Source organism: Paramisgurnus dabryanus, chromosome 5 (genome assembly GCF_030506205.2).
Source record: "Paramisgurnus dabryanus chromosome 5, PD_genome_1.1, whole genome shotgun sequence".
Classification (NCBI taxonomy): domain Eukaryota; kingdom Metazoa; phylum Chordata; class Actinopteri; order Cypriniformes; family Cobitidae; genus Paramisgurnus; species Paramisgurnus dabryanus.
In genome coordinates, this window is record NC_133341.1 from 17,690,447 (window position 1) to 17,822,364 (window position 131,918).

Here is a 131,918-nt window from a genome sequence, read left to right on the forward strand (position 1 = left end):
TTCTGTGTTTGCTTTAATGGATAGATCACCCCAAAATGAAAATTGTGTCATCATTTACATGAGTGTGTCCTCATGTTGTTCTAAACCTGCATGGATTTCTTTATTTTGTTGAAAAGAAGATCAAGGTAATCAACGGCCTCTTTGAATTCCATATTTTATTTATGGTCCTACTATGGAAGTTAATGGGTGTTGTCAACTTTGTGGTTATCATCGTTTATCATAATATATTATTTTGTATTCAACAGAATAAAGAAACTCATAAAGGTTAAGAACAACATGATGACAGAATTGATTTTTTGTGTGATCCCATATGAAATATTTCATTCTATATCATCATAAGATAGACTACATGGAGTTTACGTTTACTGTCTCTAATATGCTTTGACATTGTGTATGTTTAGAATTCTAAATCGACAATTACGTTTTGCTTTACAATGACCTGTAGGTGGTACTGTTTATCAATCTGGTCAGCTTTCGTGAGCTTGAATCCTCCTGGTAGCTTATTTGTAGAGATGACCAGGTTAAACAAACTCAGAAAATGTAATCTTGTTTAGTCAGCCTGTAGTAACATGCAATATGGGTCTTTCAGAGCTGGTGAATACTTTTACCTAATTTTAAAAATATATATTTAGCCCAATCCAAGGAAATATATTCATATCACATTAGAAGAAAAACTTTGTTACGAACCTGTAAACATAAAGGGTTGAAATTAAGTAATTTTTGCCATCTAGGATGTAAAATTAGAAATATATTTGTTTGCCCTTTAAATACATTTTGAAATATATATAGCTTAAAACTAAATATATTTCCAAATTCAAAATATAATTCACTTGAGCACAACATTCTACATTATGTATTTTGCATATATTTAAAATATATTTTTGGCCAGGGAAATGTATTTATTTATTGCCTTATGGGATTTTTTAACTGCACAGTTTACTCTTTTAATAAAGGTGGGTGGTTCAGAGCTTTATTTTGTCCTTATTTTCACCTTTGAGTTTATGATGAAGTTTTTTTTTTATATCTTTACATTCTTAGTGTGTTGACTTAACACACATTTACTCTTATCATAAGGGAAACTGACATGCAAGGACATGTTTCAGACGGGAATGTCAGTGATTTGTGCAAATACCCACACTTCCATTCAGTTTCTTATGAGATCATTTCTATACTGCCCTTTCACATATTTATCCTAAAAAATTGTCATTTAGTGGCAAAATGAACTCAAAAGCAAAACCAAATAACTAAAGTTTGTGGTATTTGTGAGTGTTGGAGGTCTGGTTTATATCAACTTTTGGTAACATTCCTCTCTCTTTCTTATACACACACTGTTATTTCACCTGTCTTTTATTCGTTCCTGCCATTCTCTCTCAATTTCCTTTTTGCACAGGGTAGTGACAGTAAATCTGTCATGTTATAATTGCCTATTCAGCAGCAACACACATCCATCCTAGTCACTTTTCTCTCCCTCTTTCTCTAACACATCTTTTTATTAGACCAGCACATAAACACATCTATATAGTTTAATATTCTTTTATTATAAAAAACATGTTTTTACAATCTCCTTAAAATCACTACACAAAAAATACAATACTATAAAAGAAAAATAAGTTATATCTTGCTAATAACATACAATTATAAAAATATAAAAATGTGTGAAAAATGCTTTGATCAAGCTAATAACTCAAATCAATATGTAGAAACACTTAGTCCACTAGTTCATGTCTGTTGCACAGGCTCAAAGTTCTGTTCTGTATGCACCACACTGCAAATTGGAGGCTGTGTTTGAAATGCCATAAACCCAGAGCCTGGCAGACAAAGAGGAAGAGCGCTGTCTATTCAGCAGCATTATTTTAACGCTACAATAACTTTGAAAAGCCTGGGCTTTGCCGATTCTCTCTCATCTATAGTGAAGTTCAAATTAGGTTTGTTACTGCTGCACACCCACAACACTCACTTGCATATACATGCTAGAAAGACTAGATATGCCACTGGCTCATGTGATACAAAAAAAAACTCTTTCCAAGTTTGCAAAGTCATTGTAAAACCATCATGTCGATTATGAGCTAATCTAAACAGTTATTGCTTGTGTAAACATGCAGCAGAAAACCGTACAGATGATCATTTGCTACTCGCTACTCTGTTGACTGTGGGTATGAATCTAGCACAGCATGTCCAAAAAAGGACAACTATGCCTGTTATATAAAAAATACACAGAGTACATGCAAACCTCATTGTTTAAACATAGTAAGATTACATTAAATAACCTTCATTTGGATGGCAACACTTGCCATTTAGAGAAGATGCTTGGAATGCTGTCCATTTCTAAACTGAACAATGAATTGAGTCATTAATTGTCATAAGTCACCTTAAAATAGATTGTAAGTTCATAAAACTGGATGAAATGAATCACCAAAGCAGCGTCCTGCATCACAGTTGTAAAGGATGAGAAGTCTTGACCAGTCACAGAACTTCATATTGGACAATGTTAGGCAAATGAGGCTACAGCCATAAGTATCTGTATCGCCATGGAAACACAAGGCACCTGAGCGATGACATAGGCGAGTGAACGTGTCGGGGCTTTCAGTGCCAACAGGTATGCCACACTGTGAACAACTCGACCCAGGAAGAAAATCAAAAAGTGAATTCGTGCCACTGTATATGAAGGGCCAGTCATGGAATAGACAGCCCCTAGAAACAAAAAGGGGAAAATGTTCTCCATGTCATTGCGATGTGCCCTGAAAACAAACAAACAAACACGCAAAGTTAAGAACTGGAAGAGACCTCATTGTACAAAAGCAGTCATTTTGTAAGTAGAGGACAGCAGATAAAAGCTATTTTTCTACAAAAGGAATTTATAAATAATGTTTACAGCATTTGTAATATGAAGACTTAAATGATGTAATAGAGCAAAGCATGACCATGCTTGTTTAATTATAGCTTGATAAACACGCTCTCTCTTAGTATTTTCCTTATGCAAGTTTTAACTACATCCCTCACACATTCACACCTTCTTTGAGTCTAAACTATTTCTACATGATCTTAATCTTCAAAAACTGCATTGTCTTGATTTTCAGGGATTATCAATGTTCCAGAATAGGAGAAATTCATACTGCATTGAAATCTACTTGTCAGATGACCCTAAGGAATGTACACACACAACATCTGGCTTTGATCAGGACTTCAGCTATAAACTGTCTGGCTCAGTATAATGGCAGCATGCCTGGACAGTGAACAGTGCCAACATCGCAAAATCTCTTGCGCATAGCTTTACTCTGACTCACAAAAATGCAAAGAACACACATGGTGTCAAAGTCCTTTAGTAGGCTACATTATACTTTAAAAGGGAACATATCATGAAAATCTGACTTTATACATGCTTAAGTTCTAAAAATTGGGTCCTCTGTGCTTCTATCAACCTAGAAAATGTGATAAAGAACAACCCAGTGGCTTAGTTTTGGTAAATTATTCTCTGCAAGCAAGTGAAAATAGGTCATTGAAATTTGGGTCCCCTTGTGATGTCAGCAGGGGATAATATTGCCCCTTAATCTGCACTATCCAACCACAGCACTGCCATTAAGTACAGAGATCAACTCATTTGCATTTAAAAGGACACACCCAAAACGGTACATCGGTACAGTTTTGTCAATTTTAACATGCTGTAATAAATTATCTATATGGTATTTTGAGCTAAATCTTCACATACGTACTTTGGATCTTCACATACGTACTTTGGGGACACCAAAGATTTATTTGACACCAAAGAATATACATCTTAAAAAAGTCTTGTGAAATGTCCCCTTTAATAAAATGAAGTAGCCTGCTGTTGTAAGAAGTACTTCCTAAAAAAAATATGCTGACATTCATATCACATTATTGATCATCTTCCTGTATTATATATTGCAGTTACGTATTAGCGCTCAGTCATTTTTGGGAAATCCTGAATTACACCACTTCTTTATCTCTTTGCCACATCAAGGATTTTTTTTAAAAAGACATTCCCTGTTGGAATTTACTTTCAATGGTTGGAACAACTTTCACCTTCTTACTTTTTTCCAGCCATTCAATTTTCCTTTGGCATTCTTTATAAAATCACAGCTACACATGTCTTTTTCCATCTACTTGTCTTAGCAAGTCTTTGAATTTTAAAAAAATCTTTATACATTGTAAAATGTTGGAACAACTTTAATTCAAATTACTTTAATTGATTAATTGATAATGTCTTTTAAAAAAATCTATTTTAAATTTTACTTTAGTTTCACCTAAGGTGAGAAATTTAAGTTATACCAATTGAAGTAATTTTTTAAGGTAGATCCAAATTCTTACAGTAACGGTCTACATTTTTTCTCAAAGAATCACAAGTTTTGTTTGTGCAGTGGCATATACTTTTACCAATCTACCAATTTACAAATTGGTTGTTGTTAGTAAAGGGATTGCGGAATTAAGCAACTTTATACATGCTTTGCGATGAGAGGCGAAAAAATTGTCTTCTCATAACAATATCCACTCAACGCTATCTCATGGCAATTCGTACATATTTTAATTCGTTTTAATTCATACACCACATTCATAGATTTTTGTACGATTTGCCTTGACCCCTGTGACGTTGGGGTTATGAGCGGGTTTAGGGATTAGTTTTTTTTTTATTGTTTTGTGATAATCGTACGTTTTTGCACAATTAACTTTGTATGAATTCATACGGATTAGCCAACTCGTAAAATATGTACAAATTCTCGTGAGATCAGGCTGCACCACCCCTAACAAGTCCTCAAGATGCACATCAGTAAAAATCTTGCATGCTCCACTTCCAAAAAATAAGGTTTTTGCCAAAAAGAATTCTTAAACGCCCAGCTAGCAGCTTTAAATGATTATTGTTTCCTACCAGGCAGCCAAATATAACAGGATTGTTTTAGTATATCTCATAATAATAAATTATACTCTCTTCCGTTCACACACACATATAAGACACTGAAAAGAGTCTATTGTGGAAACAGGTCAGTACAGGCATGGTGAAGCACAGGGTCAAATAGTTTAAACATAACCTCTGACTCTGGCAACGCAGAGAATAAAGCTGTTTGCCATCTTAACTACTTTTAAAAGAAATCGTTCATCATAGTTTAAACACAATGCTTCCTCTTCGACATGTGAATATTTGTACACTTTGACACAAAGATTTTAAAGAACAGTCTCAGTGTCTGTGACTAAAAGCTCCAATCTGCCAAACATCCTGCACAGTTTTTCCCATCAAAATGGGGCCAGGGAGATCCAAAATAAACACCCCAAACAGACACATAATGTTTCACAGACAAGAAAAACAATCTGAGTAATCTGAACAGAGTAAAACTAAAAAACTTTGTCATTTAAATACATGGAAAACATGTTAAGTTTAAGCTCATAAATACGCAATATTACTGATATAACTATAGAAATGAATTAATTTTATCATGATATAAATAACATGGACAATGCTGCTGTGATTTTATTACAAATGGAAAATGGTTTGTGTTTGTTATTCGTCGAGCAAATAAAGCACCCAAACCTGACCAAAAACTGGAATCAGTAGCATTAGCGTAAAAAATATATAAAAACGAATACAGGTCAAGACTACATAAAAGTTTGTGTGTTTACCTCAAACAACGATCCACGTATGAATCAGTGCGGCAATACTGCACACCTCCGTGTCTTACAGCGTCCTCAGCATTAGCGAATGCCTGTCAACATACATAACATGACTGCTTTACAGCTCTTATACATCTCGTCAGAAGACTATAAACTATTACATACATGTTGCATTACCACAGTGAAATGAAGATGACACTTTTTAACAGAAACATCACTTTAGATTTAGACTAAACTAAACAAGACCGGACTAGACTACCCGCTTACATTATAATCAGAGAGATTATCTTGAAGTAAAGTAATTTGAGCGTCTTATCGTTATGTGACTGTCCGCTTCGTGCAATAGTAAGAAACCCCGATAAAAACTGCCATTACTTACTTTTTTCCGAAGTCTAACTTGTCCAGTGATGATGGCAATAATGAACATTTTTAAGATTAAAAGCGTGCTGTAGAAGATAAAGCACATGGACACTTCGCTTTCGAGCATCTTGTCTCACTGTAACGGATTCCTTGAGTGTATTTTCGATATGATGGGTCTCCAACTGGAGGTTCAGTTTTATATGCAAACCCCCGCCTGTTTAGCCCAGCCTATTGCGAAGCATACCTGGCATAAAAACTTTCACCGACGTCGACTTCCGTTTTTCTTCCATGTGATGACTAGTGCTCCATCCGAGGATGCAGCATAAAATAAAAATAAAAAAACACCAAAACATACTCCAGGATTTTTAATGGAAACGGTTTAAATGCAAGTGAAACACTAAACTGTGTAAATAGTTTATAGTGGAAAGTTTGGGAAATTAAATAAAATATTATTTTTTGTCCAGTGTACATTTCTACAGAAAATTTACTCCATTTACATTACAATGCTGTCTATTTATATATGTTCTATGCAGTTGCCTGCAGGCATGAAATTTGAAGAATGCAAGGCGGGACAGATGACATTCTTTTAACAAAAATAAATATTTGATTATGTATAGGACATCATAATAAAAAAACAATAAACTTCAATTACTTTTCATACATTTGTGCAGAACAGTAATGAATCCACTTTATAGAGTTAAGAGGCCCAATAAGGTTTCTGTTGGCAAACTAGCTGTTGTACTCTAAACAACGTTGACTTCTGGCACTTATTTGTCTATGCACAAAACTCAACCAAACAGAGTTATTTACATTGTCACAAAGTTTCATTTATTTGCTTGGTTTATCTATCTGAATAACTTGGCTGTGAAACAGTGATCATTCAAATAAAGTAGTGCTTTTATGACAGAAATTCCTCGAAGGGAGCTCTTCACAAGTGCTCTGAACCTTCAGAGAGTTCCCCTTGAGGCCAAGGGTTGAGCCCCAACTAGTTCTACCCCCTGCAACAGAAACTGCACAGAGGAAGAAAGAGATCAGTAAAGGAGGAGATGTGGAGGAGTGATGCCGGAAATATTGCAGCTGGACCCGGAGGCCTGAAGGCTGCCTTATATACGCCTATAATGATGATTTTGTCAGGCCTGAATGTTTAGGCTCCTCCCGAACTTATGTTTAAAACTACATGTGTACTGTATCTGAAATGTATAAAACACAGCAGAACTCAATTCTCAGCAAAAACATTTATGTACTCCACCTGTAAATGACATTATTAATGCATAATTAACATAACCCATGGGATTTGACTCCATGACTTCAGTAACAACATTTCTTCAGCTCTTCAAAACATTGAATAGTTAATTTATTAGCAGAATGCTATCAGAGAACTTTGACACATCATTTTATCATTCATTATTTTTAGTTCATTATGAAAATTTGTATTCTTTCAGGAAACCTCTGTTACACTGATGTTTTAACGTAATGTAGTATGCAATGTAATAATATGCATTGTGTGTAAAATGTATATTTATAGTTTAACAAGATTTATATATTTATAGTGTATAATAATAGAAATTGTCAACCATCTTTTATAATTTTTATATAATAAAAGATGATTGACCATTTCTATTATTATTAAAGGAATAATGTTTGATATCAATGACATCTGTGTTAGAACAAAATTTATGTTACAGTATGGCCACACTGTAATGATAGCATATCCCACCCCTCAATCTGAAAAATACTCATTAGTTTAAAGGAAAACACCACCGTTTTTCAATATTTCACTATGTTCTTACCTTTACTTAGACGAAATAATACTGTCTTTTTACAATGCGTGCACTTCATTTTTGTACAGCGCGTCGGGAATGTGTTAGCATTTAGCCTAGCCCCATTCATTCCTCAGGATCCAAACAGGGATGAATTTAGAAGCCACCAAACACTTCCATGTTTTCCCTATTTAAAGACTTTTACATGAGTACTTACATGAGTAAGTATGATGGCACAAAATAAACCGTAGCATTTTTTTAAGCGGATAAAAAAATGATAAATATATTGTATGGCGGAGAAGCACTTCAACCTCTGGCGCAGTAACATCATCAAAATAGATGATAAAAAAATAAAATTAAATTGCCACGTTTTATTTTGTGCCACCATACTTACTTGTGTAACTACTCATGTAACAGTCTTTAAATAGAGAAAATATGAAAGTGTTTGTTGGCTTCTAAATTAATTCCTGTTTGGATCCTAAGGAATGAATGGGGCTAGGCTAAATGCTACACATTCACAACGAGCTGTACAAAATGAAGTGCACACATTGAAAAAAGACAGGGATGTATTATTTTGTCTAAGTTAAGGTAAGAACATATTGAAAAACATTGTAGTTTCCCTTTAAATTGGGCATACTGTGCAAATTGTTAGTGAGCAACTTTCATCCAGTTTGGACCAAATAATGGACATATTTGGCACAAAGGTGTCATTAACTTCCAAAATGCTCATGGCAATCGGTTATCAACAGTCCATTCCTAGATAGTCTGAAGAGGAAGAACTTGTGCTTGTGATGTCATCGCAGCAGTCTTCAGCATCAGAGAATGACGAAGTATAATGCAGGCCTGAAAGTCTATGGTAGTCCTGCTGACACCCCTCAGGCAAACTAGACATGTCCATTGATGTCTGGCCTCTGTTCGTCCCAGAAAAACTCCACATATCAATCAACTGTGTACAAATGGCGCAACCCATTTCTGTGTCGTATGCGTGATGTATAATATGGTCAGAATAATTTTTAGATATTCACACAGGCATGCTTTAAATGTCCAAAGACTTCACCAAAGAAATGACTAAACAAACATGACCTGCATGGTTTCATTCAGATCACACTTGATTCAAAGACAAACTAGACATTACTCATGCAAACGTAGACAAAAGATCACAAAAGGCATCCGTTAACTCATTCAAACAGGTTTTTCCATACTAAACATTCACCGATTAATTGCAAAAATTGGAGATTTTCCATTTACAGTCAAAAACAACATAAAGCCTAATGCAAAAGGATGTGCGTGTCTGTGAGCTATATGTAAAACACAGAGAAGTGAGCGTGAGAAAGCAACTGTCTCAAGTCTGTCTTTTCTTGGAATGTTTTGTTCAAACCCTCGCCTGGAGGTTAGTGACAATTACAAGGTGGAGCAGAGAGGAAAACTGAAAGAAAAGAAAGCTGCAGTAAGGAAGAGCGATGCATTGACACCAAAAGACGATAAGAAAAAGTCAAAGAGTTGTAGCGTGCATCGCACACCGCAAACAAATAAGCTTCAGATTAAGGGTAGCCACAGAAATACTGAAAGTTCAAAGGTTACGAGGTCACAATTCATAGTTGACTGGAGTGTAGCGTAAATATTTACTCTGTTTTGTGCTCTCGGAAGAAGAGGATAGAGTATCCTCTTGCAGATTGGTCTTGAAGATAAGTCCTTGAACATAGAGTCTTACAGAGTTAGGTAGAAACACAACACCATTCAAAAAAGTAACCAGAGAAGGACGTATATAAAAAAATCCTACCACACCCCCGTTTTTACTTTGTTTTTTGGCCACACATACTGAAACTAACAAAGCCCTCAGGTCCCTTCATACCACACACAAATATATCTGAAGTGATGTCCTCCTGGGCGTGGCTTTGATCAGTGTCACTAAAGGTGACAATGTCCATAAGCATCACTCGATGAAATAACTTGTCCTCACTGGGGAAAGAAACATAAAACACACTTTAAAAATTATGTTAAATCAACATATTTGTGTGTTACTTTAACTTAAAGGGCCAATCCACCTTTTTCGAAAATATGCTCATTTCCCAGCTCCCATTGATTCCAGCAATGATATTATGTTGTACCTGAAAATAGTCCCCTGCTACTGAAAGATACAAAGGGGACTATTTTCGGCTGCTGCGTAATATCATTGCGTCTCCTGCAACCATGTTATGGCAGCAAAGTCAATGATTATTACGCCAGAATGAGAGTATAGTTCCTGGCCATATCTGCCTAGAACAGGAGTGGGGAACCCTGGGTCCTGGAGGGCCACTGTCCTGCAGAGTTTAGTTCCAACCCTAATCAGAAACACCTGAATTTAATTTCCAAGTAATCCTGAAGACTTTCATTTGATGTTTCAGATGTTTAATTAGGGTTGGAACTAAACTCTGCAGGACAGGGGACCTCCAGGACCAGGGTTCCCCACCCCTGGCCTGAAAAATCGCAACTTTTTATTTTCCGTCGGTCTTAGAACATGCAGTAACTACAGAAGAGTCCAGTTTTAAATTGGAAAAATATCAAAACTCTTTGGTGTTTTTTTTAGGTGCAATGCTAATCAGATTCTATAGATTGTGCTAAGCTATGCTAAATGTGGTAGCGCAAAACCCCGGATATCAGCTGAATGGATTCCAAGACAGTAAGAATAAAATGTTTCACTATAGGGGAGCTTGAAAATATTTTCAAAAAGTGGAGTCTCCCTTTAACAAATTAGGATAACTAATTAACTCAAATTAAATTTCAAAAGTTTTTATAAGTTATGTCAACTAATCAAGTCAAAATTCAAACATTTTGCTGAATTGACCAAGTTGCAAAACCAAATTGTTTTAACTTAAAGCTGCATTTTTTTTTACTGTATTGATTCTTATAAACCTCAAATCCTTAAATATTATTTGCACCTCACTAATTTCAAAAGAACTGTACGTTGAAAGATTCATATTCAAAACACTCACCTTTGTGTCCTGTCAGAGTTGATCATCGATATTAAAGATCATCATGATAGAAATACTTGCAATGGTGGTTTAAGTTTGAAGTTCAAACGATTTCAACACTATTAATGCAGTGGTTCTCAAACTTTTTCAGCGTGCAGCCCCCCTTGTGTACAGTGCATTCCTTCGCGGCCCCCCAAAAGAAAACATTAAATTATACAAAGTAGTGCTGTTGGTTAGTAGCCTTATTTTTTAGGTTTAATTACACAGAATTCATGATAAATTAATGTATTTTATAAAATGTCATAATCTCGCGCCCCCCCTGGGGGCCACAGCCCCCAGTTTGAGAACCACTGCTGTAATGCATTGTTGGAATATTGACGCCATGGGTGTGAGACTGTGTTGACACTCTTAAAATTAAATGTGCTTCACAATGCCAAAGAAGAATTTTTGGCTAAATGCTTTTATAAAAACCTTTAACATCCAAAGAATCTTTTTGCTTAAAAAAGGTTCTTAATAATGAAAAAAAAAGGTTCTTCTATGACATTGTTGTGCAAGAACCTTTTAAGCACATTTATTTTTAGGACTGTTAAGCAAAAATTTAGGGGGCATCTTTTAGTGTTCCAAGATGAAAGCAAGAAGCCTTAAAGCTAATTCCTGTGGTGGCACAGATATAAAAGTTTTGGATTGTACAATCACAAAATTGTAATTTCAAGTTATACCGGTATAATGAGTTACCTTTACAACATATTCTGATACAACTAATAATATAACACTTCAAATTCCGTGTCAATTTTGTTGTGACATGTAGACAACATTTTTTTTATTTGGGTCTGTAATGCCTTAGAAGCTTCCTAAAAACCTCTCTCAGATAGCTCTATTAGGGTGGGGGATTTTAAACAAGTGGTTTTGCACCTATTTGGCTCCCCTACTGGCTTAACTTGCAATCTAATTACTGATTGGCTGACTTTGCTGCCACTCAAAAAATGTAGCCAATTATTTTAAAGTGGAGGGGCAGTGAGATGCCTGTGATGTCATAAGCATCAGTTTTTCAGATTGGGCCGTTTTCTGGCTGGAATTTCTATGAGACTGAGATGTTTAGCATGTCTAGAACTTTTTGTATGTTTGTGAATGCAGGTAGACTACCATTATTCAACAAAGACCTGGTAAAAATGGTTTTTCCCATTTTGCCCATGTTTGTCATACTTGAAAAATATGAAATACATGAATATTAAATCATATAAAAAAATTGTGGGGGGTGATAGTGTAAATTAAGTGTAAATAACTTTCTTACAGTAAAACATATCTCAAAGGGATGCATATCTGCAGAAAGTAGAGACTCTAAGCTTTCAAACAGTATCTCATATGTGGTACTGGGTCCATGATAGATCATTACAAATTACAGGAATATTTTATATCAAGTCAATATAAGATAATTCTGGACCCGGTACAGGGTCCCAGAGTTAAAGAAGTTAAAGCATCAAAATCTGATGGGTTGACTGTAATGAATAAGCTCTCTAAACGCACTGAGGTGTTAATAACAAGCCCTATTAAAAATTTATTTCATAGGCATGAGGTCATTACTTTCAGACATGATGTGACCCTGCTAAACAACAAATGTTTTATTAATATTACATCTGGCTAGCTGTCATTGTATCTAAAATTACTGACAGCAGTCATTCTTATGAAGCCACATAAGCAGGTTGATTGTGATATAGTGATGGCGATACTCAGAAGCATGTTTCTTCATGTTTAAAGGTTTTATTCTAACATCACTGTGAAAACGTCAAATTAGCAATTGATAACAATAGGACAGAGTCAATTGTGCATATTTCTATCAAATCTAAATAAAAAAGCTGCGCTTGCAAACACCAAATTAAACTTGCACTGTGAATGACTGTTTTGCTACCAATAGCAGCATATTTTATTTTTAGGTGGAATTGTGTACCTCTGAGACAATAAATAATTCGTAATCAAAATCTACAATATACACCGGAAAAAATGGTCCCTAGTTTGTCACTGGGGCGGTACCCTTTCATAAAGTACACTTTTGGACATAAAGAGTGCATATATTAGTACCTCAGAAGCACATGCTGGTACCAAAGAGTGCATATAAGTACCTCAAAGGTACCTATTGGTACCAAATGTATACATATCTGTAACTAAATTGTTTACATATAGGCTAGGACAATTTTAAAGGGTACGATTCTATTAACAGCAAGGGACATTTGTCTGAAAGGGTATGTCAACATGCAGTGAAACACTGTTTTTTCACAAAAGTGTTAAGTAAGTCCTCTTTTCTGCCATAAATATGGCATTTTATTTTATTACATTTAAAGTATGCATATATTTTAGAAACCAATAGGTTTATTTGCATGCCATCATTTTATTAAAATGTGCTTTAAACAGAACTTGCAACTTACAATTAACCCATCATTTAGGTGTTATGTAAAGTTAATCTATTCTATTTAACCCAACAGCTGACAGATGTTTCTGTTTTCTAGCTAGTACCACACATGCTCATGCTAATGTTTAGATACAGTGGACCAAGCCAAAAAGATGTTATTGTCTATGTGACAACAAGGTCTATCAGATAATGAAAACCAGATGCAGCAATTGCGAAAAACACATGAATGACGACTCACTTTGGAAGGGTGCTATGGAAAATTACAATCCTTTCTGCGCAGAAATACAAAACGAGACGCTCAGCTGGGCTCCCTGCAGTGCTGCTTTCTCTGCGTCCCCATGTCCTCCTCCTGCGCTCACTGTTCATCAGCCTGGAGTGAAGACTTAAAATGACATCACCTGCACTTTCAGATGATTTGCTTTATACTGCACAGTTGGTTAACGCAAAAGCCTAGGGGCTGCCTGAGGACAAAGAGAGGATGGAGAGGTGGGGGGCTGGGGTATGTGGGGAGTGGTGATTAAAATCAATGAGATAAAGGGGCGCTGGGAGCATGATGCTGAGGAACTGTTTCAGCAAAACCCAGGGTTTGAAGAACTATATGGATTTATGCAATTTTAAAGATAGAATTTGTTTCATCTGTTAATAATTGTATTATATATATATATATATATATATACTTATTTATGCATTTGGTATACGTTTTGTTAGTTGGTGCTTTCTGGGAATCAAATCCATAACCTTGGCATGCCCCAACAACTGAGCTATTGAAACAGTGATGTTTGTTATACAGTAAACACAAAGCTTGTTTATTGCTTTTTTTAAGAAGAGCTAATTAATTTTAGGTACTGGTGTGTTTAGAAAAATGTAAAATAGCCAACAATAAAAACATAAGTAAATTTTGAGTGGAAGATTTTCAGTTCTATAACTCTATAAAGTCTGAGTGATGGTCAAAAGTATTAAAATATTTCCAAAATGAATATCTTTCAGTGTTAAGCATGCAGGGACACCATGCAAAATAAATCTGAAGTTAATAACAGGATCAAGCTAATATGTAATTCCTCACAGTAATTGCTCAAGACATTACACGCATATTTCACAATTCTTAACTGTATTTTACATGCAAAGTTTTGTGAACTTCACAATTCTTAACCATGCATCTATAACTTATATACTATATGTCTGTTAATACAATTCTGCTTTGAACTTAATAATATATCACCATAACACAGGTGGTAAAATGAATGGCCACATGCTGAATCTCAGTTTATCACAAGTGTAATTTCCAATAGATTGTTGCTAATACATGTAGAGATGGTTGGTGAAAAGTGTCATTTACACAAACACAAAACACTATGATGGTAACACATGTGACATGAAAATAATGCTATATACAGTACATTAAATAAACAACACAAAATGTAACATAAAACCCTATATATAAGAGGAAACATTACTTTAAAGGGCCCATGGCATTAAAATCAGACTTTTTCCATGTTTAAGTGCTATAATTGGGTTCCCAGTGCTTCTATCAACCTAGAAAATGTGCAAAAGATCAAACCAGTAACTTAGTTTTGGTAAACCATTCTCTACAAGCATGTGAAAAAATAGGTAATTGAAATGGGGTTCTCCTTATGATGTCATAAGGAGCTCTTATTATAATAATACCACCCCTTAATCTGCATTATCCATCCACAGAACTGCCATTTAGTGCAGAGAGAAAGAGAAAAAATAATTGACAGCACAATTGAGTTTCAATTGCATCAAACCACCATCATTGTGATCAGTGTTTCCACTTCATCCGCTCATTGACACACCCAAAACACCACATTTTTGCACACACCTACAAAGTGGCAAATTTAACATGCTATAATAAATGATCTATATGGTATTTTGAGCTAAAACTTCACATATGTGCACTGGGGACACATAAGATTTATTTGACATCTTAAAAATTATTGTGACATGTCCCCTTTAATAAAATATCATCAATGTGAAGAGTTATGCGGGAATTGTGGGAACATCCATTCACAGTTTTTTTAACGTCAATTTAATGGCAGCTTGTATTTTTTACTTACAGAAACCATAATATTAGCAATATTTTACTTTTAAAGTATAAATATTGAATTGAATATTATAGAAATTTTTAACATAAAATATATGTTTTTTCATACCTTTCATATTCAAAAACTGTATTGTATGTTTATTTTACTGTAAAATTACATGTAATGTTTTGTTTAATCTATTAAATTTTTTAACCATATAAAGTTTTTTTTTTAGAGTTAGCCAATTAACAGTTTTTCCTGTAGCATTTTTACATTTTGTTTCTGTTAAAATGACAAACATTTTTTACAGTATAGGCTTACAGTTGTGTTCACAAATTTTATTAAATAAATAAAAGGAAGCTGACAGTGATAAAGAACAGACTTTATTTCTATTTGTCAAATCATACACATCTCATTGAAATCACTTAAGTTTAAAAGACATCACATCAGAAGTTACCTTGGAAAGTTCCTGCAACAAAATATGTAACATAAGTTTCTTCGTGTTCAAACGTAGCCATGTTATCATATACACAATTCAGCAGAATTAACTTTTACATTAAAGAAAAACATTCATAAATAAAAATTTACACAATATTATATACAAACATTGTTCAAAAACAGACATATTTTAACCCTACCCTATGAGCATTTCAGACACATCTGATCTACCTCATTGCACGTTCCCTTAGAAAACTAGTTTAGTACTATCGGTTGTGGAATTGTATAACTGTAAAAAAAGTTGGTTCAACTTGAAAAATTAAGTTACCTGGTTGCCTTTAAATTAATTAATTCAACTTAAAAATAATAGTTGACACAACATTTTACACCATTTTTGAGTTAAATTAACATAAACTTTTGAGGCAACCAGGTACCTTACTTTTTTAAGTTGAACCAACAAATCATTTTAACAGTGTATAATTATTAAATGCGACTTCATTTAAACACTGCAACATGATGCAGACTTTAGTTTAGAGTCACACCAAACATTTGAAGAAGCTGGTACATGTTTGTACCATTTTGAGGAAATGATTTAAAGACCTTTTAATACTGATGATCTCAAATAGCTTACACAACAAGCTGTTGCACCAAGCATGGGATATTCAGGGAAGATTCACTTCCTTTGGTTGTGAAATAGCCTGGAGTTATTCATTTTAAAACAGAGGATTTCATAATATCTTGAAACAGAACATAATCTTAATGACGACAAAACATTTCTTCAGCTTTAAACATCCAAATCTATAAATTGGTTCTAATAACATGGTTATGGTAAAAAAATAAGTTGAATGTCAGTTGAATTGGGTAAACAAAAAAAAAAAGGTAAAGTTTTTTTTTTTAACTAGCCGCATTGAAAGGCAAAGCCATCTATGACATCACATCCTGTCCTTTTACTTTTAAAGTGGACTCATTTTTATGCATGAATTTTAACTTACGCAATAACATGTAAAAGTCAGCATCTTTCTTGTTACACAACAATCTTGGTAAGCTTTTTTCCCTAGAAAGTGTTTCTATTGAAACATCAGCTAGTGTGAACAAGACCATTTGAGTGTTACAGGAAATCATTTTTGTATTTATATTTTTGGCAAGAAATAGTTGAAAGTATACGAATGGGACTTGCTTTGTAAATAGTTTACTGCAAAAGTTAATTTACTAAAAAAAATTTATTCTCTATTTTTATTTTGAATATTTGACCCTGTCATGTAGTTTAAATTATTGTGATTAAATCAAAGCTAAGTGCCAGGGAAAGCTGCTTTGGACATGCAGTACTAATTTCAATCCTAATTTGCTTACACAGAAGTCAGCAACAAGCTCTAACATACATTTTGAGTGACAGTAGATATCCAGCTTATAACATGTAAATTACCTCTGCATTATCGAAGAATTAACATACTGAGATACTAGCCTTACGTCATTGCCCTTAGTCCCATTGACGAAACAAGCGTATCACAGATGCGCATACATAAACCATGTTCATGAATGTATTGAATTAATAATGTGTCTGATAATTTTGTTACCTAACACGGCCAATTCCTACAGTATGGTAGCTCTGTCAATCACAGATAACAGATCCACAGAAATGTTCAAAAAGTGTTTGTGAGACACAAATGTAAGCATAGTGCGAAAAACCATCCATAAGGCATCATCACCTACAGCAGAACACAGAGAACAGACATAGAAACATATTAACAAGAACTAAATGTTTTAGGCTTTTTCAAATATAACATTTATATACTGTATATACCCCTGGTTTCACAGACAAGGCTTAAGGCTGAGACTAAAACACAAACAATGTGTGAGGTATCTGAACTTGCACACACAGATCTTACAATATGCCATTGATTCGTCTCAAGATAAATATCATTAATGTCTTTTTGTAAGGCATGTTTACAAAAGAAGCATAAATATCTTAATTTAACTGGCTTTAGCTTAGTCTTGTGTGTGTACACTATTTTAAAAATAATTTTTAATTTGATTACAATAAAAAAAAATTTAGGGAAAGCCATAACTGATAAGATTTTGATTAAATAAATGTAAGTAAATTAAATGAATAAATGATGTAAAAACTTTAATCTGATTAAAGTTTAAAAAGTACCCCTAAACAAGATAAAATGCTTCTCAGAATTAACATTGGGGGGGGGAGTTGCTGAAGATACACACATACATACAGTAAAGTGTATTGTGGTGCATGTGCTAACCCAGTGGTTTTCAAACTGGGGGCCGGGGCCCCCAAGGGGGCCGCAAGATGGTGCCAGGGGGGCCCCAGTTTTATGACATTTTATGAAATACATTAATTTATCATGAATTCTGTGTAATTAAACCTAAAAAAAATAAGGCTACTAACCAAAAGCACTACTTTTTTGTATAATTTAATGTTTTTTTTATTAAAATGTTGAGTTTTAGAACAGTTTTTTTGTCACAAATTTTCTTTGGGGGGCCGAGAAAGGAATGCACCGTACACATGGGGGCCGCACGCTGAAAAAGTTTGGGAACCACTGTGCTAACCAATTAATGTAATCGGTGTCTGCTTCGAACCAGTCTGTACCATACGATGACTAGAACGAGTGTTCTGCTGAAATATGTCTGGTATGTCTTTTCCTGTGTGCGCACGCACACTATACAAAATGTTTATGTTCAGCCTTTATTACGGTTTCATACATACACATTAAATATGAAAGGTGTGTTTGTGTATCTTACCACTTTAGAGCGCTCTGGTCTCTGCCTCTATCTTCCTCTCTCCATGTGTGTCAGTGTCTGGGGGGCTGATGGTTTGACGCACAGCAATCTCTGGCCCACCGCCATAAATACTTAACAAGTACTGCCACGTTTCTTCAGATATTTGTCCGTAGTCTGCTCCTAAAAACCAACATACACTAACAATGAACCATTTGGAAACTTAAGACTGTGCAATATATGTATTTTCAGAATGAACTAGTCAGAAGATTGCCTAAACTAGCGGACTAATCGGCTTAAAGCAAGACCTGTGTTATAAGGACGGTTTTGGGTTTACCTGACCCGATGGGGCATGTTTTCTTAGAGGGTGTTCACATATTGGGCATTTTTGTGTTACAAAATCTGGTACACTATTGAAATGGTAAGGTTATTATTAACCCATGCTGGGCAAATATCGGACAAAACACATTCTGGGTTAAAAATTACCCAATGCTTGGTTAAAATAAACTAGGGGTGTGATGAATCATAAAACACATGGTTTGGATAACAGTATGGTTTTTGAGTTGCACATTAAGTAAGGTCTCAAATTAGCATTAGGTACAGAAATCGAATAAAATGAATCATAACACTGTCTTTATTGTACAAATTAAATATAATTATTATTTTTTAGAGCTTCAGAAGTGATTTTTTTCTTTGTCTTGGGTTGTTTGATTAACATTTATGACACATACTTAAGTAGGTTAATTAAGGTTACTGTCTCTTTAAGACCAAATAAGCACAGATTGGTTTCTGACTGTAATCTTTACATACACTTAAGACGACTTAAACAAATGTTTTTATTAGAAAAACAATACTGTGGAGATAATTTTGTTTGTATGTGCCAAGAGTGTGTCAAGAACCTAAAGATTTTATATTTGCTTGCTTTATGAAACGCGTCTCTCCGTGAGTACACTACTCTTGAGTGCACTTAAACCCGCGCACACACACAGGCGCAGGGCGAACTCCAAACATCACAGCATAAACAGTCACCCCACATAAACGTTAAATTGTTTTTCATTGCTCTATTCACCGAATGTATCTTAATGGACTACAGTTTGAGACAAAGCAGCGCAACTCTCTCTAAAGTTTACACATCAAGAGTTCTGATCTTTGAAGGGCATAAAGATCATCACGCCTAGAGCTGGACCGTACACATTCGCACGTGCGTACAGAAAGCTGCTCACTTTAGCACCTTTTAGCGGTTAAATTGTTTAAAAATCACTTGAATATTAACATTTGCAAGCATTTGAAACATGTGCAAATGATAAACTTTCTCTATTTAAATTTGCGTATTAATCCGCAAATCGCATGCAAGATGAACCGTGCGTCGTGATCCAACTGCGATCAGTCACAGCACTAAATATAACCCAATGTTGGGTTGTTGTTGTTATGCAACCAGTTGGGTTAAAACAATCCAGCACTGTCTATCTTTCCAATATTTGCCCAGCATGGGTTAAAACAACCCGGCCATTTTAAGAGTGTACAGAACCAAATGTAACACAACCAAAGGGTCTTTAGAGATGTTTTCAAAAGATGGGATATTTGTAACACTAATGTAACACATTTGTAACACAACGCTGTGTCTGGCTGTAGCGTTGGTGCCTTAAAAAGAGCTGTAAATTAAAAAATATAATCCCTCAGAAAAGCTTTAACCATGCAACAGTATAAGAGCTGAAGCACCTGGACCAAAACCTTAACACTCAAAATAATCTTTAAATAATTTGAAATCTATATAAACTAGTCAACCTCACTAATTGACCTGCTGATTGTTGGGCACTTTGACACATCCTTAATAGAAACACGAAAATGAGTCAAATTTTTGACAAAGATGATAAGTCACATAAAAGCATAGAGTTTGAAGACAAGCATGAGCACACTACCCATACCCTGTTTGAGCTGGATATTTCCGCTTTTCATTACTGCAATCTTGCTGTTGTCAATAGGGCCTGGTGGCTCTACAAGAGCATAGAAAAAGAGAGAAAGAGAGGGAGAGAGAGAAAAAATAGAGAGAGGGGAGAAGAATAAATGATGGCCAATAAATGGTACACAAGCAAATGTTTCCTTCAGAATACACAGGTGGCCTCTGCTTTTATAAAGTTGCGCATTGGTGAAAAATGTTTCAGTATTTAAAGATAAAATACATTAAGTATATCTGAAGTAACAATTGTGTTTGTTTTACTCCATAGTCTGAGGACACTGCTGGAAATATCACAAGGGCAAAGCATTTAACCACTAAAGGTGAAATGTGTCATTTCGCGGCCACTAGTGGCACCAAGCGGAATTGCAAAAACAATTATTTTTTTTAAAAACTTTCTGTTTTCACTCTAATGTCACATCATTGAGCTAATGATGTTGCTATGTTGGAACACTTAAACAAACAGAACAATGTTTTGAAAGCATCTTAGTGAATTTTAGCAAACTTGCCAAATACACAAACAAGTTCACCTTAACTGAAGCAACCCGATAAACAACAGTCGTTTACAGCAAGGCTGTTAATGAAATATAAATAGACTATGTGTTTCTAACTGTTTCTAACTTATTATTTCAATTAAATCTTTTGCAAGGTTTACCTGGCAGAAAATATAAACACACATACTTAAAACTAATTATTTTATAAATGAATATTTCAAAAACAGAAAAAAAATCATAAGAAATAAACAATAAATTGTCTGAAAAATAACTCAAAATAAAAATGCAATAAAAAAACTGACTACACCAGAACAGGCCTTAAATAGTAGCCAATCCTACTAAGGTGATCCTTACAGATCCTTAAGAATAGCATGCTTAACTTCCCTAAAGTTTTGGAAATGTTTGTTTTCCCTGGCAGTTCATACTGCTTATCAAATTTTTGTAGCATTTCTTTAAATGCTGTTTTTCCACTGTATTGAATGGCTTTGCAATGTATCGCGTTACACTGTAAGTTAAGGAGCGTCATCTGATACTGTCATCTGATACTGTCCAATCATTGCGGTGATCTGAAATCATTGCAATGAGGTCAAACAATGGCAGTGAGATCATTATTTACTCTTTGTTTCAGCCCTAGTGGGGAACCAAACAGGTCCCCTTTGACCTATGAAAAGTATTTTTTCAAATCAAAGCATTTTCTTTATAGATGTTTCATTGGACACACATGCGCTGGTCTGGTCTGAACTTTACTTCCGGTCTCGGTTTGTTTAATGGTCTGACCAGTGGCTAAAATGAACTCATTGAAAATACCTCATCGAATATAACTAACGTTTAGGTTTCCTAAAAACAGGGGAGACAGCCGGTTTGTAGTTTACATTGTATACATTATAGTACACATTTTAAACAGCAACGTTAGCTCAGTGTACAGTAGTTTCGCTTAAGCTATGAAATATGAACTAAGGGAAAACTACTTGTTTTTTATTTAGCTTGTTATCAGAAATAAACTACTCTAAAAGAACTTTGTTGTTATTGATTCTTAGCGGAGTTTACAGGAAGTTACGTGTGTTTCACGAAAGCCTTTTGTTTATGTTGTTACTGCTGAAACCGTCTATGAAAGACAAGAGCTGGTCTTCAGAAAGCATTTTTCCAAAAGGTACACTTAGAATGGGGGGGGGGGGGGTCGTCTTATAATCAGTGTCATCTTATATTTGAGACAATACGCTACCGTTCAGCACAATAATGTTGTAAAATTCTGATATATATTGAATGAATCAGAATAATTATAGGACATTTTTTTTTTGCTCCACATCACTGCATATTCTTGAAAAATGCACAGATTCATGTAAATATGGACAAGTACTGTGAGGGATTACCGTTATCTTTGCCCTTGACAAAGTTCTCCCATTCTCTGAACCACTGCATGCTAATACACAGAATGACCGTAGGGGCTTCCTCGGCCTGAAACTCCTTATTCAACTAGAGAGAGAGAGAGAGCAAGATAGAGATGATAAATATTAACAAATATGACCCATAACAACAACAACCTCAAACTACGGTTATCTGATTGTTACAATACTACACCATATAGGGTGACCATATAAAAAAAAATGTGTGCAGTGAGGGTAGGAGCCAGATGGACACCTGCAATGGAAATATTTCTGTTTTACCTGGTCTCACAAAATAGTCAGTTAATTTGTTTCATGTCTTCATTATTAGGGATGTCTTTAATACACCCAATGAGGGTGTGATACAAAAAAAAGAAAATAGTTTAAATACTATGATCAGATTTTTTACCAGCCTTATTGCAGTGCTGTGGTGGTGGACCGCATCTGGGATAGTAACGTATGACTAAACATTTCAGCAAACCATCTAGCAGGCACAAGCTTGTCTTTCCTAAAGCATTCATCTTTTTGCACTGAATTCAATGTTACTGCGTGAGTCAGTATGTCGTGAGTCAAGTACAGACAACCAGAAGATATTTCATCTGTAATGTACAGCCAGAGTGTAGCCTGTCTGTGGCATACAATCTAACCATGGTAAAATTATTATTTCACCTTGATGAAAGTGTCGATCTCCATTTTCCGCCGTTTGGCTACTGTCTCTATCTCCACCTGGCAGATGGCGCACACATATAAGTGATTTACGGCCGGGCCTCCCCCAAACCTGTAAAAATATTTCCAGACATGAATAACTGCATAGCCATTGGAGAAGAGCAAATACATATCTTAACATTATTTATATTACACTAGTTGTGAATATCTTTAAACCTGACATCTGTTTTCTTGTAGTTCAACTGGTACGGCATAAGTTTGCAATGCATGGGTTTGATTACCAGCGAACGCTCAAACACTCATTAAATGCATTGTCTCAATGCAACTTCCAAATGCCTAAAAGGTTTTGTCAAAGCACCACTACTTATTTACTTATTCATTTCGCATAACTTAATTTTTTTATTCACGTGCCCTCATAAGTTTTAAACAAAATGCTAATCTCTTCCCCTCCTTGAAACGATTTCTCTTTATCTCCGGACACGAGGAATGGCAAAAAAACAAGGCCTGGGAAAAGATTGCAGAGATTAGCAATTAGCAACATGACCCAACTTCCAACAGTCTTATCAGTTTTAGATGGATGGATTCAAGTCCTAATTGTTTTTCTCTTTTCAGAAGCCTTTTAGTCGGATATACATGGCGGCAACACATATTTTGACATGACGAGCCAAACACATCATGGGTTAAATACATGTTTTGATGAGCTTAAAATCGTGCACCCTTGAAAAAGAAGTCACCGGCCGCCACTGACTTTATTATTAATAACTTTAATGTTAATTTATTATAATGTAACATATTTTACATACCTGTTATAAAGATATTCCCACACATTTTGAGGCAGGATCACTACCAGATCATCCACGTAATGGTGCTTAGTTGGAGGAATACCTGTATAATACAATCCAAAATTTAGTTTTCATAACTACAGTAATTGAAATGATTGTTAATCTACCAATGTGCAACCAGCACTGAAACCTTTCTTTTACATTGATACAGATAAAAACTTTAGTCATGTACTATGTGACACTCAATGAGGCTGTTTACACTTGGCATTAATATGCGTTTTCGTCAATCGGATCACAAGTGGACGACATTAATGCCAGGTGTTCAAAACGTTTTGAGCTCGTCCACTTTCGACCACTTTCAACTGCATTCAGAGGTAGTCGAAACCACTTTCGACAAGTTTTACATCTTTTTATGACTTCTGGCGTGAACATACGGTGAACAGCGCTATTTTTAGCCTTTCATAGATAAAACTAAAGCAGCTGATCTCCGTAGTTTCGTTTTGAAAGCGTGTGAAAGTTGCGCGATCCTATTTCATCAATTGCGCTGAAAATTCAGAGAAAGCTCCAACAAATAAACGTACAAAACTCTGTGAAGCATGTTTACTTGCTAAACAAGCAGTGGACATAATATTAGTTTGTGTCCATATAAACTCATAATTACTCCCACTCGGGTTTGAATGACAGCAGAGAGACTCGCCCACCGTCTCGACAGACCATCCCCTCACAGTATTCAGGACAGAAGCGGTCGAAAGTGGACAAAAGAGACGGATTTAAATACCAGGTGTAAACGTAATGTGTCTCTCTTGTCCACTTGTGATCCGATCGATGAAAACACATCTTAATACCAAGTGTAAACAGCCAAATGTGACCCTATCTTGGAGGACTTTAAATGTTTGTTTGTTTCTTTATGTTATTACCTCCATGTTGACAGAGAAAAGTTTGGTTGGTAATGGGTCCCGGCTCAGTGAACGTGTTGAACTTGTTAAGCCATTCTCTGGAGATGTAGAACTGCAGGAGACTTGGCTCCTTTAAATTAGCCAGAGCTACAACCTTCTGTCTCTCTCTTACCGATTCCTCACTGCTCTTCCTGAAAGACAAAATAGTATTTTGATGACATATTAAAACGTTGGAAAAATGTAGAAAAATTAAAAGGCTATATTGTTTATTAAAATAGGTTAAAACAGTCAGCCTACATATATGACTTGACACTTCTTACAAATACATCTTACGAATATACCATACCGGTCAAAGGTTTTGAAACACTTGATTGAAATGTTAACTAAGATCTTAGAAATATTTTAATCTGAATGTGAACGGTTAAATGCTCGAGATTACTGTCGTAGACAAAAATATACTGTAGCCGTGCCAAACAGATTATTTTCAGTTATTAGAAAACTAAAATTTATTTTAAAGGGGACATTTCACAAGACTTTTTTATGATGTCAAATAAATCTTTGGTGTCCCCAGAGTACATATGTGAAGTTTTAGCTCAAAATATTTAATAGATTATTTATTATAGCATGTTAAAATTGCCACTTTGTAGGTGTGAGCAAAAATGTGCCATTTTGGGTGTGTCCTTTAAAATGCAAATGAGCTGATCTCTGCACTAAATGACAGTGCTGTGGTTAGATAGTGCAGATTAAAGGGCAGTATTATCCCCTTCTGACATCACAGGGGAAGCCAAATTTCGGTGACTTATTTTTTCACATGCTTGCAGAGAATAGTTTACCAAAAGTAATGTTACCGGGTTGTACTTTTTCACATTTTCTAGGTTGATAGAAGCACTGGGGACCCAATTATAGCACTTAAACATGGAAAAAATTACATTTAATGATATTTCACCTTTAAAATATTATTTTTGAAATATATTACTTCAATATTAAAGGACAAGCAGCCAATAAGAGTCCAGATTAAATGTGACCTCCATCAATATTCTTTAAAAAAAGGCGAAACTTTTAAAACCTACTTGACAAAATGACACAAGTACAGTTTTGCAATTGCACTTCAGATGATAAAATACAACAGTTTTGATTTATTTTGGACTTTAAGTCACCAACATAATTCCCACAGTTATATTTGTGTTATGCCACAGTTTGGATAAGTTTATTATTATTTTGTAATGTGGAAAAACCTTTGACTGGTAGTGTATAAATAAGAAGGGTACCTGTAGAAGAGGACGTATGCTTCAGCGTTCTGCACTACGGTCTCGTGCACCTCCGTTACGTACTGATCGTCAAACTCATACCACTGTCCGTTAATCACATTCTGACAGTATGCTATATAATGACCACCTGTCCAATACAAACAAAATGTATTTTATTCAAAATAAACCACAGGTAAAATTGTGTCTGTTTTCTATTTGAAGATTTGGGGTTTACAATGCATAAGAGCCATGGATGAAAAAAAGGCAAGCCTGTATCTCAAATCACAAGATAATATCATTGTTACTCACTGCCAGCAGTGCCATGGTGACAGATGACAGACAGCAGGTCGTAGGTAGTAATCTGAGATGGGCTTTCCTTAGCCAGGAAGGGTTTAAGATCCAAACCCTCCAATGGAAATGATACATGGCTGTTTATCTTAAATGAGTACATGACCTCATGCCTAAAACGCTTCAGGTGAATGCACAATATCTAAAGAAGGAAACACACACAAACACAAATCCACTTTGAATACTAGTTGTACAGAAGTGTAAAAAGCTGTTAAAAATATGGGGAACTCACTTCAGGTAGACGGAGAACTCTACAATATTTCACACCATTTCTCAATCTGGGAAACAGGGAGATATATTTATTATATAAGCAAATCTCATACCATAATTCATATTTAAATTTTGACATACTGACATGTTCACTCTAAAAAAACAAACGGTGCTATATAGCACCAAAACAATTGCTTTGGATCGTAACGATAGAAGAACCATTTTAGTGCCATATAGCACCGGTGAAGCACCAGTGAAGCACCAGTGAAGCACCAGTGTAGAACCATATAGGGGCCATATAGCACCACATATGGTTCTACATAGCACTATATGGTTCTACACAGGTGCTTCACTGGTGCTTCACTGGTGCTTCACTGGTTCTTCACCGGTGCTATATGGCACTAAAAATGGTTCTTCTATCGTTACGATCCAAAGCAACTGTTTTGGTGCTATATAGCACCGTTTGTTTTTTAGAGTGTTGATTGTATTTTAATAGGCAAACATACTTTTTACATCGTTCACAGCTGTACATATTGTCTCCTGTTTGGGAAAAAAATTGTCAAGGATTATACACTATATAGCACTAAGTAACACTTCAATGAAAAGTAAATAACGTTTCCCACGTCACGATAACACAAACATTACATTCGCTGTTCTTGCCTTTCAGTTCATCAGCAGCGAAAAATGCTGCCAGGCAGTCCTCCAACGTCACCATGGGCCCCCAAAACCAGCTGGGAATACAGGACACCACAAACCTAAATACACCAAAGATATACATTTAAATATCAGTGACCAGCTAAATAAATTGGCTTACAAGTTGGGTCAGGTAATTATTTTCTTGAAGACTTGTCCTAACTTTACTTTTTAACAAATGTTTTCTATTGAACAGATAGACACAAAGGGAATATAATACAAAGTAAGATATTTTCTTATTCGGTAGATGCTGCAATAAAAATTTATCTGGAGTCAAACCATATCCCTACCCAATAATTAAGATATATGATGAGAAAGCCGTGACCAAAAGGGACTAGTGCACAGAATTCCAAGAAAAAAGGATGTGCATGCCAAAAGCTATTTGTGGGCGTAAAATTACTATCTAGGGAAGGTTACAAATGCATATAAATATTTTTTTTGGGGGGAGAGGGTAATGCAATAGTTTTCCAGATTTGTCCAGAGAAGAGATACCACTATTTTGCAACTATTGATGTCCTAAGACCTAATAGCTGCTAAATATAACTTTAAGTCAGTTTAAAAATATTGGTCTCATTTGAATCTGAAAAGTAAGACTGATTATCCCCAAGTAACTGCTAGCTGGTCAGACTAGTACTTAATACACAGTGTTAACTAAAGGCTATGATCAAATGCCTGTGTATTATTTTGGTGATGGATCTTGAAACTATCCTATTTTTATTGGCCTGAATGTTATTAATTGCCATTATTAGTTGGATAGTTGACATGAAATAGCACTGGGAAGGTATTTTACAAACTCTTATAAATTTCAACCTAAACTCCTAAACTTGATGGGGTTGTTTCCCGGACAGGGATGAGACTAGTCCTAGACTAAAATAAATGTAAGAGCTGTCCAAACTGAAAACAACTCGCACTGAAATATCATAAAATACATCAGTGCCCTTTGTTTTGCCTCAAAATGCATGCCAGTAATGTTTTTACTGAGGCGTGTTTGTTAAAACAAGTTATATTTCCTAATTAAAAGGCCTAGTCCTGGTTTAAGCTAATCCCTGTATGATAAACCACCCCAATAACAACCAAAGTAATATTCATTTTATTCCTCACTCAGTATACCGTCGAATAGAGTCCATGATGTAGGAGATCCAGCCCTGGGCAGCATAGCCATCCGTACAGACACCAGTTTTAACAGGAGCACTCTGATGGATGGAGGAATGGAGTTTGGCCAAATCCTCTTTACCTGGTATAGGCAAAGACAAGTCCTGAAAGGTCTCTACTGTCGTTGACACCTACAGAGGGACATATTATTATTAACACAACACCTTGGCCACTATAGTAAAAGTTTTCTTTCTGTGATACAAACATTGGTTTGCTCTGGTGTTTTACCTATACATTGTTATACAGTACTGTGCAAGTCTTAGGCCACCACTAGACAAGTTTTAATGCGCATCCATATTTATTTTTTTTATCTATTTTATTAAGATACAAACAGGAAATACAGGAAATATGTAAAAAAAAATCAGGACTAAATGTCTTCTTTAGGCATTGTTGGTGTGACCTCTCTTGGCACAAATTAGGATTTAATTTTATTAAGGTTTAAGAGATCCTGAAGTTTCCTGCTATTGCTCAAGTGAAAGGGGAGTTTACCCTAAAAACTTGACACTTGATCAGTTTACATTTTAATACAGTTTTTAATACCTCTGCATTACTGACTACCAGGCTACCCCTCCATTTCAACAAACTGTAGTGGTGCAATCTAAAGTGTGGATTTGAATGTGATATGATGCTTGGTGCCCTCTAGAGCCCGAAAAGCTCCATGCGTTTTTGCTCACCCGGTCACATGTCAAACACTGAACGAGGCTCAGAATAGACCCATCAAAAATATCTGAAATAACACTGCGGAAACGGGACTGCTTCTTCTTTCTGGTTCCCAGAAGCATCTGAGCTATAGGACATACAATAACCAATGTTTATACATTGTGTAAATCCAAAAAAAATATTAAAATAAGAATTAAGAAATACCGACCTTTCTTGAAAGTGTAAGTCGGGCCAGTTCTAAGAGGGCTGGACCTCGGTGGACTGCTAGAAAGTTTGGAGTGCAGCTCCTGAACACTGTGGACAGGGCTACAGGGACGAGAAGATTGACAGTTCATGGAAGCCTCATTATCAGGCTCTGCAAGAATAGGGAAATGAAGAGATTCAATATACATTACATTTCCACATCAGAAAAAAAAAACAAAAGACCAGATCAGGTAGCATCTTTAAATGTTAAATGAATATAACTGGACTAAACAGCAGGATTTGCTTGATACCAATGAAGCACAAGTTGAACAAACCATGCTGGAACAAAATTAGAAAAATGCCAAATTAAGCATCACTACTAGTTTTCGATTTGGAACAGGCTCTGTATGGACACATCATACCTGTATTTCCTGGTGCCTGCACAGCTGCGGTTACGACGGTTGAGTCTGTTTCTCTCTCTGCCTCTCCATCCTCTGCAGCCGTGTCTACATCTGCATCTTCATCCATTTCCCGTTTCCTCTCCTCTCCTTTTCTTTCCTTCAGCCTTTCTTTCTCCGAGATCCCTCCATTCTCTCTTACTCCAATACACTCATCCTGGATCAGCAGCTCCGCCTCTCCTCCTGACCTGTCTCCATCCCCCCTTTCACTCCCGGATCCAGAGTCACACGATAAAAATTCGTCCTCAGAGGGGCTTCGGTCTCCATCACCATGGTTACGGTTATCAAAGCTGCGGTCGGGGTCGATGTCTAAGATCGCACCACCGCATTCAGTTAGGGGCTCTTTTAGTTCCTCGTGAAGCTGGTCCATCAGGCAACGCAAAAACTCTTGAGTGTCCTAGAGAGGCAAAAAGATGTGTTTATCTTCTTTTGTGTGAGTATTTAGCTATTGTTTGTTTAACTGCATACATAAAACTAAATATTACAAATACAGGGACACTTGGTAACATGCTTGGAGGTTTATAACTCATTTTAAAAACTGTGAATGAGAAACAGCTGCAAAGCAATCTTCATATACCTGTTGAGCATAGCCCCGAAACATAGGGTTCACCAGTTTGATGCCATGAAAGAGACTAGTGGGAACAACATAACTCGGCCTGCACAAAGAGCCAAATTAAGTACAAAGGAAAATACGCAGAAACAAAAATGTTCAGATGAATAGGATTGTCTGTTCTTGTTACGCTTAGGTTAACCTTGTGTTTAGGTTTGGCAAGACAATATTAGTTACCGTTTCTTGTGCCAGAGCTCAGAGACAAGCTTCTGATAGCTTTTACACAATGCAGGCTTTTTATCTGTACGCACTAAGCCACTGCAATCCAGGAAAAACTGAGTCAAAGGAGGGCTAGAGAGAGAGAGAGATAGATAGATAAAAAACATAGAAGGTCAAATTTAAATGAAATCTCTCATTCTGTTTTTCTGATTGACACCCATTTGTGGTTCACATGATATGATCAAGAAACAATGAGCTCACCAGTTAGATAAAGCCTGCAGGGCAGCATTCATATAACAGGAGTTGCCAATGTTCTTCATCCCTGTGAGACCTACAAATGTTTAAGTAGCAAAGAGTTTAAGCTTAAGTTTACCGGTAATGCATCATCTACTGAAAACATTAGCCTAAAGCTTTACTAATGCGTTTGGTCATCATCACTTCAAGCCAACAGTATAATGTTTGCTTTTTGCTTTCCTTTCTTTGAGTTGTACTACTTCAATTGTTTTATGCAAACGTGTAGCACTGTCAGATCTATGTAGCATATTTTATCACTTTTGAATTCTTTCTGCAAAATTCCACTGACTGTCCTCAAAAGTCAACACAGAAGATACTGTATCTCCAAATGTCCACAGATAACATTTGAGCCTGGTAATAAGCAAGGACTGTATTAGTAAGCAAGTACTGGAGATTGCTATTGACCATTTGTAAATGCCATTGAAAATCCATATTGATCAAGCATATTTTAAACATTAAAAGTATATGTCCCTTTGTTTTGTAATGTAATTATAGCCATATTAATTAACAACTGTTTGAATGGAATGGTCGCTTTTAAAATTGTATAAAATATGTAATTACTTCCCATCTGTTAGATTATACCTCTAGGTTTAAGCTCATCCTCTTCAGATTCTGAGCCTTCCTCGTCTGCCACTGCGATAGGCACTGCCCTCAATGAGTGACATGTCATTTGGGGTAGAGAATCCTTGGGGGAGCAATTTAACAACATTATTTATTATTTATGATGATAGCAAGATTTGTAGTCTTATTAGTAATCCTGCTTTATGAAATTATAAACAAATCTGATTCACAGGCAATCTCAGAATCAGTTTAACACATTAAACACAAGCGCAAAGTAACTATTGGGAGATATCATTTAGACATTTTTACCTGTTCAAGCGGTTTGCAGCGGTGAGCTGATGATATAGGCGTAACAGGCTTTGGTTCCAGAAACACCTCTCTCTCACAGACATAACACCACACCCTGAATGTGGTCAGGTTTACGGTCAGATTGTGCTTTTTGGTCTGGAAGTATGAGAGGCCACATTGCCCACAGGCACAAAAGACAAGGGCATGCGGCATTGACAAAATAATTAGATATGGGTAGTATAAAAATAGATAATGAATAAGAAACATTATAAAACCGTCACCTGTGCATGGATAGTACTGTGATCTGAAAACGATTCACCACAGCCTACATAGGGACAGTCACACTGGGAAAACAAGAGAACAATGCAAACGAGAGTGAGATTAAAATGTAATTTTTTCAGGACTTCTAAATAAATGAGTAACTTTATAGATCTGGGCTGAATCTTTACATTTGGGCATCCTGAACCAAACCTTGGCGCTATAATGATATTATGCAGCAACCGAAAACAGTCCCCTTGGTTACTTTCAATAACTGGAGATTATTTTCGGGCACTGCGTAATATCACTACATCAGATGCTCCCATGGTACCGCAGCAAAGTCCTTGATTCCTTGATTCTCGCCAGAATGAGAGTATAGTTCCTAGCCATATCGGCCTAGAAAATCGCAACTTTTAATTTTCCGTCGGTCTTAGTAGACGATGTAACTACAGAAGAGTCGAGTTTTAAATAGGAAAAATATCAAAACTCTTTGGTCATTTTTGAGTGAATGCTAATGGTCTAATCAGATTTAATGAATTATGCAAAGCTATGCTAACCATGGTACTGCCAGACACAGAGATCGGCTGAATGGATTCAGAAACGGTAAAACTCCATTGTTTAACTCTAGGGGAACTGGAAAATTAGCCAATTTTCAAAAAGTGGAATGTCCCTTTAAAGGAGTAGTTCACCCCCAAAAAAGGAACATTTTAAACACTATTTTTTATATTATGTATGTAGGTTTTTGCATGTCTTGTGACAAAAGATTATAACATTTTACAAAACATGTGAAATCCTATGAGGCTTGAAATTGTTGACATGTCACCATATTTAAATATAGTACTTGGATATGCTTGATGTTTTGATTTCAATTTAGCAAAAAATAAACTCATATCATTCTCGGTTTTCTTACAGACACATATAATTTTACTTCAAAAAATATTTATTAATATATTGGAGTCATTTAAATTATTTTAATGATGCCGTTTATGATGGACGTGTGCGTGTTTTGGAGCTTCTACATTATGGAACTTATAAAAGGAACTTAAAGGTGCCAAAGAATGCATTGAAATAATATGTTTAATTTTTCTTTGATATTTACATAGAAGGTATGCAACCTTATTTAGTGCAAAAATTATCCCGATACGTTTTTACATGTCCATTTACAACCCTAGGATTTTCAGTTTAAATTAAATGGTCTATTTTTGTCTTATTTGGAAAGGTCATGAATAATAATGTTGAGCTCTACTATAATTGGCTCTGCTCTGAGGCTCATACCAGTAGCTCACATTAGTAAACATGTTGGGCCGTACATCTCGACTGTTACATCACAGTCGGTGTTATGTTGAGATTGGCCTGTTTTCCAGCAATCTTTTGCATGCATGAGGATAACATAAGAATGAGGAAACAAACACGTTTGAGGGGTCAATACCAGGTACAGAACTCTTATTATTCATCTATGCCTAGGTAGATACAGTTTTTTATTCTATGGCACTTTTAATTTGTGTTCAGCTAACCATATACATCAGGAGTGCATAATGGTGAGTAAATTATAAAATAATTTTCCTTTTGGGGTGAAATATTCTTAAAAAGGCTTGTCTGCCATTAGGCTCCTCACCTGTAAACATGCCCAGAGGTTAGGGCCACCCACCCCACATGACTGACACGTGCCCTAAATAAACAGAAACATTATCAAATTTAACAAACAGAACATATAATACATTAAACACCTAAAATAAGTAACACTAAATTTCAAACCTTTGATTTCTGAATGAGTTCCTCCTTTGTAATTTCACCAGTAGAGTCCAGGTGAGGACAAAGATCCCCGCTGTCAGTCATTTTGATATTCACCTTGCTCTATACAAACGAAATACATGACAGCAGAACTGGATTGAAATGAGAAAACTAAGGCAAGAAAACATCTGGTAGCCTACAGCATGAAACATGCAAAACAGATTTAAGCATAACCCTCTGATTAAATTAAAGTTTAAATATCAGTCTGAATTACAGACCTTCAATTGTTTTCATATCTTGCACATCTGATCGATATAATACACTGAGAAAACTGCTGTTTCATCCGGCTTGCACGACTGCAGCGCACTAATAGAAGCAGTCGTTACACTTAGAATTAGCACATTATTATAGCAATGAAATGTATAGCAAAATACTATTATTTACCTACTGAAAATGTAGTTTCAAATCGGACCCTAAAAACATGTTTAGGATATCTGAAATATAAATAACAGTAATAAACAACTAGCTTATCCATCTATAGTGGTCATCCGGTTCTTAAACACTCCACAGTTTCTCTAAATATCAGCATCAGTGACGATAAACATCACGATCCTGGAGCATAAACAGGCCGTTTACACTTCGACTGCAAAACAATATTCATACCCTCGCTGTCGACATGATGTTATCAAAACAAATAAACAGTGACATTTCGATTCGGCCGAACGATAGATAAGAACAGATATTTACCTGTCAGACAGAAACAAAATCAACGATGATAGGTGATTATTTTAGTGCAAACGTGCCATTTATAACGGTGGCAAGCAGCAACGGCTGACAGCGGACTAAACAGCATCCATACTGAAAACAGCACGATGACGTCCCAGTTATGACCCCTGCCAATGAACGCTTTCATCTCATGCCGCGCTCCGCAGACCGATGAGTGTATGACATAAAAGAATCGCGAGAGCGATTTAAAAGCACAACTTTCGAATTGCTCTCGCGGGACTTGATGTCATTCGCTGATGAGTCTGAGTAGCGCCACAAGAAGCAAAACATAACGTTACCCATTCAGTAATAATATTTAAATATTTTTTGTTTGGTGTCTTAATGTTTTTCATTTTTCTGTTGCAGGCGTCATAACAGTTTCTGCCTGCGTCTTGTAGTAGTTTTTTAAGGGTAAAATTGAAGTGCCTGGTGATCTCTGATCAGAGTTTAACACTTTAATGCTGACGTCAGCGGAAGTTTCGAGAAAGCGGTCCGTCGCTAAACAAGGACCGCCAACCGAGTTTAGAAAACAGACGCGCTTGCTTCTGGAAAATAAATATTTATATTTGCTTTAAAACTATGCCACCGGGTAAGAATTTGAGGAGGAGGAAAGAGGATTCATCTGATGAGGAAGACGATGAGACAAAAGCTGTGGTCAGGTGTGGTCTTTTGATAATTACCGGAGCTAGTATGATAAATACAGTTCCACTCGTCTTTTTCAGTATTTTAATTCCATTGCTTATTTTAATAGTTATGTATTGTTTCAATTAAGAATAACATGTTATGTGAAATACGTGAGTATAAACAGTGGTTTATTTTTTGTCAAGTGATACTGTATGTCGCGTGCAAAATTAACAAGGCCAGAATATGTTACTGATGGCAGAATGTATCTGAGATACGTATCTATGTGTGAATATATCAGAATGTAACTGTTACTTGTGAAATTAACCATTAGTCCCGTTACTAACGTCAAGTTAATCCCCTAAATTTTATTTTTATAGAAATGTGTCTAAATAGTACAACAGCAAAATACTGAGTCCCATTTATTTAAGCAAAATGTAAACAATGTGTTCATAGGTCCAAACTGGATGAAGCCAAGGAGCTTCAAAGTCTAAGGAAGAGACAGCATGGAGTGAGGTTGGTCACATTAAATATGCCATGCATATTTATAAAATATTTAACTTGAATATGAATAAAAAAATCAAATTGAACATGTGTTCTGCAGCATTACAGCGTTACTCGTTGGAGAGAAGCTTCCTTTAGAAGCCGAGCTTGAGGTATCTTTTTGAATTTACTACTCTTTACAGTCGTTTTTCTATCTTGCATTGTTTAGTAATTGTGTCCAAAAAGAAATAAAAAATGGTTAAATAGTGTCATTTTCTCTCTCATGCAATAGGATGACCCATTTAAGCTAAAAACAGGAGGTGTTGTTGACATGAAGAAAGTGAAGGACAGAAATCGAGACATGTAAGTGGTCTTTTGTTATAGATGCATTCATAATAAAAAAAAATGTATTATGAAAATTTAGTTGTTGTTTAGAATGATATATACATTAAGGTACAATTATTTTTAGTGAAATCAATGGCTCAACTCTTTTCCCTACAGGACAGCAGATGAAAACGACCTGAATCTTGGTACATCTTTCTCTGCTGAAACTAACAGACGAGACGAAGATGCAGACATGTAGGTACCATGTGTGCACTCCCAGATTTGTGTGCCTGTTTAATCATTTGGTAATGTTTTAGTTTAACTCTACATGTGCTTTATCACCTTTCTCACTGCACATGATCGTATTCAGGATGAAGTACATTGAAACAGAGTTAAAGAAAAAGAAAGGCATGGTGGAGGCGGAAGAACAGAGTAAAGTAAAAGTGAAGAATCCGGAGGACCTTCTGTATGAGCTTCCTGAGAACATCCGTGTCAATTCTGCTAAAAAGACAGAAGAGATGTTGTCCAATCAGATGTTGAGCGGAATTCCAGAGGTGGATTTGGGGATTGAGTAAGTAAAGGGCCAAAGCTTATGTGCTGAAAGATTATTTTTACCATTGACCACCAGCTAATTTTTTCTACTTCATTAACAACCTATTCTCCCTTTTACTTGTTAGTGCAAAGATAAAGAATATCATCAGTACGGAGGAAGCAAAAGCAAAGCTGCTTGCTGAGCAGAGGAATAAGAAAAAAGACAATGGGACCTCATTTGTTCCCACTAACATCGCTGTCAATTACGTCCAGCACAATCGCTGTAAGTGCTGCTCATGTACATCAGAAAACTTTGTATTTAGGAGCTCAAGGCCACTTGTTACTGGCACTTAGTAGGCTTGTGTTGTGCCCTTTACACATTCTGTAGATAAAAACTGCTTATCTATAACTTAAGTTTATTATTTATGTGCTAGTATTATTAATCACACATATTTTTTTAATAATGGTGGTTAGTATGATGGATCACACCTAAATGTAGTTCTTTAAGTTACAGCCCCAACTGCCTACCCTGAGTTTGTAGATTACTAAATTACAGATAAGAATAAAAGTCAGAATTTGGTGATATACACAATCTAAATTCTACTTCCTAACCTTTCAATGGATTAAGGTAGCACAAACACTTACTTTTTAAAGTTGAAACAACAAATCTTTTTTTACAGTGTAGGGCGTTAAAGAGATTGGTTAGGGCCATTATGAGCAAAATTTGACAACTCTACCTAATCCTTACAGTTAAAGAAATAGTTTAAAATGTAAGTTCTTCTGCTCTTTATTTCAGTCTATCACGAAGATGTAAACGCACCCCAGAGACGAAACAAAGTAGAAGAGCCCAAAGCCAGGCCAATGCGAGTAGGAGACACTGAGAAACCAGCACCTGAGGGTAAGACCAGAATGAATTTTTACGTTTAATGACTAATTCAGTTTTCAACATTTATTTGATACCAAACTTTACTAAATGTTTTAAACAAAATGCATGTCTCTTTTTGTTTCTCAGCAACACCACCCAATTATCGTAAGAGACCAAATAATGAAAAGGCAACAGATGACTACCACTATGAGAAATTCAAAAAGATGAACAGACGATACTAAGATTCTACCTTTATGTGAAAACTGGCTGACCCTTTTTTTTTTCATTTAACAGAAAGAAAATGTAGATATTTTTACTCTATTTAAAATTGTCCTTCTCTTAAATGCTTTTTTTTTACAATAAAACATACCCCCAATATTGCTAGTCTTTAGAAATTAATATCATGCACTGTACAACATTTCAGTGTGTTGTGAAATGTTTTTATATAATTGTGTTTTTATTACCACTTCATATTAATGAAACTTTTTTCTTAGTAAAGTTCATTTTTATTGGACAGAAAACTTGTCAATGAAATAACAAAAGCAATATTACTGACTGAAAACACGTGACCATGTCTAAGGTTTTGGCTCTGAGGTCTTTGTAACAAACTAAACTTGTAAGGTAGTCTAAAGGTTGCACAGCATTTAAAATATATAAACTAATAAAAAATTAGATGTGTTGAGAACACTTTCCTGGCAAACATGTTTAGAGGCAATGCAAAACATTACAGCGTACAAAAAAAGACATTTAACAGTGTATTTTTTTGTGTGTATTCTAAAAAGTAAACATCATGTTTATATGCAAAAACACTTAACTTACAGCATGTAAGTGTATGCTAAATTAACTTACTGCAGTTCAATGCTGAAATGAAGAGCTGGCTCAGTATAGTATATTTTAAACATCACATAAACCAGTGGCATTCATTGTAATAAACTGATCAATTATGCAAAAAAACAAAAAAAGACACCCACTTCATAATACCTTGTACTTCGGGATAAAGTGTCCTAGCTGCAATATTGAAATATTTGTAGAAATGTCCTTTTTATTTATGCAGTGATGCTACTGCAGTCCTATGATTTCCTAAATTTAAAATTCCCTACATTTCCTTAGAAGCTTAAACTGGTTCTTATTAGTTGCTACGCTGTGTAATCGAATTGGTCCACTAAGGAAACTCTTGGTCACTTATGATTGCTCACTAGCGCTGCTGCCATGGCCGTTGAGGTGACGATGGATAGACTCCTGGGTACCCAAGTGCTCTGAATCCTCTGTGTTGGCATGTGAGGGGTCAGATGTTGTTTCGGGGGACCCCCAACTGTCCTGCTGATGAAAGGCCTCACAAAGTGGCAACTCAACACCATCCCACTGTCCACAACTAGAAACGTTATACACACACATGCACACAAATATGGATATTGTTGAACGGACCAAAGTGTCAATCAGTAAGAGAGACACACACAAACAAACAAGCTTGTAAAATATAAGAAGGTACTGGAAAAGTAAGCAGAAGCAGGGAGAGTGATTGCTAGGTAATGATTGGTAGATGCAGTCACATGATCTTGGGTTACACAAGCCTGTCAGATTGCATTTCTCTTTTGTTTGCCGTCCGTTTGTGTGTATTGAAAAGTGTGTAGAGTCTAATAGAAGGCTTAATAGATAAAGGTGAAAATCTGCAAGCAGCAGAGAATTTAAATGATTCACTTAGCATGCAGAGGCAGAAAATATTTTCTATTTCTGAGGCGAGCAAATAAAAATGGACACTAAAAGTGCTCTCTTTATACTCAGGTTTATTTAAGAAATTTGAAAGTAGTCGCAAAAACTGACAAATACTCTGATACATTTTAGCAGACACTAATGTGACCAAAATAGTTTGAGATGGTTTAATAAGTCACCACAAAGAAACAGTGTAGTGTAATTTTTAACCACTGAGAGAATAACTTTGTATAAAAGTGTAATATTACATTTTGAACTTGACACATGAAAGCTAAAAGATTTTGCCAGTTTACAAACAATTAGTTTAACAGAAATAAAACAATCACGGCATATATATGAAGTATATAGTCAAATTTAAAACAGTTTGATTCTGTTCTTGATTTTAATAAACAATAGGCTCGCAGTAGCATAATTTGAAGTTGGTTTTCTTACACTTATACGGAGTACAATAATTTTAGCACACCATAATCTTTTTTTGTTCCTCTACAAATCCTAAAGTGCTTTAAATATTGCAAAATAGATCCAACATTAATGTGTACATTCCAATTTAAAATTACATTACAAGTAATTTTTGTAAATATTGATTTGCATACGATGTTTATCAGTTACATTGATGCTCTTTAAAGACACGATGTAATCATCAGAAATCTCTGGTCTAGAATTTTATTTAAAACTAATCTCTAAACCAGACATAAATTTAGTGTGACCCAGCCACAACACTACCACTGAGAGTGATGCAGGTCCTGATTGCAAGATCAACGTGAACTTTTTAAGGCACTTTGGGGAAATAGTTACATTTTCTTGTGCAAAACCAGTTGCACTGAAAATGTTGGATAATATTCTTTTCTTTGGTGCTAGATGGATCGCAAATTTTTGCTATAAAGGCATAACCACATAATAAAATGCTAACTTGCTTGTTGTCATAAACGTGACAAGTTAAATAAAATCTTACAAGAATTGTATGTCTTAGTGCATCACATTACTGTGTGAGATAAAAAATACACTCTTTTATTACATTTTATGTAGCTATAGGCTAATGTGCATGAACAAACAATCATTAAGGCACAATGGTATGGTCATGTATATTATGTGCTTGGAGAGTTTAATAAATTGTTAGAAAATGATCTTTTAGTTAAATGACCAATGACTGAATTATAAAAAACTTTGGTTAGGTTAAAATACACTTGCACATTACTGGCTTCATGATTTACTGTGTGTTTTGTCTTTAGATGTACATAATATTCATCACTGTGCATGTTCATGGCATTGTGCAAACAAGGGTAGGCAGGGGTGACTACAAACGCTTGTGGGATCACTGGTCTATTTGTACCTGGAGGAGTAATATTCTTCCTCGAGCTCATACAGGTCAATGGCGATCTCATCACGCAGGGAGATAAGCTTCTTGTCGCACTCTTCCTGCAGCGTGCGCAGCTGCTGGTTGCGGTTACTTATGGCTTCGTTTACAGAGGGGAAGTCATTCAGGATGAGAAACTGCTTTAGGTCTGAAACAAGCTTCATAAGAGACTCTCCAGCACGTACCTAATGAAAAAACACATTAAAATAACTTGAATTGTCAGTCAAAATTTGAATACTAAAATAAGAACTGCTTTTTCTGTACCCCTTAAACCTTTTTAAAGATATTAAACCTTAGACAAAACAAACCCAGAGACAAAAACAGACTTAAATATACATACTGTCCTCTTGCATCATTCACTCCTACAGTATGTATATTCTTGTCAAAATGTTTTTGCCTGTATTACATAGTATTTAGGTTTAAATGCTAGTTCACGTGCGTGTGGTTATTAAAGGGATAGTTTACCCCAAAATGACAATTTTCATTATAAATCACTTACCCCGGTGTCAAACCACAAAGTCCTCCGATTGTCCTCAGAACACACTGACTAAGGTGTCTGTCCCATTGACTTTAGTTTGTTTCACAATCCCTTTCCCCAGAAATGAATGAAAGACATCGCCAAAAAAGGTCCATGCTCCATCAGTTCAATAATAATATTATAAAGGGACAAGAACACTTTCGGGCACAAAGACAGCAAAACAGGATTTTATTCAATAATTTGTTTGCTGTTGACGTTACCTGCTGATGTAGTTGCCAAAATGTTTTCCTTTTATTATTTAAGCCATTATGCAAACATTATAAACGATACTTAAACAGTCCGTATAAATGCACAAATTACTTGCCAGCGTATTCTGTGTACGCTGGCAACTACATCAACAGCATGCACTGTAATCTGCTTATGAACGCACACTGAACAACAAGCAGGAAGACAAGTTTGTATTATTAATGAACTACTGATGAAACATGGGCCTTTTTGCTGATGTATTTCATTTTTTTTCTGTGGAAAAGTATTGTAAAACGAAGCCTCATGGTTTTCATTAAAAAATATGTAGAAATGTGTTCTGAAGACAATCGGAGGACATTGTGGTTTAGGACAACACGGAGGTAAGCGATTTATGATAAAATTGTCAGTTTGGGATGAACTATTCCTTTAATACACTCAAAATATGAGGATTTCCTAAAGCTTTGTGAATGTATATGTTATGTGCTGTGCAATTTATTGGATTAAAAATATAGCGTATATTTGAGTCTCCTTTATATAGAAAAAATGTCTCAATTTGGTATTTTTAGAGAATACACAAAAATCATGTCTGAAGAGGTTTAAATACAATTGTGTTTCTCAAACGTGCCCTCTCAAATCGTGCTGCACATTTTAAGTTTCCTACACACAATTCAGATCATAGAGCACCCAAATGAAGCTGATGTGTTGAATGATAAGGAGCACACCTAAAATAAATGACGCAAAATGTTATCCTTACAATGTTGGCAGCTCGCACATGCATTTCATAGTGGTCCTGCTCAGCTTGTGTTGCCCTGGAGACCTGGGTCTCATCTTCCACCTGAACAGAAAAGAAGACAGGATTACAGATCAACATCTGCAGGATCTTATTGCGATCATTACAAATGTAAAACGCATCCTAACATACCTTTGCAGTTTTGATTATTTCGGTAAAGTTGTCAAGAATTGATCTGATGTCATCTTTCAATCTCTTGTTGTAGTTCTGCAGAAGAGATTCTTTGCTTTGGGGCAGGACTCTTTGTGTGGCCATCTCGATCAGTACTAAATCACGCTTGACTTCGTGCTAAAAGATAAGCAACAAGAAATTATTACTATAATAGCATTATACAAATACTATAATTACTCGTAACGTTATGTGTGCATAATAAACAATCATCCTTGCATTCTAATGTCTTCGCCATTAATCGCTAATTACATTAAAACGTGCTTGCTTATCTGTTTATGTTAGCTGAAAGGCTAACTACTTACCACATTCAAATTAAAAGTAGATAAATGTTAATACAAGTGTAAAAAGCATTTTTTTAGACTTCAAAGAAACGCGATCATCCCGCTTTCTTTCTGTCGCGTACAGATGACGTCACCAACAGGCGTCGCCGTAGTTAAATTACCCACAATCCTTTCCTTCTTCCTTTCCGTCTGATCCAACATGGTGAGTGTTCGATGTTTTTGAGTGGGTAACCTACACTCTTTAAAAATCCTTAGGCATCCTTTTTGTTATGTTGTCTAGGCTTCAGAAATCATCGGTTATGCAAAATAAAGTATCAACGCCTGCCATCTGAACGAAAATTAAGGTCATTTAAAAACATTTAGGTACAAATTTTGAGAACTTCTATCACCCATCTAGTGTCAGTATAGCGGCATGAATACAGCCGCGACACGGAGCGTATTAAGACCTCGAGACGCCTTCGGTTGTTCTTAATAGTACGTATAAGCTGATACTATTTAAGATTTACAAGTGTTTATCATTACAATTTTATGTATCGTGGCTACTAAATGTGAATGCTAACTTGTTAGTGGTCTGACTCTGCTTAGGCCATCCACGAATTACACCGGCCTCTTGGCATTCGTGTAACACAAAAGCGCTGGTATATTTTACACACGTGCAACTGTTCGTTAATGCTGTTATCTTGTTTATTGTAGATACGATGACGTTCGCGTAATATGTGAGATGCTAAATTGTAGCTACGAAGCATGTTGAACTTATTCTACCTTGACCATTTGGGTATTTTGGCTTTTGCAGTGATGTTTTGAATTTCTTCACCTGAAACTTTTGTGTAGAACAAATCTTTCATATCCTGAGCAAGAGCTGATGTTTTGAGGTCTTACTGTGGATAATAAACTTGTACTAAGTAATCCTAAGCCCTCTTCTATGTCTTTTCACAGCCTAAGGGAAAAAAGGCTAAGGGGAAGAAGGTGGCACCTGCCCCTTCAGTGGCCAAGAAACATGAGGCCAAGAAAGTCGTGAACCCCCTGTTTGAGAAAAGGCCCAAGAACTTTGGCATTGGTAAGTAACAACGGGACAACTTAAGTGGTTATAAAACATGTGACCTTTCAAACAAGTGCAGATGATGTTATTAATATTTGCTATCTTAACAACAATGCAGACAATCTTCCACCAAGATCGCTGATGCGCTTATTTTTTTTAAAGAGTTAGCATATTGTTTACAGCAATGTGGGTACTAATAAGAGTCATGTGCTGTATTTGCCTCATAGGTCAGGACATCCAACCGAAGAGGGATCTGACCCGATTCGTGAAATGGCCACGTTATGTTCGTCTGCAGCGCCAGCGGGCCATCCTGTACAAGCGTCTAAAGGTTCCCCCTGCAATCAACCAGTTCACACAGGCTCTGGACCGCCAGACTGGTAAGATATTGGCTTAAATGGGGTGTTTTATTACTTTTTCTGGAGAAACATGGGCAACATTGAAGACATTTGATCGAGTGCAGATGATGTAAAGAATATTTGCTATCTGAGTAGTCGTGCTGACACTTTCCACCAAGATCACTGATGCACTAGCTGCTTTTTTTTACGTGTTTATTGTATTATTGTACTACAGACATTTTTCTGCCTTAACAATATGGTTGGCATCATTTCCAGTTTACATTTTTTTTTCTGCAGCTACTCAGCTCTTCAAGCTGGCTCACAAGTACAGGCCCGAGACCAAGCAAGAGAAGAAACAGAGACTGCTGGCTCGTGCTGAACAGAAGGCTGCTGGAAAGGGAGACGTTCCCACCAAGAGGCCACCAGTCCTCCGTGCAGGTGAGTCGGTTCTGGGATAGTTTTTACCCTAATGAGATTTGTCTTACAAAAAACTTATGATGCTTAAGTGTCTGCTTTTTCATTTTTGACAGTGGTATGTTTTGATATTCACACAACAATACTTCTCTCTGTCAGGTGTCAACACCGTGACTACACTAGTGGAGAGCAAGAAAGCACAGCTAGTGATTATTGCCCATGATGTAGATCCCATTGAGGTGAGACTCTACCCAATCATTTGACACTCCGCAAAGATATTGGCTTATTGCCGGTCTTGCTGTTAATTCATGTGGTTGTCTGCAATGATGCTTTGAATTTCTTCACCTGAAATCATGCTGATGATCAAAAATACGAGCTTTTTAACACTGAGCAACAACCATTCAAAATGCATGGATACTTTTTTTAAAGGAGCATCTTCAGAACTGTTTTTATTGACTGCTAATGTATGTCGTCTTTGTTTGTGTAGCTGGTGGTGTTCTTGCCTGCTCTGTGCCGCAAGATGGGTGTCCCATACTGCATTGTAAAGGGAAAGGCCCGACTAGGCAGACTGGTCCACAGGAAGACCTGCACTTCTGTTGCCATCACACAGACCAACCCGTGAGTGACGCTTTGTACCAGATTTATCGAATGCTTTTCTCTGCTGCACATCTTATAGCAATGATGTCAGAATTTCTTCAACTGAATAACCGTGTGGTTTTATGAGCTTTTTAACCCTGAGCAAACAGATTTGCAGTTACATTTTAAGTCGTTAGTGGTGCCTATGAAGGCTGTGTGGATTACATTGTGTTTCTTTCATCTTCAGAGAAGACAAAGCAGCTCTCTCCAAACTGGTGGAGGCCATCAAGACCAACTACAATGACAGATATGAGGAGGTCAGTTTATCAGCCACAGATACATTGTTCTTATTAGTAATGTTTACTGAATATGAGTCCAAGACTGTAATTCATATCAGTTTACCTGTTTTTTATTTTTTTTTAGTTTTTTTGGTAAAGGTAATCTTATTTTTCTCTTATTTTCTTAGATCCGTCGTCACTGGGGAGGTAACATCCTGGGTCCCAAGTCTACTGCTCGCATTGCTAAACTCGAGAAAGCAAAAGCCAAGGAGTTGGCAACTAAATTGGGTTGAGTTCTTACAATCTTGTTTAAATAAAAAAACCCACACAAAATTTCCTGGAGTTTTGACTTTTCTATTCTTGGCTTCATTATGACATACTTGAATTAACATTATCAGACTGAAGAGGAGGGTATTACCAGCTGTCTAAGAATTTGAATTAAAGCAGATGTGTTTACCATTACTCAGACACCCTACTAGTACTTTCATTATATTCAGTCGGAGGCCAACATAAGATTTTTCATAAATAGCTTGACTTAAATTGTCTCTACTGTGTAAATGTACCTCAAATTTAAAAGTTAATTCAAGGTTTGTGTAGGAGTTGTAGGTGGTTTGTGAGTTGGAAAAACGATAATAAATTAAAATTTAAAAACTTTCAGGAAAGGATATAAGGATATTAGTTAAATCGGCATGTCATGTGATCTTTACAATATCAGAAACTGAGAAATCATGCAAAATGAAGATGAAAGCCTAGTAACTGGTAATACCAATGTAAAATACTACTGAAAAGCTTTTAAGTGGATGAAAAATGTTTTGAATGTGCTATTTTAGTTTTTGAAATGTTAACCTAAAATTTCAGGAGGTACTTCAAGTAAATCATTTAGGTTAAGGTGGTTCGGCTGACAAGTTTAAAAATCCCTGCTAGTTCAATCACAAATGACAACAAAGTGATGAGTTGAGTAATTTATTTTAAACTGTATAAATAAAGGCACAGTACTATAATGGTTACAATGATATACGCTTGATGAACTTTGCGTACCACATGTAGGAAGTAGCAGCACACAGACCATACCTAGGAAGAAAAGCATAAACAAAATATAAAAATTGTTTCTTAAAGGCATGAAACATATTTTAAATGAGTTTAATTTAACGTACCATGTGATGACATACTGCATGTGTTCATTTCTCAAGGTCACTCTTGTCTGCCCTCCTATAGGTCCACCAGGTATTGTGCTATCTAAAAAAAAAGGTAAAGCAACTAGTAAAGTAGTAGTAATCCCATGATTGCTTTGTAAAACTGAGTAGCTCTTACCAAATACAGCATCAATGAAGATCTCCTCAGCACCGGTGGCCTGTGCCATGGCCTCAAGATCACGATAATGCCACTTATTTCCTGCCATGTTGTTTTGGGGGACAAATGGTTTCCTCTGCTCAGTTAAACGCACAATGCCAACAAGGTCCACCTCCTCATTAACCTTTTAAAAGAAGATTGTAAGGGTAACAAAAAATCAAGTTTGAATTGCATAAACAATGCTTTGTGTTTATGCGTAGTACAAGTGATCCTCAAAAATTTTAGTATGATCCAACCTCTTTGTAGCCCACCCCAAAGACAATTAATGGAATAAATCAATCTTAAACATATATTAATTGAACAAAAATATTACATTTTATTGTGTATGTTTTTTTCTGCTGCCCCCCCAGTTTGAGAACCACTTGGGTAAGGTGTCTATTGTAGAAGGAGTGTAATAAGAGATTGTAATACCTGGCCCTTCATCCTGGTTTCTGGCCTGATCTTATTTTTGGGGACATAACCTCTATTCACTAAGATGGTGATCCTAAGGAATGAAATGCATACAAAAAAGCAGAATGTTAGTAGACCAAGCCATGTTAGAAAACAGCAAGTATAAGAGATTAAGGGGCGGTTTTCCAGACAGGGATTAGACTAGTCCTAGACTAAAATAAATGTAAGAGCTGTCCAAACTGAAAAAAACTTGCACTGACATATCTTAAAATACATCAGTGCCCTTTGTATTGCCTCAAAATTCACACAAGTAATGTTTTTAGTAAGGCATGTTTGTTAAAACTATTTATATTTCCTAATTAAACTAAGGCCTAGTCCTGTTTAAAGCTAAACCCTGTCCGGGAAACCACCCCTAAAACTAAGCTGTGTGTTTTTTGTTTATACCCCAGATCAGTACAATATAATGGTGTGATAACATTCGCTCCACTCTCCCCGCTGGAGGAAATCCTGCCTGCCTCTCGGGCCTCTCTCTCAGGATCCACAGGTGAGCGGGGCAAAATGTACAGCTCTTTGGAGTGATCAAAGCGTCCACGCACCTTCACTCGCCTGTACTCTAGCTGCTTAATTTCCATGGGACTGTCTCACAAGTAGATTACATCACCATATTATTGTTAATAATATAACACTTCACAATATTGCATCATTACATTATAAAGTGTGGCACACAAACATGGAAGCTTACTCTGCAGGGAGTGGAATGGGCTCTGAAGTTGTCAGGCTCTGAAGTTCACGGATCAGCTCCAACTTCCACTTTCTGCGTTTCAGCTATAAAATAAAACGAAAGGCTTTTCACAAATATAGTTATTGTTGTTTTAGGAATGACCAGTCAAATAAACACCATGCCTGTACCTGCCATGTTCCAAGGCAAAATGTAGTGCCAGGTATCAACAAGAGAAACCACTTCAAAAAGGAGTTGTCATTCCCTGTGCCAGCAACAGTAGAACTTGACTGTCTACTAAAACCAGCTAGTTGACCTGCAAACCAACATGCAAAATTAGAAAAGTATATTTTGTTCTGTATTTTTCTAATCAAGAATATAAGAAATGCGGTGCTTATAACCATTCTTACCATTCTCACGTTTAATTAAACCTGGTCGTGTCACGAACAGAGACCTTTTGGGTGATATGAGAGTCTGTAAGAAAACAAATGTTTACAATTATCTGTCAAAAATAAGTAACACACGTTTTTATAATACATTTTTATTTCCTATAATAAATATTTATTGTATATGTATATTGTAGAGCAGCAAAACAACTTTATGAAAGCTTTCTTGCACATAAGCATTTAACTCCGTTTAATTAATTCAATATTTAAATGAACTTACGCTTCCTCGAATGACCCTAAGTGAGTTATTGGAGTACATCAACAATAATCTTAAACTGTTCATGGTTGTTAAATTTTCAGCCACAAAAATTGCTGTCAGGTCAACTACATAACATGCCGTGTGCTTTCAGGGGAATGTTTTCACTGTAACTATTTCCGGGTATAATGAACGGTCCTGCGCATGCGCGATTTTACACACACACGTGCAATGTGTTTCTGAATGTGGAGCACATCTGACAATATAATTTGCTGTTGTTATTCAGTGTACATTTAAAATCGTTAGATCGGTTCTTTATTTATGTGTGGTGAAATTATGTTGTATAGACTTTTATAGTACTAAAACTTCAACTGATGAAATACATATAACTTACCAGATCGCTGGAGTAGTACTGACGCTGAGGTAACGTTACGTGTTAAATTAATTTCATATTTTTTATTGAATGTATTTGTTACAGACTTATTTGTTTTTGTGATTACCAAATAAATATACTTAATAAGTACTTTGTTCAAAGGTTTATATACTAATATGCTGTTCTTTGCATCTTACATGTCACAAATCTATGTCTTCTTCCGTGTGTATTTATTTATTTTTAATAGGAAATATGGCCAGCCTTGCTGCAAAGTATGACTACCTGGAGAAGTTGACACGTAAAGTGTGTGTATCCCATAAACCGGAGTTAAAGAATACACCTTATGGTAAAGTTCTGTTTTGTCATTGATTAGATACAGAATAGACACTTATTTGGAAATAAAGTTGCTTTTAACATTCAGGCAACTTTTTGTATGTCAGTGGTTCTCAAACTGGGGGCCGCGAGATGGTGCCAGGGGGGCCCCAGTTTTATCACATTTTATAAAATACATTAATTTATCATGAATTCTGTGTAATTAAACCTAAAAAATAAGGATACTAACCAAAATCACTACTTTGTATAATTAAATGTTTTTTTTTAAATGTTGAATTTTTTTCAAGTTTTTTTGTCATAAATTTTCATTGGGGGGCCGCGAAAGAGTGTGCCGTACACAAGGGGGGCCGCACACTAAAAAGTTTGAGAACCACTGTTGTATGTCATTCAGTTAGTATTTTTTAAATCCAATAAATTAACAAACAGGGGAACATTAAAGCTATGCTAATCTCTTTTTAGTTCCCTTCCGAAGCAATAAGGGAAATGATGGTGCTCCTCCTAAGAAAAAGAGCAAGCAAAAGCCAACAAAAGGAGATAAACACGCAAACAAACAGAAACCAGTCCAAAAAACTACTCCTGCAGCTCTTCCAACTCCAATAAAAACCGATCTGAAAGGAACTTCTGTGACACAAAAGAAGCCTGCAGGTAAAGAGCAGTTTGGGAATAGAGCATATACGTTCATCCAGAATGCCTCATTTCTGCTGAATGTTAACACATTTTAACTGAACCATCCATTTTTAGGTGGAAAGTCACAGGAATTCAATGCTGTAGATATTCTTCGTCTCAGGCTTCACCAGAAGATTAAGGAGTCTCGTGGGCAGGTACATAGTTACAGTTTATTACAAGACCAAAAATGTTACAATTCCACACGGACAAAAGTCAGCAACTTTAATTCAAAAGTTTCTTAAGCAAAGCATTGGATTGGAAAAGACTTAAAGGAGCTGTTTCCCGGACTTGTCCTAGACTAAAATAAATGTAAGAGACATCCAAACTGAAATCAACTTGCACTGTTTTGCCCATTGTTTTGCCTCAAAATGCAGTAATGTTTTTTTAGTAAGGCATGTTTGTTAAAACTAGTTATTTTCCAGGCCTAGTCCTGGTTTAAGATAATCCCTGTCCGGAAACCACCCCAAAAAGTTGACTGACATTAGGGGAAATTAAATATGTTTAATATGAATTTTACGTCTGATGTTTATTAGGGCCCCGCTAAGGATCCATCCTCAGAAGAGGTAAGGAAGAAACGGGAAAGACGAAAGCAAGAAAGGGAGCGTCGGAAGAGAAAAAGGAAAGAGTTTAGGATGAAAAAGTTAGCAGAGAGTGCAGCTTCACAGACAGAACAGGAGGACATAAAAACCGAAATGCCAGAACCCAAGCCTGACTCTACATTAAGCAAACCTTGTAAAAAAGAAACAAGTTCCCTAGTTTTCAACAAGGTGGAGGTTGGGGAAGCATATGTGGACAAAGGAACAAAGCTCATGCAGAAGAAACAGAAAAAAAGGGTTAAAGGAACTCTTACTCCACTGACCGGGAAAAACTTCAAGCAACTTTTAACACGTGTTGAAGCGAGGAAGGCTCACCTGGAGCAACTTAGAGAAAAAGATGAAGGCAAAGCAAAAAAAGAGGAAGAGAAGATGAGGTGGACCAATGTTCTCTACAAAGCTGAGGGTATGAAGATCAAAGACAATGAGGACCTCTTGCGCGCATCGCTGAAGAGGAAGGAGAAGATGAAAGCTCAGAGGAAAAAGAAATGGGCAGAGAGGAGCCAGCAAGTGGTGGAGAAGATGCAAAAGAGACAAGACAAGAGGCAAAAGAATATTCAGAAACGCAAACATGCCAAGATTGATAAACGCAAACAGAAGGCAAAGAAGAAAGGCCGCGTGCTGCCCGATGATCTAAAGATGAGTAGACAGAAAACATAAAGCAGCTAAAAATTAGGAAAACATGTTAATGGCCATGGCAACCTCAGCTCATGAAAATGTAAAGACTTTGCTTGTGGAATACCTTCGTGTGATATTTAGGCCTGAAAGAGACTCCTACAAAACAATATCTTGCACCTACTTCACCTGCATAAAATTTCTTTGTGAATAAATGTTGTCTTCTTTTTTAAGATGTCAGCTTTATAAAGAGCTTTTTGTGTCCACATTTTGTGTTTTTTTTTTCTTACTACTTATGCATTTAAACGTGTTTTTCTTATCTTTTGATCTAAAAGTTGTGCAAACTACTACTATGTATATTGTTTATGTAACTGTTTGCGTTAGCATGCAAGCACTATCCGCTGAGTCCTCCCACACCGGAAGTAGTCTTACAAAATAAAAGACATGTTTGAGTTGTGCTTCATGTGTCGTCAAAGTACCGCGAGACAAATTCGAGAGCACTGCTTTCGAATCCCTCTCGTGGTATTTCGATGTCATAGGTTGATCATGAAGTCGAAAACAATTTCATGTAGTCAGGGGGAGGAATCCAGGGCACAGGTTCCTCCTCACACACGGGAAGACGTCTTTTGAATTTAAAAGGTTTGACTGAAAAGCGGAGTTTTGGTGCATTTATGTTTTGCGTAAATCGTTAGGGGATAACATGACATTTAACAGTATTTGCTTGTATATCCAATCCATCGCAACTGTCATGTCACCGAATTATTGACAGGAGGGCATTCAAATGCAAGAAGTGTGTTGTCAACTAATACGTTGCTGATTTACGGCTTTGGCTGAGTCGTTGGTGTAAAGGTTAAGGTGTTTTCGGGTAACTGGAATGTGGAAGGGACCGGTGGTAAATAGATCTTCAGTTTTGTTTAGATTTTTAATCCCACGTTTTTACGACAAGGTAAATGTGTGTATTTCACATTCAATTTATAATACAGATCCTACACAGATTTCTGCTTGACCATATTGCAGTTGCGATGTTTAATTTATGTTGTCTTTATGCAGGCTATTATGTCTCGCAAGCTGCACGCACGGAGGATTGAAGGCATTGACAAAAATATATGGTAATTGGGTTTTATAGCAAAATGTTAAGTGAACATGTTGAAAGAAAATGGTTAGATCACGGTGGCAATGTTTGAATAAAAATTCCTTTAATGTACATTGTGTACTGTCAATTGTTTACCATTTGTAAGTCGCTGCTAAATGTAAAAAGTCAAATTGCTTTATTTTGTGGTAATGAGATAATTGTACCAGAAATATTAACCAATAGCATTGTGATAAATGTACTTAATATTTATTTCAGTAGATATTCTAGTAAATGTTTGCGTGAATTCTATTCTTCATTTCACAATCTAAGGGTCAAAGTGTCAAGCAAAAGAACTCAATGATTTGACGCTTAACGCTAAACTTTTGAGTTATTTTTTAATTTTTGGTAGGGTGGAATTTAGTCAGATGGCTGCTGAATATAAGGTAGTGAACCTGGGACAGGGATTTCCAGATTTCTCCCCACCTGGTTTTATTCAAGAGGCCTTCTCCAAAGCTGTGAATGGAGGAGTCCCCATGCACCAGTACACACGTGGTTTTGTAAGAGAGTTAAACTACAAGTTTGTCCTTTGCTTAAGCTTTGATTGGGAAATGCATTGTGTTTTCAAATGCATGATATAATAGCAAACTAAAGCTTTGATTCATGATCTTACGTGGCTGACATACAGGGCCATCCACCTCTTGTGAAGATCCTGGCCAAGTTCTTCAGTAGGATTATTGGCCGAGAAATTGACCCAATGGAGGATGTCCTAGTAACAGTAGGGGCATATCAGGCTCTTTTTTGCACATTCCAGGCTCTTATTGATGAGGGTGATGAGGTAAAGTTATATCAAGGCACTTTTAATGTCCGAAAAGTGAAATTGTTTTTTAGAGAATAACAATATAAGACTGTCCGTCTTATATCTGCTTATGATGCTATTTATGTGTTTGTTATGTGTTGGCCTTATCTCATTTTCTAAACAGGTGATTATAGTGGAGCCTTTCTTTGACTGTTATCAACCAATGGTAAAGATGGCAGGAGGAACACCTGTCTATGTGCCTCTCAAACCCGTATGTATCATTTGATTAGATCAGTTTGAGCTGATGTTACAATGTTTATTTTGAATAATGATTGCTGTGTATTCACAGAGAGAAGGCTGTGGTCCAACTATGTCTAGTGCACAATGGGTATTGTCTCCTGAAGAGTTGGCTAGTAAATGTACTCCTCGTACCAAGGCCATTGTCATAAACACTCCTAATAACCCAATTGGCAAGGTGAGATGACCACCAACAAATGAAGAACAGCTTTATATATAAACTTGAACATAATATTCATATTCAAGTGAATCTCACCAAAACATTGTCATATTTTACTTAAATAAGACAATAAAAAATAATAAAATAAGCAAAAGACACTAAACACCACCTCTGTCTAAAAATGCATCTGGCACTTTTATTTAAAGCGACTTGCAGTGCATCAAGGTATACATTTATATAAATATATTTGTTCTCTGGAAATCGGACCCATTACCTTTGCGGTGCTAATGCAACACTACCAATTAAGTTACAGGAGTTTTAGTTTAATTTCTTTTAGATTTTGGAGTGAAATATGATAATTTCTTTGTGAGATTCACTTAATGATATAGGTCAATAATCTATAATATCTTTTAAGGTCAGTGGGTAACATTTGATAACTACTGTATATGTTTAGCCAACTACTGCTCAGCTGTGTTTTTTTGCAGGTGTATCTGCGGGAGGAACTTCAGATGATTGCTGACCTATGCATTAAGCATGATATAATTTGTATCAGTGATGAGGTGTACGAGTGGCTCACATATGATGGAACTAAACATGTGAAGATCGGTAAGAGCCAAACGAGTACATACCAATGAATTCAAGTTTTTGAAGGGGAGTTTTTGAAACTAATAGAAGTTTTTTGGTAGCAAGTCTGCCAGGTATGTGGGAACGTACTGTCACCATTGGAAGTGCTGGCAAAACCTTCAGTGCCACAGGGTGGAAGGTGAGTTGGTCAGATTCTTAAGGTTTTGAATGAAAAAAAATTAAAACAGGCAAAGCTCTGGTAACAAGTAGGCCCACACTACGTTTATGCCTGCAAAACTTGGTAAAAAAAAATAAACATTGCTGAAACTTTATTAAGAGTGCGGTATTTGCATTTTCACTTATACATCTTACCACATTTTATCTATAACTCTTAATTTAGCAAATTTCCCTCCTAAATCGGCAAAGAAATGCTATTAAATGAGCAGTTATCATCTAGGCTGAGTGTCAGCTCTGTATTAATGTGTTCTTTCATGATTTCCATTAAGGCTGTGCGATATTGAAGTAAATATATGCATGCTAAATAATGAGATATTTTATATGCAATATGAAATGTATTTGTATAAAATAAATTTAAATTGAATACAAATATATTTTATAAAAAATTGATATAACCAACATACATTTCATATTTTAGGGAAAAGAAAGGATTAAAATAACTTTTGAAAGTGATACAGTAAAAGTAATGTTTGTATTTTTACATTGTAAACTATCAAAAATAGCTTAAATATTAAAAAAACACTTTAGTTGCACATGCAAGATACTATAATATCCGCATTTGATCTAAAACTTAGACAAAATGTTACTTTTTTAAGTATTCAAATTAAATGTATTACATTTATTGCAAACCATTGGAATGTGCATACCCCGTAATTATTTATTTTAATTTTTTCAATATATTGCACAGCCTTAATTGCTGTTTTAGTTTTTAGAAATAAAGTAGTTTCAATAGTTTATTTTAGATGGGTTGTTGCAGTGAATGACAAAAACACTCTTTTACATTTGGGGAATGCAATTAAACTCATTTAATTCATACAATTACAATGAAAATATCAACTAAATATAAACTCTTCTAATTGAGAACTTTTTTCTTTTTGTATTTCTTCATGGTTTTTTAGCATATTTCTATTAAAAGATATTTTGGTGGGTCCTGAGATTATCCCTGTCATGGAATGAAAAGTTTGGGAACTCCTGATTTAGATGCTTTTTAATTAAGGCATTTATTTACCTTATTGTTTTAATTTAGGTTGGTTGGGCAATAGGATCAGGCCGTGTCCTGAAGCACCTGAAAACCGTCCATCAGAACTCAGTATATCATTGTGCTACGGCTGCTCAGGTAAAACATTAGACTTTTATTTTGGGGGTCAAGTGTGTGTCAATCTCAATGGTCTTACATTGTTTGCTGTTGTTCTGAAGGAGGCTGTAGCAGTAGGTTTTCTCAAGGAATTTGATGTGTTTGGAACAGAGGACAGTTACTTCCACCAGCTACCCGCTGGTCTTCATGAAAAGCGTCTCAGGTTGGCAAACTGTCTGAAGAGTGTTGGCTTGAAACCCATCATGCCCCAGGGAGGATACTTCATGATTGCAGATATCTCAGATATTAGTAAGTTACACACAAAAGCAGTAAGACAAAATATAACTTGTATAAAAGAGACAAAATGGGAAATAAATGAGAAAAAACTGAAAACATTGATTTGCCCCAAAAATATAAATGTGTGTATGTCAAGGATTATCTGATACAACATGATTTTAATAACATAAAAAGATTTGCATTATGTAAGACAGCACCTTACAAAACGATAAAGTATTCTTATATTTGCTTTTTTTAGAGGTTAACCTTACTGATCCTGATACTAAAGATGAACCATATGACTACAGATTTGTTAAATGGCTCATAAAAGAAAAGGTAAGTAAAGGTATGGGTTTTTAAGAATGGATCCTATGAATGGATGCATCTATGAATTAAACACTTTTAATTTAAACATTGAGTAAAAAAATATTCTTAATTTCTGCAATAGGGACTGGCTACTATTCCGGTGTCTGCATTCTTTAGCCCAGAACACAGAGAAAATTTCCAGAAATACATCAGATTTTGCTTTGTAAAGGTATTTTGCAAACACTACACAATATAGGACACAAATATTCTTGCACTAATACATGATTTAATGTGATTCAACTCACTTAACACATATAGGGGTGGTTTTTCTGACATGTAATTTTTATTCCTAGACTAAAATGCATGTTTAAGCTGGCCCAATTAAAAAATATCTTAACGTACATCAGTGCCATTGTTATTTTTCAAAATGCACATCAGTAAAGATTTTGTAAGGTATGTTTGTAAAAACTGCTTAAATGTCCTAATAGAACTAAGGGGTAGTCCTAGCTTAATCTAAACCTTGTTCAGTAAACTGCCCCCTTATTGCATAGTTATTAGGGTTAGTGGATTAAAATGATTAATTTCAATAACTAGATGCATAACATTACAATAGTGAAGTCGTTGTAATCTCTTGTTTAAATCAAACTGTTTCAAGCCAACTGTTTTATTAATGTTCATCTGTTGACATTACAGGAGGACTCAACACTAAAAGCAGCAGAGGATATCCTAAGACAGTGGAGTGACAGCAAATAAATACACTCAAAGTCCTGACAGTAAATTTCTTGCACAGACAATCTGAGCCACATCAGAATGTAATACGTTTACATATCCCTATTTTTGAACAATGTGCAATGTTAACTGGATGATGTTTTGTTGAGAGTTGTTCATGAGAGCCATGTTTGTGCTAAGACATTAAACTGTCAACTGTTCTTCTCCAGGTCCTGCACAGATCTTTTCAGTGCCACTGTGACTGTGAAGCTTGAGGATGTATTATAAAATAAGAGTTGTGGGATATTGGTGGGTAATTTTTAAATGCTAAAAGGTTTAACCTCCTAAGACCCAAGCTTTGGTTTGTCTAGCTATTTTGGGGTTCGGAAGAACCAAAAAATATATTAAACAAAAAATATATATTTTTTACATGAAGCAGTGTAATTGTCCATGTTTGTATGTTCCAGTTACACAGAATTATGGTGCAAACCACAAAAAAAAGTGATGTGCACGTATGTGGACTTCCAGATTTTAGGAGGTTAAATATTATTTCTTTTTTAATTCCACCATTTCAAAAATTCTTACCAGTTTGAATTCACTCCTCGGACTCAGTAACCCAGCCTAAAAGAGTGTGTTGTGCAAAGAAATGCATAATACAGCACTGACGCTTAATTGACATATAAACAATTGTTGAAACAGCATTGGATGTATTTATCTTTCTTTATAAAGGCCTGATGACCCAGTTTGATCTGCTTTCTTGTAAATGGAATCTGCAGGTTCCCAGCAGTGAAGGTGCCAAACTCACCGCAACCTTAAAAAAACATCAAAGGATGGGGTGAAGGGTTTCTCTAATGCCTTTTAATATAGAACATAACCAAAAACTATATAGACATATATAAATACAATAGTGGTGACGTTAATATAAAAATTAAGTGTACTTTGCCAACATTGCTGCTTTTGAGTCAAAAGCTTTTTTGCAATTTCCCATGTCATACTGTCCAAGACCATGTTGATTTAAAATAATGAAAAAGAAAATCTCTGCATTGTTTGCAGGTTACATGCTACATCTCTGGAATAAAAATGTATACTAAATATATAGTTAAATAGACACTTTGCCTACATAATTAAAATGTATCCTCCCCCAAAAAATAAACATATTATTTATATACAAACAATAAAATATGTGTGCTCATGTGCAAACTGCAGACAAAGGATATAGTTGTAAATAGACAGTGTCTTCAGTATCTGCTGCTTTAAGTGAATAGCTGAAACAGAAGAGCCTGTCAGTGTTAAATATCCTGAAGGAACATCTTCACACTTTTAGTGAAAATACACTCGGTACCATAACCTTAAACCTTACTTTTTTGAGCATGATGGGGTTCAACTGGTAAATAAAAAACTTTCCAAGTAAGTAGAATGATGTGGTAAACCACTAAAAACACGACCTACTTTCTGGAGATTTAAGGGTGCGGGTACACTTTTACCTGCACCCATTTCAACCTTTTCTGTTGAAGTCCACGCACTAGAGAGCTGAAGATTGACAGACCTCATAGTGAGACCGTTAGCAGGTGAACATGGCGATGCAGAACTCTGTTAGGATTCCAATAACTGAGCAAAATTTCAACGATGACATCATTTTTTCTACATTCAATCTTAAATTCTGCAACCCATGCTTTCTTGGGCTTTGTGCCTTTTCCAACTCGGTGAAGGTGAGCAAAATATGACATAAAACGTGGCATCATTAATATTTTTTTAAATAATTGTTCTCAAGTTATTATCAATAATAATCATATACACATATATTATTGTTTGTCAGTCTAGGGACAGCAGATTACGTGGAGACTTTGCTTCTGCTAAGTCGTACGGAGACCAAGCTCGTCGCCTGAACATCGCCGGCGTTCTTATTGGATTCATCCTTTTTGTTGTCTTTATAGTCTATTTCATCAAAGCAATGAATGAAATGGAGTATGCACAGGATCAGCAAAATAAGCACTTATCATAGAATGTTTACTTTACTATACTCTGTTAACCTTTCGATAATCTTCAGATCTTCAAGACTAAAAAATGAAGAGATTTGCATCTTCTGAAACATGACATTGTTCATATTTCGTCATTGGCACAGCTGTTTTGGTCTTTAAAGCACAATAAAAGGTTAATTAAGCTGCTCGGGTGTGTAATGGTTTGTAACGTTTATAACATTCATAACATATCCAAGTCAACTTCTACAATAAAAGAAAAAAAATTAATTAAGAGGACATTTTGGAAGTGCTAAAATATTTTTAATGTTTGAAGAATAATCAAAATGTACTGGTTCTTAGCTTTTTTTAAAAAAACATCACTGGCTGGGACTTAAAGTTATAACTATTTTATTTGAATATTTTATTTAGGATTTTCTGCAAGTCAATGTAATAAGGCCTGTAAATATGCAACTCAGCCTAAACAATTATCGGTAACACTTTACAATAAGGATGTATTTGTTTACAATTAGTTAATGCATTACATAATTTATCAATGACAATTACATTTTTTAAATAAAATGTTGTATTAAAATTAGTTAATGCACAATGATCTAACATAAATAACTAACATTAACAAGAATTAATAAATGCTGAAAACTATACAGTTCATTGTTTGCTCATGTTAGTTAATGCATTTACTAATGTTTACTAATATAACCTTATTTTAAATGTCACTCAATTACCTTCATCAAAAGTTTATTTAGTTAATTTTTGCCCACAATATGTGTAACTTTGTTTGTCTGGGACTAGAATTAATTTCTTACAGGCACCTTGGTCTCTGCCATTTAGCTGACAAAACAATAAAAGTGTGACTCAAAAGATTTGCTGTTTAAAAGAAAAAGGGAAGATAAAAGACAACATGGGTAATAAAAATGGGTTATGAAACCCACTGTCTAATCTTCAAATAGGTTTCTCTACTATTAGATTGGTTATTCTGTTACGATCATAATATACACGGGAGACCAGGAAACGAATAACTTCTTTAATAAGTAAACATGTAACTAATCACAGGAATCTGAACAATAACAGCAACACATAAACATGCAGACAATGACCAACAATGACAGGGGAGTGCAAAGAGTATTTATCATTTGCACATTATGCTCAGGGTGGAAATTAAAACCTATTAACTAAATAATGCCTTATATTTGAAGAGTTTGGTTGCAAAACGCAATAAATCCATTTTGACTAATTTCGGTAAAAACTTGTTTTCTATACCAAGAAAGTGACAAGATGATAATCAATATTTTCTGTTACAAACTTTCACATAGCATCTTTAGGTTATAAAAACATAAAAAAATATAATCCATAATTTGATTTTCAAAGATTTATTAGGCTATAAAAACTATTATTTTTTCCACAAAATGCAATAAATCCATGACAAGCTTTTTTTGCAAAATGCTATAAATCTATTGAATCAGTATATAAATGTACATTCATCTTTGCCATGTTATATTCATTTTGTTGACTAGTGTTATACACTGATTTGAAAAATAAACATTATTGGCATTAATCGAGTAAAATAATGAAAAGTTTTTTATAAGATCCACTGGGTTCAACGTGTTAGCATGACAAAAGCTTGATGCTGTTGTGTGAGAACAACAGCCAACATTTTTCCGTCTCCGGAGTGCCTCTCGCGTTAATTATTAGATTTTGATGGCTAACGCTTTCCCATCACAGAAAACCACCATAGGTTTAGCAATGCCATTATTTTGTTTTTGTCTGTTTGTTGATCACGAAATACAAAGTAGATCAGGAAAACTAGCATTCCGTGTGTATTCAACGCACCGCCATTGTTGTTTACAATGCGCAGAATGGTGCAATCTGATTTGTTGCAGAAAAGAAGGACTGGCGTTTATTGCGTTTTGGGAAAAAATTTTGGGGAATAACACAGCGGATATTGGATTTTGCGTACAATTTAACATTTTCTTTTTAATACTGACCTGATACAATACTGATTTTGGCGGTTTATCATGTTTTGGAACCAAACTCTTCATTTGTATTTGTTTGTCAGAGAAAGCTATAGCACACAAGCAGTATAGACCATTGTGATGGTCTTTGGGCAATACGCCCAAAACCAACAATAATACGTTATGCATATGTTATTGAGAAATACATTTTGAGTATGCAAAATCACACAGACATTTATGCTGTTACCTTTAATTCTTCTTATGTGTATATTGTCCTGAACATACTATATGGAGCAAACCGAAAAGATAAAACTCTTTGATATGGACTATGTATTATGATGCATGTGCTGCAAGACTTCATGTGTCATGTAGAGTTCAGGAAAATTCGGATTTATTCTGTGAAAAAGCAACCACACTCCTCTCACACTGAGTTCCATACAGCAGGTAGGACAGGAGATGAATCAGAACTAGACTTACACTGCCCACAAAAACCTCTGTATGTTTCCACAGAATTTACCTTTAAGTATTTAAAAAAAACTCTGTTCATAACTGCTGGTTAATTTGGTTGTACATGTTTCCTGGATTTTATTGTTCTTATATAAAACTTACAAATCCAACTTAATTTATAATTCTCTCACACATAAATGTTTCTATATTTCACATTACAAATTATACAGTTCCTTAGAAAAATATAAATTTGCATTAATGCAAATCTCTGATATATTGTTTAAAAACTTAAATCGGAGCTGATCAGAATTTTTTGGTTATTGTTTTTCATTGTTGGTCTTTTTTTCATTAAAGTCCTTATTGCACTTAATTATTTAAGTTTAAACAACTTAAATTTTCAATTTATTTGAACTTTCTTGACTATTGAGGAGTTGCTATACATACAGTGGGGCTCGAAAGTTTGGGCACCCCTGGTAAATAGTTGCAAAGAATACTATAATAAATAATCTATAAGGTTTCTTCTTTTAAGCTTTAATCAAAAAATTAAGAAAAATATGTTTTATTGAAGTAAAACAATTGAAAGTGAAGGGGAAATTACATTACGAAATAAATTATTTTCTCTAATGCTCACTGGGCATAAATATGGGTACCCCTTTATTTAATCCTCTTTGCTACCTCCATTTGCAAGGATACCAGCTCAGAGTCTTCTCTTATAATGTCTGATGAGGTTGGAGAATTCATGGCAGGTGTTCTTAGATTATTCCTCCTTATTACACGGCTCTCTGGAATGCTTGATTCTGATTGGTCAGTTGAGACATTTGCAGGTTCGTTCTTTTAAAATAATAACCGCTCCAAAATAATAACGCATAGCCGGTACTACTTGCACGAGTAAAATCGCTCCGCGCCAATAAAGATCAATAAAGATTACTGTCTGTTTGGCGCCATCTTGTGACAAACACTCGACAACCACGACAAGACACAGAGAGCTTACTGAGACTGAACTTGACAAAATAGAGCATGACAGCTACGAAGCCAACACACAAAAAAATACAGAATGGGCATTAAAACTTCTCAAAAACTGGCTAAAAGAGGAAAAAATGGAGACAGACAAGTATGAAGCAGAGGATCTTAATAAGGTATTACGATCATTTTATGCATCTGTGCAAAGTTTCGCGGAAGGATAAAAATGTTAATTTAAAACAAATATGCCAATAAAATGTTTCAAATTCATATTCATGTCCAGTTTTTTTTTCTTATGTGGCAAGTAGCCGTGTAATAAGCGGGATAATGTAGAGGCAGCCGGTAGTTATTGGGAAATAAGCCCCTTCAGTGTGATACAAGACCCTCCGCTTCGCGTCGGGTCCTGATCACACTGTCGGGGCTTATTTCCCAATTACTACCGGCTGCCTCTACATTATCCCTTACATAAAGAATTTCTCCAGACCCTTCATATGTTTCTGCTCTTTACTCTTCACTCATTTGGTTCAGGTCAGGGAACTGGGATGGCAAGGCAGGACTTTGGTTTTGTGTCAGGGACCCATTTTTTATTTACTTTGCTGTTTGTTTTGAACCAATGTCTTGATGAAAGATTTTACCATGACCCATTATAAGATTTCTAGCAGAGCAAGTCAGGTTTTGACTTTTTTTATCTGTTGGTATTTGATATAATCCATAAAGCCATGTGTCTGAATAAGATGTGCAGGACCTCTGGTATATGAGTAGGTTCAAAACCATGAAGATCCAGCAGTATATTTAACTGTAGACATGGAGCACTTTTTAATCCATGTGTGCACCAAAACCATCTTGTGTCCCTGCGGCCAAAAATACTCTTCTTTGTTTTATATGGCTGCAAAACCAAGTCCTATTTGCCATACTGGAACTTTAAATAATTATCATCTCCACTCGTCTTTAGGAAATCAAAATAATATCTATTTTCGGCAAGGTATTTGTTGCAGAGTTCAGTTTATCCACTAGCCAGACCATTAAACCTACAGACACCGGAAGTTAAGTTCCCTCCAGATGCCCGGCTTCGGATGAAACCCTCTATACAATCACTTTGACCTTTTTGGTTTTTGACATCCTGTGGAACATTGAAGGGGTTTGTATTTACAGTATGAGTAGAAGAGGTAATTTCGTAAATAAATCCTTGACATTTGAATGATGACTGTGTGCTTTCATTAAATCTGCATTAATTTTATTTTTCAGATATGATCAATTTCCTAAAAACTAATCTTCACGTTTTTTTATGTTCCCTTAGTATTGCTCTTATGACCCTGCTTTGCATTTTCAAGTATGGTAAAAACCTCTTAAATAGTACTTTAATTGCCTTTCAACTGGCATACATTATACAAATTACCTTAAATGCTTTATTCTGACTTCACTAAACCAAAACTTTATTATCTTCACATTTAAATTAATCCTAACATTCTTTATTTTTGCTTGAACTTGCACATGAATCAGCTTGACATTTAAATGTCTTATTAAAGGGATACTTCACCGATTTAGCATTCAGCTTTGTATCTGTAGAAACCCGGCAGTATTACTGAATGACCATGTTTCCCTCCCTCATTTCCCCCTGAGAGGAGAGATATCTGCATTTTGGTTCTGCAAAAAAGTCCTCCGATGATGTAATATGACGATTTTTGCATCATCGGAGGACTTTTTTGCAGAACCAAAATGCAGATATCTCTCCTCTCAGGGGGAAACGATGGAGGGAAACATGGTCATTCAGTAATACTGCCGGGTTTCTACAGATACAAAGCTGAATGCTAAATCGGTGAAGTATCCCTTTAAATTTGTGCAATACTAGGCCATAACCACATTCTAAACTATGCTGCAACATAGGTTTTTATATAAAAAAAATGGATGAGACTCATAAAAGTTGCTTTCACAAAAAATTTATCATTTTGTTTATTTTAATAGTAGAGGTGACACAAGTTTGTTGTGGATTTGTGTTTAATTCTAAATCTTCCATCCACGTATGGTGACATTCCTTTCTTCAGTTGAACACAAACTAATTTTATAAACAAATGTAAACTTTATATGAAATCTTTTTCTCTTACCAATGTATAGTTTCTCTTCAGAAGCATTTATTAACCCACTTAAGTCATTTGGATAAATGCGATTGGATGTGCTTTTTGGAGCATGTCAAGTCCCTTTTAAGAAGAAATCATGACGGCATTTTAAGTTTGTGCTCAGCTAAAGAAATGAGACATACATCTGGGATGACATGAGGAAGAGTGAATTGTCATAAAATCTTTATATTTGGGTGAACTATTACAGTAAATCACTTTAAAATACAACACACTGAGGACATCTAGCGGTAAAGACCTGTAAATGCAACGACTAAACATTGCTATTTAAGTATTTAGACTTTTAGCAGTTTGATTCCTGCTGGGTTTTATCTAAGAGGTCAAGGTTTTGATAAATAACATTGTCACATGCTGTTAAATGCTAAAAATGCATTTTGTATTATCTAGATTGACACTTTTTAGATTGTTGTATTTTGGCGTCGGTACCGGTAGTCGTCAGTAGAGACGCCACTCTGCTTTCATTGCCTCTGCTGCCTCGCGCAGGTAGCGCCTCAGAGCGAAGATGGCGACGGACAAACAGAAACATGAAGGCAGGGTGAAAATCGGACATTACATTCTCGGAGATACACTGGGAGTGGGAACGTTTGGAAAAGTCAAAGGTAAAACCGTTTAAGGCGTTCTGTGTTTTGCACGATCGTTGTGTGGAAAACGGTAAATAAAGCGGAGCATGATCCAGCCTGTAAATGCGGCTAAAGCAGCGGCACTTGTTGGCTAATGTTTGCTCTGTGTAGGCATGAAACAACATTAAAGAACAACGCCTCCTTTCATCACGGATCAATAATGTCATATGATCCTCGGTTACCTGCCTGTTTAAATGCTCGCGTCAAATGTTGTGTTTCTGTGTGGTTTATAGAGGAGATGTTCATAGCTAACCCGGTTAGCTTGTGGTTTACGAAGTGATTAGTATTCTAAAGTTGCAGTTTGGTAGATGTGCTCGTCCACAGGCCAGCTGACTGTTGCCAGAATTTGTCAACCATTAATCATGCAGTTAACAAGTCTTAAGATGCCTACAAATATCTGAGGATTAATGAAAAAATAAAAGTTAGTTTTTACGCACGCACTTTCTGTGAATATACATATCCAACTGTATATTGATGATGACTAATAACAAACGTCTTATATTACACATTGCTAAAGACAGGAAGTCTTGTGTTGTGTAAATATTTCGGAAGCAGATTTGGTTGAGACACCTTGGTACTAACTGAATAAAGAAATAACCAGTTTCACAAGAAATCTGTCCTTTTTGTATAATCTTCTTACAATCTGTGATTGTATGAATGGATGCGTAAGGTCTCAGTATGCATAGAAGAGTCAGTCAATAGTGAAAACATTTCCACACGTACACACACACAAACTTTGGTCTGCATGACTGACTTTGTTAATACATAACTAAAGCAGTCTAGTTCACACAGGCAAGATGCTTTTAAATAGTAATGCACCTTGAAAGAGATCACACACAGACTCTTAGACCTATTCAAAGTATTGTTAATGACAAAGCAATATCCAGTAAAAGGAAGCTTGTGGCCAAGGTCTTTGGATATTGTAGTTATTAAGCTGAGATTTCTCTGAATTGTTTATGACAAAATAATTTGCATGACATGTGTGGTAAACCTCACATTTGTGTAGTAGTCACAAGCTTTTTCCCTAAAACATGGTGTTGTTATTTTAAACTGGTCTTACACAAAATATCTCAAGTAAGAATAAATCAAGTATAAGCCTTGCAGGTTTAATATGTCTCTCTCCCATGTTTTATATGCCTTATGTGAATTATGTGCATACTTAATTCTCCTTTTGTTGGTATCGCTTTAGGCAAAGTTACCTTATCAGTGAGGAATTTTTATTATAGTTGTGAGAACCACCAGTCTTTCAAATAAAACATTAACTGGGAATTTAAAACCTTACATTATCTCTACTCTTAGAATCTACCTTTCAATTTACATTCTTCAGAGACTTTGAGGAGTTAAACCTAAACAAACATTTCCTCTCCCTCTCTATGCAGTTGGTCAGCATGAGTTAACCAAGCACCAGGTGGCGGTAAAGATACTGAACCGGCAGAAGATTCGCAGTCTGGATGTGGTGGGAAAGATTCGGCGTGAAATCCAGAACCTCAAACTCTTCCGTCACCCACATATAATCAAACTGTAAGTAAATAAGAGTTTACAATGTAGAGACGTAATCTCGCCTTCATTCATTCTGACATGCTTCCCAAGCGGTCACATTCAGATTCACCAATGCCATGCATCGATAATGAATTACAATATTTTTCACTTAAAGGGGACATTTCCTCAAGACTTCTTTAAGATGTCAAATAAATATTTGGTGTCCCCAGAGTACATATGTAAAGTTGTAACTCAAAATATAGATCATTTTTTATAGCATGTTAAAATTGCCACTTTGTATGTGTAAGCAAAAATTTGCCATTTTGGATGTGTCCTTTAACATGCAAATGAGCTGATTTCTGCACTAAATGGCAGTGGCATGGTTGGATAGTGCAGATTAAAGGGCAGTTTTATCCCCTTGACATCACAAGGGGAGCCAATTGTCAATTACATATTTTTTAACATGCTTGTGGAGAATGGCTTACCAAAACTAAGTTACTCGGTTGAACTTTTTCACATTTTCTAGGTTGATAAGAGCCCTGGGGGCCCAATTATAGCACTTAAACATGGAAAAAGTCAGATTTTCATGATGTGTCTCCTTTAATATCATTAGCAAGACTATGACATGTGCTTTTAGTTTGAAACATTATTGTGAAAATTGTATTTATAATGTATGTGTTTTTATAGCACAAGTAGTTGTATTATATGAGAATGACCCTCTGTTTTTGTTTTGGGGTGACTTCCCTGGAGGCCATGCGTGCATTTTTGTTTTCATTCCTTTGTGGTTTATTGGTGGCTTGGAAAGAGAGAACGCATGCATGGAAGAGGATGGAAAAGAGGGAGGGGGTTTCCATTTTTTCCCATTATAGGAAGCAGTTAATGCTTTGCCTTTACTATAAACTGTTTATAAGTTTGTTTTTTCCGTTCACATTCATTTTTGTACGTGTGTTTATCTGTGGTATAGATTTCCATTATCATTAATATAGTTTTCCATTAACAAAACCACATGAATTTACTGCGGATAGAAAAGACATTGCTACGCTGGAGAGAGTTTTCTGGTCTTGCTTTAAAACCTCGTAAAATCTATCCCTAAATAGCTGGAGGATTTAATGAACCTAGATTTTTTGCATTTGAAATGCTTGTATGGTTTAGACATTGTTTGCTGCTATCAGTGGTGGCTGCCGGTGACTTCTTTTTTCGAGGGCACACGATGCGAAGTTTGTCACAACATGTATGTAGCCTGTCGTGTATGGTTCGTCTTTTCAAAATATGTGTTCGGCGCGTTGAGTGAACCTATGTGCATCACCTGTTTTGTCAAAATAAGTGCCTGCTGCAGACACGTCTAAAGGGTTTATGATAAAAGAGACGCTCACGTTTGCCAGATACTCGTATATTCTCATGCGTAATAAGAGTTTACTGTTATGGGATGTCTTGCATGTATTTTGTAAACGTGAGCGTCTCTTTTATCATAAATGGTTTTGACGCGTGTGCAGCAGGCACTTACTTTTGACAAAACACGTGATGCACATGGTTCACATGACGCAACAAACACATATTTTGAAAACACGACCAACACACGACACTCCGAACACTTATTTTGAATTGCGCCCCTCGGAAGAGCAGTGAACCAGCCGCCACTGACTGCTAAGTCTGCTTTGCTTAAACTGATTGTTGCCCATTGTGCAATGAATAAACTCTGGTTAGTTCTAGGGATGTAACGATTCAGTCGCGTGTCCCATTAAAAATGCCTGTCTGAAATCGATTCTAAATCGATTGCATGACGAAGCATGGCTGCAATTCTTTGTTTCATGCACAGCTTGTGCGTGTACTACGGCATTTGGTCAGTAGGAAGTCCTTATCAATCTAAAATCATTATGAGTCGGAGTCGTTTATAACGTGCATTTAAAAAACCAACACTCGTTTAATAAAAATCATTCAAAATATTCTTTATTAAATACCTGAAACAATTTGAAGAACAGCGTATAAATACTCCTGTGCACATTTCCTGGAATTGGGTTTGTAAGGCTGCTACTTCTGTGGCACAAAAGGAGTTTCTGCATAAGAGAGCCCCCTGGCGTTCGGATGTGCCGGATTTCACCGTAATTCATTCATTGAGAAAACGTGCATTTGCACGGTTAATCGTTACACCCCTAGTTAGTTCTCATTATGGCATCTGTATAGAAACTTAATTATTGCATTAATCTGTATGACTCTAGACTTTATGCACAACATAATGTGTTATGAATAATGATTACACATCACTTTTTTTGATTGGACAGTTATCAAGTGATCAGCACACCAACAGACATCTTCATGGTGATGGAGTATGTGTCTGGAGGAGAACTCTTTGACTACATCTGTAAAAATGGAAAGGTACAGCTTTTTTCTTTTGTGACACCACAATCATTACTTCATGGATCCTTGAATGTATTTGAGGTATTTCTAGTAATATTTTGGGTCAAGACTTAAGAATTAATCAACAAGAAGTTTTGAAGTCTAAGAAGTTTAGTTCATATGATAGATTTTTATGTGTCTTGTTTCTGTGCTCAGTTGGATGAGAAGGAGAGCAGGCGTCTCTTCCAGCAGATCATCTCTGGGGTGGATTACTGTCACAGACACATGGTTGTTCACAGAGACCTAAAGCCCGAAAACGTTCTGCTGGATGCGCACATGAATGCCAAGATCGCAGATTTTGGTACGTAAGCTTTGAATGCTATGAATTAAGAGAACATATAACCTTTATGCTTCTTTGGCTAGTTTGAGTTAAAATATATTTCCTTGCATAGGCTTATCAAACATGATGTCGGATGGAGAGTTTTTAAGGACGAGTTGTGGCTCTCCTAACTATGCTGCTCCTGAGGTCATTTCTGGAAGGTACTTTTTTCTTGTCTCTCTTGCATTTTCACTGTGTTTTAACCCCACAGCTGTTCTTTAATTCTGTTTTGGTCTTACATTTTTCTCCTCCTCTGTGCTGCTTTAAATAGATAGGAATTTGTCTTTGTGGCTGTTCATTCCGATTCCCTCTTAGCTAATCTTTAGCTCTTCTGAACCAGGTTGTACGCAGGGCCTGAGGTGGACATCTGGAGCAGCGGTGTGATTTTATATGCGCTGCTGTGTGGAACGCTGCCGTTTGACGATGACCACGTGCCAACACTGTTCAAGAAGATCTGCGATGGCATCTTCTTCACACCTCAATACCTGAACCCCTCTGTCATAAGCCTTTTGAAGCACATGCTTCAGGTGGACCCCATGAAGAGAGCGACTATTAAAGAGATTCGGTCAGAAAACGCACCTAGGCTTTTCATTACACTTACTCATGCCGAAAAGATTTAGAAAAATCCAAGGCCAATAGTTACTTTAGGCTTCATTTCTGTTTTTGATTATTTTTCTTTCTCTCTTTTTTTTAGGGAGGATGAGTGGTTTAAACAAGATCTCCCCAAGTATCTATTTCCAGAAGATGCTACATACAGCAGCAATATGATTGATGAGGAGGCACTGAAGGAGGTGTGCGAGAAGTTTGAGTGCACTGAAGAGGAGGTGCTCAATTGCCTGTACAGGTTTGCTTGTTGTTGTTGGATCACATTAGGGTTAAGGGCATGTCAAAGATGGAAGTAATCCATGCATTTAAATGGTATATTTTATGAAAGAGGATTAAAAAATGCAAGGTGCTAAAATGATGCTTTGTTGAAAAAACAATATCTTTTGCTGCAATCTACTTTCGTATAAATGTTAGTTCATTTGAGTAGGAATCTGCACTATGATATAATACTGCAGTTCTTAATCTTCAGTTTAATTCAAATTAAAAACTCTGTTTATCTAATAAGGAAATTACAGCATCAAAGTTTAATTTCAGTCACTGATTTCACTTTAATTTCCATCGTTGACATGGCCTTACTTAGTCATTATTAAATATATCTAGGTTATATTTTCACAGAATGTTCTTTACATTTTGAAAGATGATATAATGTGGTAAACAGCTAATCAAAAAAAAGAATTGATCCACCTTTCTCTCACCTGTCCTTTGCTTTTTCCTTTGCAGTCGGAATCATCAGGATCCTCTAGCTGTTGCTTATCACTTGATCATAGACAACCGCCGCATTATGAATGAGGCCAAAGACTTCTACTTGGCCTGCAGTCCACCAGACAGCTTTCTGGACGATCTGCCCGCGCACCACACTGCTAAGGTTCACCCTGAAAGAGTGCCCTTCCTGGTAACCGAGTCTCAGCCACGTCCCCGGCACACACTAGATGAGCTGAACCCACAAAAATCCAAGCACCTTGGGGTTCGGCGGGCCAAGTGGCACCTAGGGATCCGAAGCCAGAGCAGACCAAATGACATCATGAGCGAGGTCTGTCGTGCCATGAAGACGCTGGACTACGAGTGGAAGGTGAGCATGTGATTTTTTTGGAGAAGAAATGTGACCCTGTCTGTAAAATCCAGGCTAAAGTCTAATAATGAGAATGAAGTTTGATTTCAATCACTAATTTTACATTGAGTTTAATCTTTGACACATGGCCTTACTCAGTCAATATTAAAGATATCAAATTTATATTTCACATTTCTTACATTATGTAGAATAGAATAGCACTGTCCTCTTTTGTAGCCTCGTCTCTTATGCAGTTTTTGTTGTTTGGATTCTTGAGACTGAGTATGCATTTTAAGTATTATTAAAGGGGACATACCAGGAAAATTTGACTTTTTCCACGTTTAAGTGCTAAAACTGGGTCCCCAGTGTTTTATCAACCTGGAAAATGTGAATATGATCAACCCAGTAACTTAGTTTTGGTAAACCATTCTCCACAAGCATGTGAAAAATAGTCTAAATAATCTGCACTATCCAACCACGCCACTGCCATTTAGTGTAGAGATCAGCTCATTTGAATGTTAAAGGACACACCCAAAACAGCAAATTTTTGCACACACCTACAAAGTGACAATTTTAACTTGGTATAATAAATTATTCAAATCTGATATTTTAAGCTTAGACTTCACATATGTACTTTGGGGACACCAAATATTTATGTGACATCTAAAAAAAGTCTTGTGAAATGTCCCCTTTAAATTAAAACAAGCGTATGATGAAAATAAAATTCAATCACAGGGTTTTCCCCACGTTTAAAAATATACAGCCACAAAACATGCAAGCTTTCGTCTGATCTCAGTGTACATTTATGGCACAGCTTCAAAGAAGGGTCATATCAGACCATACCGATATAGACAGTATTGTCTCATCCCAAAAATATACAGATATATTACCAAAACCCGATACCGATCACCCAGCTCTATGTGACATCACAGCGATTTGAGAGTAAAGGACTAGCCCCGGCTGGGTCAGGTGACCTTTCTGTGTGGAGGTTGCATGTTCTCCCTGTGTCAGCATGGGTTTACTCCGGGTACTCCGGTTTCCTCCCACAGGCCAAAAAACATGCAAGTTAGGCAAATTGGAGATGCTAAATTGTCCCTCCCCCAACCTGTGTCTGGATTAACTTGTCTGAATCAACTTGTGTATGGATTAACCAGTTCTTGACATGATTATAGACATAGATGCTGAAATGCTGTAAAGAAAGAAAGAAAGAGTAGACGACTCTGTAAGCTTTCAAATCCCTCTTGCGGTACTACAATGTCACATCCTGATTGTTCTGTGCAGAGCAGCATAAAGTCTTGCAAGCCTTTTATGGGAAAGGGCCGAGTAGTTGAATTAGCCATTTTTATAAAAGTTCTGGGGGGAGGACTGGAGTCAAGAAACACTGCTCTATACTACAGTAATACATCATCATTTATTTAATTATAGCAGGCTGAGGTCTGTGTGAGTCATCAGTTTTAGGAAGAAAATAGTTTTTGATCTTATCTTTAAGCAGCTTTTGTTGAAACAATATTTCCTGCTGTTCAAGAGTGTGTTATTTAGACTCCCTCAAAACAATTGCTAAAGCTAGGGCTGGGTATTGCAACCAATGATTAGATTTTTTTGTATATAAATTCGATTTGGTTTCGATTCAGTCCAATATTGGCACGCAATTGATAGTTTATTAGAAATTTTAGTTTTGCAGACATGGAATTTTTTGGTGTGCTGCAACTTTAAGATCTACATGTTAATGCACAGATCCAATATTCTTTTACACTGAATTGTAACGTTCACATTTACACAATAGACCACGTTTTTTAGAATAATTATGAAATTTTAAAAAGAATTTGTGTAAATATGTCCATTCAAGTGTAAGGAAACATGAACCCAGTATTTGTGTGCTGATGCCTTGAGATGCGGCTTGCCGGGTGCATGCTTCAGACATTTCTCAAACACCGCGTGGGCAGCGCATTAAGATCTTTTTCCTAGTAACCCAGTTAGTTACAGTCCGTGTTGAAGTTAAACATTATTTACTAATGTGCGCCTTTACCAGTAAAGTCAACCTTGTTGACTGTGGTGTCTCTGCATTTTGGCAGGTTGTGAATCCTTATTACTTGCGGGTGCGGAGGAAGAACCCGGTTACTGGCATGAACACCAAGATGAGTCTCCAGCTTTACCAGGTGGACAGCAGGACCTATTTACTGGACTTCAGGAGCATAGATGGTAAAATCATCATGATAGAAGTTTTCTCCAATAATTATTTTGCATCTGAACTCATCAAATGCTTCTACTGTTATTTAAAGGAAAACACCAGCGTTTTTCAATATTTTACTATGTTCTTACCTCAACTTAGACAAATTAATACATACCTTTCTTTTTTAAATGCGTACACTTAATCTTTGTACAGTGCGTCATGAATGTGTTAGCATTTAGCCTAGCCCTTAGGATCCAAACAGGGATGAATTTAGAAGCCACCAAACACTTCCATGTTTTTCCTATTTACAGCTGTTACATGAGTAGTTACACAAGTAAGTATGGTACTGTATGGCGGAAAAGCATTTAGTTTGCAGCACTTTGACGTCAGGGGCAGTAATATTGATGGAAGTTTTAGCGAGAGGGGGAGTAGTCAGGACTGATGATATTACTCCGCGCTGAGGTCGAAGTGCTGCAAACTAACCGCCATACAATATTGTTCTCATTTTTATCAGCTTAAAAAAAATCAGCACGTTTTATTTTGTGCCACCATACTTACTCATGCAAGAGTCTTTAAATAGGGAAAACATGAAAGTGTTTGGTGGCTTCTAAATTCATCCCTGTTTGGATCCTAAGGAATGAATGGGACTAGGCTAAATGCTAACACATTCATGGCACGCTGTACAAAGATTAAGAGCACGCATTTTAAAAAGATATGTATGTATTAATTTGTCTAAGTTGAGGTAAGAACATAGTAAAATATTGAAAAACAGTGGTGTTGTCCTTTAAATGTATTGCCGCAAGTCTCTTTGTCTGATTTGTTTTTTTTTTACATTCTTTCTGCTTCTGCTCACTTATATTTGCTCTGCATCACTCAGACGACATGATGGAGGTAAAATCAGGGACCGCCACGCCTCACCGCTCCGGCTCAGTTGGGAACTACCGGACTTCCCTAAAGAATGAGAAGAACGAATGTGACGAGGTGGTAAAGGGGGACGGGTCCGCACCCTCCACGCCTCCGATAGGAGGAAAGCAGATGGAAGGCTCTCTGGCTTCTTCTCTTACCTCTTCAGTGGATTCCACCGGGGGAGAGATTTTTCCCCGTCCGGGAAGTCACACCATAGAGTTTTTTGAGATGTGCGCCAATCTCATCAAGCTGCTAGCACGATAACTTATGGTTCCTCTGATGCCTTCTTTCTCTCACTCTCTCTCTTTCTCTCTCTCTGTCTTCCTGGCTTTATTTCCTCTTTCTTCTAGAATACTGTCTACCTCTTTGTATTCTGGCATCCGTGTCTTCATCCACAACAGTACTACTCTCTCCTTTCGTCTCCCTTTTCTCTCAGTGTCTTTAGAGCAATAAGCATGCAGACAAGACTCCAGACTCTATGCATCCCATTTGCATGAGCAAGCTGAATAGTCAGTGGCACTAAAGTCAGCCAATATCAGCCTGTTTTAAGGGGTCTACAGTGGTAGAGGGATTTGAGATAAGGTGCGAGAGGGAAAGCATGGAGGTTATTAATTTTGTGCCACAGTCAGATGAGGGAATGATTGCTAAGCCACTTTATAGTATCAATACTCTTTTAGAGATGGTTTTACAATTCTTTTCTCTGGTTTTATAGCAAGGATTTCCTTGCAGAGAGTGAGGTGTGGAGGCGTCTGTGCATATAATTTTTTTGAGTTACTACACTGAGCTAGCTGTACTGTACACAATGATATTGCGATTCTTGGCAGACCAAGAGATGTAGAAATAATGGGCCCTTATGAGGCACGTGGGACAGCAAATGAGGCAGAAAGCGCTTTTGCACAGTTTTACGTTGTACGTGTCTGTGGGCCACTGTCGTGACTGGCAATCTTATTAAAGTGGCCAGCTAAGCAGGGCACTGGAATAGGAGGAGCCGACTTAAAAAGTGGGCCACTGATGGGAGGGGCCAGCTTGTTATGGTGGGCACTTTAACACAAAGGGACAACTTGATGAGTCAGCCTTATTCTTAAGGAAGAGGCCAATATAAGAACCAGTTTATACTGAAGAGGTGCAATGTCTTTGCCTCTTTCATTTCATAGATGAGAAAGTTTGTTTTGTCTTATGTTTTGCAACTATATCTGTCATGTCATAACGCACCATTTTTTCATTTACCTACATTTTTCATAAATATACGTATATACAGATTGAATTTAAAAAGCATTTGGATTTATATTTATCAGTGCTTTAATGGGGTTGTAGATTATAATGAAATTGTGATAATGGACTGGATTTTTTTTTTTTTTTTAAGAAATATTTGATTATATTGCTGTAAGATGTTTTAGTCCATACCCTGCTTTATCAAAGATTTTTCTTTTTTTGTACTATTTTAATTGTTTTACAAAACGATGGTGGCTTGAAAAATTCAACTGTATTTTCTCTTCTCTTTCCCAAAGTAAGTTTCTGTAGATGAAAATAACCAATATTAGAACCTCTGTATGGTTTTATTTTAGAGTTTCTTGCAAAGCTGCAAAGATACGTTTTTAAACGCATAAACTGCAGCTGATGGATTAAATATTCATAGTTTTCACCAGAATATAAATAAAATGAGATCGTAGTAGCCTACAAAATATACAAGTAGAAAACGAATGCTACAGACTGAAGGAAAGGTCCTTAAAAGTTCATTGTTAAGGATGAACCAAACGATGACGTGGATGTTGTCAAAAGATGAAATGTTCTGCAAAAATAGCACATTCCACATGCATGTGACTTCATGCGATCTTAAATGAGCCTGCACTGCGCTATGTACAATGCACAGTATACTTAAATCCAGGACTGCAACTAATTAAAAGAGAGTGAAAATATATTTTATGTGGAGGCTTACTGACCAAAACAAGCCTTTAAGTCTTAGCAGTTGACACAGAGTAACTAATTTGTCTGCATTTCTTTTCTGTAAAGTAAATTAATCTTTTCTATACAACCAATGAACACTTTGGAATTTGAAAGGGGTTTGAAATTGAAAACACAAACGGCAAAATTTTGTTTAAATAGAAAAGCAGACTTCTAATTTGATTTATTGATGTTTTGAATATTTGTGTTACACAGGTTTAGGTTCCTGAAAACAGGTTAGGTCCAGTGTCTTATTTGTTCTAAACTGCACTGTCCTTATAGATTCTTTATTAACAAAACTTTAAGCTAAAACTTGACAATCTATGCCTTGCAAGCCAGCTTTAAGACAAATCCTGAGGAAATACTACAAATTTTCTGTTGACGTAATTCAACTGCCTTACCATTTGGGGAAAAACAACATAAAAGTATATCCGAGATTTAGCAAAGGACCCTTACAAGTTAAAGTTTATCACGATCCCATTTTACTGATGTGTGTGAAAACAAATTGGGCCTCATTTCAGTATCTATGCTGGCTGTTTGTTCAGCCTTGGAAGACAAAAACAAAAAATCTGTCTTAACTGCTTTAAAAATAGGAGTTTTGTTATTGATCTGCTGAACGAGACCCTATCAAGGCTTGCCAATGTAAATGTACAGATAATTACTGATAATTTCCCATTTAAAGATGATTGTAAATACAACTACCTAATAAAATGCTACAATGAAGACTGATTGCTTTGCTTTCTTTTATGCATATCGTTTTTATGTTTTTGTGTGAAAATAGCACACAGACCTACACAGTTTCATGTACACGCATCTAATGATAAATCATCAACAAATTAATCTAAAATATAATAGCCCACTGTAAATAGCATAGTCTATATAAAATTGTATGAATGTTTAAGGTGTTCATGGTTGCATATTAACCTTGTCAAAAGCTTTGAAAGTAGCCCACACCTCAGTGTGTGTGGATGGAGTCATACATGTTTATTTAGTATTAACATTGTTACATAGATTTTGCTTTACATTAACTTTCCAGTCGACTACAACGATAATATAAAAGGAATAATAATAATTTAGGATTTTAAAGATTTTAAAGACAAATGTCTTAAGAACTACAGTGACATCTACTGGTTACATTCTGAAGTACATCTTTGTTTACAGAGCATGCAACCAAAGAGTAATAAATTAATACGTAAACACATTTAGGGGCGGTTTCCCTTACAGAGATTAGACTAGTCCTAGACTAAAATAAATGTAAGAGCTGTCCAAACTGAAAATCACTTGCACTGACATATCTCAAAATAAAACAGTGCCCTTTGTTTTGCCTCTAAATGCAAACAAGTAATGTTTTTAGTAAGGCATGTTTGTTAAAACCAGTTTTATTCTCTAATTAATCTAACACCTAGTCTTGGTTTAAGCTAATCCCTGTCCGGGAAACCTCCCTTTAATGTTTTAAACTTAATTGCCAACTGTAAGAAGTATGCACTAATCTACTGAATGTTTACCACTATAGTCTTTATGTTTCATAAACACAGTTAGAAATGCAGTTCGAGCTAAGGTAAATTGAACACTTTACACAACTCTCAGCACACTGTCCGCACACCTGCCATAGTGCGTTATGGCGTAGGCAGCGATTGCCCATATGCGGCGCTACCCATGCCCATATGACATCACAGTACCGCGATAACGATCATCCTTTAGAATCTCTCGCGAGACTTTAATGTCATACGCCAATTCTTCTGCGCATCGCCGCATGAAGTAAAACACGCCTATTGCGGTTTTAGCTGTTTACCATGGGAGTTTAGTAGGAGGACAGTTTAAAGTTAATCAAAAGTGTAGTGTTAAACCCAGTACAGATAGTGCTTTTCTTACAGCTGTCCCTTATATCTGGATTTACGACTGTACTTCACTTCGGTAGGTAAACACGCAGCACTCAAAACTTACCTGCACCTCATCTCTTTAACGTTACCGATATTTTCTACAAAATTGGGAACCGGTTTGTACTTTGCAACAAAAATAGACACGTCCAGTCGTTATAATTGTGAATAGCAAGTATTAAGCATTCTTCCAAAACTTACAGTATATTTTATTTTAAGAGACGGTGGATTAAGTATTTAGTAAATTATTAAATGATATGTATAGATATAATTCCAGGTTTGTTTACTTAATTAAACCTGAATTAAATAATGTATTTTGTGTTTGTTAAAGTTGTGAGAAAGCTAGTCTCCCCAGGCAAGTGTGTAATCTGTTAACTATACTGGCCTGTACCAGGAACAGAATAAATCCATAAAAGAATTATAGCCTATGCATATTTTCCCCTTAAAACGATGAATATCCTAAATATTCAGTATACAGATAACTTGGATTGTTTTGCCTTCTGTCAATCTCTTTAGGAATTTAACAAAACAGCCTTTGTTTCTATTTATGAAGAATTTGAAACATGTAAGTAATAAGGGCTTAGTGGACAGACAAAGTCAGCAGCTTGTTTAATTGTTGCTTCAATAATTTTCATAAACATTCAAGCACATGATAAAATATTTTGAAGCTATGTAGTACCACACTTACATTTTTCACTAAATAAGTCAGAAAGGTGGACGTCAAGGCAAAGATTTTGTCTCAAATTGCAGGAGTTTAAAGTGCAATAAGAATTACATTTAGGTATTTGTTTTTTTTTTTCAAAGAAATGTAGATTATACATATATTTTATCAGTACCTCTATCATCTGGAAATGAAACCCCATGACCTTGATGTTGTTAGTGTCATGCTCCACTATTGGCTATGGGAACATGCAATAATGATTAATTGATTGTACATTATCCATTTATCACATGGCTACTTGCCTTAATGTCCAACTCAAATGCGTATAAACATTCATGTATCAGAGTGTCCCTCCGTATGTGTTGTGTTTATGTATCAGTTTCCTCTCACTGCTAAGTAATTCAGCTGACACAATGTTTTACAGAAAGCAGGTTTTGTGTTTCTGTCTGCAGTGACAGTGCAGCGTTCATCTGGCTTGCATCTCTTCATCTTAATCATCAGATGTAAATAAATGCAAGTGGTGCTTACATATAGCTGCTATTGAGTCACATTTTTGAGAGGTGAGTGACCATAAATAAAATTTCCTTATTAACTGACTGTTATGTTATGTAGTTTCAAACCTGTATGACATCTTTTTTTCTTCAAACATCAAATCAGATATTAGGCAGAATGTTGGAGAGTTTTCCATTCACGTTCAATATATGGGCATTAAAAACAGCATTAATATCCTTTTGAATCTAACCTCATATGTTTCCTTGTATAAAGAATGTCATATGGGTTTGGAACAACATTTTTGTGAGTAAATGGGACAGAATTTATTTTCTTTAAATTTACAGCCAGTTTCTTTACACTCTAAAAAAGGATGTGGTAGTTTTTACACATTATGTGTCCTTTTGTGTTGATTTTGTGTTAAAATAAATAAAAGTGACAACAAAAGTTGTGTTAAAAGTAACACAAAATGCTATATATTTCAATGATAACACAGATGTGTCTAGTTGGGACAACGCATTTAGTGTGTTATCCCAAAAATAACACAGATTGTGTTGATTTTAAAGGTCCCCTTGCATGAAAATCTGACTTTTTTAATGTTTAAGTTCTGTAATCGGGTCCTCTGCGCTTCTATCAACATAGAAAACATGAAAAAAATCGCCCCATTAACTTAATTATGGTAAACCATTCTCTGCAAGCACAGAAAAATTAGGTCATTGAAATTTGGCTCCCCTTATAATGTCATAAGGGAATCTTATTTTAATAATAACAGCCCTTTAGCTGCACTATCCAACCACGACACTGCCATTTAGTGCAAAGAGAAAGAGAGAGAAAAATAATTGACAGCACAATTGAGTTTTTAATTTCAACAAACCACCATCATTGTGATCAGTGTTTGCATTTCATCAGCTCATTTGCATTTTAAAGGACACACCCAAAACGTCAAATTTTTGCTCGCACCTACAAAGTGGCAATTTTAACATGCTATAATAAATTATCTGTGGGGTATTTTGAGCTTAAACTTCGCATATGTGCTCTGGGGACACCAAATATTTATTTTACATCTTTAAAAAGTCTTGAGACATGGGACCTTTAACACATTCGTTTTTAAAGTGTAACTACCCATCTCTCAATTTTTTAAGGTTTTATTTTGTGGGATATAAATGTGGATGACAAATATGTATGTTGGTTCTGTCTACATTAAGCATTTGTAGCAGCAAATCTATAAAAAATATAAATCAGATGTAGCCTACTTGTACATAAGCCTGCTCACCTTCATGTCTCCAGAAGGGGGCGATGTATCTAAATTCATGTGTGATGCATTTCCATGATCCAAAAAAACCTCCACACCTTAAAAGTCTTTAAACAAACACAAAACACCTTAACACAACAAGTCTGTCCTAAACCTGATATGCCAGTCCTATTCTAGATATACAACCGTAGCTGTACATGAAATGGTTTACAGTTTATCAGTTGAAGAACGACAGCACCTCATGTTACAGAGACATTTTAATAATGATGTTTCATGTGTTCTGTTATTATTGTGTTGTCTGTTCTTGTTTTCCCAGTCATCCAGCTGAGAGAAAATTACGCTTACAACTGCCATGACTCAAGAAACACACTTCTGCTTTAATCAACAAGGTCAGAAGGAGCATTCAGCAGCTCTGCAGATCAAGTTTTGCTAAACTAAAAAATGCTTGTGACTTTGTTTTTTTAATTGTGCAAAGGAGCACATTTTGTTTATATTCAGCAATATTTAAAGTGTCAAACGACATGGCTGGTTTGAGTTGTTTCTCAAAGAAATTTTAAAATGCTGTGGTGGTTGAAAAAGGATGGCAGTAGAAACACGAGGGGTGGAGAGAAACTGAATATGTGTGTAAAGGCCTCCTGAAGGAGGAGAGCAGAGGGAGTTTGACTGGGATAAGGAGGAGAGCGTTTCTAAGCTTTGTAGGACGGAAAATAGTTTTTTTTTTGTGTGTGTGTGTATGAAAAGCTGCAGGTAAGAAAATGAACAAATATGTCCTCTGTAAACATTTCGTTTTGCTGAATGTTTTGCTACTGTGAATGCTTAGCAAGCTATAAATTATTTATAGTGAAATCAGATACATTTCAAAAGCTGGGTATGTTAATTTCATCATATTAAGTGCCATTATTTAGATTGTGAATATAAAGTATATGTAAGCTACTATTTTATAGACTATGTTATGGCTGTTTTATTTCCATTTATCTTTCTGTAAGGTTTTAGTACAAATTCTGGTTTTAGGGATGGTAGTTTTTGTCTAATGTCATCTTGGTTAGAAGTTTATTTTCATTTAATTATTGAAAATAGTAAATTTTTCATCTGATATAACCACATAAATATATATTTTTTCTTTATAATTATATATAATTAAAACAGAGTGGAGTGATATATCTTCTGGCATTGATACACCATATGGATACCAGCTTGACCTAGACTTTGTTAAATACGTGGACGATATTGAACGGAGTGACACCATTCGCCGACTGGATTTTAAAAAGCGGCCGAGGGAGGCAAGCCCTGCCTCTGAGCCGCAAAGCATCATAAGACCCACACACTCGACATCATCTGATTCTCTGTCCTCTGTAAGCAGTGATGAGGCCAAAAAGACCTCTCTCTCCTTATTGTCCTCTTCTGCTTCCGTCAACAGAAGAAGACCCCCACTTCCTCATCACCATTCCAAACCTAAATCCTCAAGTCAAGGTCCTGAGGTCTGTAAAGGTCTATCCGCCCATCACAGGGATTCGGATGGGACACCCTCAACCACTTCAAATCCTCAAGTGGAAAAGACTTTGGTAGAAACATGCAAGCGTTTGGAACATGAGAAAGGACCTCCAGAACCACACTCACGGCGAAGACTGGCCAGTTTTGGTGGTCTTGGCTCTAGTGGTACCCAGTCCCCGTACACTAGCTTGGGTGGCCTAAATCAGCACCGTACCCAAGGCGTTTATAAAGGTGCTAAAATGACGGTCCTAGACTCAACAAGCCAAGGAACTTTGTTAGTGGGGAGCTCCCATAAGATCAGCCCTTCAAGCTCTGGCCGTGCATCTCCAGTAGGCAGTGTCAGCCCGCTGCACCTGCAGATGGTCAGGGATCAGATGGCAGCTGCATTACAGAGACTAAAAGACCTGGAAGAGCAAGTAAAGGCCATACCTGTCCTGCAGGTGAAGATATTGGTTTTGCAGGAAGAAAAGAAACAACTGACCGCCTTGGTCAAGAGCCATCACGGTCAAAATTCTGACATCAACATGGCTGATGAAGTGAAAGAGAGCAATAAGGAATCGCCAGAAGATATGGAAGGATGGGAGCACTGTGCCAACTCTGGTTTGATGGAGTTCAAACAGCTCGGCGTTGAAATGCAACTGCTTGAAAAGAAGATCCAAGATGCACGTATTGAGACTCAGCAATCCTCAAGCTTCGGGATGAGGGAGTCAAAATCTGTCGCTATTGGGGATGACAATTTTCGTGAGGCCGTTAGTGCCAAACTTCAGACAAAATCGGTAGCTCTCAGCGTCACTGAGGCTATGCTCGGTGTGGCGTCTGACAAAGAGATGCAGCAACAAACCATTCAACTTTTGAGTGACAGGATACAAACACTGGAGGCTGAGCTTAAAGAAACAATGTTTAAGGCAGAAATGGGCAGGTTGAGGAGTGAATTACAAGAAGCAGAAGCAAGGAATCGTGCTGACAAGAGTTCCACCGCACAACCACAAGTGAATTGCACTGCTACCCAGACTGGGTTGCAAACTCGCACTATTGGAGTTGGAAACCACACCCACTTTGTACACTCTTGTGTTGGGGGTGGTCCAAAACAAATTTCCAATGATGTTGAGGTGTCCTGCACACCTAATATGAGGGCTGTGTCTTCTGGCCCAGACTCACCTATGGAAGAGTGGGAAGTTCACAAAAGAGTAGAAAGGAAAGATCAATGTGTAGGAAGCATGTGCATGCCAACTTGCAGCCAAGGCGTTGGAACTACAGTGCAAGTGTGCGATGCTGGCACGATTACTTTGGAGACATCAGAGAATAGGAGCGTCTCCTGTCAAACAGTGGGCTCCGGTAACTGCATGGTCGATGCAAATGTCAATGTGGTCAAATTGCTAGTTTCCCAAGGAACTGTCACCGACCCAGTGCGGAGCAGTGACCTTGCTATTATGGCGGTCCCACAGACCACCTCACAGCGAACCAGCACAGCTGGCTGTACGGTCTCCCGTACCACCAGCACTTCCCAAGCCTGCATATCTGAAGCCAGCACCAACACAAAACACACACTGACCAGAGAGAGACATACCAACACACCACACACAATCTTTCGATCTTTGGCGGTTGGGGATGGAAAGGTTTGTGATCAGGTGCGGTCTTTCAACAAGTCCATAGAAAGAAGCATGATTACTACTGGTCCACCTAAGGTAATGACACGTGACATTGGTATTGGATTTACAAATATTAATGAGAACACTCTGATTGGGCTTCGTACACGGAACATTGCATGCGGCCCTTCCCGGTTGCCAGATCCTTTCAAAACACGTACCATTGGTGTAGAGGTGGGGGACGGGAGGATACGTGATGCGGAAGGGTTGCAGATATATCCGCAACCTGAACCTGGACTTGATCATTACATAGATCGCATGCAACGATTACTTAAAGAACAGCAGGACCTGCTGACCGACAGCCAGCCTGGGTCAAAGAATGAGGTCACACTTCAGTCTCCTGGTCAGTTAGATACACAAGTTGAAGGTAATTTTGTGTATTTGTGTCCAATTGTAAATGGTTTGCTATATGTCAAATGTAGTAATGGCTACATTCGTAGAAACTTAATGTCTTTGCATTTTCCCAGTCGTTGGACAAGGCCAGACTCCAAAAGTGGATGATCGCTCAAAGATTAATCAGAAAAATCAGATGGAGCTACAGATGTCGGCTGCTCTTCATGGTATGAATTTTTATGTCAAAAGCAATTCAAATCAGTTTGCCAGGGAAATTATAGAAAAGCTGTATCCTCAGTCAATGCTCCACCCAAAAGAGATCTGCAAAAACCTCAGTTGATGTTTTTTCAAAGGAATCTATTCTAGCCTTTCTCTATTCACTGGAATGTGAACAGGAGGTTAAAATAGCTCTCTCTGGTCTGCCTTTTGGCTGATTGAGCTCTACACTTAAGACTTTTTGGGATTTTGGAATGCTCTCTTGTCCTGTGGCAAACATAGACATAAATACCATCCACATTGCAAGTCACATGGAATGCTCTTTTAAAAATCTTTATTACAGAATAAAAAGAGCCTTTAAACAGGTGTTTGTTTGTGCTGTCAAAAAGATATATGTGCCTGGAAAATGGTTTTGTTTAATTAATAGTTTTGTTTAGTCTGCTATGTCGAAATTTTATGAGATGAGCATAGGAGATTTTACTTTTATTACTTAGTGCTATTCATTTTCTTCAGGCCAACCTAGTGATGATCGTTGTCTCAGGTCCATCATGAAAAGAAAAAACTCACATCCAAAATCCACAGATGGTGTGAATGTCCCTGCGCCTGCACCCCGTGGGTAAATAAAGTTTCATTATTTATCAGAGCTTGTAAATTAAAATTCAAACCCACCATTTTTATCAAGCTCTTTTAACAGCATGTTTATAATGTATGTACATGTATGTTTGTATTTGAATAAATTGGAAACTATGCGTGATAAGCAACCTGTTAATCCACTGCAAGAGTTTGGAAATCTCTCTTTCAATAGAGATGTAGGGGTTTCTAGGGATGAAGAGAACAAAAATGGAGAAAAGAGGCATATGGAAGGCAGTGCCAAAGTGAAGATTTCAAAGAAAGAGAGGTCAATGCTTTTTCTCATATTAGTGCTAAACCACCCAGTAGACTTTTTTTTCTGGCCAGTTAGTTGGCAATGAGCACTCATTGTATGTTGTTTTATAGGTACAAATTTAGTGAGAAGATGCAATCTGCCTGCCAAACACTGGAGGTGAATCTTCGTGGCAGTAAAGTCATATCCAACAGAGAACTGGTGAGCTACAAAATAATAACAGATTTATCTTTGAACGTGGGTGCTTTCTGTATTTTTCCATTTACTGTATCTTAAAGGTGCAATGTGTAACTTTAAGAAGCACCTTTTAAAGGAGTCATATGACCCAATTTCGTGTTTTCTTTTGTTTTTAGAGTGTTAAAAGATGTCTGTGCATATAAAAGATCTGTAAAGTGGCAAAAATTACAGTTTCAAATCCAAAGAGATCTTCTTTTTAAAAGTGAAGCCTCATCCACGCCTACCTAAAACTGCTCGTTCAACATCGCCCATGCAGTTATACGTCATACTGAAAAGAACATTTGCATAACACCGCCCTAATGTATACACAAAGATAGAGGGTGTAACTTTAAATCGCGCTGTAGTATTGTGTACTTCTGCCATGTCGAGTAGCCGCTGAGTGTTTTGTTGCTAAAGGCAAACTACTTTGTTTGGTCTTCCAATAGAGTAAACATCAAGAAACCAGTGGTTAGGTTTTATTTACAACACTGTTTCAGAACAGTACAATACAATATTCGATTTTGTGTTGTACATTTTACGAAGGACTACTTTCTAAACACGAGGGAGTTACAAGGCTCGATGAACACAAAGGCTACGTCTAAAAGTGGAGCAATTCCAACTTTACAACTATACTCTTGTTCTGCTGACTGACATCCTGTAAGTTGCCGATGTTTTTAAATTTAATGAATTTACTACTGACGATTCAAACGCGGTTTTTAAGCAGTGTAGAGTAGCGCTTGTTGGTCATTTCTACGATCACAAATGCAGACATGGTTTTATATTTTAGTATCCTTTAGCCCGATTTATAGTCGTGCGTACTATCTACGCCATAGGTTATCTGTAGCCTGTGCGTAGCCTGACGTGCACCTCACAAAATTTTTAACAGCGCGTCAGTTTTACGCGGAACGCAAGCGCTGTGATTGGTCCACCAGAACCCCTCCAATCAGGTAAAAAACCTGCGTAATCGGTATTTCCGTTTGCGACGGTGAAAACAAAGATGAGCCAAGTTGAGGAGTGATTTAACTCAAACTGCAACATAAGTCACTGTTTATTTACTTCCATCATTGCTGGTCTTCTCAAATCAAACACAACAAGTTGCTGTGTCTTCTTCGTTTGTGGGTTAACTTGCCAAGCTTCTCCTTCTTTGACGGTCGCACTGCTACTGTGGTTACACGCGTGGATACTGCCTACCAGCGGTCTGTGCGTTTGTTTGCACGTCAACGCGTACGACGACGCACAACTATAAATGAAAACCGTTGCGGAACCTAAGCCATCGCCACGCCGTAGGACCTACGCACAACTATAACGAGCCCCTTACCTTACCAATCTGTTACGTTCTGCTTAGAGTTGATCAATCACCTTAGCCATCTGTGTTTTCTGGGTCAGATTCAGACTCGTATTGATAGGGTAGTAAAGACGATATTATCTCCTGGCTTTCACTATTGCTTTGGGTGCTCCATCTTTCAAACATGGTAAGGAGCGTCACATTAACGTTTACATAATTGAGTTAAAGAAATTGTAACTTTAATGCGGGGCGGGTTGGAGTGGCTCATTAAAAACAAAATAAAAAACATGTATGTTGCGTCTAATTCCCTGTAGCATATATATATTAAATATTTGGGAATATATATATATTTGTATATTTTATTACGTTCTTTGATAAGGTTAATTTACGTAGGGCTATGTGGCAACGTAACTTCCGCAATGTAACTTGTGCAACGTAACTTGCGCAACGTAACTTGATATCCCCAAACCTTTGGCCTCACATCACGGAAGTGCCAAGTAGCTCCCGCTGCCAGCCACAACAACAAAATAAACGAAGAAATAAAAGATGAAAGACGACCTGCAGGAGAAATTAAGGTAGGGTATTTGTGAATAGATAATTCAAATTCTGCTCAAAATATTCGGTTCAAATATTTCATAAAAGTGGGACCCGCAGGTTGGAAAAAACGCCAACCCGGGCATCACTAGTATTCGGCCAATCACAATGCACTGGATAGCTGGCCAATCGGTTCACACTGCGCTTTTTCGGCAAATCACAACGCACTGGATAGCTGGCCAATCGGTTCACACTGCGCTTTTTCATTACGATGAGCTTTGTACAAATCCACTCGTTACTGAAGGGTGGAACTTAGAGGGGCTAGAATAATGTACGGTATGTGAAAAATAATGCGTTTTAAACCACGCACTTACACCAAACAAACAAAGTAATGTGCTTTTTAGCTACAAAATATGAGCCCTTTAATGTTATATAATATACATACCTATATTATCAGTGTATAATGACCTTACAAGGTGAACTGTATTATTTTTATTATCTTAGAATGAGCCGTTTTTTATCTACATACACCACAGGTTTCTTAAATGGAAGTCACTGTGAATTTTCTACAATAGCCCTTAAAAGACAAACTCGAGTTTTGTACCTACGTTGTCTTAGATGATGGCATGTTTGTCCTGTGACAGCTACCATAGCTTCTCATTGCGTTTCACAATCTCACCACAAGCTGTTAAATGATTGACCTTAAGTCAGTACTTTTTGTTTAATTTCAATCTTTATAATCTTTGTATGTCCTATAATAAGGTGGATTTCAATACATAAAACTAATAATGGATTGGAATGACTGTGAAGTTCAATTAAGATTGTTATACAATTATAATCACAAAAAAAAAAACATTTGTGGAAATGGATTCTCAAGGTTCAGTTATAGGAACACAAAAATGGGGCAAACCACATGCATTTACACGCTGAATTGTGGAACTGCCTTTTGCAGTCTAAAGAGGCCGGTTGCTGATATTCTTTGTTTACTCGCGCCAAACCTCAACCCATAATTACCTACTGGCATAAATAGATCAGATTGTTCGGTACGCTTCAGATTTGTGGGAAGTTTAAAATTACAGAGTTGTATTTTGTGTCTGTGTTGAAAGTGTTCTGTGTTTGGCATAGTGTGGTGAAGTGATCGACTAAAATGTGTCTGTGGTTTTGATCTTTAGTGTCTTAATAGCTCTTGTAGAGATGGCATTTGTGAATACCTTTATCATGCATTATGTTAAAGGGATAGTTCACCCAATTATGAAAATGTTCATCATTTACATAACGACCCTAATGCCATTCCACATGTATATGACTTTCTGTCTTCAGTTGACCACAAACAAATAGTTTTTTGTTAAAGTGTTATCTTCTATATAATGGGCGGTGCTGTGTTCCTACCCAACCAAAAAATTACAGAGTGTGGTTGTAGATTGTGGTTAATTCGTTCAGTTAAGAGTGTTCGACCATTTGAAATAATTTTAGAGAGATTATTTTAAGGCCGAAAAACTGCATATTGTTGCTGAAGAAAAGAACTGTGATGGAATGAGGGTGAGTCAATTATGAAAGAATTTTTATGTTTGGGTGACCCGTTCCTTCTCCTTCCTGTTTGTCTTAAAAGCGCTTCAGTCTCAACACAGTTCAGCAGGAGTGGTTCTATGTGTCCAGTCAGAAGAGAGCTTGCCCACAGATCGTAGAGGACTTTCTCTTTGCCTGCCGTCTTGTCTCACCGGATGTGCTTTGCTATGTGGCCAATATGGCAGACCAAAATGGAAACACAGCCCTTCACTACAGCGTGTCTCACTCCAATTTCAGTGTAGTAAAGATTCTGCTTGCTGCAGGTACTTCCTGTTGATTACAGTATTTTTGTACGGTCATAGTTTAATCCCAGCTTTGTAAAACAGATCCTTCCAGTGTTTGATGCTGATTGGTCGATAACAGTGCTATTAAGACCTACACTCTTAAAAATAAATGTTCTAAATAGGGTTGACAATTAATTTGGCTTTATATTTCCATCCATGCAGGGGTGTGTAATGTAGACCATCAAAATAGGGCTGGATATACTCCTATAATGCTTGCTTCTCTGGCCGCTGTGGAAACGAAAGAAGAAATGATGGTAGTGCAAGATCTTTTTAGCAAAGGAGATGTTAATGCAAAGGCCAGCCAGGTATGTGTGTTTTTTTTTATGCAATCCACTATAGACGTTTCTATGTATTTTTTTGAGTGTATTCTGCTATTTTCTCATCAGGCTGGCCAGACGGCTCTTATGCTGGCAGTCAGTCATGGGCGTATAAATATGGTGAGGGCTCTGCTGGCTGCTGGAGCAGAGGTCAACATCCAGGACGATGAGGGTTCGACCGCACTTATGTGTGCCGGTGAACACGGTCATGCAGACATTGTCAAACTTCTACTGGCTCAGCCAGGTTGTGATGCCACGCTGACTGACAATGTAAGTATCCAATTGGCTATCACCACAATATGTTAACTGTATATGCTAAATTTGTGTTTTTTGTTGGTGTTCTTGATTACGTTTGTATTTATGGAATTGCATGTTTGTTTTATTTGATTTGTGTTTATTTGTGCTTATAGGATGATAGCACAGCTCTGTCTATTGCTCTGGAGGCTGGACACAAAGACATTGCTATGCTTCTTTATGCCCATGTCAACTACTCAAAGGGTAGTTCAAATGTCATGGTATGATTTTTTCTATGCCAAATAATCTTGTATTCTCTCATAGATTTCCATTTCCTTTTTTTTGGCCTAATAACATTTAAAATACATATCACATGCTCAGATTTCCAACACTACAGTTTATGTGTGTGTGTGTGTGTGCATGCGTGCGTGGTGCGTGTGTGTGTGTGTGTGTGTGTGTGTGTGTGTGTGTGTGTGTGCATCCACAGGGATCTCCTCGAAGCAAGACTCCACCTCGCATAAACTCTTCTGACTGATTTCACATTACCATTTTAGAATTACCCATTCAGTCAAATGAGATGAGTATGATAGATTATATTTGCAAATATTTGTTATTTTAGAGAGTGCACTCAGTATTTACTTCTGTATATCCAAATGTATTATTTTCTTGTTCTTTACTGACAGTTAAAAATATTTTTCCCGGGTATAAACATTCAGCTATGCAATTTAACAATAAAATTAAAGGCCTTTGTTTTAATTTTGGCTGTGAAGGTTACACTTTATTAGAAAACTGCATGTTTCACATATTCTATTTGGGAACAGGTAAAACTGTTTTATATATATATATATATATATATATATATATATATATATATATATATATATATATATATATATATATATATATATATATATATATATATATTATATATATATTTTATATATAATATATATATATATATTTTTTTATTATTATTATTATTATTATTATTATTATTATGAATATTATTATTGTTGTTGTTGTTTTAATTTTCTTGTATTATATATTGCGTGTAGAATTTTTTTATCTAAATATTTCCAAATCTTATCATTGTAATTGTAAATAAATTATTGAAATGCTCAAATCATGCACAAAATAAACGTGCTTATTGCCACCTAGTGTTTGCTTTGTGTTGCTTTACCTACTTTTCTGTAATTTTTTGTAGTTCTGCAGAACACATACAGCAATCCTGCCATCTATAGGCGAAGAGCTGAACTGCAGATTCCCTGTGAGAAGTCTTTGTTGGTTCACAAAGAAAGTAGGAGGGAGTGGGTAAGCTGTGCCATTGATACAGAGGTAAATCTTAATTATATTTCATGATGTCTTCTATTGGCATCTAATGCATCTAATACACAAGGTCATAGAAATATTAAAAAACATATATATTTTGCTGTACTGTACGTTATTCTTTTCAGAAAATGAATTTTGGATTATGTTTTTGGGCATTTATAGCACTAAAATATCTCCTGTTCATGTTTGTCTTTTAAGAGTATCAATATCACTATTGTAATGGGTCTTTTTTTAGTTTAGATTAAGGGAGAGGCACAGCTTACCCCACCGTTAGATGCTGCTTTTTAACTTTCATTGTGACACTTCATTGATTTTCAGGGTGTTTTGCGTGGGTTGGACTTGAGAAACAAACTCAAGTCCATCAAACTCATACTTTTACACGTACTTCAATTTAATTATAGAAAATCAATATTTGCTTATCCTATTAGCATAAATCCAATACTGTGACCTTAAAGGTGCCGTAGAATGAAAAACTATATTTACATAGGCATACATGTATATTAATAAGGATTTTGTAAATGGTAACGAGATATCGTGAGCCTCAAACACTATTGTTTCCTCCTTCTTATGTAAACCTTGTGCATGCAAAACAGCTGGAAAATAGGTCAATCTGAATATAATACTAACTGTGAAGTTATAGTCGTGATGTACGCCCCCAATATTAAATATCACATTAAATTAACTACAATATTGTTATATTGCTAAAAATAAATTAGTGACTGCTGATTTAGCACTATTTCCCAGTTAATGCTATATGCAGCGTTTAGGCTGAACTTCTACTATTCACGTTACCGTTAAGTTTTGCAGGTTTATACTGAAAAAACTTACCACACTCTTAGATTATTATTCACTATTGCACATTTTGGCACAAATATAACATTTTGCCATCATAAGCTTGATTTTATGTGACATTTTAACCCTCATTATTCATTTATCTTTATTTAAAAAGTGTATTTTAGTTAGTTTATTGTTGTAAATGTTCCAATTGGGACAGAGATTGACCCATTTTCTAAGAGGTTAAATAAACGTTCATGTTATTTTGATTGCATTTATAAGTAAAAATGTAACTGACTTAATATAACGCACATAATAGAAACATATCGATAGATTAATAGAATAGAATAGAATCGCAATCGCATTGAAGAAGTTTTTGAATTTATCAGCAAAAATCAATTGTTTTCATCGATCATTGCCGGTGGAGAAAATCGATTTTGCCCTAATCGGAATGAACTGTCCGATTTACACCCCTACTTAGAACGAATGTGTTAAAACAACACAAACAGTTTTAGTTTAGGGACAACACACTAACGGCCAGATTTACAAACAGCTTGTGCTAGCACAAACCATTATTTTGTCGTTAAATAAAGACTGTCAGGATTTACTAGAGATGCACAGTGGATAATAAGCGATGAAAAGGTGTGGTCTAGTTATTTTTGCGCCTGAACTTATTGCATATGCATTTCTAGGAGTTTCCTTTTCAGATGCAAAATTTATGGGAGGAGATTATTTAAATGATTCACACAACGCAATTTACTATTGATAGCGTATGTGATTATTTAAAGCCAAAAAAGCATGTCTTAAATCATTTTGCGCTTGAAGTGGCTGATATTGTAGCTGATAGTAGAGGCATCATGTTTTATTTGAACACAAAATCAGACTCAAACATAAGATCTGGTTACACACAGTCAGAGCTACTGAATGAACTGCTCTGAGAAACTGCCAATCAGAGCAGAGCTCAACATTATTATTCATGACTCTTTCAAATAAGGTAAAAATAAACCATTTCATTCTAAGGGCAAATCCTAAGGTTGTGGACATGTGAAAATGTTTTAATTTTTTCTCTAAATAAAGTCATATACCTTCTATTTAGATATTAGAATACAATTTACCATATTTAAATCTATTTTTAACTCATCATTTCATTGCATTCTTTAGCACCTTTAAATTAATTTATGCATTCTGCTGCCTAATAACAATCAGTTTGAACACAAAAATGTTGCGATTACTGTGCTTGTAAATGTTAATAAATAAACATTTATTTCACGATGAGAAACATGTCTGTATAGAGACATAAAGAGTATACAAAAAATTGTGAAAGGGCATCTGCCAGTCTCAGCCTAGATCAGTTGTATTAAAGGGGAAAATAACATAACTGTGGGAACCCATTTAAACACTTTAATCACATCAAGTAACATCTTAAGTGTGCATCCATTTAGATAAAATAATGTCTGTTTAGTTTATTTGTTGTCTCCTTATGATGCACACATGGTTGCTGGCATGAAACTATTATATTACATCTACAAACTTCTTTGCACATTTGAGTTGAGCATGTTTTTTTAGCCTTATGTAGTTCAATGTATCATTGTGTTTGAGAGCGTTTTGCTAAATGTGTCTAGACGACAAAGTGAGTGTCTGTGTTTTGTGATGGAATGCTATAGCATTACAGCTCTGTGCGGTCTGCAGCCAGTAAAACGTGGTGTTGCCATAGTAACCGCCTGAGATATTTTACCAAAATGCCCTTGTCGACCTGATAGCAAAACATGCATATAAAATGTAACATTATGACAGAGTGTAATCGTAACGAAAGTACAAACGCTAATAATCCACAACCAAACAATAATTGACGATTTGCAGAGCCTGGTCAGAAATTGAATGCAGAATGTTCGATCAATGAAAAATGTCTCGTCTTTTTTTAATGAAGCTGTTGCCATGGCAAATCTAAGTTCAAATGAAACTAGATCTTTTTTAAACACACTTAAGGCATGTTTTATTAATGAAAACATATTTTGTTGAACGTCGGAAGCATGAATATCACCCATCACAGGGTTTGATGACTTTTTAACTTTATAGGAAGCTGTGAACATCCATGAATGCAAAATAAAAGTACGGTTTACTTGCATACCTTTGCATATCTTTCAGTTTCTTTTATTTTTCCAAAATTATTTGAAAACGTATAGTGTACAGCTGTACATAGCCTACAGTTATAATCACCATATTAAATATGGTCTCCATGCAAACCTTTCATTCATCTGTGACGCTGCAACAATTTTATAATCTCAGAATTTGCTTGGTCTAACTTAATTATCGCCTGTCTATTACTTTTTACGTCCCTTAGTGGAAAACGCTCAAGCAAATTAAAATGCACTACTGATAAGGTGTAGTTTAAATAAATACCTCATTACGGCACACTTTCACAGCAGTAACCATTTAACCACCGCATTTTAAAGTAAATACGTGTCTCTGGTCTGCCATCAACTGCCAGTGTTTGACCAAGAAGAGTATTTACACTATTAGTGCACCTCTGAGCGCTTTCAAAGGATAATTAAGCATATGTCTGTAGTTACATTTGAATCCTGTGTGGAGCTACTTTAAAAGTTATTAATCTCATTCTCAATGGGAAGCAGAAAATGTCTGTTTTGTTGTGGCTCTTTGGTAATATTTATATCCCAAAATGATTTCCCTTGAATCTCCGAGCTCTTTCATGTTGTAAAAGCTCCCAGACGAAGATGCAAACATGCCATTACCCAATTTTTGTTTGTGTGTGGATGAATATGTGTGTGTGTGTGTGCAACACACTATTAACTACCCTGGAATCCTCTCAAGATCGCAAAAAACATCTGCATAGGCACAAAAATGAAGCCCAGTTCTTTAACAGAGGGGCGTTTAAAAAGACTGAATGAGCCCATGAAAAGAAAGAAAGAGAGAGAGGAGGAAAAAAGAAACCAGATTGCGACAGTCGATATTAAAACATGCAGTGAGTGAGAGAGAGAGGGAGAGAGAGAGAGGGAGAGGGAAAAGCGAGCTGCAGGCCTTTCCACGGGGACAAACTAGCAGAAAGGCATCTCACAGTTATTTCTTTCTCTTTACTCTCTCTCTCTCTCTTGCTCTCTCTCTTTCTCGCTCAACATCCTAACGCCAATTGATTTGTGTATGAAAAGCTGGGCGCTTTTCGCCCCCCTTTCGGGCTGTGCGTTTTGAGTGATCAGCTGATGAAGAGACTGGCTGCGCGCTGCAATGCTGGTTTGCTAATTCTCTTTCCTCCAGACTGGAGCCAGCCTAGAGACCACAGTCAGGTAAATCGCCCTCTTCCCACTCTCTCTCTCTCTCTCTCTCTCTCTCTCTCCTTCTCACTTGCTCTCTCTCCTGCGCATAGAGCACGCAATCACACCAGACTTCAGCACATGGTCACACAGACAGACAGGGAGAGAGAGCGAAAGAGAGAGAGAGAGAGAGGGAATGTTTGTGTGCATGTTCGTGTATGCGTGTGAACCATGTCTGGTTAGGGGAACATTGGCCAGACAAATGGGTTTTGTGGATTGTGAGGTTATAGGAGTAGTGCACTGAACGCAAGCTTTTTAGCGTTTTACGTGTGATGGTGAATTGCACCACGGATAGGTTTAATTGTTTTTTGCTTGTTGCTTAAAGAGGACATTCTGGATGTTTTTGTCTGCTTCTCCTCAGCTTAGCAAACCAATTGCTTCATCTGTGCATGAAACTGTGTGTGTTTGTACATTCCAGTATTATGCTGCTGATTATTAGGCCTCTTTCCTTCCACATGTTCCCCAGGGGTACGTGTGAATAAATGCTTTCCGTGTGTTCCTCTGTGCGCCTGCTTTTTCATATTTCTTTTATGCTTGTGTGTGTGAGAGAGTTTGGTGCATGAAATCCTGGCATTTGGGTGGGGAGTGGATATTCTGTGTCAATTCATTGTGCTTTATTGTGTGTTTGTGCTTATGAGTGTGTGAAAGCATTAAGTGTGTGTGTTTGTGTCTGCGTGTGTGTGTGTGTGTGTGTTTAATTTAGACATCAATGGCTGGCGCTGCCTGCATAGCGGCATACTCAGAATTCATATTTTCATCCGACTCATATGCTGTCTCTGCCAGCAGTGGCTGCGGCAAGCATATCTCTGCACTTTAAAGGGATAGTTCACCCAAAAAATGTAATTCTGCCGTTATGTACTCACTCTCATGTTGTTACAAACCTGTATATATTTCTTTGTTCTGATGAACATGAAGGAAGATATTTTGTGGGATGTTTGTAATCAAAACCTACTAAGTGAATGGGCTTCATGACTGGTTTGGTTACAAACATTTCTCAAAATATCTTCCTTTGTGTTCATCAGAATAAAGACATTTATACAGGTTTGTAAACAATGCTGACAAAATTTTCATTTTTGGGTGACTATCCCTTTAATTGGCTTTGTGTGAAACACAGACTTGAACAGACAGCAACACACACATACATACACACTCATATGCTTTTGCAATTTTGCATTTGCTTCTACATAGGAGGGAGACACTTGCATGCTGATAAGAGGCAGCGTCACGGCTCGTTGTTATTGGAACACGTTCAGTGACTTGTCTGGGGGCTGTGTATGCTTAACCATACGTCACAGTTTCGTTATGTCAGGCGGCATCGTTGTAAATGTCAGCATTTCATTCTCAATGCCGATTCAGTGTAGATTCAGTGTACTAACGTCTCCTGCTTGTCCAGCTGGCCCATGTGGGAACAGAGCTTGTGGCAAATCGTGAAGTGCTGCTTTTTAAATATTAAATTGAAGTGAAAGCAGCTGTCCATAATTGATGGGTTTGAAGGTTAACATGCAGGCAGCTCGCCTGGATGAGGCATGTGGCCAGGATAAGACTTTGATCCCTGATGATTAGCATTAATTTGGACCTGGAAACTTGTCAGAATGAAAGGCCAGAAAGTTCACTGAACTGCTTTGAGTTTTAGGGCAGACTGTCTTATTTTGATCTTTGTTAAAAATCATCAACAGACATTGCTGTCTTACACCCTAACCAGATGGTGATGTGAGCTTAACTTTTTCATGTAATGAGCTGCCCATACCAGTACAGTGACAAAGGGACCGGAAGTCATTGATTTTAATGTACAATAACAATGTGCCTGTTATATGTGATTTATCTTTTCACACAAATATGGATACAATAAAACATTATGGGCCCTATTTTAACGATCTGAAACGCAAGTGCGAAGCGCAATGCGCAAGTGACTTTGTGGGCGGATCTTGGGCGCTGTTGCTATTTTCCCGGCGGGAGAAATAACTCTTACGCCAGGCGCAAATCAATAAGGGGTTGGTCTGAAGTAGGTTCATTATTAGGTTTGGGCGTAACGTCAAATAAACCAATCAGAACGTCATCCAACTTTCCCTTTAAACGCAAGTGCGCAAGTTCCATGGCGGGTTGCTTTTTGTTATGACGGATTTACCAGGGCACGCCAGGAGCAGTTCACAGCCGAGGATACCGACGTTCTTGTAAGAGCAGTCAAAGACAGAGAAGTTGTTTTGTATGGGGATGGGAGAAACCCGCCCAAATCAGCGTAGGTTAAACAGGCGTGGGAGGAAATAGCCACAATTGTCTCATCAGCTCTCTACACAGGACCTGACGCCAGCAGAGGACATCGCTGCGTCCACCCTGAAAGCCAAGAAACGCAAGCAGTCCAACCCCAAAGTACTCTTACAAATCAAGTTCACATACATTAAGGTTTCTTATGAAAACATTTTAATTATTATTTACATAAAATAAACGTAATACAGCCACACAACAAACTTATGAAAATATTTTAATCGTTATTTGCATGATACTATTTTAACGCAGCCACACAAAATAAATAAAAACTATCATCACAATGCTCACCACAATGATTTCCCTTAACTCATGTGTTAATATTTTTTATTGTAACAATTTATGATTTGCATAAATAACTGTTGCATCTGTGTAGATTAGATAAGCAAAGTGTGTGCACGTTGTGCACGCTATACAAGCACGCGCCCTTAAAATAGCATAATGAACAACGCGCAACGCGCCACTGACTTAAGACTAGTTTTTTCTGGTCAGTGGCGCAATTGTTTTTTGAAACTGCAAAATAGCATCAGGGATGGTTTGCGCCGGAACACGCCTCCTTTTTTGCGCTCCAAGTTCATTCCCTAGTTTGCTGACTTGCGTCTGTGGAGGGAAAAACCCGCTGTGCGCCGGTGCAAAATACGAATGATACATGCGTCACTGACAAAGTCAATTGCGCTGGGTGCAAGATAGGGCCCTATGTGTGGAAAGCTGTCTGAAATTTGAGTTTGAGTCACGCGGTCATTTAGTTCATGTATATAAGGAGCTCAGATGCAAAAGCCGCTAAATGAGACCTCTGTCAAAAATGAGGTAATGTTCATCAAATACTTAAGCTTGAAATCTGCTTAATCCCAGCCTCAGGTCATTCAGAAATACCGGTGTGTTGGCAAAATCCAGTAGGAGTTTATAAATAAAGAAAAATTACAATAAACGTCAAACGCACTTAGAGGGTTTTGCATCTGAACTCTTCATATACTGATTCGTTTTTTTTTACTGATTCTTTCGGCTGCAGAATTTTTTTTAGCATTTAATTGTTTTCTTTACCTTATATACCAGCATTCCTACATTGTGCTATGGCCAGATATACTTTACCAATAACATGCAACCAGCAGTTGAAACGGAAGCAACCTGCGGACCTGGTAGATCTTTGTTTTTTTCAAACCACCCAAGCGATGGTCAGTAAGATTTTATGGAGGGTTTGGTATCCCCACCCACTGTGAAATCTCATTAGTTAATAATAAGTAGACCATAAAATAAAATAGGAAAAAATAGAAAAAAATTGCTAAAAAAGAGTTTTGATTATTTCACTTGATGATTTAATCTCTTAAAGGGGACATATGAAAATTTGACTTTTTCCATGTTTGAGTGCTATAATTGGGTCCGCAGTGCTTCTGTCAACCTAAAAAATGTGAAAAAGATCAACCCAGTAACTTATTTTTGGTAAACTATTCTCTGCATGTGAAAAAATAGGTCATTGAAATTTGGCTTCTCTTGTAATGTACCACCCCTTAATCTGCACTATTCAACCACTAAACTGCCAAATAGTACAGAGATCATTTCATTTGCATGTAAAAGGACACACCCAAAAACAGCACAGTTTTGCTCACACCTACAAGTGGCAATTTTATCGTGCTATAATAAATTATCTATATGGTATTTTGAGCTAAAACTTCACATACATACTCTGGGGACACCAAAGATTCTTGTAAAATGTCCCCTTTAAAAGGAACTGTGGATTTTGTGGAATGATTTAAAAATAGAGTAGGGAAGAATTGGGCACAAGCTAATGCTTTTTGGCTTTGGATCTATCATTCAAAAAATATTTAACCTCCTAAGACCCAAGCTTTGGTTTGTCTTTTTTTACAGATTTCTTTCAGCTATTTTGGGGTTCGGAAGAACCAATAAATATAATAACCAAATATTTTTCTTTGACCATGAAGCAATGTAATTGTCCATGTTTGTGTACAACAGGTTACAGTTATACAGAATTAAGTATTATGGTGGTGCAAACAACACAAATTTGATGATGTGAATCATTTTTTACCCAATCAATACACACATCTCTACTACAAATGAACACTTAAAGTTTGTTTGTGGGACCTACTGTTATCGTACAATTACGCCAAAAGTGACAGGAGTGCAAACATGACAACTTACCCCATAGGTGGGGTTCATTGTAACAAACAGAAGGTTTGTTGTAAAACCTGCTAGAATTTTTTTTTAAACACAAATTATTTAATTAAATTCTGTCCATATACTAAAGGTGGATATTTTTTATAATAATAATAATAATAGATAGATATCCACACATCAATCAATCCATGATCCTTTATCTATCTATTTTTTGTATTATGCAATGCATCGATGCATATAAATAGATTCTTTGAAGAATTAAAAAATACACAAAATAATAATTGTCAGTTATTTTCCCTGATATTGTATTAACAGTTATTATTTTAATTAATAGTATTTACATGGTTTTAATTTCATTATCCCTGTATACTCGAGGCTTAATTGTAACAGTGATTTACAACTACTGTAACCCCGCCGTGTAAAAATTTTATCAATCCCAGCTGTCAGTTATAAGGAGTTGCTGACATGTTTCAAAATGGTGTTATGTTTTAGGTTACAAGACAGTGATTAAATAAGATGATTTACACACCCAACTCAGAAATTGAAAAAATCGAAAGATGAAGAAATTTACTTCCATGCCTCCAAAACCGTTAACGTAATTTTACGAAAACACATCAAATCTTTTCGCAAATTCACAGGAGTTTATCTTCTAACAGTAAGAGAAAAAGACCAAAAGCACAGATTGCTCGGCCCTGTATAAATATGTAAAGTAGTTGTGTTACAATTAACCCTGCGTTAGTTTGTGCCCCGCTCACCCCTAGTGGCCAAAAGTGATATCCAAAAATTGACAATCGCTCTTTATTTTGATACTTTATTAAAGATACATTAAACATTTTGTATACATGTTTCACTGGTATGTTTGGAGTGTAAACTGAAGCTCAGCTTAAAAAATTGAAGGATGTTTTAACAAATATGATACCCTGGACCACAAAACCAGTCAAAAGGATCAATTTTCTAAAACCTAAAAGTTGAATAAATGCTTTTTATTAATGTATTGTTTGTTAGGATAGGGAAATGTTTGGCCAATATACAACTATACCTGGAATCTGCAAAAAAAAAAAAAATCGCCTTTTAAAGTTGTCCAGATGAAGTCCTTAGTAACTGCATCCACTCATAAAAATGTAGTTTTGATATATTTATGGTAGAAAATGTACAAAATGTCTTCAAGTAACATGATCTTTACTTAATATACCATTGATTTTTGACATAATAGGAAAATCAATAATTTTGACCAATGCAATTTATTGTTGAGTATTTCTGCAAATATACCTATGCAACTTAAGAAGGTTTTATGGTCCAGGGTCCCATATGTGCAAAGTTTGTAAAGACATAACCCATGACAATGACTACAAAATATTACTACTAAAGAGAATCAGCTGTAGGTCAACTGTATGGTCAACTGTAGTCTACTGCAGTTTTGTATCTTTGAATAACAAAGATTCAATTAAAACAGTTGTTTCCCTTTTCCAAATTTTCTTGTCCAATAAATAATTATATAAAAAATGTTATTAATTCTTAAAAAAGAATTTTTTTACCATGCGCCTCAGATTTTAAAGGCTTAATATAACCTGAAGGGGCTTTAAAAGCAAATATTGTACAAATCCCCTATAACCCCCTCCCACCTCACTTTTGGCCACTCCTTTATATCCTTATTATCTATAAATACAGATCTCTTCTTATGTAGTAATTGAGGAGTTCATCTAAAATACAGCATTTTCAAACTATTCAAGTTCCAATTCATTTTTCTAGTGCTTTATTCTGAAAACTACAAATCCTCTTTCCATCATCACATCCAGTACGACTCCTCACAATTCCCATGGACTTTATCTTCTCCTCAGTCTCAGGCTATCCAAAACAGACTGACTGAGGTTATGGAGGAGGAAAGCAACTTGAAGAAACGAAAAAGCGATAATCAAGGCAACCAAGTTTCTGAGACTGGTCCGGAGGTGGTGGAGAAAGTGAAAAAACGACGGGGTCGCCCTCCTGCTGAGAAGCTGCCCCCCAACCCTCCCAAACTCACGAAACAAATGAACACTATTGTGGATATGGTCATCAATTACAAGGACACGTCAGTACTCAAGCACGTTTTAGCACACACAATGCATGCACTTACAGTCACAGTGTACTGTAACTGTACTTACAGTACTGTACAAAAAATTATTGGTACCCACATGCATGGCCGTAAATACAGGGTGAGTTGTTTAGAGTTAACAAATGCTGTCCCAGGTGAAAAAAATGTCTTTAATTCTTCTTAAGATTAAATTCTACACCATTTAGTTCAGTACACTTTAAAATAGAATTTTAGATTATAAACAGATATAACTTTCATTCATTCTTAATGCTTATGTTCTGTTAAGATGAGCTTTACTGTTTTACGCTTGGGCATGGCATATTTCATTTAAACCAATTGTTCTACATCTTTGTTCCCAAGAAATCTTCTTGTGTTGCCAGATATTAGTACAAAAAACAAACAAAAATAATAGTCCATAAAGAACAAAGTAAGTTTAAACCTTGTCTTTCAGAAATATATCAGAGAAATTGCTAACACCTAATTATCACTTCATAAATATCCCAAAGTGTCTCATGTATTGCCAAAACACGTCTAAAGAGGATTTTTAATAATGGGATCTGGCAACACAGCAATGCCTACATGTATTTGATATGGGTTAGGGTTGGGTTAGGTTTATGGCTGGTACCCAGTAACAGTTACACAGTTATTACATAGTTATTACATGAAGAACTGTGTTATACATTTCATGAATATATCCCTGCTCTACAGGTTGGGCCGACAGATCAGTAAAGGTTTCGTCCAGCTGCCTTCAAGGAAAGAAGTGCCAGAGTATTATGAGCTCATCCGAAAGCCAGTGGACTTCAGGAGGATCAGGGTGAACCTACAGTACCTCCACCAAATTAACCACTTTTTCATTTTTGTCTACCAACCTGCTTTAATTTCTTTTCATTTATCTGTTCTTCACTTCATTCATATCTTGACACCAAAACCCCAGTCTTACAGATTCTTATAGTATGTTCTTACTGGTTGTGTTTGAGAGTGATGTGGCATTATTTGCTTAAAAAAATACTTGGTTTAAAAAATGAAAAGTTCCAAACTGCTTGCATGTGAAATTGTCATTTGTCTTTGTGTTTTGATTGTATTCTGCTCCCTTTTGACCGCAACCTGGATTGTATTCATGCAGGAGAGGGTTCGTAATCACAAATACAGGTGCATTGCAGACCTGGAAAAGGATTTTATGCTGATGTGCCACAATGCTCAGATGTTTAATCTGGAAGGATCTCAGGTGTGTCTTGCATACATATTCTTGGTTTGTTCGAGCTTTAAAAATACTTTCTGAAAACATTTCAGATTCTTTGTTGCAGTTACAATGCCTTGCAACAGTATTATACCATATGTTCTGCTTATTTTTTTTAACACTGAAATTTGGTTTCATTTGATATCCAAGAAGCACCCACGATAGTTTTATTGAATTATGTTTTTGAATAATAACCTGATGATTTTTCCTTCAGTTATACCATGGGCCTATTAAATGCTTTATTCTGGTTAAGAAATGTTCCACGGGTGTAGATTATTTTTCTGTAAAATGCACACTTATTCTGTCAAATGTCTTAAAATCACCACTAGAGCAAAGTAACAGTGTGCATTGTTTTTGAATAATTCAACAACCCATAGTCAATTATTCCTAAGGATGTACAGGCCAATGATAAAGCAGCAGTTATCTTCATCTGTGCGAACTTAAAGCCTGTACTATAAATGTTTTATGCAAATAGCTGAGCAATTTTATCAAATGTCTAACATAAAAACCCCATTATTTTAATGACACATTAACATAATTGTGAGTTTCAGTGCGTTCATCATACTGTACAAAGCTGTCATTTACTGACATGAAGAGACTAAAACTCTGAATATTATTGCAAGGCGAAAAGGTATTTGTAACAGAATGCAGCAGGCGAATAGTGTAGAGAATGTTAAGTGTTTCACCTGTGTCTTAGATCTTTGAGGACTCCGTTGTTTTGAAGTCTGTTTTTGAAAGTGCAAGACAGCGGATAGTTGAACTTACCGAGGAAGACAATGATGCTGTTGGAGGCAGTGAAGCAGATGGTGGCGATCACTTAAATGTAGAGGGTAAGCCAAATGCATACTATTAAACCACTTTTTGTATTTTAGTTTAGTTAGTATTAAATATTTATTAAAACCTGTATAATTTAAATACGTTTTTGGTGATGCAAACCAAGACAACCTCAGTATAGATCAACGGTTATAAGAGTCTAAGCATGGAAATGCTGAGGTCATGGGTTCAAAGCTTAGGTAAAGTCTGAATACACTGCAAGTCTTTCTTAAATTGATTTAAGTAGACCATCCATGTGTGAGCATTTCAATGTAAAGTATAGTGTTAAAACATGTTGTGTTTTTAAGCTCCTATTTCAGAGACAGCAAATCCTAAGATGGTGGAAAAACTGGAGAGAAATGCAACTGGTCCGAGTATCTCCAGTCCAAAGATGACAAACAGTAATGATAACAGTGGAAAGGAGTGTGAGATCAACACACGAGGACTATTGAATTAGACCTCCAAATGAAAGCCTTTACTTTGTATGCCATTTGTATAAGACTTTTGCGTACCCATTTACAGTAAGTTTTGCCCAAGGATTATAACAACCTTGGTATTCTCACAGCAACATTGTTACTGCAGTGATGCATCTGCGACTTGCATTGTTTTCATGTGTTTATAAAATGTAAATAAGCCTATACACATACATAAACCCAGAACGAACAAATATGGTTAAGATACAAAAGGCCTGTTAGACTGCCTACCAATGTTCTTTTTTAAAGTATTGAAAAATAGTGGTTCATCATACTGTATTACGGTATTGTAAAATATTATAAACATAATCGGTCTTTCAAGATGGGATAAGCTGTGCTAAATTTGCAATTACGTCTCTATTTCAGAGAGTTTTTAACAGTGATTTTTGTGACTATAAGCACTTTGTCACCCTCTTTTTGTACGTACTCATTTCTTTCATTGTTAATCTTTAAAAAAAACTAAAGATTTTTGGTTATTCTTTAGTCATCACAATGTTTTAGCTATAGATAGAGGAGCTTGAAGCATGATGGAGATGTGTTTTTGGTTACTGCCCTCAACGAGAGGCACCCACTGATGATGTTGTCAAGTTTGTATGTTTGTGATGGATGGGAGAGGTGGTGTGTTTGTTGAAAAAAATTTAAAGGATTTTGACTTTAAAGTTTGTATAATGTTAAAGGACAACACGGTCTGATTCGTCGTCTTGAAAATAAACATTTCTATGAAATCTCAAGACTTCATGTGAATGAAGTAGTTTTTGTCTTATGTACATTACTGCAAATGTGTGCAAATTTAAAAAAATTGTGTGCATCAAAATCTCTAAAATAAATTATTTTAAGGTTGCTTATTTTATGTTATCCTCTTAAAAATGCTTTTTACATCCGATGTTTTCAGCTATTTTTATTATTTCAGTTAGTCTTTATGAAGTTCATATATTTGTCATAATAAATAAAATGAATTGTAGATATAAAATATTAATGTTGCCATAAGAATGCATTCAAATTATAAATACACAGGTTTCAGTTCCATATAAAAGAAACAGAATTAACTGTAGAAAGCTAGATTATTTTTAGTTTGTTTTCATGCATTTATTTAAACAAAACTTGAAAACTTTGTTTATAAAACAATACAGCTGCAGAAAAATCAGAAAGAGACCACTTCAAGTTTATTTTCAGACTAAATTTACTATTCATAGGTATTGTATTGTGTATTATTTATTTCTGTCAACTACCGAAAACATTTCTGCCAAATTCCAAATAAAAATACGCCTAAAAAGTTATTAAATATTTTAGGTGTTACTAATTGAAGTAATTTAACAAAAACATATTTACCTTAAAATTGTCAAAGTGAGAAAAAAGTTAATAAAATTAAGGTTACAAATTGAGGTAGAGTATAGCTTTCACTTTTTACAGTGTAATGTTTTTTAGCAGAAAAAGTGAAACCAGACACATTTACAAAAAGATGCTTTGAGTACTGCTAAGAAAACAAGTATATTAATTTTAAACATCACAGTGCTAATATAACAAACAAACAAAAAAAACTCCAAGACACTCTTTTAAAAAAGTAAAAAAGCCTTTATTAATATGGCTTGGTCATAATAAACCTAATAAAAAACTATGGACATTTCGTTTCGGCAAACAAGCCTTTGTCAGGGAGTAAACATTTGAGATATCACAATGCTAATGTTTTAACATGTATTTTTTCATTTTATTTGGTCAATTCAACAGATACTGGACAGGAAAGGTCACAATACAGGCCAATTAAAGGCAAAACTGGAGTGGTCTGTTAAAGAGTAACTAAACCCTAAACCAACTTTTTTTAGTTAATGATCTGTAAGAATGGGGCTTTATTAGTGCTGTTCATTGATTTTAGTAAGTTTTTTGACATTTGGATGTAAAGTGTTTCAATACTACAATATATGGTGTAAAAACGTCTGAGTGCTGCCCTCTTCAGGTTAAACGGTGGCTACTGCAGTTGAATTTTCCTATTGGATGTTGGGTCCAAAAAATGACTCGTGAGGTAAGCAGGTTCAAGCTCACCACGCCCTTGTTACGATCTCACCACACACTTAGTTCGTCCCCTCTATCTCCTTGGGATCTGCCCACTTTTCTTGCATTTTTAAAATATTGCCAGTGTAGTATTCTTAGGCTTTGCTAAGAACCAATCATATGTTACTGTTTTGAGATACTGTGTTTCTATTGGCTACGGCATATGTCAATCACTTGACGTATGACGGTGTTTAGGAAGTCTAGTGTGTGCACTGATGCTGGAGAGTACCGGCAATATTGTATCCTGCAAGAAGCTAATAAAATCCTCATCTCGATAATATACTGTGTGTCGGATCATCAATACATAAAGAATAACACAACATGGTGTCAGAGTGAACGGATTGCACGAAAATGGATACGTCTGGAGTCCCGATGCCCACGATGAACTGGGAAGCAACGAACCTGCCAGAAGCATGGCGCAAGTTTCAGCAACATGCGGAGCTGATGTTCAGCGGACCGCTAAAAAAGAAGGGTGAGGATGAAAAATGTAGCTATCTTCTCCTATGGGTCGGAGAAAAAGGCCGTGATATTTTTAATACATGGTCTCTGTCTGCAGACGAAGCAAAGGTCTTAAAATCGTATTACGACCGCTTTACAGCATATGTAGAACCCAAGGCAAACGTCATATTTGCTCGTTATAAATTTCATGAGAAAATACAGGGAGATCGCGAGCCCTTCGAGCACTTTGTGACTGACCTGCGTCTGCTTGCTAAAGACTGTAATTATGCAAATAGCGACGAGATGATCCGCGATCGCATTGTTTTTGGGATACACTCACCGAAAGTGAGAGAGAAACTTTTGAATGCAGGCTCTGAATTAACACTTGAAAAAGCGATAGATATCGCTAGATCTCACGAGTTAGCTCAAGCACAGCTGAAAACCATCTCAAATAGTATGAGTACTTCACGTGAACATGCAGTGCACTCAGTTTTTCGTAACATGCCACAAGGGGCTGTTTCAAAGCAACACAAAGCTAAACACACAAGGAAATACAGTGAGAATCTGCAACACAGAAATGCAACTTCAGTACACCCAAAAGGATGCGGTTACTGTGGAAACAATTTTCATGCAAATCGATCTCAATGTCCTGCAAGAGGAAAAGTATGCAAAATATGTGGCAAACTAAATCATTTTGCAAAAGTATGTCGTTCTAACAGTGAGAAAACTGTGCATGCAATAAGCAAAGGAATCTCAGACCAGACTGAGGAGAGTGATGATGAGCTGTTTATTGACTCAGTCACACAGGGCGAACAAAGCTCAGAGACAGAACAGGCTTTTGTAAACATTAAAGTAGGCCCTAAACAACTCGAAATCAGGTTCAAACTGGACACTGGATCCGCTGCCAACGTCATTCCCATACATGAGTATGCCAAGTTGAGTACCCATTGCACTTTACAACAGACATCTCGCCTTCTGATTGGATACGGTGGAGAACGCTTGTTGGTAAAAGGCAAATGTGACCTGAAATGCAAACACAGAGACATTGAAATGATCATGACATTTTATGTGGTTGACACAGTTGCACCTCCTGTCATAGGTCTAAAAGGCTGCATAGACTTTGGCCTAATTAAGCTTGTACTATCCGTAACGCAAACACAGATGGAAACGCCGGTTTTGAAGGAATTCGCAGATGTTTTCAAAGGAATTGGACTGTTTCCCGGCGAGTGTACCATACACTTGGACCCGGATGCAACCCCAGTAGTCCACCCACCTAGACGCATTCCTCTCGCACTACGCAGCCGTCTTAAAGATGAGCTTGATAGCATGGAACAGCAGGATGTTATCATTAAAGTCACAGAGCCAACTGAATGGGTTAACTCAATGGTTGTAGCGGAAAAGACACGCACAGGACGATTACGCGTGTGCCTAGACCCGAGGGATCTCAACAAAGCTATTAAGCAACCTCATTACCCATTGCCCACGCTTGAAGACTTAACATGCAAGCTAGCTGGTGCTCAATTCTTTAGTGTTCTCGATGCCAGATCGGGGTACTGGGCTATTAAGCTCACTGAGGAGTCGTCAAAACTGACTACGTTTAACACAGTCTTTGGACGTTACCGTTTCCGACGCCTTCCCTTTGGATTAATTTCAGCCCAAGACGAGTTCCAGCGGAAAATTGATGAAACATATGAGGGTCTAAATGGGGTCATGGCCATTGTTGATGATGTTCTCATTTTCGGAAAGACCAAAGCAGAGCATGATGAGAACCTACTTGCAATGCTCCAGCGTTCTAGACAGAGAGGAGTCAAGCTCAACCCAGAAAAAAGCATCATCTGTGCGACAGAAGTGAGCTACTTCGGACATCTACTCACTGCTGATGGGATAAAGCCCGACCCTAAAAAAGTCGCTGCTGTAAGAGACATGGAGCCCCCAAAAGACAAAGGAGAACTCGAGACGGTGCTGGGTATGATCAATTATCTCTCTAAATTTGCACCTGGCCTTGCTGATGTCAACGCACCACTACGTCAGCTCCTGAAGGAGTCTAGTGAGTTTGTTTGGGATGCCCAACATGAAAAAGCCTTCAAGAAAATAAAAGATTTGCTCACAAGTGAACCAGGCCCAGTCTTAGCATATTTTGACCCTGTCAAAGAGCTCAGGTTACAGGTTGACGCCTCCAAGTATGGGCTCGGGGCAGTTTTGCTACAAAATGAAAGGCCGATTGCATATGCATCGAAGTCCCTCTCTGAGAGTGAAATCAATTATGCTCAAATTGAAAAGGAGCTTTTTGCAGTGCTATTTGGCTGTAAACGTTTCCATCAATACATCTATGGCCGCCACATCATTATCGAGAGTGACCACAAGCCCCTGGAATCAATCATGAGGAAACCCCTGGCATCAGTTCCTCCAAGGCTACAGAGAATGATCCTTCAGCTGCAGAAGTACAACTTCACCATCGTACATCGACCAGGCAAGGACATCCCTGTGGCCGACACGCTCTCAAGAAAGTCACTTTCTGACCAAGACATGAGCCTTACTGAAGGCATGGACATCCAAGTACACACTGTGTACAGCAGCCTTCCTGTCAGTGACTCAAAGCTGGAGGAAATAAGAGTTGAAACAGAAAAGGACCCTCAGTTTCAGAAACTACAGGAAGTCATACAAAATGGATGGCCTGAGGAAAAGAAAAAATGCCCCATGATTGTGTCAGAATTCTGGAATCACCGCGATGAGCTTTCATATCTGCATGGAATCATCTTCAAAGGTGAAAAGATTGTAATGCCCACAAGTCTTCGGTCAGACATGTTATCACGTATACATGCCAGTCACCTAGGCATTGAGAAATGTAAGCAGAGAGCCCGTGACATCATGTTTTGGCCTGGGATGGGAAAAGAAATAGAGAGCATCATTAGCAAATGTTCAGTCTGCCTCACATATCGCCCTTCCAACACCAAAGAGCCCATGATCAGCCACAAAATCCCAGATAGGCCATGGCAAGTAGTGGCTACCGATTTGTTTACCTGGAACAATGAGGACTATTTGGTGACAGTTGATTACTACAGCAGATATTTTGAGCTGGACAGACTCCACAGCACAACTTCTGCTGCTGTTATACACAAGCTAAAAGCTGCCTTCGCACGACATGGGATCCCAGAGACCGTCATCTCAGACAACGGTCCTCAGTATAGTTCGGGTGAGTTTGCATCTTTTGTTAAAGCATGGGAATTCACACATACCACCACAAGCCCATACTATCCGCAAAGTAACGGATTGGCAGAGAAATCTGTGCACACTGCAAAAATGTTGTTGGAAAAGGCAAAGGCTGATAGAGGTGACCCGTACCTCAGTCTCCTGGAATATCGAAACTGCCCAGTTGATGGTTTTAAGTCCCCGGCTCAGCTGTTAATGAGTCGCCGTCTCCGATCAACCCTTCCCAATACCAATCAGCAGCTCCTACCAAAGGTCATCAGCTGTAAAGATGTCAGAGCAAAAAGGCTGCACAAACAACAGCGCCAGAAGAGCTATTATGACAGATCAGCTAGACCCTTACCTCAACTCACAGAAGGACAGGCAGTCAGAGTACAGGAACGAGGATACTGGAAGCCAGCTACCATCATCAAACCAGCCAATACTGAGAGATCATATCATGTGTGTACGTCTGATGGACAGGAATACCGACGAAACAGACGTCATCTCATGAACGTACCAGAACCGCACAGTAATGACTCTTATCAGGTTTTAGGTGATACCAATAAGGAGCCTTGTACAACATCTGAAAATGACATTTCAGATACACCTGAGCACACCGATGTTTTTCCCAAACCCACTGTTTACAGAACCAGATACGGACGACAGATAAAACCCAGAGATATTCTGGATTTGTGAATGTACAAGGGTGTAGGCGGATCGCTGCCCTTTCAATTGAAGAATGTATACTGTTCATTATAGTTGTATAAATGCTTTCAATATGTTAGCGCTGAAAGTAAGTGTTCACACTGTTATTTTGAATACATAATAATTTAATTTTTCTTCCTGTAATGTAAACAATAATATTTTGTCTCATTTAGAAAAAGGGGGATGTAGTATTCTTAGGCTTTGCTAAGAACCAATCATATGTTACTGTTTTGAGATACTGTGTTTCTATTGGCTACGGCATATGTCAATCACTTGACGTATGACGGTGTTTAGGAAGTCTAGTGTGTGCACTGATGCTGGAGAGTACCGGCAATATTGTATCCTGCAAGAAGCTAATAAAATCCTCATCTCGATAATATACTGTGTGTCGGATCATCAATACATAAAGAATAACACAACAGCCAGTGGGTGGAGTCAGGCTCTGACCAGGGGTTTAGTTACGCTTTAAAGGTCACGTTCTTTCTGATTACATTTTTTAAACCCTAGTTAGTGTGTAATGATGCAATAATAGCATAAATAATACCTGTAAAATGATAAAAGCTCAAAGTTCACTGCCAGGCGATATATTTTCTTTAACAGAATTTACCTTTCAAAGCCTAAAGCGAACAGCCGGTTTGGACTACAGCCCTCTACTTCCTGCTTTAATGATGTCACTAGAACAGTGTTTTGACTAAACTCCGCCCACAGGAATATATCAGTCACCAGCTAAGCTAATGGCAAGCTAAGCTGCTATCCAATCAGAACACACTAAACAAATTGCACAATCAGAACTTGATACATATATCTGAAGGAGGGACTTAATAGAACAAGGAAGACATCAGCACGTTTATAGGACAGTGAAAACAGCGCTATGCAGATAAGTAAATTGTATACTGCATTTTTACACATAAAACATGAACACATGTTATATTGCGCACTGTAAACCCAATCAAAGCTTCAAAAACACAGAAAGAACGGGACCTTTAATAATTGTTTCATTTACGGCTGTATATATTATACGTTGATTGTGGTAAGAAAAAAGCATCTGCTACAGGGCAATTGCTGCATACATGTGTTGTATTGCATACAATGAAGGTATAGATGTAGGTTACTGATTATTCTTTCTCCTCAGGCAGCAGGGTGATCAGAGAGTTGGGTGGCCCAGTTCAGTCACTCCTTGAATAATAATGTCAGCATTAGATTCTTGTGGGAATCTTGTGTTCCTACCTTTCTGCTGTGTTCTCCTCCTCTGTAATGCATAAGTGGTTTCAATTGTGCTTGACCCTTGTGTTGATGTTTTTTTTTTGTGGAGGGGTTACAAGTACAGATATTGGTGGTTACCCACATAATTTTAAAGTGTGTTTGGTGAATAATAACAGTATATACACTAGTATGCAGTAATACAGACTATCTCTATACTGTATAGAGTTACACGGAGGCAACAAACATCATGTGTTTATTTTGGAGGTTTACAATATGCAGACTACTTGAATCAGCTGTAAAATAACATATTATATAACAACATTGTTATCTTAATGTTCGCTTAGTGTGTGTTTTATATTGTTTCTATCTTCTAGGTTAGCAGACAAATTCTTAAATCTTAATCTGTCATAATCCTAAACTTTCAATTACTTGACCGTAATAGTGCAATAATTGCTACTATGTAAAAAACACAATTATTTCAGTCAGGCTGTTAGTGGTATCATAATTACAATATGTTGGGCTGGTACTGTAGATTAATCAGATGGACTGCCAGAGGGTCAGCAAAGAAAACTGTCTAAGCAAAAATAATAAAGCCCTCAAGCCAAAATAAATTAATTAAAACCTAACCATATTATCTACTACTGTCTTTTGTGTGTATAAGGACAGAAAAGCAGTGTAGATAAAATTACATCAGGCCTGGTAGTTTGACCTTTCTGGGAGAAAGTGGGAAACATTAGCAGCCATTTGTACTCATTAAATTAGCCATCAGTGGATGTGCCCTATATGAAAAGTCCTCTTGAACATTGTTTTGAGCTTCAAATATTCTTGTAACTTGCAGTCACTGTTGCAGTCAAGTTGAATTAGTCTATTTTAAATTATTATGGTCATCACTGTGGCAAATGTCATGTTATACATCTTTCCCATGGAATACCTTGAGCAACAAGACTGTTTCTTTCTCTTGTTAACTTGTCATTTTAAAACCTATAACCTATTCCAATGCAAATATTTTACTATATTTTCTGCTCAAGTCATACTGAGGCTCTGGAAAGTTTATTGAGACCATTAGTTGAGAAACATTGGACTAAAGCTACATAATTTGTGAGAATGAGGTACATTTGTTATGTAGCTTATTTGTTATGAGATAATTTAATGCCATGGTTGTTTATATTAAGTTTATACAATTGTCAAAAATCCTCTTCAGAATTTTCCAGATTCTGCAAGGTGTATGTGAACTTTTGGTCGCAACTGTATATTCTACAGTTTTAGAACTGTTGATGTCACGATTTCACACTGGGATTGCGTTTATATGTTGTGACGTCATAAAACATAATATCATGCGTCATCGCTAGTCAGTAGGCTAAGAACCGCACAAATCAATTATTTGCGTTTATTTCGACTTAAATGTTAGTGTTTATTTCTGTAATTAAGGTTATTATGACAAATCAATTATAAACTCAAAATCATATCATCAAGTATTCTATGCTCAGCTTTATCTTGGGCAAAGAGAAGAAATATATTAGTGATTTGTTTTTCATCATAATGCCTTTTAATAGGCTAGTATCTTTGATAATCGGTGGTATTAAACAATATCTTTAATTTTTACTAGCCTTCTCAGACACATACAATGAAAATTACAGAGGTGGTTACGTGGCAACTTGAAGTTAATTTTAACAGACAGAGGGTTTGTTGTAACACATGTTAAAAAAAACTGCTTAAAGACAAATAATTCAATACTATTCTGTCTGTAAAAGTGTCAGGATTTTCAAAAACCGAAAACAGTTGCAAAACAGGTTTATATGTGTATCCTGCACTTTAAGATATAAACACATTATATTCAACAGTTTTTGTTACAATATGTAAAAATGTGCTTAGCAAGCACACTTTTGCATTGATAAGTGGTTTTGTTGTGTCGAAGCTGCCATCTAGTGACCTGCTTTAGAAGATGCAAGAATAATTATTATAATACAATTTTATTTGCATGGTTGGTACACTTACAAAAGAGATCTATAAAGAAAAGTACATTCTAAAAAAGCCTGGGTATTTTTGACCCATAATGGGTAAATATTGGACCGAACACATGCTAGTTAAAAATGACTCGAATGCTGGCTTTTAACCCAGCTGTTGTTCTCTTCAATATTTACCCATTATGGGTCAAAAATAACCCGGCCATTTTTAGAATGTACTTTTCTTTATACATCTCTTTTGTAAGTGTACCAACCATGCAAATAAAATTGTATTATAATAATTATTCTTGCATCTTCTAAAGCAGGTCACTAGATGGCAGCTTCGACACAACAAAACCACTTATCAATGCAAAAGTGTGCTTGCTAAGCACATTTTTACATATTGTAACAAAAACTGTTGAATATAATGTGTTTATATCTTAAAGTGCAGGATACACATATAAACCTGTTTTGCAACTGTTTTCGGTTTTTGAAAATCCTGACACTTTTACAGACAGAATAGTATTGAATTATTTGTCTTTAAGCAGTTTTTTTTAACATGTGTTACAACAAACCCTCTGTCTGTTAAAATTAACTTCAAGTTGCCACGTAACCACCTCTGTAATTTTCATTGTGTCTGAGAAGGCTAGTTTCAAGAAACACATTTAAGTGTAAAAATATGATTAACTCAGAATAATGATAACATCTGTTTAGAAAACTGTTACATTCTGTTACATACGCATTAAAGACATCAGAAAAGAGAAGACAATGATACTCACCATAAGCCCATTTAATGAAGGTTGAAAAAGCATTGAAATGAAAGTGTTTTTGATGATGCAATTGTGTTGATGATATCAGTAACAGGTAGGAGGAGAAACTGAAATGAAGAGGTATTAAACTTTCCCTGTGCTTAAGCTTTGTGCAAAAGAACAAAGACAAATCCTTTCATCTGCTTTTTAAGACAGGCTTCAGGCTTCACCAATATCAAAGAACAGTCTTTCACTCTCTTAAACTTCACACAATCATAATGCAATACATAACCTGCTGTTACTGAGGAACAGAGGATGATCAGAAAATCAAGGACAAAGGAAAGGCAGAAAAATGGTCCTTCAACTTAACAAAACATATTTCTATATGGATGACCATGTGATACATGTTAACATGTGGATGTTTATTTTTGTTTTCATTTATTAATGAGCTCATTTGACACATTTATCAGAGCTGTACCTTATGTACTCTTAGTATATACACATCCATCCCCACCTCTATTCCCATGTTCTAATGTTTCCTGTTCATATAACACAAGATAATTTACTGTCTGCTGGGTCTCATGGAAACATGGCACATGCACAGTTTCTGAAAGGTACACTCAGTGCTTTTTCACATTGAAAGCTGTTTTAATCATAAGGATACGAAGAAAGATAAAAGCCATACCAGTCATATAATCAGCCTAATAGTAGCCCAATTAAAGCTATACTGTCAGAATAGTCAAAAAATTGTCCCTAGATGTTGCTGGGGCAGTACCCTTAAAAAAGGTCCTAATATTACCATTTAGGTACAGACACATATACATTTGTTGCAAATACCTTTCAGGTACTAATATGGAATTGTTGCGATCAATACAGTATGTACCTTGAGGTACTAATACAAACTTTTTAGGTGCAAAGTTGTACTTTTGGAAGGGTACCGCCGCAGTGACAGCTACCATTTTTTTCTCATAGTGTTCTATTGATTAGATGAATATTGAAGAACTGAAATAATGTATGAAGAAAAGAGTTACATTAGGTAAAAAATCTTTTATAACATTGATGATTATGAAGTGCTGAAATACATAATGGGACAGCAATTTAAGATTTTTTCCTTCCATTTGTCATATTAAATTTTGAGAAAAAGTTACCTGTGGAAAATAATACCGGGTATCAAAGCAAATACTGTTCCCAGCGTTAGAAAGGAACACAAGTACACGTTATCAGCCGTTTAAAAAAGTAATATGTTCTGTTGATTGTCATGCAGTACCAATTAAACTACAGGATCAATTTTGCACCATTTATTTTGTCCCCTTCACTTCCTGTCAACCATGATCTAGTGTGAAAACCAAGCTAAAGATATTTTGTGATTTATTGTTTAGGGCTGTAAAGATGAATCATGCAAAGCACGTTTTCTCAATGAATGAATTTGAATGAATTACGGTGAAATCCCAGCACATCCAAAAGCCAGAGGGCGCTATCGTGCAGAAATTCCAATTGTGCCACAGAAGAAGTACCATTACAAATACTATTCCAGGAAATGTCTAGAATATTTATATAGCTGTTCTTCAAATGGTTTCAAGTATTGTCATGATAATAAAGAATATTTTTAATGATTTTGTTTAAAGAGTGTTTCTTTTTTAAATGCACGTTATAAACGACTCAGACTCATAATGATTTTACATTGACAAGGACTTCTTATTGGCCAAAACGCCACAGTAAACGCACAAGCTGCGCATGAAACACAGAATTGCAGCCCTGCGATTTAAAATCGATTTCAGACAGGTCTTTTTAATGGGACACACGATTTATCGTCACAGCACTTTATTGTTTTGTGCATAAACATCATCCTACATAAGTAGAAAATTCTGTTAAAATGTAAGATTGATATCTTAAATATTGACTTCAAAGACTGAAATCAATGGAAAATCAATGACTAAATATAAATCTTTGATGCTCCAACATCATAATTGTATTAGACTTTAGCCTGATTTTCACAAACAGGGTTCCTGGACCTGTTCTCCTCATTAAAGAAACATCAAAGGTGAGAAAATTACAGTAGAAGATTCACCATCATGACACGAGTATATCACAGTAAAAGCCTACATGAAATAAAAAAATAAATATCAATTAATCATATAGCCTTATAGCTGTATGTGCTTTATAGGCTGTTCATACCTGGTATTAAGATGTGTTTTGGTCAATTACGTTTACGTTACAGTTTACACCTGGTATTTTAATCTGTCTCTTTTTTGTACTTTTAACAGTCCTGATTATTATAAACATTTATGAAAGATTTTTGAATTCTTGATTAAACTGGCATTTCTAACAAAACAGATTAATATTGAATCTGGAAATTTGGACTGGATTGTTAATAAATTAACCATTATGGTTAATGCATGGTTAAAGAAACAGTATGTAGGATTGTGGCCAAAACTGGTATTGCAATAACAAAACTTGTGGCTAAAACTGGTACTGCAATCACACAACTAGTGGCCAATACGCAAAATGACAACATAAACATCAGTTGAGGGCTGCAACTCTTTTTAAATGACAATATCCTGGCCAGGCCACTGATGTCAGTGATATAAATATTTGAAATGAAAATTAATTCTTAATGTCTAGTGACATATCAGGGCCATTTTATGATTAATTGATATAAATTTCATACAAACTGTTCCTTTAACCATGCAATGGATTTATTGGAAAAACTACAGTCCAAATCTTTCATATGTGTATTAAAGAAATAAACACATTCAGTCATGCAAATTGTCATGTGACTCCTTTTAGCCTTTTAGAATAATGCACATTATGTCTAAAGTTTTTTTTTTTAAAGAAATAGTAATGCATTTTGTTTCACACCCCGATTGTGAGTGTGACACACACCTGTATTTAGTATTAAATATACTTACTGGATTTTTATAACGCATTTCAGCTTCAAAAATATATATCTGCATTATGAAAACTGGGGGCAGCTGTAGCCTAGTGGTTAGAGAGTCAGACTGTGTCGGAATTATTATACTCATTGTTACTGCCTATTAATATAACTTGGTACCAGCTTTATTTAGGACCAATGAGCAAAATAAAAACTGCTCACTGTATTCCAAACAAAACGTGTTTACTCTCAAGTGAATTCTTGTGACATTTATATTTTATGGATTAGTGTTTGTGTTTCTTGCAAGCACAAACCATCAGATCATTTTTTTTGACGTGCTCTGCTATTGTCTTTGACTACACTGAATTTTTAAGCAGCAGGATAAAATACAATCTAAAAATAGGTTAAAAATCTACATATGAAGAGTTTTGTTGCAAAATGAGATAACTCCGTTTTTTTAATTTTCAGAAATCTCGTTTTATGGTTGTGCATTCCAATTAATATCAATTCAACTGCAGTTGGTTTGTTTTGATTTAAACTTTCATAACTTAAAAAATACAGCTAAGTATCATCATGAAACAAAATAATAACATGATAACATAATAAAAAACATGTTTTGACAAAAATGTTAAAAACAGATTTATCTAGTTTTGCAACGAAACTCTTCATATTTTATTTTATTGATCCACAAACCAACAGGTGATGGCTAAGTTGAAGTTCAAGTCTAAGGACAGATTGATGAGTGCAATATAAATGAATCTGATAATGACAGATGATGTTTGAATAACGCATGATTAGGGCCATCTATCACTGGAACATGTAAGATATACATAACAGGTTATTTTGGGGATTTCCGCCTGGATTTGGCCTACCCAATTTCAAAAGCTTCCCATACCCACATGCAGAGGTGCACATACAAAAGTGTGGTATCATTTTACAGGAAACCCTTTGAAATTACATAAAACACTGTTAAAAGTGCTCAACATGGTTGTATGTGTTGTTAGTCCTCTAATAAACACAAAAATAAATAGGCGCTTTTTGATGTTTTTTTCTAAAGTCTGTATTTAAAAGTGTATAACTCTGGTCCTGAGTGGTAACGAAACCTGCAGACAGTTTTGTTTGATTCCAGCAAATGCCAGCTTATAGAGGAAAAATGAATTTTTTTCTCTATCATAATAAATGCAAAAGTTATTTTACTCCAACTTATGGGAGGAATAATACCTTTTTTGTATTTAATTTCCCCCTAAAAATATTTGAAGTGCTCCCATAACCACATACAGTGGAATAAATTCAATATCTTTATATCATTTTGCAGAAAACCCTTTGAAGTTACATAAAAAGCTGCTGTTTGTGACAAATTTTGTTATTTATGTTGTTTTTCATATGATGAAACACCAAATTTTTTTTTTTATGTTGTAAATACTGTCTTTGATCGTGTATAACTCTGGTTCTTTGTGTTCTAGCAGACTGCAGACAGTTCTGGTTGCAGCAGCAGACAGTAAACACCCAAAAAAGAATGAACTCTTTAGCATGTCGCATTCAAAAGATATTCTTATTTTACTGAAGGGTGTGAAAATACATTTTTCATATAAATATTAATTTTTTGTTTTGCACATATAATAAACAGCAAGGGATAAATTATCGCACAACCAAAGAAAATGCTGTGAATGGACTCATTGTTTAGAGTAGGACCTAAGATAATAGATGGTGTAGCATTTGTGGCTATCTGTGCTATCTGAGGCAGTTCATACTCAAGTTTCCCATATGTTTACAAAAGACGATTTTTTACATCATTATTAATTTGACGATTGTTAGATATGTAACAAAAATAATGCTGTAGCCTTATTCCTGAGAGTGAGAGCTTTCATTTGATATAAGACTTGCCCATGTGTGTCATACTTGAAAAATATGAAATATGTGAATATTAAATCATATAAAAAATTGTGTGGGGGGGTGATAGTGTAAATTAAGTGTAAATAACTTTCTTACAGTAAAAGATGTGTCAAAGTGATGCATATCTGCAGAAAGTAGAGAAGCTTTCAAACAGTATCTCATTTGTGGTACTGGGTCCATGACAGACCATTAAAAATTAAAGGAATATTTTAATTAATTCTGGACCCTGTACAGGGTCCACAGAGTCAAACTGACAAGAGGCCGTTGAATTATTCTAAAATAATGCACACCCAAGGTGGTACTATGGCACGACATGAATCAGATGCGTTTTACAAAAAAATAAGCAATACTTAAAGCATTCAGAATAAAGCATTAAACAGCCCCATGGTATAAATATAATACGGACAGAAGGCATCAGTCAAAGGAAGATGAGAAGCTCTCTGTCATAATGAGGATGGTGGTAAATAATCTGGGAGGGTGATCTGTGTAGCTGCTTTTATTGCTTTCACTCGGTGCTGTGTTTGGGGCTTCTGATAGTTTTGAATAAAGTAATGATGTTTGCAATGTGTCCTGTGAGAATAAAAGTATCTATGTCATTTTTATATACTGTATATCCCTCTCTCTGTTAAAATGCATACGCCAAACATCTTTCAATTTATCATTACATTTAGCCACACCACTTTTACAATGGTGTGGCTAAACACAAAACAAATACACACAAAATTAAAGACATGGTACTAATGCTGTATTTTTTTCCCAGTCAGCTGGAAGGACTAGCAGTAGTTCTATACCACTTTGTGTCCTGAAAGGCAGAAAACCTATTTGATGTACTGTAGGCTATTCATGTGTATGTTCAGTTATCTGTCTGCATGCAACATGGACCTGAGATAATTTCACAACTAACTTTGGATATAGGCGACACTTGAGTTGCATGAATCTCTGAAGTAGGCTATTATGCTTCTTCTGACACAATCTGTCATTTATTGAAATGTATATTCATAAATATAACTTAAAAAAATATTTAATATGTGTGTATATATGGTAAAAATAATGCTATTTAGTTTCTGCTTTTAGAGTACAGTAAAAAACTTATAAAAGGTTTTGCCTCTCAAAAACAGTCTCTGTGGGGTTTCATACAAGCCGCTATGAATGTAAAATCTACATTATCCTCCTCATGGGGAACTTTTGCAAAATGCATAAAATGCAAAATATGAACATTCGGTTGGAATCCAATGGAGATGCTGATGACTCAGTTTTAATTAACGTTTTGCGTCAACCCCCATCTTAAACTTAAGATTTAGCTTTTTTGCTTTTGGTCTTTTGTGCCAGAAGTATGTGTGTTTGAAGAAGTTTACTTTTGTAAGAAATAAAATGAGAGAGGAAGGATGTTTCACTGAATAATGTTCAGGCGAAAAAAATGGGACAGTGATTGAATTGTGATTGTAGCACTGCCACATCTGATGTGCTTCTGAAGCATTGACAGCTGAAATATGAGAATGATCTCACAAAGCAAGATCCCATACAGACGCTTCAGAAAGATAATGTAAACATTTAATGGGTGGATAAAAAAGTGGAAGAAAATGGAGGTATGTGGTACGTGGAAGAGAAATAATGAATGACATTAGAATATGAATAAGAAAAAACTATGGAGAAGAGAGAAATTTGCTCTTCCTTTTTCATAATATGGATGAAGACAATTGCCTTTCTTTTTCTCTCAGACACACATGGTTACCCTTGAACGCAATGATGGGAGCAATGATGGAAGAGGTCTAAACAGGTAATGGACCTGTATCCTTTATTAAATGAAACATGTTGTTGCTGTCAACTTGACATGGAAAATGTAAAGCCAATTATATCCTTTGTCTGCCATAAAATGAATAGATAACACCATTATCGCATGCTATCATGCACACACAAGCTTACCCTTATGTCTTTCTCTTTTATTTATAGCTTTATCTGATAAATTAAATACAATATGCCTTGACCCACACTTAAGTTACTGTTTAGTTGTGTATGAGTGCGTGCTTCCTTTTGATTAACGATTTCCTGAAGTTGTTTTTAAGAATCAGATCAGGCAACTGAGTTTGTCTTTTCTCACAACATTACAAGAAAAAAACATGAAGTCTATATTTCATCCTGTTTTGATAGTAAAAATATGTTAAAAAATATTTCATCAATCCCCTAACCCTAATCAATCAATCACCAAAAAAATTGTATAAATTTGTAAGGGAATCATATAGAAACATACGACCCCTAACCCCAACAACACAGGGACAAAAGCAAATATTTATTTGTTGTAAGGATCTTTCTATGTAAATAAATGCTTGCACACAAACAAAACCCTTCATTACCATTCCCTATCTCCCATGTGTTTCTGTTACAACCATCAAACTTCGTTCATTGAAGCCAATTATATATGTCACAGGTAGGGGTGGACCCAGATGTAAATAAGGTCACGCCCCTTTCTCCACCTCGAGGAGATTCCCAAAGCCACCCCAATGACCAGACACACAAGGTAAGCATAAAATTAAAATATACTTTATTTAATTTACTTAAAAATATTAAATAGGGAAGGGGAAACGGGGGACTTAAAATATTGGCCACTCTAGGCTCTCCTCCACCACCAACTGTATCTTCACACAGTCCACTCTCCTCATGTTCATTCTCGTTTTCCTTTCTCTCCACAGGCGGCCACTAAGACACAAAGACACTGTTACTTGGACTTCGAGTATTTCTCACCGGCTCTGCTGCTTACAGCTCTCTGGGTAGGTATCACGTTCACAGTCTGCTCTCCAATTATTCACTCTCGTTCTTCTCTCTCTCCACAGGTGGCCGCTAGGACACAAAGACACTGTTACTGAGACTTCGAGTATTTCTCACCGGCTCTGCTGTTTACAGCTTTCTGGGTAGGTATCACGTTCACGGTCTGTTCTTCAATTATTCACTCTCGTTCTTCTCTCTCTCCACAGGTGGCCGCTAGGACACAAAGACACCGTTACTGAGACTTCGAGTATTTCTCACCGGCTCTGCTGTTTACAGCTTTCTGGGTAGGTATGGTTTTCCTCCGTAGGTCAGCAGAGGGGCGAAGGTCACACACCACCTCACCGGGTCGAGCGCTGCCCTATCTCCACTGCCCGTAGGCCGATCGAATCCTGGACAGGGGCGCCCCTTTGTAGAGACCGCGGGGGCGGCGGACCCTTTCGCCTCTGACTCTGTGACAAAACAGACACAGGTAGTTTACACCACGAATATTTCCAATGCTCTACTCACAGTCACTGACAGCTCTTGGTCTGCGTTCCTTCGTACTCCGAAACAGCACACTACGTATGGTAACAGTAATTTCTGAGGTCGTTAGCCTCTCCGTCCTCTGCCCAGTAGAAGAAAATGGATGATGCGGGGCTTCGTCTAATAAGACACACAGCAACCCACAGCAAATACACAGCACCACTCCAACGTGAAAAGCTTATTTAATTGCAAGTCTCACTCACCACACTATAAGTGCAACACAACAAGGGAAGCGCCCGGTGTCCTCCACTGCGCTTGGGCTGAGATAGGGGCGATGGAAAATACGACCAAAATAAGTCTCGTTGTTGTGGATGTTTGGATGTACCTTCTAACGGCTCGCCCACCACACTATTGTAGGGGTAGGGCCGCCCTCCTTCTCCTGGAGGTCTCCAACGGTTACACAGGTTAATTTTTGCAAGTTACTCCACACAAAAAGGATATACTCACGGCGGATAGCCTTTATTTACGTTGTACCAGACGGTCAATTTTCTTCCTGCTTTACTCCTTCAGTATTGGTTAGAACAAAGTTCCTTCTTACCCATAGGACTTTCCTGTCTACTCCAGCAGGTCCACAATAAAGACTGCAACGAGAGAGAGAGAGAGAAACACAGACAGCCACCACGTCCAAAAATGAGCACAGCTCCGTTTCCCAGCACACACTAAGCACAGGCTTGACAGCACAATGCTCTCTTCGGGGTGCTCCTTTTCTCCACTCACGTATCGCCTTTCTTTCACCCCAGGCAGCTCCTGTCTTCTTTCCGCGCGCTTCAAGCGCAGCCCGGATCAACAGAGCCTGCGGGCTCTTCAAAAGGTACGTAGTTACCTCTCCTGCCCTAAGCAGAGGAGCTCTCCCCGTGTCAATCCCCCTCTCGTGCCCGAACTCCCGAACTGTGATCTAACTGTGCTTTATATACTCCTCTCTGTACTTCAGTCATCCAATTTCCCAGCGATCTCTTCAACTAGGCACAGCTGTGCCCAATCGGCTGATTACAGCCTCCGCGAATCTGCCGGATGTCCGGTGTTTCCGTTCTTCGGTCTGGGCGGAAACATCCGGGCGGAACCAAAGTTTCCCGACTTTTGGTTCCGCCCAAGAGATCGTCACCTTGTGACATCCTCCCCCGCCAATCCGTTCTCGTCCCGAGAACGCGTTGTTTGGGGACTGATAGAGCGGTGATGGGAGCTGATCTTAAAAAAATGTGGTAGGCCATTGGGGGACCTTGGTCTCAACCCGAGGTGGACTGCCGACTACGCCAAATCTGTCACAGGTAGGGGTGGACCCAGATGTAAATAAGGTCACGCCCCTTTCTCCACCTCGAGGAGATTCCCAAAGCCACCCCAATGACCAGACACACAAGGTAAGCATAAAATTAAAATATACTTTATTTAATTTACTTAAAAATATTAAATAGGGAAGGGGAAACGGGGGACTTAAAATATTGGCCACTCTAGGCTCTCCTCCACCACCAACTGTATCTTCACACAGTCCACTCTCCTCATGTTCATTCTCGTTTTCCTTTCTCTCCACAGGCGGCCACTAAGACACAAAGACACTGTTACTTGGACTTCGAGTATTTCTCACCGGCTCTGCTGCTTACAGCTCTCTGGGTAGGTATCACGTTCACAGTCTGCTCTCCAATTATTCACTCTCGTTCTTCTCTCTCTCCACAGGTGGCCGCTAGGACACAAAGACACTGTTACTGAGACTTCGAGTATTTCTCACCGGCTCTGCTGTTTACAGCTTTCTGGGTAGGTATCACGTTCACGGTCTGTTCTTCAATTATTCACTCTCGTTCTTCTCTCTCTCCACAGGTGGCCGCTAGGACACAAAGACACCGTTACTGAGACTTCGAGTATTTCTCACCGGCTCTGCTGTTTACAGCTTTCTGGGTAGGTATGGTTTTCCTCCGTAGGTCAGCAGAGGGGCGAAGGTCACACACCACCTCACCGGGTCGAGCGCTGCCCTATCTCCACTGCCCGTAGGCCGATCGAATCCTGGACAGGGGCGCCCCTTTGTAGAGACCGCGGGGGCGGCGGACCCTTTCGCCTCTGACTCTGTGACAAAACAGACACAGGTAGTTTACACCACGAATATTTCCAATGCTCTACTCACAGTCACTGACAGCTCTTGGTCTGCGTTCCTTCGTACTCCGAAACAGCACACTACGTATGGTAACAGTAATTTCTGAGGTCGTTAGCCTCTCCGTCCTCTGCCCAGTAGAAGAAAATGGATGATGCGGGGCTTCGTCTAATAAGACACACAGCAACCCACAGCAAATACACAGCACCACTCCAACGTGAAAAGCTTATTTAATTGCAAGTCTCACTCACCACACTATAAGTGCAACACAACAAGGGAAGCGCCCGGTGTCCTCCACTGCGCTTGGGCTGAGATAGGGGCGATGGAAAATACGACCAAAATAAGTCTCGTTGTTGTGGATGTTTGGATGTACCTTCTAACGGCTCGCCCACCACACTATTGTAGGGGTAGGGCCGCCCTCCTTCTCCTGGAGGTCTCCAACGGTTACACAGGTTAATTTTTGCAAGTTACTCCACACAAAAAGGATATACTCACGGCGGATAGCCTTTATTTACGTTGTACCAGACGGTCAATTTTCTTCCTGCTTTACTCCTTCAGTATTGGTTAGAACAAAGTTCCTTCTTACCCATAGGACTTTCCTGTCTACTCCAGCAGGTCCACAATAAAGACTGCAACGAGAGAGAGAGAGAGAAACACAGACAGCCACCACGTCCAAAAATGAGCACAGCTCCGTTTCCCAGCACACACTAAGCACAGGCTTGACAGCACAATGCTCTCTTCGGGGTGCTCCTTTTCTCCACTCACGTATCGCCTTTCTTTCACCCCAGGCAGCTCCTGTCTTCTTTCCGCGCGCTTCAAGCGCAGCCCGGATCAACAGAGCCTGCGGGCTCTTCAAAAGGTACGTAGTTACCTCTCCTGCCCTAAGCAGAGGAGCTCTCCCCGTGTCAATCCCCCTCTCGTGCCCGAACTCCCGAACTGTGATCTAACTGTGCTTTATATACTCCTCTCTGTACTTCAGTCATCCAATTTCCCAGCGATCTCTTCAACTAGGCACAGCTGTGCCCAATCGGCTGATTACAGCCTCCGCGAATCTGCCGGATGTCCGGTGTTTCCGTTCTTCGGTCTGGGCGGAAACATCCGGGCGGAACCAAAGTTTCCCGACTTTTGGTTCCGCCCAAGAGATCGTCACCTTGTGACATCTACATCATGTAAATCTTTCATACATAATCATGCTAATAATGTATAACAGGATGTGTTCGATTAAAAGCACGTTGATTCAACCGCTGGGAATAATAGTGTTTTCCAAATAAGTAGCGTATATTAAGTTTAAAAGGCAACAATGTGTTGAAAATGAAGTGAAGTTAACTCTGTCTGTCCCTCATCATGACCAGGCTGTGGATGCTCAGGCTCGCGAATTCCGGGAATCCGTGGACCAATCACGGCTAGTAGGCTGACTCTTCTTCTTTGTTTTTTTTACATGTAGCAGCATATAAGTGATCGTATTAGTGCCCCTGCTGTTGGCTGTTCATATTGCGTTATTCGTTTTTTTTTCGACGGCCGGGCGACGGTCCTCCGTTGAACAGCCGTTCTGGACTTTTCCAGAATGCACAGATTGTCAATCCGTCCCTGCAGTTAGCTTGGGGACCTGTCCGAGTCGTCGGCCCATACAAAGAAGATTATAATGAACTGTTTGGTGTCATATTGCCCTGTTCACTGCTGGTGATTTGTCACACTGTGACCCTGCGGTTGCTGTGAATAATGGACGACAGCCTCAATGAGCTTTAGAGGACACGCAGCTGAATGGCAGTTTGACATTTGGCCTCCCGTGCACCCCTTTTGATATGTACTCTTTACAGTGGCATGTGAACAACCCACAAGGTGCACCGTTTCTGAGATTGAAGTTTTAAGGTGCTGTGCCATTACAGTTTGTCCTCTATTAATATCTGATAAAGCGTCAGATGTTTCCATTCACACCAAACACTCTACTGACTGAAAGGTATATGTATACACCGTACCTTTGTTTGGTTACCAGATCTGCTCATTGCTCTTGGATGGGGTGGTCATAATGTACTGTAATGGCTCATATCTGGTAGACCAGTAGAAAATTGGTACGTCAAGACGTAACCTTTGGACAAAGCGCTCTCTACCCATTCGCAGGAACATCCAAAGAAATTAGCATTAGTAGTGTGACCACCCGTTTAGTCATTTATCACAATGGATAAGACCAAAGAACAAAGTTGTGAAGTGAGCAAAATTCCTTCAGGTTCAACGAGAAGTGTCTATATAAGAACATTGTGAAAACTAAAAATATCAATTTCCACCATCAGGACAATAATTAAGAAATTCCAGTCAACTGGAAGTGCTATATGAATCAGCCTGGTAAAGGATGTGTGTTCTTGTCAAGGATCTTGTCGCAGCGCACTGTCAGGAGGATGGTTTGAGTGGCCAAAAAATCTCCAACAATCACAGCTGGAGAACAGCAGAAGTCCGACGTCACCTACATCACCACAAATTGTTTAGAAGACAAAAACGTATACTCTCAAAAGTTTAAACATTAAAACATTTTTAAAATTCTTGCTCATATTTACCAAGGTTGCCAATATTAGTGGAGGTATAATCGACCCAGCTGATCTAAATGGTGGGTCAAATTTCTATGTAATTTAAATACTTTTGCTTTGGTATAGATTTATATGATGTCAAATGACACCAATTAAAACTAGTTGTATGGTGAAACATTCAAATGACGCCTGATCGTTACTCTTAACATATACTGCATTTAAATACTAATTAGACCTTTTTAGGACTCATACGATTTGTTGTCTATCCTCAAGCAGTTCATAAAAGATTATATGCTGCCTCCCAGCTGGAAAGCTTTACTGGGAGCGTCGATGCACAGCTGTGTGGGAGAGGATATGACAATCTAAATTACAGCATGCTATATGGTCTCACTTTTCATCCTGAGAAAAGTGACATTTAGTAAGTACAGCAAATATGATTATTCCATTATAGTTGGGAAACCAAGGTAGGCTGGTGATCACTCAAGTGTGTGGCTAGACTTGGAATTATTTAAAGCATTATTTATACTTTATATATTTTTTAAATATATCCACCTTTAAAGATAGAACTTGTTGTAAGGTTAAAAGCTGTCATTTTGCTATCATCCGCTTTATTGTTTCCCCTCTATTGTTAGTTGCTTTGGAAAAGGGTTATGCCTAAACGTGAATCAGTTGAATCATGACATCTCATATTTAAATGGAATTAATAATGAATCATAATTCACAAATATACAAGGGCAGATTTGAAGCGTTCAAAATTTTACATAAGGTACATCAGTCTGTCCTGATTTACCTGAAAAGAAAAAAACTAATTCAGTGACTTCAAAGCTGATTTGAGTTAAAAGATGTATAAGGATGTGTCAACAATAACATTTATCTATTACAGAATGTCATTTGACATTTAATTATTATTATTATGTATTTTTATCTACTACAGTCCTTTATTGTATAGGCCTACACTCTCAGATAAAAAGGTACAAAAGTTGTCAATGTGACGGTACCATTTAGTACCAGTATGCACTTTTAATGTACCAATGTGTACCTTTAAGGTACCATAGTTACAAAATTGTAATTTTGGAAAAAGGTACCGCCACATTTACAAACTCTTGAATGCTGCTTCACATATAGACAGATGTACACAAACATACACATTAATTACAAAAATTACAAATAATAGTCCTAGTAATTGCGAGACATATTATTTTATAGGCAGTAAGACAATAAAGTGACAATGCAAGTCTACCGGAGAAGGTAAGTGTTGTCCTGCAGTACAAAAAGAAAACAACAAAGAAAAGGAAAGAGGAGGTTTGCAACCCCATAATCATCGGAGAACAAGGAATATTTTTAGATTGAAAATTAAGCTTTCTTCATTTTTTTTTATTCAGTATGTAACTGTATGGTTTTTAAAAGGAAACCTTTTAAAAACTTCATGACCTTTTAGAAAAAAAATGGCTATTCAGAGCAGTGAGTCATTGGCATAAAGGGAAAATAATGATATGGGGACTGCTGCTGAATTCTGGGAAAAACAGAATATCTGTGATAGATGAGTGAAATACATTTACATCAAGATGAAAGTATTTGCCTTTCAGCTTTCATCAACATTGACTTCAATACTTGTCCATGCTCCTCCATTACTGTATGTTGTATTCTGGTAATGGTGGACAAACATAACTTTTCACCAGCAAACCATACTGGTCAAGCTGGTGGACTATAAAAGTACTTCTGGTTAAGATTCTAACTTAAACTTCAGTTCCAAGTTTTCAATGACTTTATTGTTACAATTTGTTTTCTATTCTGGTAGGTGTAATCTACAGCTCCGCTTCAGTCGTCTTAATTTTACTGGCACTCTGACAGTAATTAAGGGTGTCTAACAGCATGAGTCCAACTGTTCGCCCCCAAACCTCTGTGTGTTTGTCACTTACGTCTCTTACATCAGGAAACTGGACACATTTCCTTTAGCAAACCAGCAATAATAAGCGTAACACAGCAACACAATTGAATCCGTGACGAAATTCACTAGCCTTGTCGTTGCAAGCGAAACAATATTTAGACGGCCAGACAAATCAGAGTTGTTTATGGTTCGGAGTGTTATTTATATGATTGAAGTGATATTGGTGAGAGCATGGCTTGTGAATTTATACCATTAGCTTCTAAAGCCCTGCTGAAAATGGTTCTTTTATCCCACTTATTACATAACTGCCACATGAGTAAATATATGGAAACAACTCTGTTAGCTTTAAGCCAAGACGTGTTCAAATAAGTGTCAAGTTTAAACAAGACAAAATGCATTTGGTTTATTCTTTTGCAAATAAAGTCTCATGTGTAATTATCATTGTTGATGAGACACAAAATAAATGTAGTTGTAATATGTTACAGTAACTATGAGGAAATGATGATTTACAATAGTTAAACACATGTGCTTTGTGTCTTCATTTAAATATATGGCTGTATAGTTAGTTATTCTGGTGTTTTATTCCACTGTTTCTTCTTTCTTCTCAATCTTTAATGTGTACTCCTCTGAACAATTGTTTGGACGTTGTATTTCATCATCTCGTGTTATTGCCTCTTGAGAATGAAGTGTTTTATGTAGTCCTCATTTCAAGTCACTTAAAAAAAATTTGGTTATATGTGAAGCTTCTGGTTCTGGACAGTTGAGAAGCCATCATATGGAAAAAATTGGGAATAACAAAAAAGCCAGTTATTATTAATTATTTATATGAACTAGTTCAGTGTGATGATGTTTTCAGTTGTATCTGAATATTGTGGAAGCTACACAGGATGTTAAAATGAATTGTGTCACTTGAGAGCAGGAGAAAGTTCCTCACCCCTGTGTGCGTGCATGCGTGCGTGAATGTGTGTGCGTGCATGTGTGTGCGCAAATCTTCTGCATGTGGAGTGCACAACAACCTTGAATTTGAGAGGTAGTGAGGCAGCATGTGAAATGTTGAGATATCTGAGCTTTCAATACATCATTTTACATTTAACACATGATATTCATATTTCTCTCTGTTCTTCTCTGGCTATGCAGTCTGTCTTGCTATTTTACAGTAAAATGTACATGTTCAGGTGTTATGCAGAGACTTTTTAATAGTATGTTAAATAATCTATTAAATGTTTAAGTGTCATAGGGTCATTTCAGATTGCTAAAGTGCATGTAAGTGACGTGTCCTGCTATTGATTCAGTCCTTCATTAAGGTCAAGAATGTATTGATGATGTCGTCCGTGGTTCACCAGAGAGCAGCAATTCTTCAGGAACAATGGACTTCAAATATGAAAGTTATGCTTTCAGTATATATAATACGTAATGTAGCCCTTAAAGCACATACATTTTTTATTCTCTATTCTTTTATATTATATATATTTTTTATTTTACCATACTTTTTATACAAGCTTTTTTTCACAGCAAATTTTTTGACCATAAATTATTTGACCATACAATGGTTTTAAACAACCCAGCATTAAAGCAACAGGCTGAGTTGTCCCTTTTTGATCAGACTGGTCCCACGGAAAGTCGTGTTATGTTATAGTCACAAAAAATGTGATTAATTTATTTGTGTCCATGGCACAAAATTCAGCTTTTTCGTGCCTTGAGCACGAATGTCTTTGTCGTGTCACAAATTTCTATAAATAGTTTTTTGTGTCCGTTGCATGACTTTCTTTTTTGTTTCATTTTATGTATTGTTTTCTCATTGTTTTCTCCAATTTTCTTACTATTGTCGCTTGGGGTTGGCGTTAGAATAATTTTCTGTTGCATTTTAATTGATCTTAACCCAAACCCCAACTCTAACCCCAAACCAAGCGAGAAATATTTAAAAATAGAAAAAAAATGAGTAAACTATACATAAAATGACACAAAAAAAATGCCACATACATGAAAACTATTTATAGAAATGTGTGCGGGTGACACGAAATATGTCACACAAAAGCTGAATTTCGTGCCATGGACAAAAATTTATTAATAAAATTTTACATGACTAACACGACTTTCAATGAGATCATGTTGTTTTTGACCCAATGCTGGGTTGAAAATTAACCAGCATTTTTAGAGTGTAGTATTCAGTGTGGCCAAAATACCCAGCAACAATTTTATGTTTAAAAGACGTCTAATAGCCGTCCATACACAGCCCAGACGTCTAGGCTAAAACAAACACATTTGGCATGTCAATGAAAATTTAATAGCCAGACCATAGCCCAAAAAGAAACTAATAAAATTAATAAATAAATGTTATCACTGTTGACTTTGCTAACACGATGGAATACCATACATCTGTCAAGTTATTTTGGCAAAAAATAAATTTTGTAACCAAATTCAAGTTTTGAAGTGGGTTACACATAGCCAGATAAGCTTGACGGTAAAATTATAGCTATTGATTGCTGGGTATCTACTTGACTTGGTTTCTAAATGTGGACACTGAGTATTAGAAAACAGTCAGCTGAGCAGTTTAGCAATCATTATTGTAGTGTACATAAAAATATACAGTTTTGGCACTTTTAACTTGTTTACATAATCAATAACAAAGAAACATCCTGCAGGCAATCCCAGTTGCCTTATGTGGATAGAAATCCAATGAATGCAGCCCTTGCCTTACGCTCTTCTGACACTTAATAAACTCGCCTGTAACAAACAAACATTTCAGACAATCAATACCAATTAACCTTCATGTCCAATTGCTTTGTCATGAAGATACAGTAATATGCTTGAATATATTTAAGCACACAGTTGTTATCATTTTATAATAATCCTCCAGATATGATCTATCTAGAATGAAACTGAGACACTTCACTTGAATAATTATTTTAATGTTTTTATTATGGTTTGTGCATGACATGTCTTGTTATTTTGTCATGTTGCAAGACCGTTTATACAGTTTCTGGAAGGCATTGATGCAATGGATTGGCCCTCACTTATCCCAGACCTAAATCCATATCCTCTGGGGTCTGTCATGTCCATACATAGTTTATTCAGTTTGAAGAGTATAGTTCCTGGGATCAAGCCATGTTGCTTTGGTGTTGATGCCAAAAATATCATTGCAACTGTGATGTTTGTCAAAATGTATTAGCTAGACAGTTAAAACAGTAACACAGATGTTTTTTGATCAACAAATCAAATAGTTGCATATGATCCAGTTAGGTGATTAATTTTCTTGCTTTGATGTTACTACCATGAAATAGATTAGCATAATGAAACATGTAAGATACCAGAGGCTCATTCCCTTTTTTTAAATTTGTGTGTGCATTGTTTTCTTTATCTATAAGACAATGCTGGACCAGAAATTAATTCCACCTGTAGTTCTTCATCTCAAAGTTTTCATGCAAAGTGTGAGCATACCCAAACAGAAGAATTGGGAGAATAAAAGACAAAATCCATAAACAAGTAGATGCAGGACTATTGAGATTGAATAGACATTGCTGTTTCTGCTGTGTCGTGCACAGAGGCCAGGCAGACCAAATAGAGTCTGTCATACATGCTGTTAGCCTTTTCTCCAGTCTGTCTCCATCTGTTTTATTCTGTCGATCCCTCTCTCTTCAATTGTGTTTTGTCTATAATTTCTCAGCTGTACTGTAATTGAATTTGAATTCCTGTGGTTCTTTTCACTCTTGCTGTTAGTAATAATGAGCTGGAGCTCTGTCTGTGCAGCGGTTTTATAAAGATGAGCTGCTTCTGATTCAATTAATAATAACTCTATAAGTCCCTGTATATATCATCTTCTTCGATATGTGAACAATATGGTCATGGTTCAAATTTGGATAAGGATTTTGAGGAAACATAGTGAAACATTGTTTTTTACTTCCTAGAGATAAAAACAATACCGTGCAGCAGAAACATAAACTTTGATTCAATTGGCTCTAGTGTGAAAAGATAAGGCATTTTATATTTATGAGAATACATTTTTGAGAATAACTTAAGACAGCAGTATCCAAGTCTGGGTATGAAGTGAGAGTAAAAACAGTGTGCGACGAAAGTGTTTATGTCCATACCCTTAGCTTTCATTTTATGCAAAGTTTTATGTTGAAGAAACAAACTCAATTTGTGCTTTGACTGCAAAACCTTCAAACCTTATAGCCACTTCACTGCTACAATATTTTTACAGAACTTATTTAACTCAGTTACTTTTATTTGCTGAATCTGCAGGCATACACATTTGATTTCCATTGAAAATAAGCATTAAAGAATTAAAAAAAAAAAACTGTTAACCGTGGCCTTAACATTTTTGCCCCCTTGATAAATGGTTTGTTAATAAATCCCTTCTCAGTTTCTGAATCTTTTGAAAATTAATGCGCACCTTAATGGAAGCAATAATGTCATAAAAACATTGGAGCGTCTTCATGGCCATGCACTTTTAGAAAGGTATTCAACACCTAAAAATCATTCAACAGCACCATGGTACATTTAAAATACAGCTAAATGCATATTTTATATCACAATTTGTCAGTATTACTTTCCTTTCTACTTTCTACTTTCTCAATTACCAGGTTGCCTTGCAACACAATTAGCTTTAGATGTAGGAGTTGTGTAATCATATATATTTTCCTGAGTGAGTCATGTAATAGGCAGTGATTCATAGCCTTATGGTTAAGGAGGTGCAACAT

The 131,918-nt window shown here is 36.7% G+C and overlaps 11 protein-coding genes, 1 long non-coding RNA gene and 5 other non-coding genes across 34 annotated transcripts; 12 read left to right on the top strand and 5 right to left on the bottom strand.

Annotated features, from left to right (window-relative positions):
* Nucleotides 1-1,517: 1,517 nt before the first annotated feature.
* On the bottom strand, nucleotides 1,518-6,189 carry ptges (prostaglandin E synthase). Its single transcript, XM_065293435.2, has 3 exons — nucleotides 5,999-6,189; nucleotides 5,629-5,711; nucleotides 1,518-2,738 (listed from the first exon to the last, which is right to left on the bottom strand). The coding sequence occupies exons 1-3, from the start codon at nucleotides 6,104-6,106 to the stop codon at nucleotides 2,489-2,491; spliced, it is 441 nt and encodes a 146-aa protein (XP_065149507.2). The 5' UTR covers nucleotides 6,107-6,189; the 3' UTR covers nucleotides 1,518-2,488.
* Nucleotides 6,190-7,924: 1,735 nt separating this feature from the next.
* LOC135748693 (uncharacterized) lies at nucleotides 7,925-13,604 on the bottom strand. Its single transcript, XR_010532168.2, has 3 exons — nucleotides 13,333-13,604; nucleotides 9,366-9,698; nucleotides 7,925-9,165 (listed from the first exon to the last, which is right to left on the bottom strand). It is a non-coding gene; the product is annotated as an uncharacterized lncRNA (long non-coding RNA).
* A 1,896-nt stretch (nucleotides 13,605-15,500) lies between these two features.
* On the bottom strand, nucleotides 15,501-34,211 carry usp20 (ubiquitin specific peptidase 20). 8 transcript variants are annotated; one of them, XM_065266878.2, is made up of 27 exons: nucleotides 34,078-34,189; nucleotides 33,779-33,824; nucleotides 33,609-33,696; nucleotides 33,355-33,453; nucleotides 33,215-33,268; nucleotides 31,623-31,685; nucleotides 31,363-31,497; nucleotides 31,075-31,177; nucleotides 30,460-30,529; nucleotides 30,217-30,330; nucleotides 30,007-30,085; nucleotides 29,394-29,826; nucleotides 28,997-29,143; nucleotides 28,803-28,915; nucleotides 28,078-28,259; nucleotides 26,944-27,038; nucleotides 26,790-26,823; nucleotides 26,306-26,351; nucleotides 26,035-26,215; nucleotides 25,747-25,873; nucleotides 24,500-24,669; nucleotides 23,604-23,685; nucleotides 22,804-22,912; nucleotides 22,123-22,225; nucleotides 20,230-20,298; nucleotides 18,329-18,487; nucleotides 15,501-17,280 (listed from the first exon to the last, which is right to left on the bottom strand). In XM_065266878.2, the coding sequence occupies exons 4-26, from the start codon at nucleotides 33,433-33,435 to the stop codon at nucleotides 18,333-18,335; spliced, it is 2,745 nt and encodes a 914-aa protein (XP_065122950.1). In that variant the 5' UTR covers nucleotides 33,436-33,453; nucleotides 33,609-33,696; nucleotides 33,779-33,824; nucleotides 34,078-34,189; the 3' UTR covers nucleotides 15,501-17,280; nucleotides 18,329-18,332. The 8 variants fall into 8 exon arrangements, with proteins under 8 accessions (XP_065122950.1, XP_073670770.1, XP_065122951.1 ...); XM_073814669.1 differs by having other exon boundaries at nucleotides 33,775-33,824; XM_065266879.2 differs by lacking the exon at nucleotides 33,609-33,696.
* A 357-nt stretch (nucleotides 34,212-34,568) lies between these two features.
* c5h9orf78 (chromosome 5 C9orf78 homolog) lies at nucleotides 34,569-37,274 on the top strand. Its single transcript, XM_065267181.2, has 9 exons — nucleotides 34,569-34,754; nucleotides 35,173-35,232; nucleotides 35,321-35,372; nucleotides 35,492-35,562; nucleotides 35,701-35,778; nucleotides 35,894-36,094; nucleotides 36,201-36,337; nucleotides 36,851-36,952; nucleotides 37,067-37,274. Exons 1-9 carry the CDS (start codon nucleotides 34,675-34,677, stop codon nucleotides 37,159-37,161), a joined length of 876 nt encoding a protein of 291 aa, XP_065123253.1. The 5' UTR covers nucleotides 34,569-34,674; the 3' UTR covers nucleotides 37,162-37,274.
* Nucleotides 37,275-37,483: 209 nt separating this feature from the next.
* On the bottom strand, nucleotides 37,484-42,114 carry med22 (mediator complex subunit 22). 3 transcript variants are annotated; one of them, XM_065267184.2, is made up of 5 exons: nucleotides 41,971-42,114; nucleotides 41,630-41,785; nucleotides 41,462-41,542; nucleotides 39,960-40,168; nucleotides 37,484-38,239 (listed from the first exon to the last, which is right to left on the bottom strand). In XM_065267184.2, the coding sequence occupies exons 2-5, from the start codon at nucleotides 41,750-41,752 to the stop codon at nucleotides 38,098-38,100; spliced, it is 555 nt and encodes a 184-aa protein (XP_065123256.1). In that variant the 5' UTR covers nucleotides 41,753-41,785; nucleotides 41,971-42,114; the 3' UTR covers nucleotides 37,484-38,097. The 3 variants fall into 3 exon arrangements, with proteins under 3 accessions (XP_065123256.1, XP_065123255.1, XP_065123257.1); XM_065267183.2 differs by having other exon boundaries at nucleotides 37,486-38,291; XM_065267185.2 differs by lacking the exon at nucleotides 37,484-38,239 and having other exon boundaries at nucleotides 38,687-40,168.
* Nucleotides 42,115-42,693: 579 nt separating this feature from the next.
* rpl7a (ribosomal protein L7a) lies at nucleotides 42,694-44,924 on the top strand. Its single transcript, XM_073814802.1, has 8 exons — nucleotides 42,694-42,724; nucleotides 42,863-43,006; nucleotides 43,216-43,365; nucleotides 43,621-43,761; nucleotides 43,897-43,976; nucleotides 44,225-44,355; nucleotides 44,561-44,630; nucleotides 44,780-44,924. Exons 1-8 carry the CDS (start codon nucleotides 42,694-42,696, stop codon nucleotides 44,882-44,884), a joined length of 852 nt encoding a protein of 283 aa, XP_073670903.1. The 3' UTR covers nucleotides 44,885-44,924.
* LOC135748944 (small nucleolar RNA SNORD36) lies at nucleotides 42,737-42,806 on the top strand. Its single transcript, XR_010532266.1, has one exon. It is a non-coding gene; the product is annotated as a small nucleolar RNA SNORD36 (small nucleolar RNA).
* On the top strand, nucleotides 43,063-43,134 carry LOC135748946 (small nucleolar RNA SNORD24). Its single transcript, XR_010532268.1, has one exon. It is a non-coding gene; the product is annotated as a small nucleolar RNA SNORD24 (small nucleolar RNA).
* LOC135748945 (small nucleolar RNA SNORD24) lies at nucleotides 43,444-43,514 on the top strand. Its single transcript, XR_010532267.1, has one exon. It is a non-coding gene; the product is annotated as a small nucleolar RNA SNORD24 (small nucleolar RNA).
* On the top strand, nucleotides 44,056-44,132 carry LOC135748942 (small nucleolar RNA SNORD36). Its single transcript, XR_010532264.1, has one exon. It is a non-coding gene; the product is annotated as a small nucleolar RNA SNORD36 (small nucleolar RNA).
* On the top strand, nucleotides 44,411-44,480 carry LOC135748943 (small nucleolar RNA SNORD36). Its single transcript, XR_010532265.1, has one exon. It is a non-coding gene; the product is annotated as a small nucleolar RNA SNORD36 (small nucleolar RNA).
* A 598-nt stretch (nucleotides 44,925-45,522) lies between the features above and the next one.
* surf1 (SURF1 cytochrome c oxidase assembly factor) lies at nucleotides 45,523-47,874 on the bottom strand. Its single transcript, XM_065293425.2, has 9 exons — nucleotides 47,716-47,874; nucleotides 47,460-47,523; nucleotides 47,241-47,365; nucleotides 47,074-47,156; nucleotides 46,776-46,967; nucleotides 46,353-46,425; nucleotides 45,903-46,065; nucleotides 45,746-45,827; nucleotides 45,523-45,662 (listed from the first exon to the last, which is right to left on the bottom strand). Exons 1-9 carry the CDS (start codon nucleotides 47,776-47,778, stop codon nucleotides 45,596-45,598), a joined length of 912 nt encoding a protein of 303 aa, XP_065149497.2. The 5' UTR covers nucleotides 47,779-47,874; the 3' UTR covers nucleotides 45,523-45,595.
* Nucleotides 47,875-47,906: 32 nt separating this feature from the next.
* surf6 (surfeit 6) lies at nucleotides 47,907-50,537 on the top strand. The gene is made up of 5 exons (XM_065267146.2): nucleotides 47,907-48,114; nucleotides 48,312-48,410; nucleotides 48,857-49,042; nucleotides 49,139-49,218; nucleotides 49,597-50,537. Exons 2-5 carry the CDS (start codon nucleotides 48,317-48,319, stop codon nucleotides 50,314-50,316), a joined length of 1,080 nt encoding a protein of 359 aa, XP_065123218.1. The 5' UTR covers nucleotides 47,907-48,114; nucleotides 48,312-48,316; the 3' UTR covers nucleotides 50,317-50,537.
* A 149-nt stretch (nucleotides 50,538-50,686) lies between these two features.
* On the top strand, nucleotides 50,687-56,504 carry kyat1 (kynurenine aminotransferase 1). Its single transcript, XM_065267144.2, has 13 exons — nucleotides 50,687-51,217; nucleotides 51,322-51,380; nucleotides 51,753-51,900; nucleotides 52,029-52,178; nucleotides 52,324-52,410; nucleotides 52,489-52,614; nucleotides 53,082-53,202; nucleotides 53,283-53,359; nucleotides 54,425-54,514; nucleotides 54,595-54,781; nucleotides 55,008-55,084; nucleotides 55,197-55,283; nucleotides 55,748-56,504. The coding sequence occupies exons 1-13, from the start codon at nucleotides 51,146-51,148 to the stop codon at nucleotides 55,805-55,807; spliced, it is 1,341 nt and encodes a 446-aa protein (XP_065123216.1). The 5' UTR covers nucleotides 50,687-51,145; the 3' UTR covers nucleotides 55,808-56,504.
* A 7,176-nt stretch (nucleotides 56,505-63,680) lies between these two features.
* On the top strand, nucleotides 63,681-75,430 carry prkaa1 (protein kinase, AMP-activated, alpha 1 catalytic subunit). Of its 2 annotated transcripts, none has more exons than XM_065267142.1 (10): nucleotides 63,681-63,828; nucleotides 65,229-65,370; nucleotides 67,608-67,701; nucleotides 67,879-68,023; nucleotides 68,115-68,202; nucleotides 68,382-68,606; nucleotides 68,736-68,885; nucleotides 69,368-69,716; nucleotides 71,768-71,894; nucleotides 72,743-75,430. In XM_065267142.1, the coding sequence occupies exons 1-10, from the start codon at nucleotides 63,732-63,734 to the stop codon at nucleotides 73,033-73,035; spliced, it is 1,710 nt and encodes a 569-aa protein (XP_065123214.1). In that variant the 5' UTR covers nucleotides 63,681-63,731; the 3' UTR covers nucleotides 73,036-75,430. The 2 variants fall into 2 exon arrangements, with proteins under 2 accessions (XP_065123214.1, XP_065123215.1); XM_065267143.1 differs by having other exon boundaries at nucleotides 68,736-68,879.
* Nucleotides 75,431-76,506: 1,076 nt separating this feature from the next.
* kank1b (KN motif and ankyrin repeat domains 1b) lies at nucleotides 76,507-88,833 on the top strand. 5 transcript variants are annotated; one of them, XM_065267133.2, is made up of 13 exons: nucleotides 76,507-76,626; nucleotides 77,675-77,810; nucleotides 79,308-79,380; nucleotides 80,138-82,495; nucleotides 82,596-82,688; nucleotides 83,191-83,293; nucleotides 83,483-83,575; nucleotides 83,674-83,761; nucleotides 87,205-87,424; nucleotides 87,608-87,750; nucleotides 87,832-88,032; nucleotides 88,173-88,277; nucleotides 88,484-88,833. In XM_065267133.2, exons 3-13 carry the CDS (start codon nucleotides 79,344-79,346, stop codon nucleotides 88,529-88,531), a joined length of 3,489 nt encoding a protein of 1,162 aa, XP_065123205.1. In that variant the 5' UTR covers nucleotides 76,507-76,626; nucleotides 77,675-77,810; nucleotides 79,308-79,343; the 3' UTR covers nucleotides 88,532-88,833. The 5 variants fall into 5 exon arrangements, with proteins under 5 accessions (XP_065123205.1, XP_065123206.1, XP_073670771.1 ...); XM_065267134.2 differs by having other exon boundaries at nucleotides 77,703-77,810; XM_065267135.2 differs by having other exon boundaries at nucleotides 76,530-76,626; nucleotides 77,682-77,810.
* A 333-nt stretch (nucleotides 88,834-89,166) lies between these two features.
* LOC135782926 (probable global transcription activator SNF2L2) lies at nucleotides 89,167-103,142 on the top strand. Of its 4 annotated transcripts, none has more exons than XM_065293419.2 (6): nucleotides 89,167-89,307; nucleotides 99,656-99,885; nucleotides 100,597-100,702; nucleotides 101,012-101,113; nucleotides 101,823-101,955; nucleotides 102,247-103,142. In XM_065293419.2, the coding sequence occupies exons 2-6, from the start codon at nucleotides 99,689-99,691 to the stop codon at nucleotides 102,393-102,395; spliced, it is 687 nt and encodes a 228-aa protein (XP_065149491.1). In that variant the 5' UTR covers nucleotides 89,167-89,307; nucleotides 99,656-99,688; the 3' UTR covers nucleotides 102,396-103,142. The 4 variants fall into 4 exon arrangements, with proteins under 4 accessions (XP_065149491.1, XP_065149490.1, XP_065149489.1 ...); XM_065293418.2 differs by having other exon boundaries at nucleotides 89,180-89,331; XM_065293417.2 differs by lacking the exon at nucleotides 89,167-89,307 and adding an exon at nucleotides 93,062-93,398 and having other exon boundaries at nucleotides 101,850-101,955.
* The last annotated feature ends 28,776 nt before the right edge of the window (nucleotides 103,143-131,918 follow it).

Coding starts and splice junctions, on each gene's coding strand:
- ptges (XM_065293435.2), bottom strand. CDS start 6,106: ATGCTCGAAAGCGAAGTGTCCATGTGCTTTATCTTCTACAGCACGCTT. Junction 5,712..5,998: donor AAGTTAGACTTCGGAAAAAA/GTAAGTAATGGC, acceptor GTATGTTGACAG/GCATTCGCTAATGCTGAGGA. Junction 2,739..5,628: donor TACGTGGATCGTTGTTTGAG/GTAAACACACAA, acceptor GTTTGTTTTCAG/GGCACATCGCAATGACATGG.
- surf6 (XM_065267146.2), top strand. CDS start 48,317: ATGGCCAGCCTTGCTGCAAAGTATGACTACCTGGAGAAGTTGACACGT. Junction 49,043..49,138: donor GACACAAAAGAAGCCTGCAG/GTAAAGAGCAGT, acceptor ATCCATTTTTAG/GTGGAAAGTCACAGGAATTC. Junction 49,219..49,596: donor TTAAGGAGTCTCGTGGGCAG/GTACATAGTTAC, acceptor GATGTTTATTAG/GGCCCCGCTAAGGATCCATC.
- surf1 (XM_065293425.2), bottom strand. CDS start 47,778: ATGAACAGTTTAAGATTATTGTTGATGTACTCCAATAACTCACTTAGG. Junction 47,366..47,459: donor TTTAATTAAACGTGAGAATG/GTAAGAATGGTT, acceptor GTTGGTTTGCAG/GTCAACTAGCTGGTTTTAGT. Junction 46,426..46,775: donor TTATATTGTACTGATCTGGG/GTATAAACAAAA, acceptor TTCATTCCTTAG/GATCACCATCTTAGTGAATA.
- rpl7a (XM_073814802.1), top strand. CDS start 42,694: ATGTTGAACTTATTCTACCTTGACCATTTGG. Junction 43,762..43,896: donor GCCACCAGTCCTCCGTGCAG/GTGAGTCGGTTC, acceptor TCTCTCTGTCAG/GTGTCAACACCGTGACTACA. Junction 44,631..44,779: donor ACAATGACAGATATGAGGAG/GTCAGTTTATCA, acceptor TTATTTTCTTAG/ATCCGTCGTCACTGGGGAGG.
- med22 (XM_065267183.2), bottom strand. CDS start 41,752: ATGGCCACACAAAGAGTCCTGCCCCAAAGCAAAGAATCTCTTCTGCAG. Junction 40,169..41,461: donor ATGTGCGAGCTGCCAACATT/GTAAGGATAACA, acceptor TTTTTTCATTAG/GTACGTGCTGGAGAGTCTCT. Junction 38,292..39,959: donor GAAGAATATTACTCCTCCAG/GTACAAATAGAC, acceptor TAACGTTTCTAG/TTGTGGACAGTGGGATGGTG.
- usp20 (XM_065266876.1), bottom strand. CDS start 33,435: ATGACTGACAGCGGGGATCTTTGTCCTCACCTGGACTCTACTGGTGAA. Junction 31,498..31,622: donor ACAGTACTATCCATGCACAG/GTGACGGTTTTA, acceptor TCATACTTCCAG/ACCAAAAAGCACAATCTGAC. Junction 30,086..30,216: donor GAGCTCTGGCACAAGAAACG/GTAACTAATATT, acceptor CTCTTTGTGCAG/GCCGAGTTATGTTGTTCCCA.
- c5h9orf78 (XM_065267181.2), top strand. CDS start 34,675: ATGCCACCGGGTAAGAATTTGAGGAGGAGGAAAGAGGATTCATCTGAT. Junction 35,233..35,320: donor AAGAGACAGCATGGAGTGAG/GTTGGTCACATT, acceptor TGTGTTCTGCAG/CATTACAGCGTTACTCGTTG. Junction 36,095..36,200: donor GAGGTGGATTTGGGGATTGA/GTAAGTAAAGGG, acceptor TTTACTTGTTAG/TGCAAAGATAAAGAATATCA.
- prkaa1 (XM_065267142.1), top strand. CDS start 63,732: ATGGCGACGGACAAACAGAAACATGAAGGCAGGGTGAAAATCGGACAT. Junction 67,702..67,878: donor ACATCTGTAAAAATGGAAAG/GTACAGCTTTTT, acceptor TTCTGTGCTCAG/TTGGATGAGAAGGAGAGCAG. Junction 68,203..68,381: donor CCTGAGGTCATTTCTGGAAG/GTACTTTTTTCT, acceptor CTTCTGAACCAG/GTTGTACGCAGGGCCTGAGG.
- LOC135782926 (XM_065293416.2), top strand. CDS start 93,315: ATGAAGAGACTGGCTGCGCGCTGCAATGCTGGTTTGCTAATTCTCTTT. Junction 99,886..100,596: donor GTCATCAATTACAAGGACAC/GTCAGTACTCAA, acceptor CCTGCTCTACAG/GTTGGGCCGACAGATCAGTA. Junction 100,703..101,011: donor TGGACTTCAGGAGGATCAGG/GTGAACCTACAG, acceptor GTATTCATGCAG/GAGAGGGTTCGTAATCACAA.
- kank1b (XM_065267133.2), top strand. CDS start 79,344: ATGACTCAAGAAACACACTTCTGCTTTAATCAACAAG. Junction 79,381..80,137: donor CTTCTGCTTTAATCAACAAG/GTCAGAAGGAGC, acceptor TAATTAAAACAG/AGTGGAGTGATATATCTTCT. Junction 87,751..87,831: donor TTAATGCAAAGGCCAGCCAG/GTATGTGTGTTT, acceptor TTTTCTCATCAG/GCTGGCCAGACGGCTCTTAT.
- kyat1 (XM_065267144.2), top strand. CDS start 51,146: ATGTGGAAGGGACCGGTGGTAAATAGATCTTCAGTTTTGTTTAGATTT. Junction 52,411..52,488: donor TCTATGTGCCTCTCAAACCC/GTATGTATCATT, acceptor GTGTATTCACAG/AGAGAAGGCTGTGGTCCAAC. Junction 54,782..55,007: donor TGCAGATATCTCAGATATTA/GTAAGTTACACA, acceptor TGCTTTTTTTAG/AGGTTAACCTTACTGATCCT.